The sequence below is a fragment of the Cyanistes caeruleus genome, unplaced genomic scaffold (assembly GCF_971803275.1).
Source record: "Cyanistes caeruleus unplaced genomic scaffold, bCyaCae1.hap1.1 HAP1_SCAFFOLD_225, whole genome shotgun sequence".
Taxonomy (NCBI): Eukaryota; Metazoa; Chordata; class Aves; order Passeriformes; family Paridae; genus Cyanistes; species Cyanistes caeruleus.
The window spans coordinates 1-116,705 of record NW_028256008.1 but is presented as its reverse complement, the minus strand read 5'-3'; the positions used below and the strand labels follow the sequence as shown (position 1 = coordinate 116,705).

The window sequence follows — 116,705 nt, the reverse complement described above, 5'->3', positions numbered from 1 at the left end:
ACACTGGGGAAAAGCGCTATGAGTGTGAGAAATGTGGGAAGAGCTTCACCAACACGTTTTACCTGATTAAACACCAGGTGATTCACACAGGGGAACGGCCCTACACCTGCTTGGAATGTGGGAAGAGCTTTGGGTGGAACTCCTACCTGAGGGCACACCAGCGCATCCACACCAGGGAGAGGCCGTACGAGTGTCCCAAGTGTGGGAAGAGGTTTCAGACCAGCTCCAATGTTCTCAGACACGAGCGGATTCACACAGGGGAGAGGCCCTTCTGCTGCCCCGACTGCGGGAAGGGCTTCCAGCACAACTCCAACCTTCTCAGGCACCAGCTCATCCACACTGGGGAGAGGCGCTACGAGTGTCCCCAGTGTGGGAAGAGCTTCTCACAGAGCACTCACTTGACCCGACACCAACGGAGGCACCAGTAAGGGAAGCCCTGCGAGTGCCCCGAGTGCGGGAAGAGCTTCGTGCGCTGCTCCAGCTCCATCCCCCATGGGAGGATGGGCGTTGGATGATCCCCAGTGACCCCCGTTGGGCAGAGCCCTGGTGATCCGTGGTCCTGGTGATGCGTGTTGGGAAGACACCTGGCTGGGAGGCTCCACATCTTCCTGGCTCCCTGTGGGCACCTGGATGAAAGCAGGGGAATGAAAATCCATCAGGACACAGACCAACAATGGGAATTCCTTCAGGAGAGTGGATTTTTTGACCTTCAATCCTAGAGAAACTTTTGTTGCTGCCTCAGGAGCTCTGTGGGCAGAGAAAAGTGTGTGACACTGGGCTTGGGGGTCCTGAAGGAAGACACATGCTCTAGGAGAGGGGATATCCAAACCTAGGGACCCCGTCTCACATTCTTGCTCAGGTAGAAGCCAAGCCCCAGTGCCAGAAAGACTAAACCCAACATGGAGCCCCCGATCCCCATCAGCATCTTGCTGCAGGTGGCATTTTACGGCGTCACTGGGACATCTGCAGAGGTCAGGACCCCCAAAACCTCTCACAGAACCCCCAAGTACCTCAAAGTTCCCTCCCAGTGTCCCCCAGCCCACCCAGGACCCTCTGAAACCTCCTTCAGAGTCACTAATTTTAAACAATTAGGTATTTTAGAAAAATTGGAGATCTTAGCTAGAGATAGGCCTTGCTGGAACTAGTCAGAGATAATGATTAAGTGAGAAGCAGGATTTGAGATAATGAATTTCAGACTGAGGTAAAAAGTTACTTGTCATTGTATGTTTGGTCAGCTGTGCTTATAATGAGAAAAGAGAAACTGATAAACGGGTTCAGGAAGATCACAGACCTTACATCTGGAAACCCATTTCCAAGTCACAAGGGAGGAAATTGGAGTTGTACCAAATGTCATTTGTAATGTCAACCACTGTAAAGGTAGAAAGGTGAGAGTGAGGAAGAGCGGTTTTCCTTCATCTCCTGATGACCCCTCCTCACCAAAACGACCCCCTCCTCAAATTAGGGAGCCCACCACGCAGGCATAATGACGTTTTAAACTCATTACCATGAATTTTAGTCTGAAGTGGAGCATGGGAGGTGTTAGCATTATGAATATGTATTTATATTTTGGATATTCAAGACTCCTGTGAATAGACACTGGAATCTTTTGTCAACTTGCAGTGCATATTAAGGGGTTGACTCCTGCACTCTCCCAGTGCTGTGATTAAACATCCACTTTGTAACTTTAAACTGTTGGAGAGGTTTTTTGTCCATTAACAGATTGATATTGATACTGGATCAATATTGCTATTTTGGTAAATCACTGCCAGTCTCTTCCCAGCCTCCCCAGGACCCACCAGAGCCCCTCCTGTTCCTCTCAGGATCCCACAGCCCCCTCCCAATTTCCCCCCACTGCCCCAGGACCCCCAAACCCTCTCCCAGTCCCTTCCCAGCCCCACCAGGACTCATCAAGATTCCTCCCAGTCTCTTCCCAGCACAACCAACCTCATCCCAATCCCTGCTTTCCAATCCCCAGTCTCCTTCCAGCTCCTCCAGGCTCACTCAAATCTCTCCCAGAGACACCCAGCACCCCCAAACTCCCTCCCAGGGTCCACCAGGACCCCCAGAACCCCATCCCACCCTCCCCAACATCCTTCAAACCCCTTCCCAGCCATCCTAAGCACCTCAATCCCTTCCCCAGTTTAAACCAGGCCATCTCAAACTCCCTCCCAGTTCCTCCCAGCACACCCCAATCCCCCTCTGGGCCCCCCCAGTGCCTCCCCCGCTGCCCCCGGCGCTGTGGGGGCCGGGCCGTGCCCCAGTGCCGGCTCAGGGGGTGCTCCAGGCTGCCGTGCTCCACCTGGCAGCTGGAGCTGAGCCCGCATTGCCGGGGGCGGTTTCCAGCAGCACCAGGAGCTGCTGGCTCCAGTCCCCGCTGGGGAGCACGGCAGTGGCCAGCACGTGGCCCGAGAGCTGCTGCTGGCCCTGGGAGCAGCTCAGCTGGATGTGGGCAGGGGAGAAATCCATCAGGGAGCAGAGCAGGCGGGCGGGGCCGGGCTGGGAGCTGGAGGGCACCAGCGAGATGGACACGCTGGGATGGGCACTGGGAGAGATGGGAGAGGAGTGGTGTGAGTGAGTGGTGTGTCATTGGGAGGGACTGGGAATGGACTGGGAGGGACTGGGGTGGCACTAAAAGAGATGGGAGCAGATACTGGGACACTGGAAGAGAGCGTGGAGGTCTGGGAGTGAAGTGACAATGAACTCGGAATAGACTGGGAATGGGCTAAAAAGGAGTGGGAGGGACTCTGGGGCCTCTGGGAGGGACTGTGGTGGCACTGGGCGGGACTGTGGTGGCACTGGGCGGGACTGTGGTGGCACTGGGCGGGACTGTGGTGGCACTGGGAGGGGCTGTGGTGGCACTGGGAGGGACTGGGAATGAAGCGCGCGGCACTGGGTGGCCGAGTCCAGCGCGGGGCTCTCGGCTCTGTGGATCTGCCCGGCAACAGATGAGTCATCAGAGAGACGCGCTCTGATTGGCTGAGGGGCGGCAGATCCATGGAGGGGCGAGATGGACAGGCAGGGTCACTGGGAGTGACTGGGATGGACTGGGAGAGGCTGGGATGGACTGGGAGAGGCTGGGATGGACTGGGAGAGCTACGGGAGCCACTGGGAGGGACAAGGGGCCCCGGGGATGGGCACAAGGAAGGCTGAGGGCTCTGGGGTGATTCCCAGGGAGGTTTGCAGGGACACGGCCGGGCCCCTCTCTGTGCCCCGCGAGCAGCGGCCCGGACAGAAAAGTTCAGGAGCGGGAGGAGGCGTTTCTCAAGATTGATTTTAATCCTCATTCTCCTGGTCTGATTTGCTCAGTTTTAAGCTCAGTTCATTTCCCCATGTCTGGGGATCTGTGCCCCTGATGGTGATCCCTGAGTGACCTCTCCCTGCCCTTGTCCCGACCCACGAGGACTTGGATTTGTTTCAGTTCAGTGGAATTCATGGTGATTTGGGGGGAGCTGGAGCAAAGCAGCTGGAAAGCACAGTGGGCATGAGAGGGACTGAACCAGGGCAGGAGTTGGGGCTGCCTTGAGTGAGCTCTCAGTGTGAACCTTCATGGGGTCTTTAAGGAAATTTTGTTGAATTTTTATATTCATTATTAAAAAGCAGGGTCACAAGTGGAGCTCCACTTTCAGCTTGAAATGAGGGGATGGAACGTGGGCACTGGAACTTCTGTAACCTCAAGTTGTTCCTTTTTGCTGGACACTTCAGCTTTGGCAATCTGAAGCCCTTCAGCAGCAATGCCTCTGCCACCCCCTGGTTTCTGGCTCAGACCCAGCTCGCAGCTTGGACAAGGTCTGGGCTTTGTCCTCTTGAGCTTCAGGAGCCTCCCGGGAAGCACCAGCCCTCCCCAGCCCACCCTTGGTAGCACTTTTTCTTTTCTCTCTGCTGACGATTTTATCCCCAAAACTGCTGTGGGAACGTTGTATCCAAGCACATCCTCCAGCGCTGCACTTTCCTCCTGTGAATTCCCTGTGCAGGGAATGTGTCTGTGCTTTTCCCTGCTCTGTTCACTGACAAACAAACCTGAGCCCGTGGGACTGTCAGAGCTCCTTCATGCCATGAAATCAGGTTGTGTTTCTCATGGCATGTTCTGGAGGAGCTTTTCTTGGTGTGTCTTGTGCTGCTGGAAATGACACAAGAGCCAGGAGGGAACAGAAGCTGCTGCTGCCCGTTGGCTCAGGGCCAGGGAACCAAGTTGTGCTCCCGGGCAGTTGGGCCCTGCTGGAAGCAGAGCCGCGTTTCCCTTGAGCAGCTCAAGCTTGTGACAGCTCCAAACAGGAAACCTCAGCAGAAAACTCTTCCTCCAAACTCAGCTGCTTTCCCTCCTGCAGCTGTTTGGGAAAGAGCCTCAAAGCACAGACTCTGCTGGGAGCCATTGGTGCATTTCCTCCCTCCCGGCAGCAGCAGCTCCTGAGCCCTTCACGGGCTCCTGGCCCTTCCCAAACCCTTCAGCTCCCTTGGAACTCTCAGCAGTCACTAACATAGGTATTTCTTTCATATTTAAACTGCATTTAAACTTCTCTTTTTCTCTCCTCTCTATCTTTTTAATCTCCTCTTTATCTCCTTTAATCCCGTCAGCACCAGTAGGATGGGGCTGGAGTCTTGGGGTGGGTGTGGGATGAACTGAGGATCCAGCAGAGAAGGGCAAGGCAGAGGGGAGAGGACTCAGCCAACCCTTCTCCTGCTCTCTCCTCCCCCAGGCTCCAGCTAAAGCAAGTCAGACTGGAAAGGATCCCACAAATGCTGTGTTCTCCTCCCTCTGAGCTTGGCTGGGGATCCTCAGCTTCAGCCTGGTGCAGTGGCTGAGATTCGCTAATTTGAGATTTTTGGCTAATGCACTAAATTGAAGAGGTTTATTATTACTTAATCACCTTTCACCTTTGCCAAGTTCTGCTGCACTGTGCCTGCTTTTCACCCAATACACTGCTAGCTCACCTACACACATGTGCTTCTTAGGATAATATTTAGATTCATAGCTTACTCTATAAAATCACACAATTACAGTTGAAATCTCTCCACCATCTCACTCATTGCAGTTTCTTATTTACTTATGGCATATTCTTACTTGCAGCTATAGGAACATAAGCTTATGAATTCTCTGCTCAGCGTCTGTGAACCTTTAGCATTGCATGAACCCAAGCTCCTTCCAAGGCTGTCAATCAAACCCTTCAGTATCTGTGGAAGTTTCTGTCTTTCCATTTCCCACAGCCCAGCAAAGGATTTGTGACACTTTGTGACAGAGGAGAACCTGCCAGGCAATTTTGTGTTTGCTGTAGGGAAGGTTGGGTTGCTCTGCATCAATTCCCAGAGCAGCGCAGAGCATTGGCTTTGTGATGTCAGGGCATGGATGCCACCTTGTCGTGGTGACATCCCAAGGTTGCCTTGGTGCACGGAAGGCCTCAGGGTCAGAGCAGCTCTTGGGCTTGCTCAGTGCAGGAGCATCCTCCTGCTTGAGGCATTTGTCAGTGGGCAGCTGCACACTGACAGGAGCCGTGATTGTTTTTGTAGTGGAGCAGAGTGTGCAAACTGGCACAGCAGTGCTACAATGATGGAGCAGCTCGCTGTTGCCGTTTGCACCATTTATGGCATCGCCTATGCCGGCTATTACCTCACCAACCTGGCACGTAAGTAGAGGTTTTCCCTGGCTGGAACCTGAGCTGGCTTTTGTAGGTCTCCCTGCTCTTTCTTAGTGACCGGGTTGCTATTGAAACACAAAGACCATGAGGATGCCCCTGGTTTGGTAAAGCTCCTGTCAACACCTTCAGCAAAACACGGGGTGTCTGTAGCCAGGGGGCTGTGGGCAGCATTTGCAGGGCTTCTGTTCCCTCCACGGGAGAGCCTGTGGCAGCAGAGTCTGGCATTTCCTCACTTTGCTGGCTCAATCTCTTGGGGTGACTTTACTTTTAAGATAGCTCTGAGAGCTCGGGAAGCTGAAACTGCTGGAGGCTGATGGGAGTTTTTTCTCCTGACTAATTCCTGGCCATGGGTGAGAATTGGCAGCGGTTTTAACTATTGAGAAGTGAGATCAACCTGTGAACACCACCTGAAGATGTGAGGCCGGGAATTTCTTGCTCTCTTTGGTTTCTGGCTTCTGACGAGGTCACAGGGCTCTGTCTCGGCCTCCTCCCCCCCTCCAGGCCGGACAAGGCTGCAGAGGGCGGGGTGGGGGGAGAAACGGAGCCGGCCAGCCTGACTTGGTTTGCAGTTTCTGCCACTGAACTGAAACCTGACACCATCAACATCTGCAGCTTTAGCAAGATTTTAACTCTTTTACTACCTGCATGAGACTTGCAGATTAATCCTTTTTTTCCAGAGAGAGAGAGAGAGGGAGTGATCAACCATCAACCCATCCAAGAAAGTGAAGAAAAAAATTAACTTTAGAGGGGGAAGAGAAATAAGGAGATGCTTTAATAAGCTGAAATATTTTTCTGTTAAAGCTATGGAGATGGACAGTAGTGTTCTGAAAAAAACTCCTTTAATTCATGACAGAGTATATTGGGAGGAATGGAGTGTTTCCAAGTGTGGATTTTGAGCAAATGATGAAGTAGTTGTGACACTGTGAGATGCTGGAACAGAGGGGGAGAAGTAATAGTTGAAGATTTGTGGCTTTTAAGAAGCAAAAAGAAAACTTCTGTTTCCAGGAGGGCTCACAAAAACAGATAAAGAGAACTTTTGCCTTTGAATAACTCATTCATAAAAATGACATCCCTGGACTCATGACCCATAACACATCTCAGAGTGATGGGAAATAGGAGGAGACAACTGATGGCAGATTTCCGGGCAGCTGGCATCAGAGAAATAGAAAGCTATGAAGAAAAATAGTTTTCTTGTGAAAAACTCCATAGATAGCAGAAGAAGACTTCTGTTTCTCTACAAAGACTGATGAAAAGACTCTAGCAGGAATTGGGGCTGTTTTAAACACCAAAATTCTAAAGTTTTTTGTCCCTATGTTGTCATGTAAACAAGGGAATGATTGGGTAGTGGGGGAGAAAAGGGTTGTTCTGGAATTTTTATTCTGGTTTCTTATTCTTGTACTTTTTGTTAATGAACTTCCTTTATTCCATTTAAGTTTTCAGCCTGTTTTGCTCTTGTTCTAATCCATATCTCACAGCAAGAAATAAGTAAGTTTTCTAGTGATTTTTTAGTTGCTGCTTTAAACCACACCAGTCAAGCAGGACACCTTTGAAAATGCAGACTGGGAGATCTTCTCAGATGCTGTTCTAAACAGGCCATGGTTCTCTCCTCTTTTCTCAAAGAATTTGGTTTATTTTCCTTGCCCACTGCAGGTCATCTGACCCGTGTGTTCAGAGGTGCCGATCCTGAGGTGAGTCAGAAAGGAACATTTGATGCTCCTGGTGTTTCAGAATTGTGCAGGGAACTGTGAGCTTGGCCTGTGGCAGTAGAGTGCAGAGGGCCAGCTGGGTGGGCTGAAAGAAGATCCATTTCCATGTTTACAACAGCAATAGCAAAGGCATTGTTGGCTATTTCCTAATTTTCCATTGCAGAGCTTTAAAAGAACTCAAAGCTCAGATTTGCAGTGAACGTTGCTTGCTGATAGTAGCCAGGGTGAACTCTCTAATTCAGAGCTATTTGCAGTATGGCTGAATTAACCCATTTTAATTTAGTTGGAGAGACTTAGAATCCCATTGCTATCAAAGCTGATGATTTGTGCTTGGTAGAGCTGGTTGTAGAAATCGAGCTGAAGAGAAATAAGGTTCTAAATGATAGGGAGCTGCCTGTCCCTAACTCCACCATCTGTCCACAGAGCCCAGAAGCAAGAGCAGACTCTGCTGTGGCTCCCTCTGCTCCTGGAGAAGAGGCCAAAGAGGAGCAAAATGAGCAAAAGCACCACGAGCCTCCAGCTGTGGTCACAGCCCAGCCTGACCATGCCCAGACAGTAAGTGCCAGTGCTGGGTGCTGCTGTCTTTAGTGCAAGGCAGAGCTGCAAGTTTCTGAGCAGCCAGCACTTGCTGTTGCTGGCTGAGGATGCTGAGTGCTGGAGTCCTGCCAGCACCCAGCCATTCCCCCATCCCGTGGCAGCTGGAAATTGGGCTTTGAGCCGTCGTGCTGAGGCCCCAAAGCGCTGCTGCCTGCGGGTGAGCAGCTGGCTGCTTGGCTCAGGGAAGCTCTGTCTCTTGGCTTCTGCCAAGCCATGGCCAAGGGCTCACACGGCATTTCTGGGGCTCACAGGGCCTGCTTTGTTTGCTGTCCCTTTTTGGAAACCTCTGGATGACCTGGAGAAGTGTTCTGCAGTTTTCTGGAGTAATTCTTCACTTCTGCAGAGTCTTTTAGGCCACCTGTCTTTTGGCTTTTGATAAGCTGCAAGGAGATGATTGTGTTGTCCATGAAGCTGTGGCCGGCCATTCTTGTCCTGTGTGGCCAAAGAAACAAACTGTGTAGTTCTGAACCCTTCTTCTGAGGCAAAATCCACAAGTGGCAAGTTTCTCTTGATACGTTTTGTGGTGAAGTCTGCAGCTTTGGAAACTGCATTGGAGCCTAGTGTGGGGGCAAAGCTGCAAGTCCTTGAGTGCTGTCTTGTGTTGCTAAGAACCCCTTTAGAGATGGTTGTTTTTTCTCCTCAGAGCTGTTTTCCTCCTCCTGCCTCTTCTGTCCTGACACTCCCTGTTTAACCTCTAAATTTCTGCCTGTCTTAGTGAGGTGGGACAATTCCATGGTTTAGGTGGTTTTTGGTGACTTTGGTCATACATGTATTACATGACCCATGGCTTCCTTCATTGGCATCCCTAGGGGTGTGTCAATTAATTTGTTGGTGGGGCCTTTTGAGGATCTCTGTCAGTGCCACTCAGAATTCTCAGCTGACAAAAGAGGGAGGAGAAACACCTTGGTCCTCTTCCATATCCTGAGGTGGCCATAGAGGCTCTCTGACCTGCAGCAGAGGATCCAATTGCACACATCCTTGTCTCCTGAATGAGCAGGATTTCTAACAAGAGTGTAGATGTCAGAAGGGCAGGAGTGGCAGTGCAGGCCTGAAAAGAACATGAACTCCAGCAGTGTCTCTCCCAAGGGCTGAGCTCACCCAGGAAGCCCCTGCAGAGCCAGGATGGAGCTGTGGGACAGGGCTGGCTGTCAGTCACTATGGAGAAACAAGCAGGACACAGCAGAAGGGGAGGGAGGCCCTTGAGAAATGCCCCACATTTCCTGTCAGCTGCCCAAGAGTCTGTTGGAGATTCAGTGCCAGATGGGCCCTGATTGCACTGCCAGGGTCACTTTGGAATCTGTGCTTCCCCACGGGCAGAGAACAAGGCAGGAGAGCAGCAGCACAGAGCTTTGGGAACGTGGGAGCCCATCAGTCTTTGAGTCTTGGCCCACAAATGTTGGATGAGAAGTTGAAGCCCATCTTCTCTTGCTTTCTCTGCAGGTCCATCCAGAGAAAGAGCAGGAGCAGATTGTTTTATCAGGACAGCCGTGCCAGCCTGAGGGAGAGCTGTTCCCAGCCCAAGAGCAGGAAGAGCAGCTGGGGCAGCAGGTGGAAGAGCCACTGGAGAATGGCCAGGTAAGGCTGACTCAGCAGGGGACAGAGTGAAGGGCAGGAAGAGGGGCATAAAACGCAGCTCTTGGGACTGAGCAGGCCACGAGTGCCAGAGGCCCTGAAAGCAAAGAGCCTCTGCAGAGATCAGCAGCGGGACAGGAGGTTACAGTGGAAGCAGAGGTGGGTAGGGAAGCAGAAAGAAGTGACTGAATGAGTGTGATTTTGAGGCTGAAACTGAGGAAGAAGCTGAGCCTGATGGCAGCTCCCAGGCACTTGCTCTCCATTTGTGTGTACAGAACATCGAGGCAGAGCCCCAGGCAGAGCTGCCCGAAGCTCCGAGGGCCATCATGGCAGTGAAGAGGAGGCCTGAGGAAGACAGAAGCATCGCAGAGGAGATGGATCTCCCATGGCAGAGAGAAAATCAAGAAAACCAGGTGAGTGAAAGAGTGGCAGACACTCCACTCACAGAAATTCCTCTCTGTCATTCTTCTCAGGCCTCCGAGGAGGAGCTTCTGGCAGAGCTGCAGGAAACTGAGGCTAGGATCAGGGCAAGGGAGGAGAGGCTGGAGGAAGAAAGGAGAATAATCGAAGAGAAATTCCATTTCCTCGTTCAGCAGCAAGAGGCTCTAGAAAATCGAGTGAGTGAAAGAGCGACAGGCACAGCAGTCACTGCAGTCTGGTGCTTTCTGCCCTTCTTGCCTTTCCTCTGCAGAGCAGCAGGGGGCTGGGCTGATGCCTCTCAGTGCCATCCTGCTGTAGTGTCTATCCCAGCTGCTTGGAAGGACATTTCCTGCTGTGCTCAATCTCAGCTGCTGCCCTGGACAGTGGCACCAGTCATTTGCCCCTTTTGCCAGCACTCATCTCAAGGGATTCCTGCTGGCCTGCTCCTGCTCTCCTTGTTTCTTCAGGGCTTTTTGCAAGTGAACACAGTCCCCCAGACAGATTTGGAATACAAGCTGCAAGCTGTCTGTATCCCTTGGTGAATCTGCTGCTGTCCTTCCCTTTGCTCACAGTCAATGAGCCTTGGCACACAGGGACAAGCTGTGGTCTCTGACTGCTTTGTTCTCTTTGACTTGAGGTGGACGTGTTGATATCTCACCTGGCAGCCTGCGAAGGCTTCCAGCAAATGCCGGCTGATGAAGAGCCCCAAGGTCGGCGGGAGGCACAGGTACTGTCCCAAGCACAAGTGCTGCAGGCTGAGCACCTTCTGAAGATGGTGCAGGAAAAGAGGACTGAGGGGGAGGAGCTCCAGCATTAGAACAAGGAGCTGCAAATGTGTCTGCAGCCCTTGGAGGGGGAAAGGGATCCTTGGGAGGAAGTGGAATGGTCGTTGTTGCAGTCATCCTTCAGAAAATCCAGGAAAATGGAATATAAAACTGGCCATCAACTTGATTAAAACCAACCTTGGGTTTTGACCATTTGGTTCCAGAAGTGGGCATCCAAAAAATCCAGTTGATGAGCTTTGCATGTGGCTAACAGCAACTTCCTAAGGGCTTGCATTTGAAAAGGGAACTCGGGGTAATCTCTGCCAGCCAGCTTTCTGACACAAACTCCTTTCTTCTCGCAGATCTACACAGGCTCTTCCATTCAATCTGCTGCAGCAGCAGCAGCAGCAGCAGCAGCATCTAAAGGAGCCTTTGTTGCCCAAGCTGAGCAGTGGAGCCGGGGCAGTTTGTCCATTTCCAGCAGTGACACATCTGCTGCTCAGCTCCAGGAGAGCCAGGGAGACTTCGTGGAGCAACTGAGTACGTCTGGTGTATTTCTTGTCTGAGGGACAGTGTATTGTGTGCACGTGCCAGCAGAGCTGTAGCAAATGATCCTCCTCACTTTGGTGTCCCAGAGACATTTAGGACTCCCCACAGGAACTGCTGTGCTCTGAGGCAGCGAGAGAGCGCTCTGGCTGTTCCTGCTGCCTCTGAGGGCAGCTTGGACTGGCTCGGCTTTGCCTGGCATTCCCTTGCCACTAAAGGCAGAAGCAGGAATTGTTCTTGGATCAGCAGGAGGCTGTGGCCCAGCAAATGATCTATGCAAGTCCTGTGTGCTAGTGGCCAAACTGAACAGAGTATTTGATTCTGAAATTCTCCTTAGACTCCAGACTTCCCACCAGTCATCAGAACCAAAAGACTTCAGAGATATTGATTGGTTTTGGGGTTTTGTCTTTTTGTTGTGGTTCTGGTTTTAGTTTTCAGATTTTATCCTTTTTTAGTTTCTGATTTGGGGTTTTTTGGAAGAGTTTGTTTTTTCTCCACCCTGAAAGAGCTGTTCTGACCCATGTGTCTTACTGGTGTCATTTTTAGGACTGTTTTTATTGCGTCTACTATATCTACAAGGTTTTTATGAGAATGCTGTATTTTTGTCAGTGAGGACTCCTTTGAAAGTACATCAGGTGACAGCAAAGAGAGCGAGAGATGTTTTCATTGGGCCCACAATGAAGAAACAGATATTTGCTACAAGCTTGACAGGGGCTCAGGCTGGCTGTGTCTTCTTGCCATTGCTTGTCAGTGCTCATGCTTGGCCTTTGCCAGCCTTGTGCTGTGCCCTGCTGTGCTCTCTGCGCTTCATTTCCTTCCAAGGACTGGACAAAATCAGTCTCTCTGCTGCCCATTTGTACTGCACAACTGCCTGTCTTGTTGCTGCTGTGCTTGCTGCCCAGCTGACCACAGAGGGTTCAGAGCCCCAGACAGCGGGGCTGCCTTTGGCATCTCCTGCAAGTTCGGATCTCTGCCTGAAAGTCAGCATCTTGCATTTTGTTTCCCTCAGGGAGAATGGTGAACAAGGAAAATCCCATCACAAAATACATCGAACTGGAAAGTCTTGGCAGCGGGTGAGTCCAACCACAGTCACTTCTACACAGCCACGGGCCAGGTGTTTCCCTGGGGGAATATCCATCAAGTGGGAAGTCAGACAAGTTGTCCACATGTTTAGACAGCGGGCTTAGTCTGCCCCATCTCTCAGTACTGGCCAGAATTTGTCAAGTGTGCTCAGAAGGCATTGTCAAAGACATCTCCATGCTGCCAAGGTCTTGCCTGCAGCAAGGAACAGAACCTGGGAGATCTGCTTGTCTCTCAAGTGTGGGACAGCTCAGGATTCATTTCCTTCGCATTTTTGGATGTCTCCAAATCATCTGGCCACACTAATGAAAGGAGAAGAATCTTGCTTGCCTGAAAGCACAACCTACCCCCAATGAGAGCTGTCAGATAACAGTTCTCAGGAACATTTCTCTCCAAGAGTTTGCTAAAGGAAATACTCCGTGCTCAGGATTAGAATTGCACAGTTTAGAAGCTGATAGCCGAGATGAAGGAATAAGCTGCCTTTTGGAGCTGAGGCAGTAAAGCCCAAGGCTTCAGGAACAGGCCCAGTGCCCAGGCACTTGAGGGGAAAATGCATCATCTGCCTTCTGGCAGACTCCTCCTGCAACCTGCAGCTTTTAGGCATTTACAGCAGAGCTCTCCTGTCTGGACTGGCTTCCACTGCAAGATCTAAATGGCTTCTCCTTTCTTTGCTGCTGTTTTGTTTCTAGGGGTTTTGGAGAGGTTTCCAGAGCACTTGACATTGCAACAGGAGGAGAGGTAAATGTCAACAGCCCCTGCAGCCTCTGCTGCTCTCCAGGCCTTTCCCCACTGCTGACAGCTGTGGCTGGAGCTTTGAGTAGAGCTGTGCTGAAAAGGCACAAGAAGCACAGACTGGAGCCAGCCTGCAAATTGCACTTGGAACAGGCTTTGTGGACAAGGCAAATCGCCAGTGGCCACGTGTCCTGTAACTGACCCCCAAGGGAGCAGAGAAATGGGCTGTTGGAATGTCACTCCCTAATTACTCCAGTGATGAGGTCTAATCACAAGGCACTTGGGCACAGCTTGGCTGTGCCATTCCAAAATCACTTGCTCCATGTGTGTTGTGGTCTCATGCTACCAATTTTCTCAAATTACTCCTTTTCAATGTCATTTGAGGTGGCCATCAAGAAAATAAATGTGCAAGGAGTGAGTAGGAAGATACTAACCATGAATGAAATCAGGATCATGGAGAGCAATAGGAGTCCCAGGATCGTGAATTACTTAGCCAGGTGAGTGGTCACGGTCCTATCTCTTGAATGTTTGTTTACATACTACAAGCATGAGAGCTTAAAAACCCACTTTGGTCACTGGCAGGAAATAGAGTTGTTAATGATTATTTCTCTACTTATCTCCAGTGGATGGGAAGAGACTGCATTTTGTCTGCATGAATCCACCCTGGCAAATGCAGACTGAAAATTGTTCAAAACCCTGCATCAGCCCTATCTTAAGAATTCAATACCTTCTAAGTTCATTGCCTCCACAGTTCTTTGGGCTTGAGTTTTTCAAGTTTCTTAAATGCTGATGAACCATCCAAGAGAGGATTGCCCTTGCATTGTTGCCCCTCTTTTCCATTGCTGTGCATGCCAGGAAGACTAGGTGCTTATTTCCAGAAATGCCATGCGTGACAGGTTTTTTATCTGGGCTCTTCCTAAACTGCCTTTCTCCTTGAGACAGCACAGACTGCAAACACTGCACAGCCTAGAGGCAATGTCTATGCCTTTACTTCTGCCCTTGTCTCTAAGGGACCCAGAAACAAGACTCAAGCAAAAAACCAACCTAGCCGTGCATGTTCACCTGCATGGCCTTGTTTCCTTTTTTCAGCTACCTTGTGCATGAGGAACTCTGGTTGGTGATGGAGTACATGGACGGAGGCACTCTGAGAGATCTCATCGACGAGATTCAAATGTCTGAAGGAGAGATTGCAGCTGTCAGTCGGGAGGTCAGGGATCCCATCTGTGCTTCCAAGGCCTTGAGCTGCATTGTCTGGGAAACAGGGGCTCAGAACAGGAGTGATTTCATGGGCCAGGCTTGGTTTCTGTGTTGCTGCTAGGCTATGGGCAAGCAAGAGCATCTCAAGGGAACTGTCTGCCAGTGCCCCTACACTCACTGGACTCACTTCCTGTCCTCTTAACCCCTGCTCTTGTATTCTAGCTCTGTCTCTTGCATTGGCATTTGCAGTTCTCCACTGAGAAAGGTGCTGCTCTGCTACTGTGGGAGCAGCAGGCTCTTGCTCTCAATGGCGCTGTGTTCTGCCATTCCTCCCCATTCCCCTGCAAAGGGAACCTTCCACAGCTGTTTCCTTGCTTGTGCGATGAACTCACAGCACTACTTTTTGCCCCCCTGGTTCTCTTTTCTCTCTCAGTGCCTGCAAGGACTGGATTTTCTTCACTCCAACCACGTGATCCATCGAGATGTCAAGAGCAACAACATCCTTCTCAGAACCGACGGCTCTGTCAAGCTGGGTCAGTGTATTCTTGCTCAGCTTCAGCCTTCCAGGAATGGGGGGTGTGGGGCTGCTTTCAGTGACTGCCAGCTCCCCAAAAATGCTGCTGCTGGCAGTGCAGGGGTCCCCCCTGCTGTGGGCTGAAGGCACAGTTGCAGGGTGCACACAGCTATGACAAGGAACCACAAGCAGCCAAGAGTGCTATTGCTCTGTGTGGGTCTGTGTGTGTTCCTTCCAGAGGGAGGGAGCTGCAATCTAAACCTTCAGGGGAACAAAAGGCACTGCTGGAGGAAGTGTAAGAAATGGGGGGATGTTTGAAGTAGCCAATTCATATTTCCTTGGCTAAAGCCCTAAGGAAAGAGAGCAGGGAGTGTTGTCCAGGAAATTCAACTGCACATTCTCAAACTTCCACTGGGGAATTCTCTGGCTTGGTTTCCTAATTGAGAGTATTAAAATTAAAAGAGTATTTTGCTTTCTCCTCAGCTGATTTTGGCCTTTCTGCTCAGCTCACCCCTGAGCAAAATCAGCGGTGCTCGGTGACCGGGACTCCTTGGTGGATGGCACCTGAAGTGGTGAAGCGTCAACCATATGGCCCCAAAGTGGACGTGTGGTCTTTTGGAATTGTGGCAATTGAAATGGCCGAACAAAAAACTCCTTATGACAGTTTCACTGCTCAATCGGTAAGGAGCAAATACTCTCTGATCCCGCTGTCTTTCTCACCTGTCCCCTGTTCTCTGCTCACTGCACAAAATCCCATGGCCATCTGCTGGAAGTACTTCCACCAAGGCCCCTTCTACAAATGGCCCTGCAGCACATCAGCATCTGCTGGAGCTTTGGTTGCAGCACTGGGGGAACTCAAGCCTTACCTCGCCCAAACCATCTCCATTCTCAGGCAGCATTTTGCTTTGCCTTACAAGTCGTTCCAGCCCTTTTGGCTGTGTAGATGGCCCCAAGAATAGGAAACAAGCATCTCAGAGCTGCTGTTATCTTTCCAGAAATAAAGCAAAGAAACTCAAAGCAAACCAAGTTTCTATAACAGTGCTTTTGAGAGAAGAAGTGCAGCCCCATTCTTCTCACAGGGAAACTTGCCTGAAACCTGGAGATGAGGCTGTAAAGCCAGAGTCTCTTCTGCTTCTTGTGCAGTGCTGCTGAGACACTCAGTGACCACCTTCTTTCCTAACCCAAGCCACTTTCTCCATATCACCAAGCTGGAGCCTGGTGACGGGGAGAGCCTGCCAAAACCTCCTGTTTGTTTCCTGGCACTTTCTGGGATGGGCACAGCGTTAATGCATTGACTTGAGAATCCAACCAGCACAGGCTTACCACAGGGATGACACTTCTGATTTCACCATGAATATTTTCCTTTTGCCACATAAGGGAACCTGAAATTTTCAGAGTGCTGAGAGACAGAGCTGCAGGTGGCTCCTGTGTGCCCAAACAGGCATTTTCAACCCAATACATTTGTGGAGGCATCTTAATGTGTCTGTGTTGAAAATGAGATTCCAAAGGTTTGTTTCCTTCCCTGAGGAACACCTGCTGCATTTCCTTTCTTTTCTTCCAATTACCATCATTTTCAAGAACAGGACAAAAAGCCTGATGAGTTTTGCTTTATGGCAGCTGTGCTTAAGGGACCAACAAGCACTGCAGAGATTCTTTTCACATAAGAATCCTTGGAAATAGTAGAGTTAGTTAGAATAGCAAAATCCCTCTTCCAATAAGGCTGCCAAGCTGCTGGGAATCCTCCAAGAAGGAAACATGTATTTGCTGATGTAGTTGCCACTAACTAGAGCAGGCAATGAAATCAGCTGCCAAGGCAAGATCTGCTGGATGTTGGCAAAGCTGTGGCTTTGGGGCTTGGGTTTTTTCATGATACAGGAAAGTCGTCATCCAAATGCTACAGGAAAGTCATCTCTGCCTCTCTGCCAGGGCAAAAACTGCCACTGCAGAGTGGAGCTGGAACAATGGGCTCTGGGAGAGCAGTTCCAGATGGGAAAGAAGCAGGTGGAGCCTTGTGTTTCCTTTTTCTCCAGGCTAAATTCCACATAGCCACAGAAGGGACCCCACAGCTGCGGCAGCCCGAGCAATTCTCGCCTTTGCTGCGTGACTTCCTGAGCTGCTGCCTGCAGAAAGGCGAGGCGCAGCGCTGGTCTGCCAAGGAGCTGCTGCAGGTAAAATGCCAAAAGGGCTGCAGGTGAAACAGTGTCCCAGGGATGGGCTCCTCCTCCACTGAAATCCAAGGCATCAGATGAGCCCCCATCCTCCTCCCTTCCAACCTTGGTGCTGTTCAGCTGACAGTGGGGAGCAATCCTAGACTGGGCTGGGCTGGCAGGGAGTGCTGGGTTTTAGCGCTGGCTAAAATCACCAGGGCACTTACTCATTTCTTGCTGGGAGCTATGGATTAGGAGAAGGGCAAAACAGGCTTCAAACTTCAAAGGAATAACAAATTTTATTATCAGGCCCACAAGAATAAGAAAGGTCTCATCTGTGCAGTGAAAGGGTTCAATCTCACCCAGGTCATGGCAGTCACGGTGTTGGATTTCAGGCTGTGCTGGGCCCCTCTCTCTGCCCGGGAGCCGCTGGGAGGGGAGGCTCGGCCTGGAGCTGTCTCTGCACGCCGGGGAGAGGGTGTAGTGTGGGCAAGATGTCAGCAGCCGTGGCCTGGCCCAGCCTGGGGCCGGGGTCCCGCAGCCTCCATCCCCCGCCCGGGAGCCGCTGGGCTCTGGCCCGGCCTCCCCCAGGAGCACAGGCCGTGGGCGAGCAGGGCCGGCCTCACCAGAGCTCCGTTACCTTCGGGCTCCGGAAGCAAAGAGGGCCAGTGCCCGGGCTGGTGGTTTTCAAAATGTGCATCATCACACAGGCACATCTCATTTCTAAATGGTGCAAAATGTTGTCAGTTCTCAGAACTAGCCAGCCATTGGCCTGTCTCAGGCACAGAGGAAGCTCCCAGCAGCTTCTCTCAAAGAAATCACTTCCGTGCGGGGTTTCTTTCCCTAAATGTCAATTCATCTCAAACTAACACACAGGGACATGGAAAGGTCATCTAGTCTGTGTCCTGCAATGAGCAGGGACATCTTTCAAGAGATCAGGATACTCACACCTCAGATATTTCCAGGAGTGGGCCCCCTACCAGCTCTTGGGGCAACCTGTGCCACTCTTGCCCCATGCTCCTGACCTACTCTGACTCAATCCCCATTTCATTTAAAAAGTATTCCCCTGCCTTTGAAGCTCTTAGATTGGAAAATCATGCTTTCTTGTTGTTTTCATTTCCTTTCTGCAGCATCAATTTATAACATCGGCCATGCCTGGGTCCAGCCTGGCACCTCTCATCGTTGCAGTGAAGAAGTGGAAGGAGGAGGCAGGAATGCAACAATTGATTTAGAACTGTCTTCTCCATGACCAATTTAGAGTAGGACTGTAGAGTAGGATTGTAGAGTAGGACTGGAGAGTAGGATTATAGAGTAGGATTGTAGTGCAGGATGGTAGTGTAGGTTTGTAGTGTAGGATTGTAGAGTAGGATTTTAAATAAAATTTCTAAAATCTCAACTCCTTTGGAACATTTCTCTCCTTCTGACCCTGTGAGAAAGCTCAACATTTCCTCCTGAATTGTCAGTTTTTTCTTAGAGGTGGAAAGTGACATTGATGGCTTCTTTGGTACGGTTTCAAAGTGGGGAAGGCTCCTCTTCATTCATCCTCTCCAGACCACACTGCCTTTGGAATATGGCCAACTGGACAAGTTTTGCCCAGCTGTGCCATTTCTATTTGAGGCAGAAACAGCAATGGCATTTGCAGGAAAAACCAAAGGAGGAGCGGTGCAACGCAAACATCCTGTGCAGATGCAGGCTGTGCAGATGTGACTCGAGAGTATTTGGGTTCCTGCCACTTGGATTTGTATCCCTAAGAGAAATCTCTTTGGCTGGAGGAGAGTCTGGCTGAAGAGAGAAAGCAGAAAGAGTAGTGAGGGTGCTGTGCAAGGTCTCCTGTGGTGCAGAGCTGTCAGCGACTGTGAGGTGAGAGCGGGCCCGGCCTTGGCCAGGCTGGAGCCCCAGCAGAGCCCTGGCAGAGCCCGGAGAAGCCTGAGCCTCGGCAGAGGCAGGCTGGAAGGAGGCCCTTGGAGCTGCAAGAGGCAGCAGCCTGGCCCTGGCTGCCTCTTGCTGGCACCAGGCAAATCCTCCGCTCTCAGAGCCAAGCTGGCAGCTGGCTGCTCCTGAGGGGAAGCGGCGCCGTGCTGGGCACAGCACACACTGGTGCCATGGGCTGTCTGGAGTCTGCACAGGACGAGAGAAAGGCAAAGAGCAGCCCAGGGCTGCTGCCCTGCCTGACCATTGCTGCTCTTCTGCCACCTGCCCTGGAACTCCTGGCAATGGTCAGCAGTGTGTGCAGCACTCTGGGCACAGGGGGAGGGAGCCGGGCTGCTCCGCAGGCTCCAGCACAGGGCAGTGTCCTTCAGGCACGGCATTTCTGCCAGGGGAACCGAGGCCAGCGTGAGGCACTGACAGCAAGTCAGGGCACATCTACATGAGCCAGTGCCTCACACAGCTCTGGGACCAAGCGCCTGCAATCCTGGAGCTCTGCACTGAGCCACAGCAAAGGTGTGAAATGCAGAGGGTTTTGCAGAAATATTCAGGGGCACCAGGCCAGCCTGCTTGGTGCTCTCTGGGGCACAGCAAGCACTGTGCAATGCAGCTCGGAGCTGCTGGCAGAGAGGGACTGTGGGCATGTGCCTGAGGCTTGTTCTTGAGTAGTGATTTGGGAGGGAGCAGAAGGGTCTCAGTAGGCAATTGGTGTTTTCTTCATGAATTGCTGAATGAAAGACACAATGTGGCCTCACGCAGCAAGAGCACTTGCAGAACTTACTAAGTTTGTGTTGAATTCCCAGAAAAGGGAAGTGTTGAAGTGTAAGAAAAAGGCCTTTTGAATTCAGTTAGCCCCTGAGCCTTCATCCAAAACAACCACCAGGAGGCTGACAACTACCTCATGCAGAGCCCTGCTGCAAGGGCTTCCATAATCACAGAATTAGAAAATATGAAGCTTAGGAAAGTAGAATGTGCCCATCAAGTTAAAAAAGTTTAAAAACTTGTCCTGTGCAAAGAATGGACAAGTGAGTTTGTGGTGGAGCTTTCCTCCTCACTCCTGGCATTGAATAAAAAAATCCCTGCTCTGTAGGCCCTACACTATGGAGTACTGTTTTCTTGACTACTATTTGTGCATCATAATCACACTATGCTTTTCATTGTCTTCTTCGAACCTTCTAAGTATAAAGTGAGTAAGACAGTGAGTTGTGTATTGATAGGGCCGAAGAAACATTTCCAAATGCCATCCCGGGAAAGGAAAGGACGCGAAACAGCGCTGGGGAAGAGCGTCCCTCGCACAGCCCTCAGAGCTGCCACCATGCACAAGATGGCGGCCGGGGCTGAGGCTGTGCCACCATGCACAAGATGGCGGCCGGGGCTGAGGCTGTGCCACCATGCACAAGATGGCGGCCGGGGCTGAGGCTGTGCCACCGTGCACAAGATGGCGGCCGGGGCTGAGGCTGTGCCACCGTGCACAAGATGCCGGCCGGGGCTGAGGCTGTGCCACCGTGCACAAGATGCCGGCCGGGGCTGAGGCTGTGCCTCTCAGAGCGCTCTGCAGCCTCTGCCAGCCCAGCCCCAGCCCCGGAGCAGCGCAGGGCGGGCAGAGCCCCCTTCCAGCCGTCTGCTTCAATGGACATTGACAGACACCCGGGCCACGCACACAGGCTGACACCTTTGCTCTGTGCACACAAACACGTACCACACACTTGGGAACCTCGGCTGGCAGCATTTTCAGGTGGAAATACAAAGAAACTCCAGGGTTTGAAGGTTTTCAAATAGAATATTTCATTTGCCAATAAAAGGATCAAAAGCAGAAAGGGCCATCCCAGCCTGTTTCTTCCATGCAGGAATAGTGTCACAGTGACTGTGAGCTGATGAAGACGGAGATGGGATTTAATCCAAAGCAGATTGTGCACTGGGTGCTCACCTGTGATATGTATCCCTCACAGTACCTATTTATTTGGAACACTAGGAAGATTATGAGGCTGGGCAAGATATTAACCCTTTCAATACAGACATGAGACCTACAAACCTTGTTCATCTCTCCAGGGACAGAAAAGGACAGAGTAATAACACACAAAAAAAAACCCAAAAAAACATCAAAGTCAGTAAAAAAAAGAAGTCAAACATTAGATAGAAAAGTAATGAAAAAATGGTAATTGAAACAAAAATATTCTTATAGTAAAGCCATAGAAATAAACAATGATATACAAAATAACTCCTTTAATTAATGAAAAAAGTATAAAAATATATTAAAACTGTAAATCTAAACAAAAGCATCCATTAAAGAAACCAAACACATGTTAAAGTAACTGTTATCCCATAAAAGTTTGAACAGAAAACAAATAAAAACAATAAAATGCCCTTTGCACCCAGGGAGAGAAGTAGAAAACTTCCATTTCCAAAGATGATCACAAAAACAAATGAAGAGAACCTTTGCCTTCAAACAACTCATCCTTAAAATAAAACCCCATGAATTCATAATCCATTGACACACCTCTAGGAGGGCTGTAAAAATCAGGAAAATGTCACGACAGAAAAATTTCTTCCCAGGCGGCTGCTATTTGTAAAAATGAAAAGGCACAAAAAAATCCATTCCTTGTAAAAAAGCCTCCATGACATAACAGGAAAAAACTTCTCTCCCTACAAAAACTAATACAAAACTATTGTGTAATTAATACTGTGTTAACATCCCAAGTTCTATCTCTACAGTGTCAGGAAAAAAAAAAAGGAGAGGAAGGGCGTTCTGAAAGTTTTATTAGAGTTTCTCATTCTTGTAGTCCTGTTAATAAAGTTCCTTTATTCCTTCTAAGTTTTAAGCCTATTTTGCCCTTCTCCTAATCCATATCTCACAGTGAGAAATGAGTAAGTGCCCCGGAGATTTCAGCCAGCGCTAAACCCACCACATTATTTAGTGCATTAGCCAAAAAACTCAAATTAGCGAATCTCAGCCACTGCACCAGGCTGAAGCTGAGGATCCCCAGCCAAGCTCAGAGGGAGGAGAACACAGCATTTGTGGGATCCTTTCCAGTCTGACTTGCTTTAGCTGGAGCCTGGGGGAGGAGAGAGCAGGAGAAGGGTTGGCTGAGTCCTCTCCCCTCTGCCTTGCCCTTCTCTGCTGGATCCTCAGTTCATCCCACACCCACCCCAAGACTCCATCCCCATCCTACTGGTGCTGACGGGATTAAAGGAGATAAAGAGGAGATTAAAAAGATAGAGAGGAGAGAAAAAGAGAAGTTTAAATGCAGTTTAAATATGAAAGAAATACACATGTTAGTGACTGCTGAGAGTTCAAAGGGAGCTGAAGGGCTTGCGAAGGGCCAGGAGCCCGTGAAGGGCTCAGGAGCTGCTGCTGCCGGGAGGGAGGAAATGCAGCAATGGCTCCCAGCAGAGTCTGTGCTTTGAGGCTCTTTCCCAAACAGCTGCAGGAGGGAAAGCAGCTGAGTTTGGAGGAAGAGTTTTTTGCTGAGGTTTCCTGTTTGGAGCTGTCACAAGCTTGAGCTGCTCAAGGGAAAGGCGGCTCTGCTTCCAGCAGGGCCCAACTGCCCGGGAGCACAACTTGGTTCCCTGGCCCTGAGCCAACGGGCAGCAGCAGCTTCTGTTCCCTCCTGGCTCTTGTGTCATTTCCAGCAGCACAAGACACACCAAGAAAAGCTCCTCCAGAACATGCCATGAGAAACACAACCTGATTTCATTGCATGAAGGAGCTCTGACAGTCCCACGGGCTCAGGTTTGTTTGTCAGTGAACAGAGCAGGGAAAAGCACAGCCACATTCCCTGCACAGGGAATTCCCAGGAGGAAAGTGCAGCACTGGAGGATGAGCTCGGATACAACGTTCCCACGGCAGTTTTGGGGATAAAATTGTCAGGAGAGAGAATAGAAAAAGTGCTACCAGGGGTGGGCTGGGGAGGGCTGGTGCTTCCCGGGAGGCTCCCGAAGCTCAACAGTGTGAAAGAGTGGCTAGCTAACAAAGGTCGTGTTCCCATGCAGCAATCAGCTGAGAAAGAATTAAACAACAGTAGAGTGTAGTTGGTATGAGATGTTGCAAAGTCAGAAAGACCTTAGTGATAACTGTGAACTGAGAACAGGACACGGTGATCAGAAGAATGTGAATTCAGCACAGATGAACGACCACAAGAAGGTGGAACTAGGTGGAGTTGTCCTTAAACGAAATACCCAATAATGAGCTTGCTTTTGCACTATGTGTGAGCCTAATTATTGATGTTATATAGGGAGTTTGGAGTTACCAATAAAGGAGACTTGCTGATCATTCATATTGAGTGCTGCTTGTCTCCCGCCGAACTCATCAAATGGCGCCCGAACAAATGGGACCCTTGGGACCTTTGGGACCTTTGGGACATTAAAAAGCGAAGGCCACGGGAGTCGGCGACAGGGGACGGGTCCTCCGCAGCAAGGACGGCGAAAAGCAACGGTGCCGCGCCCCAGGCGACCTCAGAGGAGAGTCCTGGCCGTAACGTGCTGCCAAACCTTGTAGGGCTGCAACAGCGCTGACGGTAAGATGGAAAGGCAAGCAGCACATGATTTATTTACCTGCTTTTTAGAAAAGCCACAGCTTAAGGGTTTTGATTTGCGCAAGGAGCTCCCTGGACTTCTTGCTTACGGGTATGCTCACGCCTTTGCCTCCCACTGCTGGGCAAACACTCCTATCTATGCTGCCCATGGAAAGAGGGAGGGAGAGTCAGAGAGAAGGAAATAATGAGAAAGAAATTCCACAGCAACGCTGAAACAACAAACAGAATCTGTTCAGTTACGGCAGGATGTGATATATCCTGAACTATTTGCTTCACTTTTGGAGTCACTCTTAACACTACAATCTTATTTAAGTTCCAACTTTGCTACCCTGGAGGAAAAGAATCCAAATTTAGATTGGTTTCCACCCGAACCAGGGGGACATGGGGGAGCACTGAGGTGTGCGCAGAGAGCAGGGGCACCCCCGGGGCAGAAGCAGTGCAGGAAAAGTTCCAAGGCCACACTGAACAATTACAGAAACAGCTGAGCAGAAACAGGTGGCTCAGACAGCTTCAGAAAGAGACAAAATTGCCAAAAAGTCACAAACTATATGGTACCTAGTTCGAAATTCATCACTGTAATTAGAAGTTGATAAGCTGCAATGGTCACCATTGTTAGCACCTGGCCATGAGAGATTTTCGTGTAACATCGCCTGCTTTTGTAAAAATCGTGCCCCTTTTTTCCTCTATCAGCGAACAAGAGAGATTGAGAGAAACAACTGTATGTGTGAAACTTAACTTTGTGAGGTGTTTTTTTGGTTTTTGTTTTCCTGCGAGAGTATGTGGAGAATGTGAATAAAGATAACAGCAGCAGAGAGCAGCAGCAGGGCGGGCAGTCCACCCCCCCCTCCCTCTCTAAGAAAAAGCACCGGGATAGTACCCAGTTTGTTGAAAAGTCATGATTCATGGGTTTTTTAAAATGTTTTTATTAACCCTTTTAGGGTTAATTTTGTGTTTTAAGTAATAATGAATTTATGCAGTTGCAGTTTTTTAGAGTTTTACTGGAGAAATTACTGTGATTCTTTGAAAGTTTAAAAAGGCCCCTTTTCAAGAAAAAAGGTGTTTAAGCTGAATATTAACGGAAGTTACCTTGCAATAATTAGTTTTAAAACCTAAGGTTAAAATATGGTATGATTTACAGCTTCTAAGAAAACCTTCCAATTAATTAGATCTACAAAAGAGATTTGTGGTTTAAAAAAATTAATTAGTTAAGAGAACTTTACTGTACAAGACAAAGTTAAGTTAAAGTATATATTACCCATTTGCTTGTTTTTTTCACAATTTTAATAAGGTAATTTCAATGTGAGTCCTTTTGTTATATAAAACACGTATAACTGCATATATACCAATTTGGATTTTAGTTTAAGAATTGGTCTTTATGTTTCTGAAAAGTGCTACAAAAGCTAAATGGCAACTTGCCAAATCCGGTGTTGTTGTGGTTTTTCTCTAGAAATACTGCACTTTAAAATCCTAACCAATTTAAGCAAGGCAAATTCCTGTTTTGAATGAGTATTTTTAGTACCATTTGCAGTTATTGTGAGTTATTCTCAAAGCTAGATGACATAGAATTGTGATGGATTTGTTATGTTTTTATAATCTTTATAGTGAATCCATGTTATTGTTATATTGTGTTTAAAAAGTATATATCAAGTTATGGTTTTTTTTAGTATAGATTAAGTGTTAATAGAATTAAGAAAAGTCAGGATTTATTGTATTTAGGCTTGAATGTTTTTAAGTTAAGTTTTATAACTTAGATATTCTTTTAAGGTTAAGTTTTGTTATTTCCTTTTGTCATAAATCATTATTGTTAGGTTTAGATATTGTTTAATTTAAATTGTTTTATGTCTTATTGGAGACACGTGTCTAAACTGCAAAGTATAGTTATTTTCCTAGAGAGATGAAGACAGCCACAACTGAAACAGCTGTGACAGAACGCTGATGAACACCTGCTTGTGGATAGAAGGGAATGCAGTCTGTGACACCCTTGACTTCATCGGGAGTTCTATTGGTTGTTGCAATCTCTGCAGTTTTTGTTTGTTATAGCTTTCTTATTTTTCAGTGTTTCCAGAATTTTAAGAAGATTTACCATTGCTGAGGATCAGCTGCCATGGGGGAGGCTTCAGATTAAACCAGCTGCTGCATGGTTTAATTGGTCTGGTACCTGAGGCTTCTGATCATTTGCTTTGTACAAATGCATTTTAACAGTTTGCTGTGCTGTGAGCATCTCCTAGCTGCTGCTATTGAGAACCTTGTTTTAGAAATGAGTTAAGAGGCATCTTTCCAGTTTAAAGCCAGGCCCTGGCCAAGCCTTAACTTTACCTGGACAGATCTGTTTGCCAATAGATCCAGATGTTTTCTGTCCCAAATCAGTATTTGAGTCACTTTTTGACTCAGCAATTTGACCCTATTAATATGACAGCTGGATCAATTTTGAAGTGAGCTTGGAGAATCATTTCCGGAGGTGGTGATCCAATCCTTCACTGATGATTTTTTGTTTCTGTTTGTTTGCTAACTATGGGATGCTGGTGCAGTGTTTTAGTAATTAATAGTAGTTTTATATTACATATGTTATTAATAATGTTTATGATTTATTGATTTTTAACTGCTATAGGTTCTTACTGATTGTATATGGTTTTGTGTTAATGTTGATGTTTATAACAGAAGTACATCTCCTTTTTATTTTTTTTAAAAAAAAACGGGGGAAATTGATGCCCTAAAAGCATTTGATTAGTGTAATTCATTAACTTCAAGGGGAGAAGTGTCTGTGTTTTGTTGGCAGGTTCAAAAAGGTCACCTGTCCATCTGACCAGACTGTCTGCCTCTGAACACACGAGATCCAGTGAACAGAGATGTCACCACACAGCCTTGGTACTCCAGACATGGATCAGAAGTGGAGCTGTCAGGACACAGTTGTGTCTGAACACTACACAGACAGTTGCCAACAGAAATTTTATGTTGTTATTATGATGTTGTGTCTCTACCAATTTTTCAGTTATCTTTTGTTTTATGATTTAGAAGGACGTGAAGAACAACCTGAACATCAAAGCCCTCAGTCACCGATCAGCTGCCAGCTGACATCACGGGAGCAGTGAACGTTCCAAGACTGAACTGTGTTAAATTATAGTCTGTTTGTGAAGGAAATTCTGTAGAAGATCTAAGAAAAGTGTAGAGACTCCATCTAACTGTATATAAAGCAAATTGTAGTTGTGTGTTTACCCTTTCAGCAAATTGCTTTCACGCTTAGACTACACATATACCAGAGCACGTGTGTTAAAAGTAGTTAGATAGTTTAAGATAAAGAGTTTAGCCTGTATAGCAATTGTTATATTAGTATAAATTAGTATAAAGTATAAGCATTTCCCCCTTCAAGAGGTAGTGTAAGCATCTTTGAAAGTTCATTTAACGTTAAAGTTTAGCTGTGAGTTTGCTGGTATGGTGTCATTTACATGGAAAAAACTGCTTATGGTAATTGTGTTGTGTATAGTCCCGACCAACTGTCTGCTAACTAACATCCAAAAGTGACAGAACATATGGGTCACTCTGGCACACTGAACTGGCCAAAGGTCAATGTGTTTGAGCCTAGCCACACCTGGAGATCCCTTCACACCTGTCTCATAGGAGTCCCTGAATGGGATCCTCCAGCATTTAAAGGTTTAATTAGTAATGAGACTCGACTGAATCAATTTGCAATGTTGCAAGAGTGCAGTTGCACTGTTGGCTTCACATTAAGACAACTTGAAGCCTGCAGGCAAGCAAAAATTATCAAAGTTCTCAATGTTACCATGCAGCCCTCAGAAGAATTAGATTTGTTAGGTTCCACCTAACATACCTCAGGTGGATGGATAATGTTTGAACCCCCGACAAAACGTCATTCTAACAAAGTAATGCAGCACTGGGCTGCAGACAACCCTATAGCTGATCTCGTTACTACCATTGAAAGTAAAGCCTTTATTAGTGGTGCAATCTCACAGGACAATTACCAAAGCGATTACTTAGTTCCATATTCCTAATTTGTGGAGATAGAGCATGGAATTAGATTCCTGCTAATCCACATAGAAAACCCTGTTATCTTGGGAAACTTACTTTGTTTCCATCCAAGCTTACACCAATTGCTGAATGTAATTGATAAAATAAAAAACATCAGTCAAAGTGAAGCCTGAATGAATTAAAGCTTAGCAACTCTAAAAAGGCTCGCTTGTTAGACTAAGAAGGATTGAACTTAACATCCATGATGTTAAGTGAACTTTCAGCTGATGTGAGTAGTGTACGTCATGCAGTATTATAAAATCGAGCTGCAATTGACTCTTTGCTCTTAGCACAAGGACATGGTTGTGGGGAGTTTGAAGGCATGTGCTGCTTGAATCTTACTGATCATTCAGTTTCCATCCATGGGCAACTGCAACAGCTACAGGATGGGTTACATGCCCTGAAAGAAGATAGTGACCCCATTGGAAGTTGGTTCTCCAGCTGGGGCATCACTGGATGGTTGAGGTCTCTTGTGCTAGAAGGGGGACGGATTTTACTTATAATGTTAATCGGGATGAAAGTCTAAGTTTTGTGTTATCTTGTCTTCATAAGAATATAGAATGAGTCACATCCAAAGCCTGTTTTGTGCAAAAAGAGAAAGGGGGAATTGTTGCTATATTTTATATATTAGTAAAGGCCTGTATGCACAAACCAGCCTTTGAAATAAGTCGTGATATTAAAGGCTAAAGTCCTTGAAACCTTTCTGCAGAAGAGTAAAGCAAAACAATATCTTTGTGTGTAGGAGAAAAAATGTAAACCTGTGTGTGTTAGCCAATAGTAACTTGCTCTGCCCACAGGCCCTGTAGAACCCTATAAAAGGTGTGCTGAAGATAGAAATAAACGGCGTTCACGTTTACTTTTGTGAAGAGCGGTGAATCGCTGGCAGTCCTCCAATAAAGTTCTACAAATGAAACATAGCAAATGTCATTGGGGTGCAGAGGCATTGGTGAAATTGATGAAACAAAAATTAATCTCAGTACAGATGCTAACAATGACAAAATCAGTAATGTCAAAATGTGAAATCTGCTTAAAAAACAACTCAGTGACTAGACACAGGCATAGCTAGGGAAGATTAGGATAGGAACAGAATCAGGATGACACTTGTCAAGAAGCCTCTAGTAGAGTGGAATCTGGGTGGGCCCTAGAGTCTTTGCTCGGTCCTATAGCAAACTATCAGAATAAAGAAATGTTGTACAAACTTACAGGTCCGGTAGATAAATTAGCAAGAGTGACCTGAGAAAGATTTAAAGAACTAAACGTACAATTACAATTTACTACTCCTGAAAGAGCATGGAGTGTGTGAGTTTTTTTAAAGGGATGGATTGATCATTGCTGCATCCACACCCCAAATGTGACTGCAGGTGTAGAATATGACATCAATCAATTGCAACAAATAGAGCACGGAGCACAGGAAGAGCAAAAGGATTTGTCTACAAGTTGGTTAGGCAAAATCTTCAAAGGGTTAGGGTGGAATGTGAGTTCATGGATTAAATCTATCATTGAGAGTGCGATCATCTTACTAACTGTATTCTTAGCAATTTGAGGTTAGTTGACAGCATCTTCAAGGGAGAAATACAGAAGAAAATGTCCTGGAACCAGAAAATAATAAAGGCACTGATGTGAGATCCTTACCCACCATCTTCTGGTTCTCCAGTTCGTGACAACATCCAGGACAATGCTTACATCAATCAAGGATTCGAAGAACATCAAGTATAAACTCAGAAACAAAGGACTGTATCAAGTGAAAACATTTGCACTTCTAGTGAAGTAAAAATGCTTTCAAAGGGGGGAATAATAGTAAAAGGTCTTAAAATCTTAGAAAATTCAGGGACTTAGAAAGAAAGTTAGGTTTGGCAAGCCTGGGAAAAGTAGGCTATGGGAAATGTTAGGCCTTGTCCTTGCTAAAGATCAGGTGAAACTGCACCTGTGTTAGCAGTATATAATAAATGATACAATTGTTAGATGTGATTAGATATTATTATTGTTTAAAGAACATGAGAAACAATGTTAGGGGTCTGAGGGGGATCATGAGAAATCTATGCTTGGGTAACATCAATGTATACAATAGAACGCTGTAAGTTTAATAATTAATATATAAGTTTTATAATGATAGAGTAGAAAAACATGTTCAACTCAAAACCAAGTCAGGTCAGATTTGGGTATGTTTACCCCTGACACCCAGATCTCTTAATAAAGCACCTGCATATAATCATTCATGATTGTCTGTGCTCCTGAACGCTAACAATTTCATCAGATTTTACTGGAATTTTGTGAGAAATTTGTGGAATTTTGTGTGATATTTTGTAAAATTTTGTGAGATATTGAGGAGATATAGTGAATTTTGTGGGAAATTTTCTGGAATTTTGAGGATTTTTCTAGAATTTTTTGGGATTCTGAGAAGACTTGAAGAGTTTTTTGGTATTTTTCTGGAATTTTGTGGAACACTGTGGAGATTTTGTGGATGCTTCTGGAATTTGGTGGGATTTTTCTTGAATTTTGTGGGGCTTTTCAAGAATTTTGTGATTTTTTTTTCTGGAATTCTGTGTAAATAGGAGGAGATTCTGTGGGATGTTTCTGGAAATTGGTAGGGTTTTGATAAGATTGAGGGGTTTTTTTAATTTTTCTGCAATTTTATGGGATTTTTCTGGAATTTTGTAAAAATTGTGGAGATATTTTGGGATGTTTCTGGAAATGTGTAGGGTTTTGAGAAGTTTTAGGAAATTTTGTGGGTGTTTTCTGCCATTTTGTGAGATTTTAAGGAGACTTGAAGGATTTTGTGGGAGGTTTATAGAATTATTGGGATTTTTATGGAATGTTGTGGGGTTTTTGTGGAATTTTGTGGGATTTTGAGGAGACTTGAGGAATTTTGAGGGATTTTTCTTAGGCTTTGAGGAAATTGGAGCAGATTTTTTGGGATGTTTCTGGAATTTGGTAGAGTTTTGAGACGTTTCAGGGATTTTTGTGGGATTTTTCTGGAATTTCATGGGATTTTTCAGAGCTTTTGTGGGATTTTGATAAAATTTAAATATTTTTGTGGGATTTTTTTGGAATTTTGTGGGATTTGTTTTGAATGTTGTGAAATTTTGTGGGATTTTGAGGAGACTTGAACAATTTTGTGGGATTTTTCTTAGATTGTGTGGAAATTTGTGGAGATTTTGTGGGATGTTTCAAAAATTTGGTAGGGTTATGAGAAGATTTAAGAATTTTTTGGGATTTTGCTGCAATTTTGTAGGATTTTTCTGGAATTTTGTGGTATATTGAGGAAACTTGATGAATTTTGAGGGATATTTCTAATATTTTCTGGAAATTTGTGCAGATTTTGTGAGATGTTTCTGGAATTTGATGAAGGGAGAAAATTTAGGTAATTTTGTGGTATTTTTTTCAAATGTTGGCAAACTTCTCTTAAATTTTGAGGAATTTTCTCAAATTTTGAGGGATTTTTGTAGAATTTTGTGGAAATTGTGGAGATTTTGTGGGATGTTTCTGGAATTCGGTAAAGTTTTGAGAAGATTTAGTGAATTTTGTGGTATTTTTTTCTTTAATGTTGTGGGATTTTTTTAAAAATTTTGTGGGATTTTGAAGAGATTTTTGTGGAAGTTTCTTGAATTTTGTGAGATTTTCTTTGAATTTTGAAAGATTTCGAAGACTCATGAAAAGTTTTTAAGCATTTTTCTTAGATTGTGTGGAAATTTGTGGAGAATTTTGTGGGATATATCTGGAATTTCATGAGCCTGTGAGAAGATTTAAGGAATTTCGTGATTTTTTTCTAGAATTTTGTGGGATGTTTCTAGAATTTTTAGGAATTTTTTGGAATGTTGTGTGGTTTCTGTGGAATTTTGTGGGATATGGAGGAGCCTTCAAGCATTGTGCGGGATTTTTCTTAGATTGTGTGGAAATTTGTGGGGATTTTGTGGGATGTTTCTGGAATTTGTTGAGCTTATGAGAAGATTTAGGGAATTTTGTGGGATTTCTTTGGAATGTTGTGGTAATTTTCTGGAATTTTCTGGGATTTTGAGGAGACTTGAAGAATTGTGAGGGATTCTTCTTAGATTGTGTGGAAATTTGTGGTGATTTTTTGGGATATTTCTGGAATTTGTTGGGCTTATGAGAAGATTTTTGGAATTTTGAGGGTTTTTTTCAGGAATTTTGTGAGGTGTTCCTGGAATTTGGTGGGATTTTTTTGGAATGTTGTGGAATTGTCAGGAATTTTGTGGGATTTTGAGGAGACTTGAAGGATTTTGTGGGATGTTTCTTATATTGTGTGGAAATTAGTGGAGATTTTGTGGGATATTTCTGGAATTTGGTAGGCTTTTGAGAAGATTTAGGGAACTTTTGTGGCTGTTTTCTGCCATTTTTTGAGATTTTTCTGGAATTTTGAGGGATGTTTCTAGAATTTTTTGATGTTTTTGTGCAATTTGGGTGATTTTGAGGAGACTTGCAGAATTTTGATGGCCTTTTTCTTAGATTTTGTGGAAATTGGTGGAGATTTTGTGGGGTGTTTCTGGAATTTTGTTGGGTTTTCGGAAGTTTCAGGGAATTTTGTGGCATTTATTGGGAATGTTGTGGTAATTTTCTGGAATTGTGTGGGATTTTGAGGAGCCTTGAAGAATTGTGTGGGATTTTTCTTAGATTGTGTGGAAATTAGTGGAGATTTTTTGGGATATTTCTGGAATTTGTTGGGCTTATGAGAAGATTTTGGGAATTTTGTGGATTTTTTTCTTGAATTCTTGAGATGTTTCTGGAATTTGGTGGGATTTCTTTGGAATGTTGTGGAATTGTCTGAAATATTGTGGGATTTTGAGGAGACTTGAAGGATTTTGTGGGATGTTTCTAGAATTTTTAGGATTATTTTGGAATGTTGTGTGGTTTCTGTGGAATTTTGTGGGATATGGAGGAGACTTGAAGAGTTTTGAGGGATTTTTCTTAGGTTTAGTGGAAATTAGTGGAGATTTTGTGGGATATTTCTGGAATTTTGTAGGGTTTTGAGAAGATTTAGGGAATTTTGTGGGGTTTTTTTTGGAAAGTTGTGGTAATTTTCTGGAATTTTTTGGGATTTTGAGAAGACTTGAAGAATTGTGTGGGATTTTTCTTAGATTGTGTGGAAATTAGTGGAGATTTTCTGGAATTTTGTGGGGTTTTCAGAAGATTTAGGGAATTTTGTGGGGTTTTTTCAGGAATTTCGTGAGATGTTTCTGGAATTTGGTGGGATTTTGAGGAGACTTGAAGGATTTTGTGGGATGTTTCTTAGATTGCGTGGAAATTAGTGGAGATTTTGTGGGATAGTTCTGGAATTTGGTAGGGTTTTGAGAAGATTTAGGGAATTTTGTGGGATATTTTTTGGAAAGTTGTGGTAATTTTCTGGAATTTTTTGGGATTTTGAGAAGACTTGGAGAATTGTGTGGGATTTTTCTTAGATTGTGTGGAAATTTGTGGAGATTTTGTGGGATATTTCTGGAATTTGGTAGGCTTATGAGAAGATTTTGGGAATTTTGTGGATTTTTTTCAGGAATTTTGTGAGGTGTTTCTGGAATTTGTTGGGATTTCTTTGGAATGTTGTGGAATTGTCTGGAATTTTGTGGGATTTTGAGGAGACTTGAAGGATTTTGAGGGGTGTTTCTAGAATTTTTAGGATTATTTTGGAATGTTGTGTGGTTTCTGTGGAATTTTGTGAGGTATGGAGGAGACTTGAAGAATTTTGAGTATATTTTCCTTAGATTATGTGGAAATTAGTGGAGATTTTGTGGGATGTTTCTGGAATTTGTTGAGCTTATGAGAAGATTTTGGGAATTTTGTGGGTTTTTTTCAGGAATTTTTGAGATGTTTCTGGAATTTGGTGGGATTTCTTTGGAATGTTGTGGAATTGTCTGAAATTTTGTGGGATTTTGAGGAGACTTGAAGAATTGTGTGGGATTTTTCTTAGATTGTGTGGAAATTAGTGGAGATTTTGTGGGTTGTTTTTGGAAATTGGTGGGCTTATTAGAAGATTTTGGGAATTTTGTGGGGTTTTTTCAGGAATTTTGTGAGATGTTTTTGGAATTTTGTGGGCTTATGAGAAGATTTTGGGAATTTCGTGGATTTTTTTCTGGAATTTTGTGGAATGTTTATGGAATTTGGTGTGATTTTGAGGAGACTTGAAGGATTTTGTGGGATTTTTCTAAGATTGTGTGGAAATTAGTGGAGATATTGTGGGATGTTTCTGGAATTTGGTGGGCTTATGAGAAGATTTGGGGAATTTTATGGATTTTTTTCTGGAATTTTGTTCAATGTTTCTGGAATTTTGTGGGATTTTGAGGAGACTTGATGAATTTTGAGTATATTTTTCTTAGATTATGTGGAAATTAGTGGAGATTTTGTGGGATATTTGTAGAATTTGGTAGGGTTTTGAGAAGATTTTGGGAATTTTGTGGGTTTTTTTCAGGAATTTTGTGAGATGTTTCTGGAATTTTGTGGGCTTATGAGAAGATTTTGGGAATTTCGTGGATTTTTTTCTGGAATTTTGTGGAATGTTTATGGAATTTGGTGGGATTTTGAGGAGACTTGAAGGATTTTGTGGGATTTTTCTTAGGTTTAGTGGAAATTAGTGGAGATATTGTGGGATGTTTCTGGAATTTGTTGAGCTTATGAGAAGATTTTGGGAATTTTGTGGGGTTTTTTCAGGAATTTTTGAGATGTCTCTGGAATTTGGTGTGATTTCTTTGGAATGTTGTGGAATTGTCTGAAATATTGTAGGATTTTGAGGAGACTTGAAGGATTTTGAGGGGTTTTTCTTATATTGTGTGGAAATTAGTGGAGATTTTGTGGGATGTTTCTGGAATTTGTTGAGCTTATGAGAAAATTTTGGGAATTTTGTGGGTTTTTTTCAGGAATTTTTGAGATGTCTCTGGAATTTGGTGGGATTTCTTTGGAATGTTGTGGAATTGTCTGAAATATTGCGGGATTTTGAGGAGACTTGAAGGATTTTGAGGGGTTTTTCTTATATTGTGTGGAAATTAGTGGAGATTTTGTGGGATGTTTCTGGAATTTGTCAAGCTTATGAGAAGATTTTGGGAATTTTGTGGGGTTTTTTATGAAATTTTGTTCAATGTTTCTGGAATTTTGTGGGATTTTGAGGAGCCTTGAAGAATTGTGTGGGATTTTTCTTAGGTTTGGTGGAAATTTTTAAAGACCATGAGGGTTGTTTCTATAATTTGGTTAGGTTTTGAGAAGATTTAGGGAATTTTGTGGGATTTTTTTGTAATTTGGTGGGCTTATGAGAAGATTTTGGGAATTTCGTGGATTTTTTTCTGGAATTTTGTGGAATGTTTATGGAATTTGGTGGGATTTTGGGGAGACTTGAAGGATTTTGTGGGATTTTTCTTAGATTGCGTGGAAATTAGTGGAGATTTTGTGGGAGATTTTCTGGAATTTGGTAGGCTTATGAGAAGATTTTGGGAATTTTGTGGATTTTTGTCTGGAATTTTGTGAGGTGTTTCTGGAATTTGTTGGGATTTCTTTGGAATGTTGTGGAATTGTCTGGAATTTTGTGGGATTTTGAGGAGACTTGATGGATTTTGAGGGGTGTTTCTAGAATTTTTAGGATTATTTTGGAATGTTGTGTGGTTTCTGTGGAATTCTGTGGGATATGGAGGAGACTTAAGAGTTTTGAGGGGTTTTTCTTAGGTTTAGTGGAAATTAGTGGAGATTTTGTGGGATGTTTCTGGAATTTGGTGGGGGTTTGAGAAGATTTTGGGAATTTTATGGATTTTTTTCGGGAATTTTGTGAGGTGTTTCTGGAATTTTGAGGGATTTCTTTGGAATGTTGTGGAATTGTTTGAAATTTTGTGTGATTTTGAGGAGACTTGAAGAATTTTGAGTATATTTTTCTTAGATTGTGTGGAAATTAGTGGAGATTTTTTGGGATATTTCTGGAATTTGTTGGGCTTATGAGAAGATTTTGAGAATTTTGTGGATTTTTGTCTGGAATTTTGTGAGGTGTTTCTGGAATTTTGTGGGATTTTGAGGAGACTTGAAGAATTGTGTGGGATTTTTCTTAGATTGCGTGGAAACTGGTGGAGATTATGTGGGATATTTTTGGAATTTTGTAGGTTTATGAGATGATTTTGGGAATTTTGTGGATTTTTTTCTTGAATTCTTGAGATGTTTCTGGTATTTGGTGGGATTTCTTTGGAATGTTGTGGAATTGTCTGAAATATTGTGAGATTTTGAGGAGACTTGAAGGATTTTGAGGGATGTTTCTAGAATTTTTAGGATTATTTTGGAATGTTGTGTGGTTTCTGTGGAATTTTGTGGGATATGGAGGAGACTTGAAGAGTTTTGAGGGATTTTTCTTAGGTTTAGTGGAAAGTTGTAAAGATTATGTGGGATGTTTCTGGAATTTGGTAGGGTTTTGAGAAGATTTAGAGAATTTTGTGGGATTTTTTTTGTAAAGTTGTAATTTTCTGAAATTTTTTTGGATTTTAAGGAGACTTGGAGAATTGTGTGGGATTTTTCTTAGGTTTAGTGGAAATTAGTGGAGATTTTGTGGGATATTTCTGGGATTTGGTAGGGTTTTGAGAAGATTTTGGGAATTTTGTGGGGTTTTTTCAGGAATTTTGTGAGATGTTTCTGGAATTTTGAGGGATTTCTTTGGAATGTCGTGGAATCGTCTGGAATTTTATGGGATTTTGAGGAGACTTGAAGGATTTAGTGGGAGTTTTGTTAGATTGTGTGCAAACTTGTGGAGATTTTGTGGGATGTTTTTGGAATTTGGTGGGCTTATGAGAAGATTTTGGGAATTTTGTGGATTTTTTTTCTGTAATTTTTGAGGTGTTTCTGGAATTTGATTGGATTTCTTTGGAATGTTGTGGAATTGTCTGGAATTTTGTGGGATTTTGAGGAGACTTGAAGGATTTCGTGGGGTGTTTCTAGAATTTTTATGATTATTTTGGAATGTTGTGTGGTTTCTGTGGAATTCTGTGGGATATGGAGGAGACTTAAGAGTTTTGAGGGGTTTTTCTTAGGTTTAGTGGAAATTAGTGGAGATTTTGTGGGATGTTTCTGGAATTTGGTGGGGGTTTGAGAAGATTTTGGGAATTTTATGGATTTTTTTCGGGAATTTTGTGAGGTGTTTCTGGAATTTTGAGGGATTTCTTTGGAATGTTGTGGAATTGTTTGAAATTTTGTGGGATTTTGAGGAGACTTGAAGAATTTTGAGTATATTTTTCTTAGATTGTGTGGAAATTAGTGGAGATTTTTTGGGATATTTCTGGAATTTGTTGGGCTTATGAGAAGATTTTGGGAATTTTGTGGATTTTTGTCTGGAATTTTTGAGGTGTTTCTGGAATTTGATTGGATTTCTTTGGAATGTTGTGGAATTGTCTGGAATTTTGTGGGATTTTGAGGAGACCTGAAGAATTTTGAGGGGTTTTTCTTAGGTTTAGTGGAAATTAGTGGAGATTTTGTGTGATATTTCTGGAATTTGGTAGGGTTTTGAGAAGATTCGGGAACTTTTGTGGGTGTTTTCTGCCATTTTTTGGGATTTTTCTGGAATTTTGCGGTGTGTTTCTAGAATTTTGTGATGTTTTTGTGTAATTTGGGTGATTTTGAGGAGACTTGAAGAATTTTGATGGCCTTTTTCTTAGATTTTGTGGAAATTAGTGGAGATTTTGTGGGGTGTTTCTGGAATTTGGTTGGGTTTTTAGAAGTTTCAGGGAATTTTGTGGCATTTATTGGGAATGTTGTGGTAATTTTCTGGAATTGTGTGGGATTTTGAGGAGACTTGGAGAATTGTGTGGGATTTTTCTTAGATTGCATGGAAACTTGTGGAGATTTTGTGGGATATTTCTGGAATTTGGTAGGCTTATGAGAAGATTTTGGGAATTTTGTGGATTTTTTTCTTGAATTCTTGAGATGTTTCTGGAATTTGGTGGGATTTCTTTGGAATGTTGTGGAATTGTCTGAAATATTGTGGGATTTTGAGGAGACTTGAAGGATTTTGTGGGATGTTTCTAGAATTTTTAGGATTATTTTGGAATGTTGTGTGGTTTCTGTGGAATTTTGTAGGCTTATGAGGAGATCTGGGGAATATTGTGGGGTTTTTTCAGGAATTTTGTGAGATGTTTCTGGGATTTGTTGGGATTTCTTTGGAATGTTGAGGAATTGTCTGGAATTTTGTGGGATTCTGAGGAGACTTGAAGGATTTTGTGGGATGTTTCTGGAATTTTGTGGGATATTTTTTGAATGTTATGTGGTTTCTGTGGAATATTGTGGGATATGGAGGAGAATTGAAGAACTTTGATGGATTTTTCTTAGGTTTTTTGGAAATTTTTAAAGATTGTGTGGGATGTATCTGGAAGTTGGTGGGCTTATGAGAAGATTTTGGAGACTTTGTGGGGTTTTTTTTTGTCAGTTTGTGAGGCGTTTCTGGAATTTGGTGGGATTGTTTTGGAATGTTGTGGTAATTTTCTGGAATTTTGTGGGATTTTGAGGAGCCTTGAAGAATTGTGTGGGATTTTACTTTGATTGTGCAGAAATTTGTGGAGATTTTTGTGGGATATTTCTGGAATTTGATAAGCTTATGAGAAGATTAAGGGAATTTTGTGGATATTTTACTGGAATTTTGTGAGGTTTTTCTGGAATTTTGTGGGATTTTGAGGAGTCTTGAAGTGTTTTGAGGGGTTTTTCTTAGATTATGCGGAAATTTTTGGAGATAATGTGGGATATTTCTGGAATTTGGTAGGGTTTTGAGAAGATTTAGGAATTTTTGTGGGTGTTTTCTGTCATTTTTTGGGATTTTTCTGGAATTTTGTGATGTGTTTGTGTAATTTGGGTGATTGTCCTGGTTTAGGGTAAATTTGGGAGAAAACCTCCAGTGGGGCTCCCCCCGGGAAGCAAACCCACGTGGCCCCTTTCTCCCACCCCCCATCCAGTTCGGGAAGAGATTTCTCTGAGAGGAGTGGAAAAAACCTGTTTATTTCCCAGGCACAGCACTACCCAGCACAAAAATGAAGGATATCAAATTACAAAACCTCTCGCCCTTCAGCAGAGATGAGGAACTTCAGAGGGTCTCTTTCCTGGGGGTGTTGGCTCTGTTATCAGTCCCTCTGGCGCTGGAAAATGCCGCTGCCCAGGCCGGGCTCCCGGTAGTCCAGGGGTGCTCCCGGTGCTCCCCCGAGTCCCCAGTCCAGAGCAGCTTCGATTCGTTTCAGGAAAAGGGAAAGAAAACAGTCCAGGAAGACCTCTCTGCTCCGGCTAGCTGGAAAGCCAAGGCGATCTGTGTCTTGTTGTCTGTCTGTGCTGTAGTCAAAACTCCCGATGCGGGGGGAGCAAGTGCAGTCTGATAACAGACTTGGTGCTTCTTTTCCACTCACTTTTACTCTCAGATGGAATTTTAAGAATACAGAACCTGTGTCGGGGTTAGGTGGACGAATGGGGATACAATTTAACATCATAATCAACCCAGGACACACGCCCACTGTGCTTTCCAGCTGCTTTGCTCCAGCTCCCCCCAAATCACCACGAATTCCACTGAACTGAACCAAATCCAAATCCTCGTGGGTCGGGACAAGGGCAGGGAGAGGTCACTCAGGGATCACCATCAGGGGCACAACAGCCCGACACGGGGAAATGAACTGAACTTAGGACTGAGCAAATCAGACCAGGAGAATGAGGATTAAAATCAATCTTGAGAAACACCTCCTCCCGCTCCTGAACTTTTCTGTCCGGGCCGCTGCTCGCGGGGCACAGAGAGGGGCCCGGCCGTGTCCCTCCAGACCTCCCTGGGAATCACCCCAGAGCCCTCAGCCCTCCATCTGCCCATCCCCGGGGCCCCTTGTCCCTCCCAATGGCTCCCGTGGCTCTCCCAGTCCATCCCAGCCTCTCCCAGTCCATCCCAGCCTCTCCCAGTCCATCCCAGTCACTCCCAGTGACCCCGCCTGTCCATCTCGCCCCTCCGTGGATCTGCCGCCCCTCAGCCAATCAGAGCGCGCAGCTCTGATGACTCATCAGTTGCCGGGCAGATCCACAGAGCCGAGAGCCCCGCGCTGGACTCGGCCGCCCAGTGCCGCGCACTTCATTCCCAGTCCCTCCCAGTGCCACCACAGTCCCGCCCAGTGCCACCACAGTCCCGCCCAGTGCCACCACAGTCCCTCCCAGTGCCACCACAGTCCCTCCCTGTGCCACCACAGTCCCGCCCAGTGCCACCACAGTCCCTCCCAGTGCCACCACAGTCCCGCCCAGTGCCACCACAGTCCCGCCCACTTTTTTTTAGCCATACCCAGTCTATTCCTAGCTCATTCTCACTTCACTCCCAGACCTCTATGCCCTCATCCAGTGTCCCAGTATCCACTCTCATCTCTTCAGTGCCACCCCAGTCCCTCCCTGTCCATTCCCAGTCCCTCCCAATGCCACACCACTCCTCTCCACTCTCTCCCAGTGCCCATCCCAGCGTGTCCATCTCGCTGGTGCCCTCCAGCTCCCAGCCCGGCCCCGGCCGCCTGCTCTGCTCCCTGATGGATTTCTCCCCTGCCCACATCCAGCTGAGCTGCTCCCAGGGCCAGCAGCAGCTCTCGGGCCACGTGCTGGCCACTGCCGTGCTCCCCAGCGGGGGCTGGAGCCAGCAGCTCCTGGTGCTGCTGGAAACCGCCCCCGGCAATGCGGGCTCAGCTCCAGCTGCCAGGTGGAGCACGGCAGCCTGGAGCACCCCCTGAGCCGGCACTGGGGCACGGCCCGGCCCCACAGCGCCGGGGGCAGCGGGGGAGGCACTGGGGGGGGCCCAGAGGGGGATTGGGGTGTGCTGGGAGGAACTGGGAGGGAGTTTGAGATGGCCTGGTTTAAACTGGGGATGGGATTGAGGTGCTTAGGATGGCTGGGAAGGGGATTAAAGGATGTGGTGGAGGGTGGGATGTGGTTCTAGGGGTTCTGGTGGACCCTGGGAGGGAGTTTGGCGGTGCTGGGTGTCACTGGGAGGGATTTGAGTGAGCCTGGAGGAGCTGGAAGGAGATTGGGCATTGGAAAGCAGGGATTGGGATGAGGTTGGTTGTGCTGGAAGAGACTGGGAGGAGTCTTGATGAGTCCTGGTGGGGCTGGGAAGGGACTGGGAGAGGGTTTGGGGGTCCTGGGGAAATGGGGAGAAATTGGGAGGGGGCTGTGGGATCCTGAGAGGAACAGGAGGGGCTCTGCTGGGTCCGGGGGAGGCTGGGAAGAGACTGGCAGTGATTTACCAAAATAGCAATATTGATCCAGTATCAATATCAATCTGTTAATGGACAAAAAACCTCTCCAACAGTTTAAAGTTACAAAGTGGATGTTTAATCACAGCACTGGGCGAGTGCGGGAGTCACCCCTTAATACGCACTGCAAGCTGACAAAAGATTCCAGTGTCTACTTATTTACAAAAATCTTAAATATCCTAAATATGAATACATATTCATAATGCTAACACCCCGCATTCCCCACTTTGGATTAAAATTCACAGTAATGAGTTTAAAAAGTCATTACACCTAAGTGGTTGGCTCCCTGATTTGAAGAACAGGTCGTTTTGGTGAGGAGGGGTCATCAAGAGATGAAGGAAAACGGCTCTTCCCCACTCTCAACTTTCTACCTTTACAGTGGTTGACATTACAAATGACATTTGGTACAACTCCAGTTTCCTCCCTTGTGACTTGGAAATGGGTTTCCAGATGTAAGGTCTGTGATCTTCCTGAACCCGTTTATCAGTTTCTCTTTTCTCATTATAAGCACATCTAAACATACAATGACAAGTAATTTTTTACCTGAGATTCATTATCTCAAATCCTGCTTCTCACTTCATCATTAACTCTAACTAGTTCCATCAAGGCCTATCTCTAGCTAAGATCTCCACTTTTTCTAAAATACCTAATTTTTTAAAATTAGTGACTCTGAAGGAGGTTTCAGAGGGTCCTGGGTGGGCTGGGAGGGACTGGGAGGGTGCTTGGAGGGGATTGAAGTGTCTGTGAGAAGTTTTGGGGGTCCTGACCTCTGCAGACCTCCCAGGGATGCCGATAAACGCTGCCCAGAGCAAGATGCTGATGGGGATTGGAGTTTCTGTGTTGGGCTTCGTCTTCCTGGCACTGGGGCTCAGCTTCTGCCTGCGCAGGAAGGTGAAAGGGGGTCCTAGGGGTGGTGTCCTCCCCCCCGCAGGAGCGTGTGTGCTCTCCTCGGGCCCCCCAAGCCCAGTGTCACCCCCTTTTCTCTGCCCACACAGCTCCTGAGGCAAAAGCTTCTCGAGGATTGAAAGTCAACAATTCCCATTGTCATTCTGTATCCCCTTGGATTTTAATTCCCTTGCTTTTATCCAGGTGCCCACAGGGAGCCAGGAAGATGTGCAGCCTCCCAGCCACGTGTCTTCCCAACACGCATCACCAGGACCACGGATCACCAGGGCTCTGCCCAACAGGGGTCACTGGGGATCATCCAACGCCCATCCTCCCATGGGGGATGGAGCTGGAGCAGCGCACGAAGCTCTTCCCGCACTCGGGGCACTCGCAGGGCTTCCCTTAGTGGTGCCTACGTTGGTGTTGGGTCAAGGCTGAGCTCTGTGAGAAGCTCTTCCCACACTGGGGACACTCGTAGGGCCTCTCCCCAGTGTGGATGCGCCGGTGGATGGCGAGGTTGGAGTTGTGCTTGAAGCCCTTCCCGCAGTCGGGGCAGCGGAAGGGCCTCTCGTCTGTGTGAATCCGCTCATGTACGAGGACATCAGAGCTGGTCTGAAACCTCTTCCCACACTGGGGACACTCATAGGGCCTCTCCCCAGTGTGGATGAGCTGGTGTGCCCTCAGGTTGGAGCTCCACCCAAAGCTCTTCCCACATTCCAAGCAGGTGTAGGGCCGTTCCCCTGTGTGGACCACCTGGTGTGTCATCAGGCCAAAGATATTTCTGAAGCTCTTCCCACATTTCCCACACTCATAGGGCCGTTCCCCAGTGTGGATCACCTGGTGATTCCTCAGGCTGGAGCTCTGGCTGAAGCTCTTCCCACATTTCCCACACCCATAGGGCTTTTCACCAGTGTGGATCCTCTGGTGCTCGATCAGGTGGGAGCTGTACCTGAAGCCCTTCCCACATTCCAAGCACTTGTGGGGCTTCTCCCCCAGCTCTGAGCTCCGGCTGGATCTCTGGCCATGTTCCTGGCACTGGGGGGATCTTTTCTCCTCACAGCTCCCTGGACTGGGTTTCCAGCCCCTCCTCATGCAGGATCTCTGGGGCTTTTTCTCCTCCTCTGCCATCTGGACACAGTTTGGGAATAAAAATTCCTGGTTAGGAGAAAAAAAGAGAGGAGAGCGCCTTGGGGTGGGGGTTCCTCCATGCCCAAGTTCATCTCAGAAAGACATTGGGCATCTTGTGTCTGTAACAAAGCAAAGCACCAAGATTCAGCCCAAACATCAAAACAATGATGAAAAACTACCCAAACACCAAATTCAGGCAAAACCCCCTCCAGAATACAAAGATTCAGCCTCTGCAAAAAAAAAAAAAAAGCACCAATATTTAGCCCAAAAAAGTTCAGAAACACCGAGATTCAGCCCCATCAAAATCGTGGATCCCTTCCCCAGTCACCTCCAGGGCAACACTCCTGGGACTGCACATACAGGGAGGGTGGAACGTTGTCCTGCTTTCTCTTCCTTCTCCTCCACCTCCTCCTGTGGCCCTACTCTTCCTCACACTCCTCTTCCTCCTACTATTTCTCCCTCCTCCTGCACCTGCTCCTCCTACGTGAATCCTTCGACCGTTTTGTTCTTCAACCCTGCTTCTCCTTCCCTTCTCCTCCTGCCCCCAGGCCCAGCACCCACTGCCGCCTCCCTCTTCCCCCCCAGTCCCACAGCATCCCACCGCAGGGGCACGGATGCAGCTGGGCCAGCTCGGCCTGGGGCAGCGCTGGGCTCTCGGCCGCTTCCGCCCGCACTCGCTCCCCACTGCAGCCGCTCCCGCCACCACAGCGCGGGGGGGCCCGGCCTTGGCGCTCCCCCCTCCCACCTCCCCAAATTCCCCTCCAGGGGGGCGCCAAGGCCCAGGGAGGGCATAGGTGGGATCCATGTAGAACCATTGAGGGGAGAAAAGGGAATGCTAGAAGGGCATCCTGGACAAAGGGATGATGACCCCAAAATATCTCTCAAGGGTCCCTTGGGAGCATGTGGAGGTCGTTTGCACATTCTCCCAGAGGGAATTAAGGACATGGACACCCCGGGGGGGCAAGAAGGGAAGTCCAGAAGGGATTTAGACAACAGGGGATGATGGTGTTGGTGTGCTGGGAAGGGATTGGCTGAAGGGGAGTGTGCAGGAATGTGCTTAAGGCAAGAAGCAGCAGGAGGAATCCATGGGGTAAGAAAAAGGATGATGGAAAAGAGGAGGAAGAAAAAAACACCGAGGATTTAGATGTGTTTCAGAAGGCTCTTATCCTCAGAATTTGCCAGCTTACTAAGATCCTTTGTATCCCAGTTTTCAGGACAGGAAAACAAGGAGATGAGGATTTCAGGGGGTTTCTCTGAGCTGGGAGCGGCAGGAGCGGGCGCAGAGCTGCGGCACCGGGAGCACGGGCTGGGGGCCTGTGGGGAGCTGTGGGGCCGGGCCGGGGCTGTGGGGCAGCCGGGGCTCAGCGCCGGGCGCCGCCTGAGCCCAGCACCCCCCGGGCAGGGCCGGCAGTGGCCCCCGGCCCCCAGGAGGCTGCGGGACGCCCCGGCCGCTGCCAGGCCCCGTGGAGCTGCCGGCCCTGCCCGCCGGGGGGGCCGCCTTTGGACACTGCGGCAGGACAGGGACCGGCTCTGGGATACGGGCTGGGGAGGGGAGCCTCAGCACAGCCAGCACGAGGAAGGAACAGCTCACAAATGGCGATTAGACCTGCAAGGATCCACATGATCTTTTAAGCATTTCCTGCTGGGTCCCTGGAGAAAGGAAGGATTTTGCAGAAAGCTCAGCAGCTGCCACACGATGAGCACCCACAGGCACTGAGGGGGGCTGCAGCAGCGACAGAAGAAGCCCCTGCAGCACTTGCTCACAAAGGCTCAGCAGCTGAATGCAGCAAGGGATGAGCAAAAGGCCAAGCTGAAGGCAAAGGCCATGGCACACTTCCTACAGCCCCTGAGGGATCAAGCCCAGGGCCCAAGGGGGCCCCAGCACCCAGGGGACACCCTCGGCCACAAGCACCTGGCACAGGCATTGCCCTCCTGGCCAGGGCACAGCCCACCCAAACAGCCCCTGGCAAGGAATCAGCCTTCCAGCTGCAGGGCACAAGGACACTGCAAGCACAGACAGCAGCACCCTCAGCACCAGCAAGTCCAGCCCTTGATGGACACGCATTCTTAGCGGTGGCACAGCTCCCATTCCACCAGGGACCCACCACACTGCAGCCCTTGGGAACATCCAGGGTGGCTCTGGATCCAGAGGAGACCTTTCCTGATGGACACAGGGGCCTCTCCATCCACTCGGAATCTTACACCTAAAGGTGCTAGGGAATATTTAAATTATTAAAGCACTAAGTGGGAAAGATGAGTGGGTGTGTTTCACTCAAACACTATTAGCTGATGTGGGGGATGGGTTTGAAATGCCGGAGCTTTTATTTGCTCACAATTGTGATTCTAATTTACTAGAAACGGATTTGATGGCTAAATTGGGAATGCAAATTAATGTTGCAAAAGGTGATACAGAGGCTGGTTCTGCTGTACCTCTGTGTCAAATGTCTGGCAGAGCCACGGCTGAAGTGAACCCACAAGTGTGGGCAGCCCCAGGGAAATTGGCAAAATTAGATATGGAGCCTCTCCAAATTTCCCTGAAGCAACCAGGACAAGAGGTGTGGAAAAGCAATCCCCTGTTCCAAGGGAGGGAAGGAAGGGATCACAGCCTGTCTGGGAGTCCTGCTCAAGGCACGGCTTGGGGAGCCAGGGATGGCTCCCTAGAATGCTCCTATCCTGCCAAACAAGAAATCCAAAGGAATCCACAGAATGCTGCAGGACCCAAGAAGAAGAAATGAGATGATGAAACTGAGGCACCCCACACTCTCAGATCCTTACACCAGCCTCAACCAGGTGCCCTCCTCACACTGCTGCCATTCACAACTTGATGCAAAAGATGCTTTCTGGGGATCTGCCCACTTCCAGAGGATGCAAACACAATCCTGCCTTGGGCTGGCAACAAGAGCTAGAAGGGAAAATGCTCAAGACATGGACGGTCCTTCTGCAGGGATGCACGGAAGCACCGGCCTGATTGGGGCAAGCCTTGCAGGAAATATCAAAGGAATTGACCTCACCCCCAGGGACTGGCTCAATGCAGGATGTGGATGACTTGATCCAGTCAGAAAAACAAGGAGAAGAGGTAGAGGAAGCCTCTGTGAAATGGCTTCATTTTCAGGCTAAAAAGCAGCTTTGAGTATCTGGAAAAAGAGAAAGAGCAAATGGTAGAGAAAATGTTTAAATATTTGAGACCTATTTTGACCGAAGCTTTGTCATGTATTGACCCTGAGAGGGTCCAGGGAATCTCAGAAATAATGTTTCCCCGGACTAAAAAGGAGCTGAAGCAATTCTTAGGATTAACAGAGAATTGCAGGAGCTGGATTGAGGATTCTCTTTCGCAGCCAACACATTGTGTGACTTCTTTAGCCCCAGATAGTCTAAATGCTATGGAGTGGACATAAGAAAGAGAACAAAACTTAACAAAATGAAAAAAATAAAATGATTGATGCCCCAGCCATGGCTCTTCCACACTCAGAAATCTGAATTGCAAGGGAATATTAAACAGGCCACTCCTGAGCCTGCACTGAAGGCAACGCAGCAGCAGCCAGGGCTCCCCAGCGGGGGAAGCCCCTGCGCCTGCCCACAGATCCTCTGCTCAAATCCTCGGCCTGGCCACCCTCCTTTGCCATCTCCAGCCACTGCGGGACAATCCTTGCTCTCACTCTTGCAGCTTCAGGCCTTTCTGTGCCTGCCCTCGCCACAGCTGCTGGGGAAGGCACCGGGACAATTCCACTCTGCCTCTCAATGACACTCACACTCTGCCCTGCCTGGGATTAGCTGCTGGCAAAATAGACCAACTTGAAAATGGCTTCAAATCTAATTTCTCTAAAGGGACTTGGTTTGCCTTTGCCTTGGGGAAAGGAATTTTAATGTTTCTTTTCCACCACTCAGCACAGATGAAATTAACATCTCAACAGATTGGGAATAGCCCAAAAGATTCCCCCCAAGACAACGACCATCAACAAAACATCAACAGCCAGCAGCAAACATCAACCAACATCTGACCCAGACACTGCCCCAGGCACAGCTGGAGACACCTGGTCTGGAAAAGGCTGAGCGGGAAATCCAGGAGTGCCCACCTAATTCACATCACAGGCACAGAAATCCGGCTGCAACAGGAAACCAAATCCTAACAACTCCACACCTTCAAACCAATGAACATTAAACCAACGGATTTCTATGGGGTCAGACTGTATATAGCTTAGGAAACATCTATTAAATTTACATGTCTTGGAATGACTTTCTCTGCACACCCAGCCAAAGTGAGGAATTAATGATTTCTGTTGCACATTCTGGCCAGACTCAAGTCATGCCTTGATTTTATATTGTTGGAGAGTTTTTATTCATCCCACAGTTTTGGTGACAAGACTACACCATTATTATGCTTTTCCTTAATAATCCTACTTCTATTTTGTTAGTTAGACTGGTAGTGCTGGGCCAGGCTTGCGAGAATCAGTTTTTAGACTTAGGGCAAGAAGTAGAAAAAAACTTTATTGCTTTGGATTCTTTTGGGAATGTGTGTGCGTGGCTGTTATGATGGCAAAAGTTTGGTGTGCGTTTTTGAATGTTCACCCTTATGCCTCCGTTTTAAAAACTAAGAGGTTTAAAGGTGACCCCCATAAGTTGTAAAGAGATAGTATAGTATTTTTTTCTTCAAAAATGTCACTTTTGGAGTGGCCATATGTGAGTCATCCCATGGCCACCTGGGAAGAGAAGTTTCATTCCAGGCAGCCAGGAGAGGAGCTTTAGAAATGCAAATTAACACTGATGACCCAAAGCCTGCACAATGGCCCAGGGGCTTCCTGCCTGCAGGAGGAATTGGACTGATTCCCTTTGCCCCTCAGCCCAAGCTCTGCCTGCTTGCACAGATGGAATTTGCACAGCTAAAGGCAGAGCCCATTGTGAGGATATCTGACTCTGCAGCAGAAATTGGTTCAGCTGCAAAGGAAAACAGAAAATGGAGAATGTTGTGAAAACTTCACTAAAACAAGTGGGGGGGAATCATCCCTGTCCCCACTCCAACATGTGCTGTCTCTGTCTATGTTATATAGGGTGTATCAGACCACTGGGGTTTATTTGCTACCAAAAGTTCAGGGAAATCAGTTGGGAATCCAAGTATGTGATGATTTAATGAGAGAAAAGCTGACAATTGATGCAGCCCTGGCTAAAGGGGGCGCCCAGAAATGGGGAAAAGATGAACGGCCGCCAGAAGAAATCCTGCAACACCACGGAGCAGACCCTGGGACCCCTGATGAATTCATAGCAGGTACCAGAGAAACCATTTGTCATTTCAATGGGATAATTAGATTACAGGATGTCATTAAAATAATACCCAACCAGACAGCTCCAGCTCCTGACCTTCCCCCAAACCAATCCACTCATATGAGGAACACAACATTTCACCATGGGATGGATCAGATTATCTTTTAGCAGAAAATCGAGGCAGAGTTTGTGGAAAAGTTAAGTAACTCAAACTACTCTTGGCAAATAGATAGCACTGGAAAAATAGTAAAACACATAACAAAGGAAATAGCAAAGCAGCTCATGTACTTGTTCAAACGTGGAAAGGATGGGAATGGGACAGAGTTTTGTGCTTCCCTCACAGACCACGGGTTAAACAAATGCTGTTTCTCCTCTCATGCGCTACAGCAACTCTCATCTTTTTACCATGCACCACACCTTGCTGAGTGCAGCTCATTCAGCAGCTGAGCAAGGGGATGCAGGTGGCAGCCAGGCCTCCTGAGCCACAAACGGCTACAAAAGGACAGAGAATGAGGGCACTGAGAGCAACCCCAAAAACAAAGAACACCCAGGAAGAAAAAACAGAGACAGTGAGTGAATCTGCTTGGAGATGGGGCCAGGGACTTGTACATAAGGAAGCAATGGGAGAAATCACCAGTTTCAGAAAATGTTACTAATTGACAAGGACTGCTGCTCAGACCAAGTCCCACTACATTCCTGAACTTCCAGAAGAACAAACACTTCACAGAGCCATGAATTCTCCGGAAGCCCATCCAGCTGCGACCATCTGCGCCGCTCACAACGTCCCTCTGAGAGAGGTGAGGTGCTTTTCGGTCTGCTCTGGTGCCTGCCGATAAGACGCAGCTAAAGCTTCGCACGGTTGGGCTGGAGGAATTCCTGGTATTGCCCAGGCGCCGTCTGTCAGACAAGTGCGAAAGCGCTGCAGGTTGGGCAGCAGTGGTGTGTGGTGTATTGTAACTGTAACATGGAGAAGCTTAAAGGGATTTGAGGTGGCAATGCCCCTGTACCACCTACTTCTCCTTTGGGGTGCTTATTAGCACGTTGCAAACAGGGAAACTTTGGGCAAGATTTACGTAAAGTTGATTGATTATTGTAATACATGGTGGCCAGGATATGACCTGGACAGTGGGGAAATGTGGCTGAGAAATGGATCTTTGCAGTAGAACACCATTTTACAGTTGATGTTGTTCTGTAAGCCAGAGGCAAGGTGGGATGAAGTTCCGTACGTTGATTTGTTTTTCTATTTGTGAGACAAGCCAGAATGGCAGGCTGAGTGTGCATTGATGGCAGTTAAGGCACGAGTGAGTGATAAATGTGAGCTTTGTGTAAAAGGAAAAAGTTGTTTAGAGCACCTGGCATTAAAAGAAAGTTTGTGTCGGGGGAAAGAGATGGATGTTGATTTACAAGTGGTTTCAGCAGAACCAGAAGAACACAATTTTGTTTTGTCTGCCCCCACTTCACCCAATCCTATTTCACCTAACCCTATCTCGCCTAATCCCACTTCACCTTTCCCTCTTTATCCTCCTCTACTGCCTTCACCTGATCCTGCTTCTCCAGGAGATGATCCAAATCTAACCGTGATACAAGGAAATGTGAAAAATGCTGGGGAGGAAGATAGCGGTAGCGGGGGTGATGATAATAAATCAGCGACACCGGTATCCCATCAGACTCGGTCACAGCTTGCTCCGGTTCTGGGTAGAACGGGAAAAGATTTGGGCAGACAAAGGTGGACTGTGATTGCCCCCTTGAGACAAGGAGTACGAGTAGAAGGGCCGGTGTTTGTAGAAGTTCCTTTTTCACCCACAGACCTGATAATCTGGAAACAATCAGTTGGAACTTAGAGAGAAAATCCTGATAAAGTAGCAGGAGTGGTAAAAATGATTATGAAAACTCAGAATCCAGATTGGGATGATATACAAGTAATAGTGGAGAATTTAATGGACTCTACTGAGAAAGAGATGGTGCTTAGAGCAGCCAAGGAGAAGGTGAGAGAAGAACTCAGAACTGGGGTGGTGACGGCGACTTTAGATGAGAACTTTCCAACCGAGGATCCAGGGTGGGATCCCAATGCCTCTGGGGACATGCGGAGCCTGAAGAGATATCAAGAGTGGCTCCAGACAGGGGTTGGGAATGCTGTAACTACGGCTATGAATTGGTCTAAATTGTATGAGATAAGACAGGAAAAGAAAGAATCCCCTGCTGCATTTTTGGAAAGGCTTAAGGAGGCAGCAAGAAAGTATACAGATCTTCAACTAGAAACAGAACAAGTGAATGTTCAGCTGGCATTCATTTTTCTTGGGCAGTCGCAGGATGATATTAGGAGAAAATTGCAGAAGTTAGAAGGAGAAGATTCAAGGAATTTGAATCAATTACTTGAAATGGCTTGGAAAATATACAATAACAGGGAAAAGGAAGCTAGTAAAAAGCAGCAGCAAAATCTTTTGGCAGTGATCCAAGGAAGAGAGAATCCAGGTTTCAGAGGACGCGGCAGAGGTGGTCGTGGACTGGGGAGGGGCGGACTTGGCAGAGGACGAGGGGGATGGGTTTTGCCAAGATTGGGGTTAAATCAATGTGCTTCTTGTAGACAAGAGGGCACTGGAAAAATGAATGTCCAAATCGGTTTAACCAGGGCAAGCAGTTCAATCAGAATCAAGATGCTTCCAAATTAATGGTGCTGGGCGAGTACAGCAGCTGACTAGAATCGGAACAAAAACCAACACAAGAACCTTTAGTAACTATACAATTGGGAGATAAAGAAGTAAAATTTCTGGTGGATACAGGGGCTACATAGTCTGTGCTAAATGATCTAAAAGGGCAAACTGGAGACAAAACAGCAACAATAGTTGGAGCCACAGGGAAGGAGGAGAATCGACCATTCCTGCAACCCCTGGATTTGTGTTTTGGAAACAAAGTGTTAACACATGAATTTTTATTTATGCCTGAGTGTCCAATTCCACTTTGAGGATGAGATTTATTAGCAAAACTTGATGCAGTGATAACTTTTGAAAACAGGGAGCTTTTAATGAAAATACCTGAATCAAAGACAGGACAGATCTTAATGATAAAAGAAAAACTAGTCCCTACTATCCCTCAGGAAGTAGAGGATGCAGTAATTCCCTCTCTATGGGAAACAGACATACCAGGAAAATCTAAGTTGGCACAACCAGGACATGTAGAATGAAAAGAAGGAGCAAAAGCTGTCCAGGTTAAACAGTATCCCATAAAGCCAGAAGCACGGCAAGGAATAGTAAAGATTACTGGAAAATTTTTGAAGTACCAAATTTTAGAAGAATGTGAATCAGAATTGAATACACCAATACTTCCAGTGAAGAAACCAAATGGTGAGTACAGACTAGTAAGGGATTTAAGAGCAATAAATGGAATAACTAAAGATATTTACCCAGTGGTAGCTAATCCCTACACATTGTTGACATCTGTGAAAGAGAAATAGAAATGGTTTACTGTAATTGATTTAAAAGATGCCTTTTTCTGCATACCCCTTGACAAAGAAAGTAGGAAACTGTTTACCTTTGAATGGGAAAATCCAGACAATGGAAGGAAAACCCAGCTCACCTGGACATGACTCCCACAAGGATACAAGAACAGTCCAACCCTATTTGGAAGCCAGCTGGTGAAGGAGCTGGAGATTTGGACATGTTCTGAGGAAGAACATGGAGAATGGCATGTTCTGAGGGAGCAATACCTGCTGTTATAGTATGTCGATGATACACTGATAGCTACAGAAAACAACCTGCATAAAGGTAACAATTGAGATTTTAAATCAACTAGGAATGGGAGGATATAAAGTGTCTTAAGAAAAGGCACAAATTGCCCAACAGACTGTGATTTACCTGGGATGTGAAATCTCACAAGGGCAATGTAAGCTGGGTACTAACCTTATTCAAGCTATTTGTACTATTCCAGAACCCCAGAACCTACATGAGCTACGAGTTTTCCTCAGGATGACTGTGTTGCCTGTGGATCATGGACTATGGACTAATTGCAAAACCCCTGTATGAAGCCCAGAAGACACAACCACTTACCTGGGGCAAACCACAGAAGGAGGCCTTCCTCAAACTGAAGGAGGCATTGACAACGGCTCCGGCGTTAGGATTGCCTGATCTATCCAAAGATTTTCAGCTGTTTGTGCATGAAAGATCACACCCAGCACTGGCAGTGCTGACCCAATGTTTGGGAAGCTGGAAAAGGCCGGTAGGCTGCTTTTCCAAACAACTTGACAACGTGAGTGCCGGATGGCCTTCATGCCTGCGGGCAGCTGCAGTCACTGTGATGCTGATCCAAGAAGCCAGGAAACTCACGATGGGCAGACACATAGATGTCTATGTGCCACACACGGTGACCACTGTTTTAGAACAAAAGGGGGGCCAATGGCTATCTCCAAGCAGGATGATGAAATTCCAGGCAATCCTAACCGAGCACGATGGTGTCACATTAAAGACAGCTAAACCTTCTGAATCCAGCTTTGCTCCTTACCAGCAAACACATCTGCCCAACGAACAGAACTGGTTGCTTTAACCAGGGCATTAGAGATGAGTGAAGGGAGCAAAGTAAATATCTGGAATGATTCAAAACATGCTTTTGGAGTGGTGCATGTACACGGGGCACTGGGGAAAGAAAGAGAACCATTGTCTTCTCAAGGCACACACATTAAACATCAAGATGCAGTCCTGCAATTAACAAAAGCATTACAAAAGCCTGACCAAGTAGCAATCATGCACTGCAAAGCTCACCAATCAGGAAGCTCCAAAATTCATGAGGGAAATCGGAAATCAGACTGGACAGCCTGACAAGCTGATCGAGAAGTGCAAACTGCAATGGCATTTATACCTTTAAAAACTAATGTATCTCAATTCAATTTACCCCCAGAACCAAGATATTCAATAGAGGATGAGAAATTGGGACGCTCACTGAATGCACAGAAGAATTCAGAAGGGTGGTATGTGACTACACAGGGACAAGTAGTGGTACCCCCCTTGATAATGAGAGAACTTCTACAAATTAAACATAACAAATGCCATTGGAGTGCAGAGGCAGTGGTGAAATTGTTAAAACAAAATTTAATTTCAGGATGGATGTTAACAACGGCAAAATCAGTAATGTCAAAATGTGAAATTTGCTTAAAGAACAATCCAGTGGCTAGATGACAGGCACAATTAGGGAAAATTTGGGTAGGAGCAGAACCAGGAGATTATTGGCAAGTAGATTTTGTAGAATTACCAAGAACTCGAGGATACAAATATCTATTGGTAGGGCTTGACACATTTTCAGGATGGCCAGAAGCTCTTCCCTGTCACACAAATCAAGCAAAGGAGACAGTCAAGTGGTTCCTGCAAGAAATCATTCCAAGATTTGGGGTGCCTCTAGGAATATCATCAGATAGGGGCCCACATTTCACAGCCACAGTAGTGAGGGAGGTGAGTAGGTTACTGGGAATAGCTTGGCATCTCCATACACCATGGAGACCCCAATCCAGTGGACAGGTAGAGAGGATGAATCAGACATTGAAGAGGCAAATCAGCAAAAGATGCCAAGAGGCTAAATTGCAGCAGCCACAAGCTTTACCAATAGCACTGCTGAGGATTTGGATAAAGCCTAGAAGCGGGATGTCAGTCAGTCCTTATGAGATATTGGATGGGAAACCATATGAATGCCCTGAACCTAATCCAAATGTACATGTTACAGGGAAGCAAGAGGTGTAGAATTATGTTCTGTCTCTTGGGAAAGCTCGAGCTCGGCTTCGGAGCACCCTTGTGTGGAACAGGCCGCTGACTCTTGAGAATCCAGTTCATGACATCCCCCCGGGAGATGAAGTGTACGGTAAAAGCTGGAACGAAGAACCATTAAAAGAAAGGTGGAATGGACCCTATCAGGTACTGTTAACTACCTTGACAGCAGTCAAAGGAGCTGGACTGGATCCCTGCATACATTACACCAGGGTGAAGAAGGTTTCCCCTGCACTGTGGACTGCACAAACTGTAGGGCCAACAAAGCTGCAGATAAAGCGGGTTTGATTGTTTCAAATGTCTAGGTTGCTAGTGACTGTAATGGTGATTATTTCATGGCCTTTAGGGCCATCAGCAGGAATCAATGTTACCTTGGGATGTGAAATGCAAAAGGATCAGCTGACAACCCTTCATTTTAGAATGAAGAGGGATGTGGGGGTGCAGCCAGAACCACAAGTGATAAAAGTCTCTAATACTATTCAGGCAGAAAATGGGATGATTGGATTAATTAAAGATTTGGCCAACATGCAAAACATCAGCAAAATAACTGCCTGTCTGCCAATACCAAAGGCAGCAGGAGACCAAATAAATTGGAGAATTATAACATCAAAATTACCTGAAATACAAAAGAATAAAAATGAAAATGTGAGCTGTGTACTGCAAATAGATTACGAGTACCCAAATAAGACAGTGTTTGAAAATGCTGTGAAGCCAAAGTATTCATCTATATGGGATTTCCATGAAAATGGAGGAAAGTATGAACCAAAACTAGGCTGGTATGGGGGATTAGGGAATTATGGATGGTGTTATGAAAAGACAGCAAAGGTCATTAAAGAAAAGATTCCATTATCAAAGTGGAAGTGTGAAGGACAGGAAGGAAAAGATTGGGCTGAAGCTTGGGACAGTGCATGGTCAATGAGTGGGCTTCAGAAATTCCAATCTATGGCAGATAGCTCTTGGTGCATTAAGTGGGAAGGCTCTGAAAATGAAACAGATCCAGGGGTATGGAACACTGCAACCAGTAGTAGAATGGAGGCAGACAAAGTGAATTGGTGGGTATGGAACAAAACTTAGGACTGTACTTCTGATGATGAAGAAATAAAACAAATGCCACTACTAGTGGTAGCCCTGCAAATTGGATGTGCCTGCAGAGGAATCAAACATAAACAAGGTGAAATAAATGACAAGATAGGACAAGTGATCCAAAAGGTAATATGTAGCACAAGTACAGTTCAGAGTCCAGGCCAATTTGGATGGGCAGCAAGCGATGGCACCTGGACAACACATTTGCCTGTAGGTGAAAAAGTAAAAGAGATTACTTTAGGCCTCCCCACCTTATGCCAAATTTGGAAAAGGTCCCCATTCAAGGGAGAACATGAACTTCTGCAAATAAGGACTAGACAAGAAGTTCAGGAAAACAAATCTGAAGATGAAGAAAGATGGCAGGAACCCCAGGCAGTAGTATAAAATTTGAGTGGGTTCTGGAATCCTTGATTGGTCCAATAGCAAATTATAACAAATAGAAAGATGTTGTACAAACTTACAGGCCAGGTAGAAAGATTGGCAAGAGTTACCAAAGAGGGATTTAGAGAGCTAAATGTACAATTACAAGCAACAACTAAAATGACCCTGCAAAACAGATTGCCTTTAGATCTGTTATTGTTGAAAGAACACGGAATGTGCGGGTACCTAAAAGGACAAATTGATCACTGCTGCATCCACAGCCCAAATGGAACTGCAGATGTAGAACACAACATTAATCCACTAAAACAAATAGAACAGGAAGCACAGAAAGAGAGGGAAGATCTGACCACAAGTTGGGTAGATAAAATTTTTGAAGGGTTAGGTTGGAATGTGAGCTCATGGATCAAACCTATTCTTGAGAGTCTGATAATACTACTGATTGTGTTCTTTGTAATCTAGTTAATCTGTGCAGTTCTGAAAGGAGAGATAAAGAAAAGAGTATCCTGGAACCAGAAGATAATAAAGGCGCTGACATGGGACAGAGATCCACATCCACATTTGTCATCTCCAAGTCCTCCAGAGTGTAACAACGCTTACGACAACTGTGGATTCAAAGATGAACATCAAGTATAAACACAGAAAAAGGACTGTATAGAGTGAAAGCATTACACTTATTACAGTAAAGTAAAATATTTTTAAAGGGGGGAAATGTGTTACTATGGGGTTAAATGTTTCTGAAGATGTTTCTTAAAATCATTTAGAGGTAGGCCATAACAATGCTCGGTATTAGGAATGGTCTAGCAAGCTGAAATGTTTATGGTAACGGGAACTGGTACTTGGGGTCTCCAAGATACCCACCCAGAGATAAGATTCCGACATGTTCATGCAAGGATGAGCTAACTCTCATGACGCAATATAGATAAAGTTAATGAAGCAATATTAATGAAGCAATATTGATAAGGTTGTTATAGTGATTACTGCTACAGCTGAAATTGTAGAAACATCTGCACTTTGGACAAAGACGATGGAGGTAGATTTGGGTTGCTGATACCCCCAGTTCCTGCACGCTACAATAAAGCACCTGCATACAATCAATCTACAATTATGTATGTTCCTGAATGCTAACAAAGACAGATCAAAAACTTCCAAAACACCAAAAATCTGATATCCCCCCAAAATACAAAGATTCTGCCCCCACAAAAAAAAAAAAACCACCAACATTCAGCCCAATAAAGCTCAGAAACACCGAGATTCAGCCCCGTGAAAATCGTGCATCTCCCTGCCCGGGCACTCGCTGCATGGGGGGTGAGGGGGGCAGTGAGGCCGGGCCGGAGCAGGGGGTGCCCGAGAGAGGCCCCGAGCCCGGCAGAAGCCCCTGCACAGCCATGCAAGTGGCTCCTGGCCGGACTCGGGGATCCCCCTGGCCATCCCCGCTGGAGCAGCCTGGTCCTGAGGGACTCTGGCCCCTGCGAGGGACCCCAGGCTGCAGCAGGACAAGGATTCCTGGCCCTCAGGGGGAGGCAGTGACATGACCTGACTGTGACCCCCATCCCTGTGCCTCTGGGCGGGGAGGGGGACGGAGGGGGGCACAAAGTCAAGCCCGGGAAGGAGGGACAGCTGGGGGGAAGATGGATTTCCGTAGGAATTACTTTACTTCTCGTTTTCTTGTTCTGACACGTTTGAGAATAAACTCAATTAATTTTCCCAAGTCAGGTGTGCTGTGCCCGTGACCAAGGATTGAACTGTCCCCAACCTCATCCCGACCCCCGAGCCTTTCCTTGAGTGTTCTGCTCCCCGCCCGGGACAGGAAGGAGAGTCACAGAGTTTTGGCCTCGCTCCGGTATGCCCTGCTCCATCCCGGACTCACCCCCAGCTCCCAGCGCCCTCAGCTCGCAGCGCCCTCAGCTCCCGGGCACCCCGAGCTCCCGGCGCTTCAGCGCAGCGGCGCTTCCTTGGCCTCCTGCCCGGGCCGGGCCCAGCGCCGGGGCCGCTCCTCAGCCCAGGGGGCCGAGAAATGGCGGAGCGCAGCCTAAGGCACGCGAGGCCGTGCCGTGTGCAGAGCCCGCCGCTGGCTGCGATTGGCTGCTTCTGCCGTCACTCGTGGCTCTGGCGAGCGCTGATTGGGCAGAGCGGGGACAAGCCCGGCCCCGCTGGCGCCCTCAGGGCGGCCGTGGGGCAGGAGCGCCGCCATTGACCGGAGCGTCTGTGCGGGCCCGGCAGCGGCGGCAGCAGCGGCCGGAGCCCGGTGAGGCGGCGGCGGAGCTCGGAGGCGGCCCCGGCCATCGCAGGTGGGAGCCGCGCTCGGTTCTGCGGGGGCTCGGGGCTCGCTGCGGGCCCGGGAGGGGGCGGCAGGGGGCTGTGGCGGGTGGCTTGTGCCGTGGCCGGCCCGTGTTGGCCCTGGGCTGAGGGCGCTGCGGGAGCGGCTGCCCGCGGTCTCCTTGCCGCTGGGGCCTCGGCAGGAGGCGGTGGCGGAGCAGCGCTGGCTCGTCCCGCTTCGTGTCGGGAGGCCGGAGGTGGCTGCGCTGGGCCCGGGGCCGGGCGGGAAAATTCCCGGCGCCAGAGGTTTGTGTGGCCCAAGGAGCCAGAGGAGTGGTGTGCAAGTGACTTTATTGCTGCCCAAAGGGAGAGGCCATGGGGCATTTGCCGTGCGCTCTCTCCAGTTGTTGGAGGACGCGGCCTCGTTTTTGTCCTGATTTTCCCGGCCGCATGTCCATGTCCCTTTGCCCAACACTGGCCGAGGTGCTTGGAAGGTTCAGCCTTCCCGATCCGCCTGCTGCATGTCCTTTTTGGATAACATCCTGTGAAAAACAAAGTTCACATAATTTTTATAAAATTAAAAGTTTAATAAAAAAACAATTAGGAGAAAAAAATAATGTGTACAGATCCGGCCGGGTGTCTCTGCATTCAGGCAAGAGAGCAGACCTTACTAACAAAGGATTGTCTCTTAAAAACAGAATCCTACTACATGTCCTTACATTCTTATACATATTCATACATTCTTCTTAGGATCTTTGGTGTTCTTCTGTTTAGTTTTCTCTTGCCCCCTTCTCAATGGATCAATCCTCTTGGCGCCATCGAGATTTACATTCCCTGATACCAGAAATGCAATAAATTCCTCTCCCCCACCCCGAGTTCTGGTCACTGCTGTCTTCATCTGGATAAGATAGTTTATAAAAGAAAAGAAGATCTCCAGCTATCTTTTTCAGTCTTTGGGTTACACAAACAAAAGTAGTTTTTGTTTTAATGCTATGTCCTAGCTTAACATACATGTATTATACCACTATTTCTAAGTTTCATTAATAACAGAAATAAAGAAGACTATATTATTACAGCTAAATTTTCTAATCTTATACATATAATATTCATTATAGTACTTGCGAAAAGCCAATAATATGATATGCGTTTATAACAACCCGATATTCCTGGCTCTGTGAAGTGTTTGTTCTTCTGGAAGTTCAGGAATGTATTGGGACTTGGTCTGAGCAGCAGTCCTTGTCAATTAGTAACATTTTCTGAAACTGGTGATTTCTCCCATTCCTTCCTTATGTGCAAGTCCCTGGCCCTATCTCCAAGCAGATTCACTCATTGCCTCTGTTTTTCCTTCCTGGTTCTTCTTTGTTTTTGGGATTGCTCTCAGTGCCCTCATTCTCTGTCCTTTTGTAGCCGTTTGTGGCTCAGGAGGCCTGGCTGCCACCTGCATCCCCTTGCTCAGCTGCTGAATGAGCTGCACTCAGCAAGGTGTGGTGCATGGTAAAAAGATGAGAGTTGCTGTAGCACATGAGAGGAGAAACAGCATTTGTTTAACCCGTGGTCTGTGAGGGAAGCACAAAACTCTGTCCCATTCCTATCCTTTCCACATTTGAACAAGTACATGAGCTGCTTTGCTATTTCCTTTGTTATCTGTTTCTGCACCTTTTCCTTGCTGATCTGTTTGCCATCAGCAGTTTGAATCATTTAACTTTTCCCAAACCTCTCCTTTTTCTGCTAAAAGGTAATCTGATCCCATCCCATGGTGAAATGTTGTGTTCCTCATCTGAGTGGATTGGTTGGGGGGAAGGTCAGGAGCTGGAGCTGTCTGGTTGGTTATTATTTCAATGACATCCTGTAATCTAATTATGCCATTGAAATGAGAAATGGTTTCTCTGGTACCTGCTATGAATTCATCAGGGTTCCCAGGGTCTGGTCCATGGTGTTGCAGGATTTGTTCTGGTGGTCGTTCGTCTTTTCCCCATTTCTGGGTGCTCCCTCCAGCCAGGGCAGCATCAATTGTCAGCTTTTCTCTCATTAAATCATCACGTACTTGGATTCCAAACTGATTTCCCTGAACTTTTGGTAGCAAATAAACCCGAGTGGTCTGATACACCCTATATAACATAGACAGAGACAGCACATGTTGGAGTGGGGACAGGGATGATTCTCCCCCACTTGTTTTAGTGAAGTTTTCACAACATTCTCCATTTTCCTTTGCAGCTGAACCAATTTCTGCTGCAGAGTCAGATATCCTCACAATGGGCTGTGCCTTTATCTGTGCAAATTCCATCTGTGCAAGCAGGCAGAGCTTGGGCTGAGGGGCAAAGGGAATCAGCCCAATTCCTCCTGCAGGCAGGAAAGCCCTGGGCCATTGTGCAGGCTTTGGGCCATCAGTGTTAATTTGCATTTCTAAAGCTCCTCTCCTGGCTGCCTGGAACAAAGCTCTTCCAGGGCAGACATCCCCTGACTCACATGTGGCCCCACACAGAATCTGCTATTTATTTTTTTAAACAATATTTTATTAACTCTTTATCTGTTAAAGCGCCAACTTTAAAGCTCTTCTAGTTTTCAAAGTGCAGCTTAAGGGTGAACATCGAAAAACTCATACCATCATTTTGTTATCACTAAGAGTCAAGTACAAATATAAAACAAAAATGAGAAAGCAATCAAGTGTTTTCTTTTTATTCTCCTAGGACTAAAAACTGATTCTCACAACATTGTCCCAAACAGAACCAACAATATAGAAGTAAAATAATTACAAAAAATTATTCTAACGGTGTAATCTTTTTTCTGAAACTGTAAAAGCAAAAACTCTTCAACAGTGTCTTTAGAGAAATAAGGTGTTACTTGATTCTGGCCAGAATGTGCAACAGGAATAATTTCATGCACACTTAGGCTGGGTGTGCAGAGAAAATCTTTCCATGACACATGAGTTTGACTAGATTTTCCTAAATTTATACATTCTGACCCCATAGAAATCCATTGGTTTAATGTTCATTGCTTTGAAGGTGTGGAGTTGTTAGGATTTGGTTTCCTGTTGCACCTGGATTTCTGTGCCTGTGATGTGAATTAGGTGGGCACTCCTGGATTTCCTGCTCAGCCTTTTCCAGACCAGGTGTCTCCAGCTGTGCCTTGGGCAGTGTCTGGGGTAGGTGTTGGTTGATGTTAGCTGATGGAATCTTTTGGGCTATTCCCAGTCTGTTGAGATGTAAATTTCATCTCTGCTGAGTGGTGGAAAAGAAATATTAAAATTCCTTTAAAAGAAAGATTAAAATTCCTTTCCCCAAGGCAAAGGCAAACCAAGTCCCTTTAGAGAAATAAGATTTGAAGCCATTTTCAAGTTGGTCTATTTTCCCATATTCTAATCCCAGGCAGGGCAGAGTGTGAGTGGAATTGAGAGGCAGAGTGGAATTGTCCCGGTGCCTTCCCCAGCAGCTGTGGCGAGGGCAGGCACAGAAAGGCCTGAAGCTGCAAGAGTGAGAGCAAGGATTGTCCCGCAGTGGCTGGAGATGGCAAAGGAGGGTGGCCAGGCCGAGGATTTGAGCAGAGGATCTGTGGGCAGGCGCAGGGGCTTCCCCCGCTGGGGAGCCCTGGCTACTGCTGCGTTGCCTTCAGTGCAGGCTCAGGGGTGGCCTGTTTAATATTCCCTTGCAATTCAGATTTCTGAGTCTGGAAGAGCCATGGCTGGGGCATCAATCATTTTATTTTTTTCATTTTGTTAAATTTTGTTCTCTTTCTTATGTCTATAAAATTGAGACTATCTGGGGCTAAAGAAGTAATAGAATGCTCAGGCCAGAATAAAGAATCCTCAGTCCAGTTCCTGCAGTTCCCTAATTATCCTAAGAATTGTTCCAGCTCCATTTTTGTCCTGGGAAACATTATTTCTGAGATTCCCTGAACTCTCTCTGAATCAATACACCACAAACCCTGAGTCAAAAATTGTTTTAAATATTTAACCATTTTCTCTACCATTTGCCCTTTCTTTTTTTTCAGATACTCAAAGCTGCTTTTAGCCTGAAAATGAAGCCATTTCACAGAGGCTTCCTCTACCTCTTCTCCTTGTTTTTCTGACTGGATCAAGTCATCCACATCCTGCATTAAGCCAGTCCCTGGGGGTGAGGTCAATTCCTTTGATATTTCCTGCAAGGCTTGCCCCAATCAGGCCGGTGCTTCCGTGCATCCCTGCAGAAGGACCGTCCATGTCTTGAGCATTTTCCCTTCTAGCTCTTGTTGCCAGCCCAAGGCAGAATTGTGTTTGCATCCTCTGGAAGTGGGCAGATCCCCAGAAAGCATCTTTTGCATCAAGTTGTGAATGGCAGCAGTGTGAGGAGGGCACCTGGTTGAGGCTGGTGTAAGGATCTGAGAGTATGGGGTGCCTCGGTTTCATCATCTCATTTCTTGGGTCCTGCAGCATTCTGTGGATTCCATTGGATTTCTTGTTTGGCAGGATAGGAGCATTCTAGGGAGCCATCCCTGGCTCCCCAAGCCGTGCCTTGAGCAGGACTCGCAGACAGGCTGTGAGCCCTTCCTTCCCTCCCTTGGAACAGGGGATTGCTTTTGGACACCTCTTGTCCTGGTTGCTTCAGGGAAATTTGGAGAGGCTCCATATCTAATTTTGCCAATTTCCCTGGGGCTGCCCACACTTGTGGGTTCACTTCAGTCGTGGCTCTGCCAGACATTTGACACAGGTACAACAGAACCAGCCTCTGTATCACCTTTTGCAACATTAATTTGCATTCCCAATTTAGCCATCAAGTCCCTTCCCAGTAAATTACAATCACAATTGTGAGCAAATAAAAATCCCTGCATTTTAAACCCATCCTCCACATTTGCTAATAGTGTCTCAATAAAACACACCCACTTATCTTTCCCACTTAGTGTCTTAATAATTTATATATTCCTTAGCACCTTTAGGTGTAAGATTCCAAGTGGATGGAGAGGCCCCTGTGTCCATCAGGAAAGGTCTCCTCTGGATCCAGCCCCACCCTGGATGTTCCCAAGGTCTGCAGTGTGGTGGGTCCCTGGTGGAATGGGAGCTGTGCCACCGCTAAGAATGCGTGTCCATCAAGGGCTGGACTTGCTGGTGCTGAGGGTGCTGCTGTCTGTGCTTGCAGTGTCCTTGTGCCCTGCAGCTGGAAGGCTGATTCCTTGCCAGGGGCTGTTTGGGTGGGCTGTGCCCTGGCCAGGAGGGCAATGCCTGTGCCAGGTGCTTGTGGCCGAGGGTGTCCCCTGGGTGCTGGGGCCCCCTTGGGCTCTGGGCTTGATCTCTCAGGGGCTGTAGGAACTGCGCCATGGCCTTTGCCTTCAGCTTGGCCTTTTGCTCATCCCTTGCTGCATTCAGCTGCTGAGCCTTTGTGAGCAAGTGCTGCAGGGGCTTCTTCTGTCGCTGCTGCAGCCCCCCCTCAGTGCCTGTGGGTGCTCATCGTGTGGCAGCTGCTGAGCTTTCTGCAAAATCCTTCCTTTCTCCAGGGACCCAGCAGGAAATGCTTAAAAGATCATGTGGATCCTTGCAGGTCTAATCGCCATTTGTGAGCTGTTCCTTCCTCGTGCTGGCTGTGCTGAGGCTCCCCTCCCCAGCCCGTATCCCAGAGCCGGTCCCTGTCCTGCCGCAGTGTCCAAAGGCGGCCCCCCCGGCGGGCAGGGCCGGCAGCTCCACGGGGCCGGGCAGCGGCCGGGGCGTCCCGCAGCCTCCTGGGGGCCGGGGGCCACTGCCGGCCCTGCCCGGGGGGTGCTGGGCTCAGGCAGCGCCCGGCGCTGAGCCCCGGCTGCCCCACAGCCCCGGCCCGGCCCCACAGCTCCCCACAGGCCCCCAGCCCGTGCTCCCGGTGCCGCAGCTCTGCGCCCGCTCCTGCCGCTCCCAGCTCAGAGAAACCCCCTGAAATCCTCACCTCCTTGTTTTCCTGTCCTCCAAAACTGGGATACAAAGGATCTGAGTCAGCTGGCAATTTCTGCGGATAAGACCCTTCTGGAACACATCCCAGTCCTCAGTATTTTTCTCTTCCTCTTCTTTTCCATCATCATTTTTCTTACCCCATGGATTCCTCCTGCTGCTTTTTGTCTAAAAAAAAAAGTCCCTGTTGTCTAAATGCCTTCTGGACTTCCCTTCTTGCCCCCCTGGGTGTCCATGTCCTTAATTCCCTCTGGGAGAATGTGCAAACGACCTCCACGTGCTCCCAAGGGACCCTTGAGAGATATTTTGGGATCCTCATCCCTTTTGCTGGGACCCCATTGTGGCTTTCCCTTTTGTCCCCTCCCTGGGTGCCCTGGCATGTTCACTCCCCGAAGATGCCACTGTAGTCACTGCTGAGATTTTCAGTGCTCTCTCCCTGCCGACTCTTGAGAGCCGCCCTGATCCGTCCCTCGTCTGTCTCCTGCTCACTCTCGGGTACCCAATCAATGCCCGGTGCCGCCGCCAGCCGAGGGAGCCGATCCCCCAAACTGGGTGAGGCCCCTTCAGCTGCACTCACTGCCCGCCGGCCCGGACGGTGGAAGGAATTGCGGAGGAGCCCCAGGGTGTGTGGAAAAATTGACATCCCCACAGGTTTCTGTCCACAAGGAAGACAGAGGAGTCCTGTAAAAGTAATTTCATTCATAGAAATAGGGAGAGGCCATGGGACATTTCCCGTGGGGTCTCTCCAGTTGTTGGCAGACACAGCCTCCTTTTCATCCTAATTTTCTTGCCACATCTCCCTCTCCCTTTCCCCACTGGCTGAAGTCCTGGAGAGGTACAGACTTCCCAATGCACCCCACTTTTGTATAGCTAACGATATTGATGGCTGTGTTAAGTCTTTGTTGTTCTTCTGGAAGTTGATGAATTTAGCAGGACCTTGGCTGAGCAGCAGTCTGTGTCATCAATTAATAACATTTTGTGCAGCTGCTGGCTCCTCGTGTCACTTCCTTATGTCCACGTCCCTGGCCCTATGTACAATGAGGTTGAGAGGATCAGTTTGTAAAGAGGCTTTGTTGTTGTTCCTTTGCTGGGGTTCCCCCGTTTTGGGGCCATCCCCCCTGGAGCAGGGTGTCCCCACTTGGTGCAGGCGCAGGGCTCAGGCAGGGCTGAGCCAATCAGAGCGCGCGGCGCTGATGACTCATCAGTGTCCAGGCAGAGCCGCAGCTGCCAGCGTTCCCCAGCTGGAGCCCAGCTGCGCCCCTCCCCCCCGGGCCTTGGCGCCCCCCTGGAGGGGAATTTGGGGAGGTGGGAGGGGGGAGCGCCAAGGCCGGGCCCCCCCGCGCTGTGGTGGCGGGAGCGGCTGCAGTGGGGAGCGAGTGCGGGCGGAAGCGGCCGAGAGCCCAGCGCTGCCCCAGGCCGAGCTGGCCCAGCTGCATCCGTGCCCCTGCGGTGGGATGCTGTGGGACTGGGGGGGAAGAGGGAGGCGGCAGTGGGTGCTGGGCCTGGGGGCAGGAGGAGAAGGGAAGGAGAAGCAGGGTTGAGGAAAAAAACGGTCAAAATATATGTACCTGGGGTTGTGCAGAACGAGGAGGAGGAGTGTGAGGTCGAGTAGGGCCACAGGAGGAGGAGGAGGAGCAGGGAGAGGAAGCAGCACGAAGTTCATCCCTGTATCTGGAGCTCCCCCAGCCTCAGGTGCAGTGCCTCCCCACATGCAGCGGGTGACCACAGTGGGCAATCCACGATTTTTATGGGGCTGAATCTTGGTGTTTCTGAGCCTTACTGTGGTAAACGTTGGTGCTTTAGTTTCTTGCAGGGGCTGAACCTTTCTATTGTGCAGGGGGTTTTGGCTGAATCTTGTTGTTTGGTTTGTTTGTGATCTGTGTTTTGTTGTTTGGGCTGAATCTTGTTGTTTTTGAGGTTCTTACAGACGCAAGATGCCCAATGTCTTTCTGAGACGAACCTGGGCAAGGAGGCATGCAGGAGACACATCGGGGGTGGACGGTCTGAGACTCGGCAGAGACCTCTATAGTCGAGTTAGATGTTAGTTGTTTATTTCAGGGCGTGGGAGAGAGAGAGAGGGAGAGCCTGCCATGAGCCGACAGATAGAGCGCAAAGCAGGCTCAGAGAGAACAATACAAAAGGGGGTAAAATATGAATACATGAGTTCAAGATTTTAAGATTGCTAAGAAAGAGAATTACAGAACAGAAGTGAGAGAGCCAGGAAAAAGAGGATAAAGAAGAGCAGGAAAGAGCAGGAAAAAGAGAGCAGCAAGAGTGTAGAAAGTATGAGGCAAGAAGGCTAAGAGAAACAAGAGAGCTAAGAGAGAGCCAAGAGAGAGTAGCAAGAGAGCCAAGAGTTAAGAGAGACTAAGAGAACCAAGAGAACTCTCTTTTACAATTACATATTTACATTACAATTACATATATACATATATAACCTATACATTGAATATTCTATTCCTTTACTAACCAATCTTTCTAAGTATCCTAATACAGTAACATTTGTGTTCGACCTATAGAAATCGCTGGTTTTGCATATTTTTAGTTATCTCGGGGTTCTTCAGACCTTTCCTTATAAGGCTGGGAAGAGGGGTCTCAGCTTAGTTTTCCTGGGGGAAAGAACGTGCTCTGGCATGTCAGCTTGGTTTCATTGAATTATTCAAACTGTGCTTTCATTTGTATTTCTTCCTTAGCCTTTCTGGCTAAAGAGACATATTTATAATTTCTTTCTAATTCTGCCTTCCCAACAGAGGCACCCCCAGCCCAAGGCACTCTCCTCTCTTTTTTTCCTCCTAACCAGGAATTTTCATTCCCAAATTTTTTCCAGATGGAAGAGGAGGAGGAAAAGCCCTGGAGATGCCGCACAAGGAGGGGCTGCAAACGCAGTCCAGGGAGCTGCGAGGAGGAAAGATCCCCCCAGTGCCAGGAACACGGCCAGAGATCCAGCCGGAGCTCAGAGCTGGGGGAGAAGCCCCACAAGTGCTTGGAATGTGGGAAGGGCTTCAGGTACAGCTCCCACCTCATCCAGCACCAGGTGATCCACACTGGGGAAAAGCCCTATGGGTGTGGGGAATGTGGGAAGAGCTTCAACCACGGCTCCAACCTGAGGAAACACCAGAGGATCCACTCTGGGGAAAAGCCCTACGAGTGTGGGAAATGTGGGAAGAGCTTCAGAGATATCTCTAATTTGATGACACACCAGGTGATCCACACGGGGGAACGGCCCTACACCTGCTTGGAATGTGGGAAGAGCTTTGGGTGGAGCTCCACTCTGAGGGAACACCAGCTCATCCACACTGGGGAGAGGCCCTACGAGTGTCTCCAGTGTGGGAAGAGGTTTCAGACCAGGTCCAGTGTCCTCCTACATGAGCGGATTCACACAGACGAGAGGCCCTTCCGCTGCCCCGACTGCGGGAAGGGCTTCAACCGCAACTCCAACCTCACCGTCCACCGGCGCATCCACAGTGGGGAGAGGCCCTACGAGTGTCCCCAGTGTGGGAAGAGCTTCTCCAGGGGCTATCACTTGACCCAACACCAACGGAGGCACCAGTAAGGGAAGCCCTGCGAGTGCCCCGAGTGCGGGAAGAGCTTCGTGCGCTGCTCCAGCTCCATCCCCCATGGGAGGATGGGCGTTGGATGATCCCCAGTGACCCCCGTTGGGCAGAGCCCTGGTGATCCGTGGTCTGGTGATCCATGTTGGGAAGACACCTGGCTGGGAGGCTTCACATCTTCCTGGCTCCCTGTGGGCACCTGGATGAAAGCAGGGGAATGAAAATTCAACAGGACACAGAATGACAGTGGGAATTGTTGACTTTTAATCCTCGAGAACCTTTTGCCTCAGGAGCTGTGTGGGCAGAGAAAAGGGGGTGACACCGGGCTTGGGGGCCCAGAGGGGAGCACAAATGCTCTGGGTGAGGGAGACACGACCCCCAGAACCCTCCCTCACCTTCCTGCGCAGGCAGAAGCCGAGCCCCAGTGCCAGGAAGACGAAGCCCAACACTGAGACTCCAATCCCCATCAGCATCTTGCGTTGGGCAGCGTTTGATGGCATCCCTGGGGCATCTGCAGAGGTCAGGACCCCCAAAACCTCTCACAGACACCCCAAGCCCCTCCAAGGACCCTCCCAGTCTCTCCCAGCCCCCCCAAGACCCTCTGAAACCTCCTTTGGAGTCACTAATTTTAAACAATTAAGAATTTTAGAAAAATTAGGGGTCTTGGCTAGAGATAGGCCTTGCTGGAACTAGTTAGAGTTAATGATGAAGGGAAAAGCAGGATTTGAGATAATGAATCTCGGACTTAGGTAAAAAAATTACTTGTCATTGTATGTTTGTTTAGATGTGCTTATAATGAGAAAAGAGAAACTGATAAACGGGTTCAGGAAGATCAGAGACCTTACATCTGGAAACCCATTTCCAAGTCACAAGGGAGGAAACTGGAGTTGTACCAAATGTCATTTGTAATGTTAACCATTGTAAAGGCAGAAAGGTCAGAGTGAGGAAAAGCGGTTTTCCTTCATCTCCTGATGACCCCTCCTCACCAAAATGACCCCCTCCTCAAATTGGGGAGCCAACCATGCAGGTGTAATGACATTAAAATCATTACCATGAATTCTAATCCGAAGTGGCACATGGGACGTGATAGCATTATGCATATGCATTAGTATATGCATATATACATATATACATTCATATGTATTAGTATTTTGGATATTTAAGACTTTTGTAAATAAATAGACACTGGAATCTTTTGTCAACTTGCAGTGCATATTAAGGGGTGACTCCTGCACTCAGCCAGTGCTGTGATTAAACATCCACTTTGTAACTTTAAACTGTTGGAGAGGTTTTTTTGTCCATTAACAGATTGATGTTGATACTGGATCAATATTGCTATTTTGGTAAATCACTGCCAGTCTCTTCCCAGCCTCCCCAGGACCCAGCAGAGCCCCTCCTGTTCCTCTCAGGATCCCACAGCCCCCTCCCAATTTCTCCCCACTGCCCCTGGACCCCCAAACCCTCTCCCAGTCCCTTCCTAGCACAACCAGGACTCATCAAGACTCCTCCCAGTCTCTTCCCAGCACAACCAACCTCATCCCAATCCCTGCTTTCCAATCCCCAATCTCCTTCCAGCTCCTCCAGGCTCACTCAAATCCCTCCCAGTGACACCCAGCACCCCCAAACTCCCTCCCAGGGTCCAGCAGGACCCCCAGAACCCCATCCCACCCTCCCCAACATTCTTCAAACCCCTTCCCAGGCATCCTCAGCACCTCAATCCCTTCCCCAGTTTAAACCAGTCTATCTCAAACTCCCTCCCAGTTCCTCCCAGCACGCCCCAATCCCCCTCTGGGCCCCCCCAGTGCCTCCCCCGCTGCCCCCGGCGCTGTGGGGGCCGGGCCGTGCCCCAGTGCCGGCTCAGGGGGTGCTCCAGGCTGCCGTGCTCCACCTGGCAGCTGGAGCTGAGCCCGCATTGCCGGGGGCGGTTTCCAGCAGCACCAGGAGCTGCTGGCTCCAGTCCCCGCTGGGGAGCACGGCAGTGGCCAGCACGTGGCCCGAGAGCTGCTGCTGGCCCTGGGAGCAGCTCAGCTGGATGTGGGCAGGGGAGAAATCCATCAGGGAGCAGAGCAGGCGGCCGGGCTGGGAGCTGGAGGGCACCAGCGAGATGGACACGCTGGGGACACTGGGAGAGAGTGGAGAGGAGTGGTGTGGCATTGGGAGGGACTGGGAATGGACTGGGAAGGACTGGGGTGGCACTGGAAGAGATGGGAGCAGGTACTGGAACACTGGAAGAGAGCGTGGAGGTCCTGGCGTGAAGTGAGAATGAACTCGGAAGAGACTGGGAATGGCTAAAAAGAAGTGGGAGGGAGTCTCGGGCCTCAGGGCGGGACTGGTGGCAATGGGCGGGACTGTGGTGGCACTGGGCGAGACTGTGGGGCCTCTGGGCGGGACTGTGGTGGCACTGGGCGGGACTGTGGTGGCACTGGGCGGGACTGTGGTGGCACTGGGAGGGACTGTGGTGGCACTGGGCGGGACTGTGGTGGCACTGGGAGGGACTGTGGTGGCACTGGGCGGGACTGTGGTGGCACTGGGCGGGACTGTGGTGGCACTGGGAGGGACTGTGGTGGCACTGGGCGGGACTGGGAATGAAGCGCGCGGCACGGAGCGGCCGAGTCCAGCGCGGGGCTCTCGGCTCTGTGGATCTGCCCGGCAACTGATGAGTCACCAGAGAGACGCGCTCTGATTGGCTGAGGGGAGGTAGAACCACGGAGGAGTGAGAGGGACCGGGAGGGCATTTGGGGTGATTCCAATGGACTGGGAGAGGCTGGGATGAACAGGGAAAGCCACAGGGGCCACTGGGAGGCCCCGGGGATGGGCACACAGAAGGCTGAGGGCTCTGGGGTGATTCCCAGGGAGGTTTGGAGGAACACGGCCGGGCCCCTCTCTGTGCCCCGCGAGCAGCGGCCCGGACAGAAAAGTTCAGGAGCGGGAGGAGGTGTTTCTCAAGATTGATTTTAATCCTCATTCTCCTGGTCTGATTTGCTCAATCCTAAGTTCAGTTCATTTCCCCGTGTCGGGCTGTTGTGCCCCTGATGGTGATCCCTGAGTGACCTCTCCCTGCCCTTGTCCCGACCCACGAGGATTTGGATTTGTTTCAGTTCAGTGGAATTCATGGTGATTTGGGGGGAGCTGGAGCAAAGCAGCTGGAAAGCGCAGTGGGCATGAGAGGGACTGAACCAGGGCAGGAGTTGGGGCTGCCTCGAGTGAGCTCTCACATTGTGAACCTTCATGGGGTCTTTCTAAGGGAATTTTGTTGAAGTTTGACGTTCTTTATTAAAAAGCAGAGTCACAAGTGGAGCTCTGCTTTCAGCTTGAAATAAGGGGATGGAACGTGGGCACTGGGACTTCCATAACCTCAAGTTGTTCCTTGATCCTGGACACTTTAGCTTTGGCAATCTGAAGCCCTTCAGCAGCAATGTCGCTGCCACCCCCTGGTTTCTGGCTCAGACCCAGCTCGCAGCTTGGACAAGGTCTGGGCTTTGTCCTCTTGAGCTTCGGGAGCCTCCCGGGAAGCACCAGCCCTCCCCAGCCCACCCTTGGTAGCACTTTTTATTTTCTCTCTCCTGACAATTTTATCCCCAAAACTGCCGTGGGAACGTTGTATCCAAGCACATCCTCCAGCGCTGCACTTTCCTCCTGTGAATTCCCTGTGCAGGGAATGTGGCTGTGCTTTTCCCTGCTCTGTTCACTGACAAACAAACCTGAGCCCGTGGGACTGTCAGAGCTCCTCCATGCAATGAAATCAGGTTGTGTTTCTCATGGCATGTTCTGGAGGAGCTTTTCTTGGTGTGCCTTGTGCTGCTGGAAATGACACAAGAGCCAGGAGGGAACAGAAGCTGCTGCTGCCCGTTGGCTCAGGGCCAGGGAACCAAGTTGTGCTCCCGGGCAGTTGGGCCCTGCTGGAAGCAGAGCCGCGTTTCCCTTGAGCAGCTCAAGCTTGTGACAGCTCCAAACAGGAAACCTCAGCAGAAAACTCTTCCTCCAAACTCAGCTGCTTTCCCTCCTGCAGCTGTTTGGGAAAGAGCCTCAAAGCACAGACTCTGCTGGGAGCCATTGGTGCATTTCCTCCCTCCCGGCAGCAGCAGCTCCTGAGCCCTTCACGGGCTCCTGGCCCTTCCCAAACCCTTCAGCTCCCTTGGAACTCTCAGCAGTCACTAACATATGCATTTCTTTCATATTTAAACTGCATTTAAACTTCTCCTTTTCTCTCCTCTCTATCTTTTTAATCTCCTCTTTATCTCCTTTAATCCCATCAGCACCAGCAGGATGGGGATGGAGTCTTGGGGTGGGTGTGGGATGAACTGAGGATCCAGCAGAGAAGGGCAAGGCAGAGGGGAGAGGACTCAGCCAAGCCTTCTCCTGCTCTCTCCTCCCCCAGGCTCCAGCTAAAGCAAGTCAGACTGGAAAGGATCCCACAAATGCTGTGTTCTCCTCCCTCTGAGCTTGGCTGGGGATCCTCAGCTTCAGCCTGGTGCAGTGATGGCTTAGATTCGCTAATTTGAGATTTTTGGCTAATGCACTAAATTGAAGAGGTTTATTATTACTTAATCACCTTTGCCAAGTTCTGCTGCACTGTGTCTGCTTTTCACCCAATACACTGCTAGCTCACCTACACACATGTACTTCTTAGGATAATATTTAGATTCATAGCTTGCTCTATAAAATCACACAATTACAGATGAAAACTCTCCACCATCTCACTCAATGCAGTTTTTTATTTACTTATGGCATATTCTTACTTGCAGCTATAGGAACATAAGCTTATGAATTCTCGACTCAGCGTCTGTGAACCTTTAGCATTGCATGAACCCAAGCTCCTTCCACGGCTGTAAATCAAACCCTTCAGTATCTGTGGAAGTTTCTGTCTTTCCATTTCCCACAGCCCACCAAAGGATTTGTGACACTTTGTGACAGAGGAGAACCTGCCAGGCAATTTTGTGTTTGCTGTAGGGAAGGTTGGGTTGCTCTGCATCAATTCCCAGAGCACCGTGGAGCATTGGCTTTGTGATGTCAGGGCATGGATGCCACCTTGTCGTGGTGACATCCCAAGGTTGCCTTGGTGCACGGAAGGCCTCAGGGTCAGAGCAGCTCTTGGGCTTGCTCAGTGCAGGAGCATCCTCCTGCTTGAGGCGTTTGTCAGTGGGCAGCTGCACACTGACAGGAGCCGTGATTGTTTTTGTGGTGGAGCAGAGTGTGCAAACTGGCAAAAATGATTGAGCAGGTCGCTGCTGCCATTTGCACCATCTATGTCATTGGCTACTCTGGCTATTTCCTGACCAACCTGGCACGTAAGTAGAGGTTTTCCCTGTCTGGAACCTGAGCTGGCTTTTGTAGGTCTCCCTGCTCTTCCTTAGTGACCGGGTTGCTATTGAAACACAAAGACCATGAGGATGCCCCTGGTTTGGTAAAGCTCCTGTCAACACCTTCAGCAAAACACGGGGTGTCTGTAGCCAGGGGGCTGCGGGCAGCATTTGCAGGGCTTCTGTTCCCTCCACGGGAGAGCCTGTGGCAGCAGAGTCTGTCATTTCCTCACTTTGCTGGCTCAATCTCTTGGGGTGACTTTACTTTTAAGATAGCTCTGAGAGCTCGGGAAGTTGAAACTGCTGGAGGCTGATGGGAGTTTTTTCTCCTGACTAATTCCTGGCCATGGGTGAGAATTGGCAGCGGTTTTAACTATTGAGAAGTGAGATCAACCTTTGAACAGCACCTGAAGATGTGAGGCCGGGAATTTCTTGCTCTCTTTGGTTTCTGGCTTCTGACGAGGTCACAGGGCTCTGTCTCGGCCTCCTCCCCCCCTCCAGGCCGAACAAGGCTGCAGAGGGCGGGGTGGGGGGAGAAGCGGAGCCGGCCAGCCTGACTTGGTTTGCAGTTTCTGCCACTGAACTGAAACCTGACACCATCAACATCTGCAGCTTTAGCAAGATTTTAACTCTTTTACTACCTGCATGAGACTTGCAGATTAATCCTTTTTTTCCAGAGAGAGAGAGAGAGGGAGTGATCAACCATCAGCCCATCAAAGACAGTGATGAAAAAAAATAAATTTAGAGGGGGAAGAGAAAGAAGGAGATGCTTTTAATAAGCTGAAATATTTTTCTGTTAAAGCTATGGAGATGGACAGTAGTTTTCTGAATAAAAACTCCTTTAATTCATGACAGAGTATATTGGGAGGAATGGAGTGTTTCCAAGTGTGGATTTTGAGCAAATGATGAAGTAGTTGTGACACTGTGAGATGCTGGAACAGAGGGGGAGAAGTAAGAGTTGAAGATTTGTGGCTTTTAAGAAGCAAAAAGAGAAAACTTCTGTTTCCAGGGGGGCTCACAAAAACAGATAAAGAGAACTTTTGTCTTTGAATAAGTCATTCTTAAAAATGACATCCCTAGACTCATGACCCATAACACACCTCAGAGTGATGGCAAATGGGAGGAGATAACTGATGGCAGATTTCCCCGCAGCTGGCATCAGAGAAATAGAAAGCTATGAAGAAAAATCATTTTCTTGTGAAAAACTCCATAGATAGCAGAAGAAGACTTCTGTTTCTCTACAAAGACTGATGAAAAGACTCTAGCAGGAATTGGGACTGTTGTAAACACCAAAGTTCCAAAGTTTTTTGTCTCTATATTGTCATGTAAACAAGAGAATGGTTGGGTAGTGGGGGAGAAAAGGGTTGTTCTGGAAGTTTTATTCTGGTTTCTTATTCTTGTAGTTTTTGTAAATAAACTTTCTTTATTCCATTTAAGTTTTAAGCCTGTTTTGCTCTTGTTCTAATCCATATCTCACTGCAAGAAATAAATAAGTTTTCTAGTGATTTTTTAGTTGCTGCTTTAAACCACACCAGTCAAGCAGGACACCTTTGAAAATGCAGACTGGGAGATCTTCTCAGATGCTGTTCTAAATAGGCCACGGTTCTCTCCAGTTTTCTCAAAGAATTTGGTTCATTTTCCTTGCCCACTGCAGGTCATGTGAGCCGTGTGTTCAGAGGTGCCGATCCTGAGGTGAGTCAGAAAGGAACATTTGATGTTCCTGGTGTTTCAGAATTGTGCAGGGAACTGTGAGCTTGGCCTGTGGCAGTAGAGTGCAGAGGGCCAGCTGGGTGGGCTGAAAGAAGATCCATTTCCATGTTTACAACAGCAATAGCAAAGGCATTGTTGGCTATTTCCTAATTTTCCATTGAAGAGCTTTAAAAGAACTCAAAGCTCAGCTTTGTAGAGAGAACGTTGCTTGCTGATAGTAGCCAGGGTGAACTCTCTAATTCAGAGATATTTGCAGCCTGGCTGAATTAACCCATTTTAATTTAGTTGGAGAGACTTAGAATCCCATTGCTATCAAAGCTGATGATTTGTGCTTGGTAGAGCTGAAGAGAAATAAGGTTCTAAATGATAGGGAGCTGCCTGTCCCTAACTCCACCATCTGTCCACAGAGCCCAGAAGCAAGAGCAGACTCTGCTGTGGCTCCCTCTGCTCCTGGAGAAGAGGCCAAAGAGGAGCAAAATGAGCAAAAGGAGCACGAGCCTCCAGCTGTGGTCACAGCCCAGCCTGACCATGCCCAGACAGTAAGTGCCAGTGCTGGGTGCTGCTGTCTTTAGTGCAAGGCAGAGCTGCAAGTTTCTGAGCAGCCAGCACTTGCTGTTGCTGGCTGAGGGTGCTGAGTGCTGGAGTCCTGCCAGCACCCAGCCATTCCCCCATCCCGTGGCAGCTGGAAATTGGGCTTTGAGCCGTCGTGCTGAGGCCCCAAAGCGCTGCTGCCTGCGGGTGAGCAGCTGGCTGCTTGGCTCAGGGAAGCTCTGTCTCTTGGCTTCTGCCAAGCCATGGCCAAGGCCTCACACGGCATTTCTGGGGCTCACAGGGCTTGCTTTGTTTGCTTTCCCTTTTTGGAAACCTCTGCATGACCTGGAGAAGTGTTCTGTAGTTTCCTTGAGTAATTCTTCACTTCTGCAGAGTCTTTTAGGCCACCTGTCTTTCGGCTTTTGATAAGCTGCAAGGAGATGATTGTGTTGTCCATGAAGCTGTGGCCGGCCATTCTTGTCCTGTGTGGCCAAAGAAACAAACTGTGTAGTTCTGAACCCTTCTTCTGAGGCAAAATCCACAAGTGGCAAGTTTCTCTTGATACGTTTTGTGGTGAAGTCTGCAGCTTTGGAAACTGCATTGGAGCCTAGTGTGGGGGCAAAGCTGCAAGTCCTTGAGTGCTGTCTTGTGTTGCTAAGAACCCCTTTAGAGATGGTTGTTTTTTCTCCTCAGAGCTGTTTTCCTCCTCCTGCCTCTTCTATCCTGACACTCCCTGTTTAACCTTTAAATTTCTGCCTGTCCTAGTGAGGTGGGACAATTCCATGTTTTAGGTGGTTTTTGCTGACTTTGGTCATACATGCATTACATGACACATGGCTTCCTTCATTGGCATCCCTAGGGGTGTGTCAATTAATTTGTTGTTGGGGCCTTTTGAGGATCTCTGTCAGTGCCACTCAGAATTCTCAGCTGACAAAAGAGGGAGGAGAAACACCTTGGTCCTCTTCCATATCCTGAGGTGGCCATAGAGGCTCTCTGACCTGCAGCAGAGGATCAAATTGCACACATCCTTGTCTCCTGACTGAGCAGGATTTCTAACAAGAGTGTGGATGTCAGAGGGGCAGGAGTGGCAGTGCAGGCCTGAAAAGAACATGAACTCCAGCAGTGTCTATCCCAAGGGCTGAGCTCACCCAGGAAGCCCCTGCAGAGCCAGGATGGAGCTGTGGGACAGGGCTGGCTGTCGGTCACTAGGGAGAGACAAGCAGGACACAGCAGAAGGGGAAGGAGGCCCTTGAGAAATGCCCCACATTTCCTGTCAGCTGCCCAAGAGTCTGTTGGAGATTCAGTGCCAGATGGGCCCTGATTGCACTGCCAGGGTCACTTTGGACTCTGTGCTTCCCCACGGGCAGAGAACAAGGCAGGAGAGCAGCAGCACAGAGCTTTGGGAACGTGGGAGCCCATCAGTCTTTGAGTCTTGGCCCACAAATGTTGGATGAGAAGTTGAAGCCCATCTTCTCTTGCTTTCTCTGCAGGTCCATCCAGAGAAAGAGCAGGAGCAGATTGTTTTATCAGGACAGCCGTGCCAGCCTGAGGGAGAGCTGTTCCCAGCCCAAGAGCAGGAAGAGCAGCTGGGGCAGCAGGTGGAAGAGCCACTGGAGAATGGCCAGGTAAGCCTGACTCAGCAGGGGACAGAGTGAAGGGCAGGAAGAGGGGCATAAAACGCAGCTCTTGGGACTGAGCAGGCCACGAGTGCCAGAGGCCCTGAAAGCAAAGAGCCTCTGCAGAGATCAGCAGCGGGACAGGAGGTTACAGTGGAAGCAGAGGTGGGTAGGGAAGCAGAAAGAAGTGACTGAATGAGTGTGATTTTGAGGCTGAAACTGAGGAAGAAGCTGAGCCTGATGGCAGCTCCCAGGCACTTGCTCTCCATTTGTGTGTACAGAACATCGAGGCAGAGCCCCAAGCAGAGCTGCCCGAAGCTCCGAGGGCCATCATGGCAGTGAAGAGGAGGCCTGAGGAGGACAGGAGAAACATCCAGGAGGAGATGAATCTCCATGGGCAGAGAGGAAATCAAGGAAATCAGGTGAGTGACAGAGTGGCAGACACTCCACTCATGGACATTCCTCTCTGTCATTCTTCACAGGCCTCTGATGAGGAGCTTCTGGCAGAGCTGCAGGAAGCTGAGGCTAGGATCAGGGCAAGGGAGAACAGGCTGGAGGAAGAAAGGAGAATCATCGAAGAGAAATTCCATCTCCTCGCCCAGCAGCAAGAGGCTCTAGAAAATCGAGTGAGTGAAAGAGCGATAGGCACAGCAGTCACTGCAGTCTGGTGCTTTCTGCCCTTCTTGCCTTTCCTCTGCAGAGCAGCAGGGGGCTGGGCTGATGCCTCTCAGTGCCATCCTGCTGTAGTGTCTATCCCAGCTGCTTGGAAGGACATTTCCTGCTGTGCTCAATCTCAGCTGCTGCCCTGGACAGTGGCACCAGTCATTTGCCCCTTTTGCCAGCACTCATCTCAAGGGATTCCTGCTGGCCTGCTCCTGCTCTCCTTGTTTCTTCAGGGCTTTTTGCAAGTGAACACAGTCCCCCAGACAGATTTGGAATACAAGCTGCAAGCTGTCTGTATGCCTTGGTGAATCTGCTGCTGTCCTGCTCTTTCCCTTTGCTCACAGTCAATGAGCCTTGGCACACAGGGACAAGCTGTGGTCTCTGACTGCTTTGTTCTCTTTGACTTGAGGTGGACGTGTTGATATCTCACCTGGCAGCCTGCGAAGGCTTCCAGCAAATGCCGGCTGATGAAGAGCCCCAAGGTCGGCGGGAGGCACAGGTACTGTCCCAAGCACAAGTGCTGCAGGCTGAGCACCTTCTGAAGATGGTGCAGGAAAAGAGGACTGAGGGGGAGGAGCTCCAACATTAGAACAAGGAGCTGCAAATGTGTCTGCAGCCCTTGGAGGGGGAAAGGGATCCTTGGGAGGAAGTGCAATGGTCGTTGTTGCAGTCATCCTTCAGAAAATCCAGGAAAATGGAATATGAAACTGGCCATCAACTTGATTAAAACCAACCTTGGGTTTTGACCATTTGGTTCCAGAAGTGGGCATCCAAAAAATCCAGTTGATGAGCTTTGCATGTGGCTAACAGCAACTTCCTAAGGGCTTGCATTTGAAAAGGGAACTCGGGGTAATCTCTGCCAGCCAGCTTCCTGACACAAACTCCTTTCTTCTCGCAGATCTACACAGGCTCTTCCATTCAATCTGCTGCAGCAGCAGCAGCAGCAGCATCTAAAGGAGCCTTTGTTGCCCAAGCTGAGCAGTGGAGCCGGGGCAGTTTGTCCATTTCCAGCAGTGACACATCTGCTGCTCAGCTCCAGGAGAGCCAGGGAGACTTCGTGGAGCAACTGAGTACGTCTGGTGTATTTCTTGTCTGAGGGACAGTGTATTGTGTGCACGTGCCAGCAGAGCTGTAGCAAATGATCCTCCTCACTTTGGTGTCCCAGAGACATTTAGGACTCCCCACAGGAACTGCTGTGCTCTGAGGCAGCGAGAGAGCGCTCTGGCTGTTCCTGCTGCCTCTGAGGGCAGCTTGGACTGGCTCGGCTTTGCCTGGCATTCCCTTGCCACTAAAGGCAGAAGCAGGAATTGTTCTTGGATCAGCAGAAGGCTGTGGCCTAGCAAATTATCATTGCAAGTCCTGTGTGCTAGTGGCCAAACTGAACAGAATATTTGATTCCTAGATTCTCCTTAGACTCCAGACTTCCCACCGCTTGTCAGAACCAAAAGACTTCAGAGATATTGATTGGATTTGGGGTTTTGTCTTTTTGTTGTGGTTCCGTTTTTAGTTTTCAGTTTTTATCCTTGTTTGGTTTTGCATTTAGGGGTTTTTGCTTTTTCTCCATCCTGAAAGAGCTGTTCTGCCCCAGGTGTCTTACTGGTGTCATTTTTAGGACTGTTCTTATTGCCTCTACTACATCTACAAGGTTTTTGTGAGAATGCTGTATTTTTGTCAGTGAGGACTCCTTTGCAAGAACATCAGGTGACAGCAGAAACAGAGAGCAAGAGATGTTTTCATTGGGCCCACACTGAAGAAACAGATATTTGTATAACAATCTGTAATTAATATCCCAGTTTTATTTTTATAAAGATGTGTCCAAGAGACACATCCACGTGGTGTGATCAGATAAAACAGCACTGCAGGCATTTCTCAGGAGCGAGCCTGCAGCCCCTGTGCTGTGTATTCCTCAGATCCATGGCACTTTTTCATCCGATTCCCAGCCATTCCCATGACTCTTAGAATCCTACCTATTGGCCCAAGCCCTGCTCAGATCAGTCTCTGGGAAAACACATCAAGCCCTTTGTGATTCTGCAGCACAACCCATTTAATCTGCTTCTTGCCCATAACAGCTGCCAGTGCTGTGCTCTCAGAAAAGACCTGGTGGGGCTGAGGAAAGATCCCAGCTGATTTGGTGTCTACCTTCACCTGCTGGGACACAAAAGGGCCTTGATCTGCACCTGGCTGTGTCTGATCTCCAAGGCAATGCTGTTGTGTCCTGAACGGGGGCCACAGCTTGTCAGGGGCTCAGGCTGGCTGTGTCTTCTTGCCATTGCTTGTCAGTGCTCATGCTTGGCCTTTGCCAGCCTTGTGCTGTGCCCTGCTGTGCTCTCTGCGCTTCATTTCCTTCCAAGGACTGGACAAAATCAGTCTCTCTGCTGCCCATTTGTACTGCACAACTGCCTGTCTTGTTGCTGCTGTGCTTGCTGCCCAGCTGACCACAGAGGGTTCAGAGCCCCAGACAGCGGGGCTGCCTTTGGCATCTCCTGCAAGTTCGGATCTCTGCCTGAAAGTCAGCATCTTGCATTTTGTTTCCCTCAGGGAGAATGGTGAACAAGGAAAATCCCGTCACAAAATACATCGAACTGGAAAGTCTTGGCAGCGGGTGAGTCCAACCACAGTCACTTCTACACAGCCACGGGCCAGGTGTTTCCCTGGGGGAATATCCATCAAGTGAGAAGTCAGACAAGTTGTCCACATGTTTAGACAGCGGACTTAGTCTGCCCCATCTCTCAGTACTGGCCAGAATTTGTCAAGTGTGCTCAGAAGGCATTGTCAAAGACATCTCCATGCTGCCAAGGTCTTGCCTGCAGCAAGGAACAGAACCTGGGAAATCTGCTTGTCTCTCAAGTGTGGGACAGCTCAGGATTCATTTCCTTCGCATTTTTGGATGTCTCCAAATCATCTGGCCACACTAATGAAAGGAGAAGAATCTTGCTTGCCTGAAAGCACAACCTACCCCCAATGAGAGCTGTCAGATAACAGTTCTCAGGAACATTTCTCTCCAAGAGTTTGCTAAAGGAAATACTCCGTGCTCAGGATTAGAATTGCACAGTTTAGAAGCTGATAGCCGAGATGAAGGAATAAGCTGCCTTTTGGAGCTGAGGCAGTAAAGCCCAAGGCTTCAGGAACAGGCCCAGTGCCCAGGCACTTGAGGGGAAAATGCATCATCTGCCTTCTGGCAGACCCCTCCTGCAACCTGCAGCTTTTAGGCATTTACAGCAGAGCTCTCCTGTCTGGACTGGCTTTCAGTGCAAGATCTAAATGGCTTCTCCTTTCTTTGCTGCTGTTTTGTTTCTAGGGGTTTTGGAGAGGTTTCCAGAGCACTTGACATTGCAACAGGAGGAGAGGTAAATGGCAACAGCCCCTGCAGCCTCTGCTGCTCTCCAGGCCTTTCCCCACTGCTGACAGCTGTGGCTGGAGCTTTGAGCAGAGCTGTGCTGAAAAGGCACAAGAAGCACAGACTGGAGCCAGCCTGCAAATTGCACTTGGAACAGGCTTTGTGGACAAGGCAAATCGCCAGTGGCCACATGTCCTGTAACTGACCCCCAAGGGAGCAGAGAAATGGGCTGTTGGAATGTCACTCCCTAATTACTCCAGTGATGAGGTCTAATCACAAGGCACTTGGGCACAGCTTGGCTGTGCCATTCCAAAATCACTTGCTCCATGTGTGTTGTGGTCTCATGCTACCAATTTTCTCAAATTACTCCTTTTCAATGTCATTTGAGGTGGCCATCAAGAAAATAAATGTGCAAGGAGTGAGTAGGAAGATACTAACCATGAATGAAATCAGGATCATGGAGAGTAATAGGAGTCCCAGGATCGTGAATTACTTAGCCAGGTGAGTGGTCACAGTCCTATCCCTTGAATGTTTGTTTACATACTACAAGCATGAGAGCTTAAAACCCCACTTTGGTCACTGGCAGGAAATAGAGTTGTTAATGATTATTTCTCTACTTATCTCCAATGGATGGGAAGAGACTGCATTTTGTCTGCATGAATCCACCCTGGCAAATGCAGACTGAAAATTGTTCAAAAACCTGCATCAGCCCTATCTTAAGAATTCAATACCTTCTAAGTTCATTGCCTCCACAGTTCTTTGGGCTTGAGTTTTTCAAGTTTCTTAAATGCTGATGAACCATCCAAGAGAGGATTGCCCTTGCATTGTTGCCCCTCTTTTCTATTGCTGTGCATGCCAGGAAGACTAGGTGCTTATTTCCAGAAATGCCATGCGTGACAGGTTTTTTATCTGGGCTCTTCCTAAACTGCCTTTCTCCTTGAGACAGCACAGACTGCAAACACTGCACAGCCTAGAGGCAATGTCTATGCCTTTACTTCTGCCCTTGTCTCACAGGGACCCAGAAACAAGACTCAAGCAAAAAACCAACCTAGGCGTGCATGTTCACCTGCATGGCCTTGTTTCCTTTTTTCAGCTACCTTGTGCATGAGGAACTCTGGCTGGTGATGGAGTACATGGATGGAGGCACTCTGAGAGATCTCATCGACGAGATTCAAATGTCTGAAGGAGAGATTGCAGCTGTCAGTCGGGAGGTCAGGGATCCCATCTGTGCTTCCAAGGCCTTGAGCTGCATTGTCTGGGAAACAGGGGCTCAGAACGGGAGGGATTTCATGGGCCAGGCTTGGTTTCTGTGCTGCTGCTCGGCTATGGGCAAGCAAGAGCATCTCAAGGGAACTGTCTGCCAGTGCCCCTACACTCACTGGACTCACTTCCTGTACTCTTATCCCCTGCTCTTGTATTCTATCTCTGTCTCTTGCATTGGCATTTGCAGTTCTCCACTGAGAAAGGTGCTGCTCTGCTACTGTGGGAGCAGCAGGCTCTTGCTCTCAATGGCGCTGTGTTCTGCCATTCCTCCCCATTCCCCTGCAAAGGGAACCTTCCACAGCTGTTTCCTTGCTTGTGCGATGAACTCACAGCACTACTTTTTGCCCCCCTGGTTCTCTTTTCTCTCTCAGTGCCTGCAAGGACTGGATTTTCTTCACTCCAACCACGTGATCCATCGAGATGTCAAGAGCAACAACATCCTTCTCAGAACCGACGGCTCTGTCAAGCTGGGTCAGTGTATTCTTGCTCAGCTTCAGCTTTCCAGGAATGGGGGGTGTGGGGCTGCTTTCAGTGACTGCCAGCTCCCCAAAAATGCTGCTGCTGGCAGTGCAGGGGTCCCCCCTGCTGTGGGCTGAAGGCACAGTTGCAGGGTGCACACAGCTATGACAAGGAACCACAAGCAGCCAAGAGTGCTATTGCTCTGTGTGTGTCTGTGTGTGTTCCTTCCAGAGGGAGGGAGCTGCAATCTAAACCTTCAGGAAAACAAAAGGCACTGCTGGAGGAAGTGTAAGAAATGGGGGGATGTTTGAAGTAGCCAATTCATATTGCCTTGGGTAAAGCCCTAAGGAAAGAGAGCAGGGACTGTTGTCCAGGAAATTCAAGTGCACATTCTCAACCTTCCACTGGGGAATTCTCTGGCTTGGTTTCCTAATTGAGAGTATTAAAAGAGTATTTTGCTTTCTCCTCAGCTGATTTTGGCCTTTCTGCTCAGCTCACCCCTGAGCAAAATCAACGGTGCTCGGTGACCGGGACTCCTTGGTGGATGGCACCTGAAGTGGTGAAGCGTCAACCATATGACCCCAAAGTGGACGTGTGGTCTTTTGGAATTGTGGCAATTGAAATGGCCGAACAAAAAACTCCTTATGACAGTTTCACTGCTCGATCGGTAAGGAGCAAATACTCTCTGATCCCGCTGTCTTTCTCACCTGTCCCGTGTTCTCTGCTCACTGCACAAAATCCCATGGCCATCTGCTGGAAGTACTTCCACCAAGGCCCCTTCTACAAATGGCCCTGCAGCACATCAGCATCTGCTGGAGCTTTGGTTGCAGCACTGGGGGAACTCAAGCCTTACCTCGCCCAAACCATCTCCATTCTCAGGCAGCATTTTGCTTTGCCTTACAAGTCGTTCCAGCTCTTTTGGCTGTGTAGATGGCCCCAAGAATAGGAAACAAGCATCTCAGAGCTGCTGTTATCTTTCCAGAAATGAAGCAAAGAAACTCAAAGCAAACCAAGTTTCTAAAACAGTGCTTTTGAGAGAAGAGGTGCAGCCCCATTCTTCTCACAGGGAAACTTGCCTGAAACCTGGAGATGAGGCTGTAAAGCCAGAGTCTCTTCTGCTTCTTGTGCAGTGCTGCTGAGACACTCAGTGACCACCTTCTTTCCTAACCCAAGCCACTTTCTCCATATCACCAAGCTGGAGCCTGGTGACGGGGAGAGCCTGCCAAAACCTCCTGTTTGTTTCCTGGCACTTTCTGGGATGGGCACAGCGTAAATGCATTGACTTGAGAATCCAACCAGCACAGGCTTACCACAGGGATGACACTTCTGATTTCATCATGAATATTTTCCTTTTGCTACCTAAGGGAACCTGAAATTTTCAGAGTGCTGAGAGACAGAGCTGCAGGTGGCTCCTGTGTGCCCAAACAGGCATTTTCAACCCAATACATTTGTGGAGGCATCTTAATGTGTCTGTGTTGAAAATGAGATTCCAAAGGTTTGTTTCCTTCCCTGAGGAACACCTGCTGCATTTCCTTTCTTTTCTTCCAATTACCATCATTTTCAAGAACAGGAAAAAAAGCCTGATGAGTTTTGTTTCATGGCAGCTGTGCTTAAGGGACCAACAAGCACTGCAGAGATTCTTTTCACATAAGAATCCTTGGAATAGTACTGTTAGTTAGAATAGCATAATCCCTCTTCCAAAAAGGCTGCCAAGCTGCTGGGAATCCTTTGAGAAGGAAACATGTATTTGCTGATGTAGTTGCCACTAACTAGATCAGGCAATGAAATCAGCTGCCAAGGCAAGATCTGCTGGATGTTGGCAAAGCTGCGGCTTTGGGGCTTGGGTTTTTTCATGATACAGGAAAGTCGTCATCCAAATGCTACAGGAAAGTCATCTCTGCCTCTCTGCCAGGGCAAAAACTGCCACTGCAGAGTGGAGCTGAAACAATGGGCTCTGGGAGAGCAGTTCCAGATGGGAAAGAAGCAGGTGGAGCCTTGTGTTTCCTTTTTCTCCAGGCTAAATTCCACATAGCCACAGAAGGGAGCCCACAGCTGCGGCAGCCCGAGCAATTCTCGCCTTTGCTGCGAGACTTCCTGAGCTGCTGCCTGCAGAAAGGCGAGGCGCAGCGCTGGTCTGCCAAGGAGCTGCTGCAGGTAAAATGCCAAAAGGGCTGCAGGTGAAACAGTGTCCCAGGGATGGGCTCCTCCTCCACTGAAATCCAAGGCATCAGATGAGCCCCCATCCTCCTCACTTCCAACCTTGGTGCTGTTCAGCTGACAGTGGGGAGCAATCCTAGACTGGGCTGGGCTGACAGGGAGTGCTGGGTTTTAGCGCTGGCTAAAATCACCAGGGCACTTACTCATTTCTTGCTGGGAGCTATGGATTAGGAGAAGGGCAAAACAGGCTTCAAACTTCAAAGGAATAACAAATTTTATTATCAGGCCCACAAGAATAAGAAAGGTCTCATCTGTGCAGTGAAAGGGTTCAATCTCACCCAGGTCATGGCAGTCACGGTGTTGGATTTCAGGCTGTGCTGGGCCCCTCTCTCTGCCCGGGAGCCGCTGGGAGGGGAGGCTCGGCCTGGAGCCGTCGCTGCACGCCGGGGAGAGGGTTTAGTGTGGGCAAGATGTCAGCAGCCGTGGCCTGGCCCAGCCTGGGGCCGGGGTCCCGCAGCCTCCATCCCCCGCCCGGGAGCCGCTGGGCTCTGGCCCGGCCTCCCCCAGGAGCACAGGCCGTGGGCGAGCAGGGCCGGCCTCAGCAGAGCTCCGTTACCTTCGGGCTCCGGAAGCAAAGAGGGCCAGTGCCCGGGCTGGTGGTTTTCAAAATGTGCATCATCACAGAGGCACATCTCATTTCTAAATGGTGCAAAATGTTGTCAGTTCTCAGAACTAGCCAGCCATTGGCCTGTCTCAGGCACAGAGGAAGCTCCCAGCAGCTTCTCTCAAAGAAATCACTTCCGTGCGGGGTTTCTTACTTCTTTCCCTAAATGTCAATTCATCTCAAACTAACACACAGGGACATGGAAAGGTCATTTAGACTGTGTCCTGCAATGAGCAGGGACATCTTTCAAGAGATCAGGATACTCACACCTCAGATATTTCCAGGGATGGGCCTCCTACCAGCTCTTGGGGCAACCTGTGCCACTCTTGCCCCATGCTCCTGACCTACTCTGACTCAATCCCCATTTCATTTAAAAAGTATTCCCCTGCCTTTAAAGCTCTTAGATTGGAAAATCATGCTTTCTTGTTGTTTTCTTTTCCTTTCTGCAGCATCAATTTATAACATCGGCCATGCCTGGGTCCAGCCTGGCACCTCTTATCCTTGCAGTAAAGAAGTGGAAGGAGGAGGCAGGAATGCAACAATCAATTTATAAACTGTCTTCTCCATGAAAAACTTAGAGTAGGATTATAGAGTAGGATTGCAGAGTAGGATTGTAGAGTAGGATTATAGAGTAGGATTGTAGTGCAGGATGGTAGTGTAGGTTTGTAGTGTAGGATTGTAGAGTAGGATTTTAAATAAAATTTCTCAAATCTCAACTCCTTTGGAACATTTCTCTCCTTCTGACCCTGTGAGAAAGCTCAACATTTCCTCCTGAATTGTCAGTTTTTTCTTAGAGGTGGAAAGTGACATTGATGGCTTCTTTGGTACAGTTTGTAAGGGGGGAAGGCTCCTCTTCATTCATCCTCTCCAGACCACACTGCCTTTGGAATATGGCCAACTGGACAAGTTTTGCCCAGCTCTGGCATTTCTATTTGAGGCAGAAACAGCAATGGCATTTGCAGGAAAAACCAAAGGAGGAGCGGTGCAACGCAAACATCCTGTGCAGATGCAGGTTGTGCAGATGTGACTCGAGAGTATTTGGGTTCCTGCCACTTGGATTTGTACCCCTAAGAGAAATCTCTTTGGCTGGAGGAGAGTCTGGCTGAAGAGAGAAAGCAGAAAGAGCAGTGAGGATGCTGTGCAAGGTCTCCTGTGGTGCAGAGCTGTCAGCGCCTGTGAGGTGAGAGCGGGCCCGGCCTCGGCCAGGCTGGAGCCCCAGCAGAGCCCTGACAGAGCCCAGAGAAGCCTGAGCCTCGGCAGAGGCAGGCTGGAAGGAGGCCCTTGGAGCTGCAAGAGGCAGCAGCCTGGCCCTGGCTGCCTCTTGCTGGCACCAGGCAAATCCTCCGCTCTCAGAGCCAAGCTGGCAGCTGGCTGCTCCTGAGGGGAAGCGGCGCCGTGCTGGGCACAGCACACACTGGTGCCATGGGCTGTCTGGAGTCTGCACAGGACGAGAGAAAGGCAAAGAGCAGCCCAGGGCTGCTGCCCTGCCTGACCATTGCTGCTCTTCTGCCGCCTGCCCTGGAACTCCTGGCAATGGTCAGCAGTGTGTGCAGCACTCTGGGCACAGGGGGAGGGAGCCGGGCTGCTCCGCAGGCTCCAGCACAGGGCAGTGTCCTTCAGGCACGGCATCTCTGCCAGGGGAACCGAGGCCAGCGTGAGGCACTGACAGCAAGTCAGGGCACATCTGCACAAGCCAGTGCCTCACACAGCTCTGGGACCAAGCGCCTGCAATCCTGGAGCTCTGCACTGAGCCACAGCAAACGTGTGAAATGCAGAGGGCTTTGCAGAAATATTCAGGGGCACCAGGCCAGCCTGCTTGGTGCTCTCTGGGGCACAGCAAGCACTGTGCAATGCAGCTCGGAGCTGCTGGCAGAGAGGGACTATGGGCATGTGCCTGAGGCTTGTTCTTGAGTAGTGATTTGGGAGGGAGCAGAAGTGTCTCAGTAGGCAATTGGTGTTTTCTTCATGAATTGCTGAATGAAAGACACAATGTGGCTTTATGCAGCAAGAGCACTTGCAGAACTTACTAAGTTTGTGTTGAATTCCCAGAAAAGGAAGGAGAGGTGTTGAACTGTAACAAATAGGGCTCGTGAATTCCATTAGCTTTAACAAACAGTGCTGAACCCTGTATTCCCCCACTGCAGTGATTCATGTCTGCAAGTGGCTATCTTAGCCTTGAGAATAAAGAGAGTGGTCCTGGTAAGAAGGTAGCTGGAATGCACTCACAGGAAGAAAGTGGTTTTAGGAATCTCTTGACATCCAGAGGAGAAGAGGAGGAACGGGTGTTTCCAAAAGATTGTGTCAGGGACTGCAGTCGTGTTTGAGGCCCTGCCACATTTGATCCATGTTTGAGCAGGTTGACAAGACAATGAAGAAAACTGTATCGTTTAAGGGGTGGGAACTTGACCCTTGCAAGAGAAGCAATGTATTGGTCAGTCAGTGGGCAGTTAACTTTTGAAAGAGGAACAATGCATAATGGAGGCCTTGTTGGCTTGGAGTCGCTATTCTGAGCCATTGTGGCCTCATCTCATGCTGGCCCTGTGGGAGCTGATGCTGGAACTGGGAAAATGCCACTCCTGAGCAGGAGATATAAGGCCTGCGTCTGGGGTGGAGAGGTGAGAAGGACGAGGTGCACACTGTTTTGATGCAGGGGATGTCCTGAAAGGGCACTGCCTACCTGCCCTCCTGCTGAGGATGATGCTCCAGCTCCTTCTCCCGCTCAGCGGGTTTTTGGGAATGCTGGGGTTGGTATGCAGTATTTGCTACTGCAACTAATAGAATAAATTTGCTTTGCAACCCCATCTGAGTCTTGGGTTCTTTTGTGCATGGGTCTCCTCCTGAACCTATGACAATGAGACCAGAGACCCTCAGGACAGCCCTACTCTCATGTTGATAAATTCTGAGATGAGATTTAAATATGTCAAATAATTTAGGGGAATGTTTAGCCTGTGAGCTTCAGCAAAGTATTGAGTATGTCTTAGTTCCATGGATACAAACGAGTAGGTGACATTGCTGGGTGTGCACAAGCTAGGGAAGGGATTTCCCACACAACCAGTGCAGAAATACAGTATTGCCTTCTTTCTAACTGTTTCTAAGCTGGATGTGGGGATCACACCCTGCTTGGTAACTTTCATTTTGGCCATTTCTGTTGAGCAGGTAAGAAAGGTTGAAATGAAACCTTTTCCAGCTGTTTCCCTCTGGTTTACCTTTTTGGGGGCCAAAGCTCTGTGCCGTAGGTGGCCTGAGTGTGTGAGGAGCAGTGCAGCCCCCACAAAGCTCTTGTTTTTCCCACAAGTCATCATGACTTGTTCCCAGGTGTGCCCAGCAGGAGGAAGAGCCCGCAGTGTGTGGGCACCGTGCCCTGCCCAGCCGGGGCTCTCTGGCACAGAGCAGCACCAGCACCAGCACCAGCAGCAGCACCAGCACCAGCACCAGCAGCAGCACCAGCACCAGCAGCAGCACCAGCACCAGCACCAGCAGCGCTTTTCAACCCTGCCCTGCCTTGGCTTCACCTGGGGGACAGAAGCCTCTGGAAATCAGCACCGCCAGTCACGTTCCCAGCTTGGAGCAGCTGCTGCTGGTGGGCAGATCTGTGGACATGATTTTCTGAACCTGAGACAGTTTCAAGCTCTCAGGGGCTGATCTGTTCCCAAGGGAAAGTCTTTTGAGAACTTTCTTCTCTCTCAAGGACTGTAGTGAAAACAAGGTTTTAGTTTCTCAAAATAATCATACAGATGTTCTGAGAGTGTTTCTCTCTTGTCCCACCAATGGGATGAGGGAGCTGTTGTTTCTTCTACCAATCAGGCTAACCTGTATTGGAACACCTTATAAAAAGGGTTGAAAAACCCCAAAATAAGGGCTTTAAGGGCTTTTGCCTCATGAAATAAACCTCTGGCTGTTTTGTGATTCAAACCCTCGTGCTCCACTTTGTGTCCTCTAGCGACACAGATCCGGCCAGTTCCACCGCTTCCAAAGGGGAATTAAGGCAGAGGTAGAGACGGACACACAGAGCAGCCCTGGGCTTGTCCAATAAATGGACAAATGTATGGGGGAATGGGTTTGGAATTATTACAGCTCTTTTGTCAATGGTGCCTTTTCTCCTGCCCTTTTCTCCGTTCACATTTCCTGTCCTTTCTCCCTCACATTTCCACCCCTTCCCAACCAAGACCGTCACACTTCTGATCATTTTTACTCATGATTCCCAGCCTTTTCACCTCATGTTCCTCACACTTTTCCTCTCACATTTCCCACCTTTTTCTCCCCTCTTGGTTCTCTCCTTATCCCAGTTTTCCTTCTCAAAATTTCTCCTTATGTTTCTCACTTTTCTCCTCAGCGTTCTCACTTCTTTCTTCTCATGTTTCTCACACCTTTTTCTTCACATTTATCATTCTTTTCTCTTCATGTTCCTTACACTTTTCCTCTCATATTTTGTGCCCTTTTTTCACTCATATCTTCTGCCTTTTTCCACCCTCAGTTTTCTCTTTTTTTTTTTTCCCCCTCAGGTTTCCACAATGTTTCCCTCACATTTCCTGACTGTTTTACTGTTTTTAATAGTTAAGTTTCTCATGCTCTTCCCCTCACATTCTCTCCCTTCTCTCCCCTCATGTTTCTCACCCTTTTGCACTCATGTTTCTTAGAATTTTCCCATCATCTTTCCTGCCCTTTTCTCCTGTCACCTTCTTCTCTTATTTTCACTCACATTTCTCACTGCAACACCATGGACCAGCCCCTGGGAACCCCAAGGAATTCGTATCAGGAGCCAGAGAACCCATTCATCATTTCAATGCCATAATTAGATTACAAACTGTCAGTGAAATACCTGAGAGGAATGACAGATTTGTCTTTATAAACAAGCTGTGGGTCTGCTGATACATGAAACCAGCACTGAGAGATAGAAGAAACAATGAGAAAGTTTCCACTGATGGATGAATGGAAAATACATATTTGTCTTTACAGACTGTAGGATTGCTGATAAATGAGATTAAATATTGAAAGATGAAAGAAATAATGCAAGAAAACCATAAATTCCATAAGAGTTAAAAATTAAGAGGGAGGGTTACACATTAGAGGGGAATCTTAGGTATCAGGCATTCCGGGAAGTCTGTACCTCTCCAATACCTCAGGCAGTCGGGAAAGAGAGGGACACGGAGCCGGGAAATTGGGATGAAAACAAGGTTGTGTCTTCCAAAAATTTGAGAGACCCCAGGAAAATGCCCCATGGCCTCTCCCTTTATTCAAATAAAGTCAAAGGACTCCCCTGTATCCTTTTTGGACATAAACCTCTGGGGTTTGTGGATTAATTTTCCTGACATACTCAATCAGACAGCTCCCAACCTTCTTCCCGACCAATCCACTCAGATGAGGAACACAACATTTCACCATGGGATGGAACAGATTACCTTTTAGTAGAAAATCGAGGCAGAGTTTGTGGAAAGGTAAATGACTCAAACTGCTCTTGGCAAATAGATCACAAAGGAAAAGTGGAGGAACAGATAAAAAAGGAAATAAAAAAACAGCTCTTGTACTGGTCCAAACGTGGAAAGGATGGGAATGGGACACAGTTTGTGGTTCTCTCACAGACCACGGGTTAAACAAATGCTGTTTCTCCTCTCATGTGCTACAGCAACTCTCATCTTTTTACCATGCACCACACCTTGCTGAGTGCAGCTCATTCAGCAGCTGAGCAAGGGGATGCAGGTGGCAGCCAGGCCTCCTGAGCCACAAACGGCTACAAAAGGACAGAGAATGAGGGCACTGAGAGCAATCCCAAAAACAAAGAACACCCAGGGAGAAAAAACAGAGGCAATGAGTGAATCTGCTTGGAGATGGGGCCAGGGACTTACACATAAGGAAGCAATGGGAGAAATCACCAGTTTCAGAAAATGTTACTAATTGACAAGGACTGCTGCTCAGACCAAGTCCCAATACATTCCTGAACTTCCAGAAGAACAAACACTTCACAGAGCCAGGAATATCGGGTGTTATACAAAAAGGATATGCAGCAGGCGGATCGGGAAGGCTGAACCTTCCAAGCACCTCGGCCAGTGCTGGGCAAAGGGACAGGGACATGCGGCCGGGAAAATCAGGACAAAAACGAGGCCGCGTCCTCCAACAACTGGAGAGAGCGCACGGCAAATGCCCCATGGCCTCTCCCTTTGGGCAGCAATAAAGTCACTTGCACACCGCTCCTCTGGCTCCTTGGGCCACACAAACCTCTGGCGCCGGGAATTTTCCCGCCCAGGCCCGGGCCCAGCGCAGCCACCTCCGGCCTCCCGACACGAAGCGGGACGAGCCAGCGCTGCTCCGCCACCGCCTCCTGCCGAGGCCCCAGCGGCAAGGAGACCGCGGGCAGCCGCTCCCGCAGCGCCCTCAGCCCAGGGCCAACACGGGCCGGCCACGGCACAAGCCACCCGCCACAGCCCCCTGCCGCCCCCTCCCGGGCCCGCAGCGAGCCCCGAGCCCCCGCAGAAACGAGCGCGGCTCCCACCTGCGATGGCCGGGGCCGCCTCCGAGCTCCGCCGCCGCCTCACCGGGCTCCGGCCGCTGCTGCCGCCGCTGCCGGGCCCGCACAGACGCTCCGGCAATGGCGGCTCTCCTGCCCCACGGCCGCGCTGGGGGCGCCAGCGGGGCCGGGCTTGTCCCCTCTCTGCCCAATCAGCGCGCGCCAGAGCCACGAGTGACGGCAGAAGCAGCCAATGGCAGCCAGCGGCGGGCTCTGCACACGGCACGGCCTCGCCTGCCTTGGGCTGAGCTCCGCCATTTCTCGGAAGCCTCGGCTGAGGAGCGGCCCCGGCGCTGGGCCCGGCCCGGGCAGGAGGCCAAGGAAGCACCGCTGCGCTGAAGCGCCGGGAGCTCGGGGTGCCCGGGAGCTGAGGGCGCTGCGAGCTGGGGGTGAGTCCGGGATGGAGCAGGGGATGCCAGAAAGAGGCCAAAACTCCGTGACTTTCATTCCTGGCCCGGGCGGGAGCCGAACACTCAAGGAAAGGCTCGGGGGTCGGGATGGGGGTAGGGACAGTTCAATCCTTCGTCACGGGCACAGCACACCTGACTTGGGGAAATTAATTGAATTTATTATCCAACATGTCAGAACAAGAAAACGAGAAGCAAAGTAATTCTTACGGAAATCCATCTTCCCCCCAGCTCTCCCTCCTTCCCGGGCTTAACTTTGTGCCCCTCTCCGTCCCCCTCCCCGCCCAGAGGCACAGGGATGGGGGTCACAGTCAGGTCATGTCACTGCCTCCCCCTGAGGGCCAGGAATCCTTGTCCTGCTGCAGCCTGGGGTCCCTCGCAGGGGCCAGAGTCCCTCAGGACCAGGCTGCTCCAGCGGGGATGGCCAGGGGGATCCCCGAGTGCGGCCAGGAGCCACTTGCATGGCTGTGCAGGGGCTTCTGCCGGGCTCGGGGCCTTTCTCAGGCACCCCCTGCTCCGGCCCGGCCTCATTGCCGCCCTCACCCCCCATGCAGCGAGTGCCCGGGCAGGGAGATGCACGATTTTCACGGGGCTGAATCTCGGTGTATCTGAGCTTTATTGGGCTGAATGTTGGTGCTTTGTTTTTTTGTGGGGGCTGAATCTTTCTATTTTGGGAGGATATCATCTTTTTGGTGTTTTGGAAGTTTTTGATCTCTTTTGATGTTTGGAGCATGTTGGTGCTGAATCTTGGTGTCCTGGAGGTTCTTTCAGACACAAGATGCCCAGTGACTTCCTGAGAGCACCTTGGGCAAGGAGGTACCCCCAGCCCAAAGTGCTCTCCTCTTGTTTTTTCCCCCAAACCAGGATTTTTCATTCCTAAGCCGTGGCTGGATGGAGGAGGTGGAAAAGCCCTGGAGAAGCCGCATGAGAAGGGTCTGCAAACCCAGCCCAGGGAGCTGCGAGGAGGAAAGATCCCGCCTATGCCAGGAACATGGCCAGAGATCCAGCCGGAGCTCAGAGCTGGGGGAGAAGCCTCATGGTGGGGAGAAGCCCTGCAACTGCTTGGAATGTGGGAAGGGTTTCAGGTACAGGTGCGAGCTGATCCAGGACCAGGTGATTCACACTGGAGAAAAGCCCTACAAGTGTGGGGAATGTGGGATGAGCTTCAGCTACATCTCCTACCTGAGGGAACACCAGAGGATCCACACTGGGGAAAAGCCCTACGAGTGTGGAAAATGTGGGAAGTGCTTCAGCAAGAGGTCCAACCTGAGGGCACACCAGGTGATCCACACTGGGGAACGGCCCTACACCTGCTTGGAATGTGGGAAAAGCTTTGGGTGGAGCTCTGACCTGAGAAAACACCAGCTCATCCACACTGGGGAGAGGCCCTATGAGTGTCCCGAGTGTGGGAAGAGGTTTCAGTGCAGCTCCACTGTCATCAGACATGAGCGGATTCACACAGACGAGAGGCCCTTCCGCTGCCCCGACTGCGGGAAGGGCTTCAAACGCAACTCCACCCTCACTCTCCACCGGCGCATCCACACTGGGGAGAGGCCCTACGAGTGTCCCCAGTGTGGGAAGAGCTTCTCACAGAGCTCTCACTTGACCCAACACCAACGGAGGCACCAGTAAGGGAAGCCCTGCGAGTGCCCCGAGTGCGGGAAGAGCTTCGTGCGCTGCTCCAGCTCCATCCCCCATGGGAGGATGGGCGTTGGATGATCCCCAGTGACCCCCGTTGGGCAGAGCCCTGGTGATCCGTGGTCCTGGTGATCTGTGTTGGGAAGACACCTGGCTGGGAGGCTCCACATCTTCCTGGCTCCCTGTGGGCACCTGGATGAAAGCAGGGGAATGAAAATCCATCAGGACACAGACCAACAATGGGAATTCCTTGAGGAGACTGGATTTGTTGACTTTCAATCCTAGAGAACCTTTTGTCGCTGCCTCAGGAGCTCTGTTGGCAGAGAAAAGGGGGTGACACCGGGCATGGGGGCCCTGAGGGAACACACATGCTTTGGGGGAGGGACCCCGTCTCACATTCTTGCTCAGGTAGATGCTGAGCCCCAGAACCAGGAAGACGAAACCCAACATGGAGACTCCAATCTCCGTCAGCATCTTACTGCAGGTGGCATTTCATGGCGTCCCTGGGGCAACTGCAGAGGGCAGGACCCCCAAAACCTCTCACAGACCCCACAGGTACCTCAAAGGACCCTCTCAGTCTCCCCCAGCCTGCCCAGGACCCTCTGGAACCTCCTTTGGACTAACTAATTTTAAAAAATTAGGTATTTTAGAAAATTTGGAGATCTCAGCTAGAGACAGGCCTTGCTGGAGCTAGTTAGAGTTAATGATGAAGTGAGAAGCAGGATTTGAGATAATGAATCTCGGACTTAGGTAAAAAATTACTTGTCATTGTATGTTTGTTCAGCTGTGCTTATAATGAGAAAAGAGAAACTGATAAACGGGTTCAGGAAGATCACAGACCTTACATCTGGAAACCCATTTCCAAGTCACAAGGGAGGAAACTGGAGTTGTACCAAATGTCATTTGTAATGTCAACCATTGTAAAGGTAGAAAGGTGAGAGTGAGGAAGAGCCGTTTTCCTTCATCTCCTGATGACCCCTCCTCACCGAAACGACCCCCTCCTCAAATTGGGGAGCCAACCACGCAGTTGTAATGACATTTTAAACTGATTACAGTGCATTTTAATCCAAAGTGGGGAATGGGAAGTGTTAGCATTATGCATATGTAATAGTATTAATATGTATTAGTATTTTGGATATTTAAGACTTTTGTAAATAAATAGACACTGGAATCTTTTGTCAGCTTGCAGTGCGTATTAAGGGGTGACTCCCGCACTCGCCCAGTGCTGTGATTAAACATCCACTTTGTAACTTTAAACTGTTGGAGAGGTTTTTTGTCCATTAACAGATTGATGTTGATACTGGATCAATATTGCTATTTTGGTAAATCACTGCCAGTCTCTTCCCAGCCTCCCCAGGACCCACCAGAGCCCCTCCTGTTCCTCTCAGGATCCCACAGCCCCCTCCCAATTTCCCCCCACTTCCCCTGGACCCCCAAACCCTCTCCCAGTCCCTTCCCAGCCCCACCAGGACTCATCAAGACTCCTCCCAGTCTCTTCCCAGCACAACCAACCTCATCCCAATCCCTGCTTTCCAATCCCCAATCTCCTTCCAGCTCCTCCAGGCTCACTCAAATCCCTCCCAGTGACACCCAGCACCCCCAAACTCCCTCCCAGTGTCCACCAGGACCCCCAGAACCCCATCCCACCCTCCCCAACATCCTTCAAACCCCTTCCCAGCCATCCTAAGCACCTCAATCCCTTCCCCAGTTTAAACCAGACTATCTCAAACTCCCTCCCAGTTCCTCCCAGCACACCCCAATCCCCCTCTGGGCCCCCCCAGTGCCTCCCCCGCTGCCCCCGGCGCTGTGGGGGCCGGGCCGTGCCCCAGTGCCGGCTCAGGGGGTGCTCCAGGCTGCCGTGCTCCACCTGGCAGCTGGAGCTGAGCCCGCATTGCCGGGGGCGGTTTCCAGCAGCACCAGGAGCTGCTGGCTCCAGTCCCCGCTGGGGAGCACGGCAGTGGCCAGCACGTGGCCCGAGAGCTGCTGCTGGCCCTGGGAGCAGCTCAGCTGGATGTGGGCAGGGGAGAAATCCATCAGGGAGCAGAGCAGGCGGCCGGGGCCGGGCTGGGAGCTGGAGGGCACCAGCGAGATGGACACGCTGGGATGGGCACTGGGAGAGAGTGGAGAGGAGTGGTGTGGCATTGGGAGGGACTGGGAATGGACAGGGAGGGACTGGGGTGGCACTGAAAGAGATGAGAGTGGATACTGGGACACTGGATGAGGGCGTGGAGGTCTGGGAGTGAAGTCAGAATGAATTAGGAATAGACTGGGAATGGCTAAAAAGGAGTGGGCGGGACTGTGGTGGCACTGGGCGGGACTGTGGTGGCACTGGGAGGGACTGTGGTGGCACTGGGCGGGACTGTGGTGGCACTGGGAGGGACTGTGGTGGCGCTGGGAGGGACTGGGAATGAAGTGCGCGGCACTGGGCGGCCGAGTCCAGCGCGGGGCTCTCGGCTCTGTGGATCTGCCCGGCAACTGATGAGTCATCAGAGAGACGCGCTCTGATTGGGTGAGGGGCGAGAGATGCACAGGGGGGGCGAGATGGACAGGCGGGGTCACTGGGAGTGACTGGGATGGACTGGGAGAGGCTGGGATGGACTGGGAGAGCCACGGGAGCCATTGGGAGGGACAAGGGGCCCCGGGGATGGGCACACGGAAGGCTGAGGGCTCTGGGGTGATTCCCAGGGAGGTCTGGAGGGACACGGCCGGGCCCCTCTCTGTGCCCCGCGAGCAGCGGCCCGGACAGAAAAGTTCAGGAGCGGGAGGAGGTGTTTCTCAAGATTGATTTTAATCCTCACTCTCCTGGTCTGATTTGTTCAGTCCTAAATTCAGTGCATTTCCCCGTGTCGGGCTGTTGTGGCCCTGATGGTGATCCCTGAGTGACCTCTCCCTGCCCTTGTCCCGACCCACGAGGATTTGGATTTGTTTCAGTTCAGTGGAATTCGTGGTGATTTGGGGGGAGCTGGAGCAAAGCAGCTGGAAAGCACAGTGGGCGTGTGTCCTGGGTTGATTATGATGTTAAATTGTATCCCCATTCGTCCACCTAACCCCGACACAGGTTCTGTATTCTTAAAATTCCATCTGAGAGTAAAAGTGAGTGGAAAAGAAGCACCAAGTCTGTTATCAGACTGCACTTGCTCCCCCCGCATCGGGAGTTTTGACTACAGCACAGACAGACAACAAGACACAGATCGCCTTGGCTTTCCAGCTAGCCGGAGCAGAGAGGTCTTCCTGGACTGTTTTCTTTCCCTTTTTCTGAAACGAATCGAAGCTGCTCTGGACTGGGGACTCGGGGGAGCACCGGGAGCACCCCTGGACTACCGGGAGCCCGGCCTGGGCAGCGGCATTTTCCAGCGCCAGAGGGACTGATAACAGAGCCAACACCCCCAGGAAAGAGACCCTCTGAAGTTCCTCATCTCTGCTGAAGGGCGAGAGGTTTTGTAATTTGATATCGTTCATTTTTGTGCTGGGTAGTGCTGTGCCTGGGAAATAAACAGGTTTTTTCCACTCCTCTCAGGGAAATCTCTTCCCGAACTGGATGGGGGGTGGGAGAAAGGGGCCACGTGGGTTTGCTTCCCGGGGGGAGCCCACTGGAGGTTTTCTCCCAAATTTAACCTAAACCAGGACAATCACCCAAATTACACAAACACATCACAAAATTCCAGAAACATCCCTCAAAATTCCAGAAAAATCCCAATAAATGGCAGAAAACACCCACAAAATTTCCTAAATATTCTCAAAACTCTACCAAATTCCAGAAGCATCCCACATAATCTCCAAAAATTTCCGCACAATCAAAGAAAAACCCCTCAAAACTCTTCAAGACTCCTCAAAATCCCACAAAATTCCAGAAAAACCTCACAAAATTCCAGAAAAAAATCCACAAAATTCCCTAAATCTTCTCATAAGCCCAACAAATTCAAGAAATATCCCACAAAAAGCTCCACAAATTTCCACACAATCTAAGAAAAATCCCACACAATTCTTCAAGGCTCCTCAAAATCCCACAAAATTCAAGAAAATTACCACAACTTTACAAGAAAATTCCAGAAAATTCCCTTAAACTTCTGAAAACCCCACCAAATTCCAGAAACACCCTACAAAATCTCCACTAATTTCCACGCAATCTAAGAAAAAAACCCTCAAAATTCTTCAAGTCTCCTCAGAATCCAACAAAATTCCAGACAATTCCAAAACATTCCAAAGAAATCCCACCAAATTCCAGAAATAAATCCACAAAACTACCAATATCTTATCATAAGCCCACAAAATTCCAGAAATATCCCACAAAATCTCCACAAATTTCCAAACAATCTAAGAAAAATGTACTCAAAATTCTTCAAGTCTCTTCAAAATCCCAGAAAATTCCAGACAATTCCACAACATTCCAAAGAAATACCACCAAATTCCAGAAACATCCCACAAAATCTCCACAAATTTCCGCACAATCTAAGAAAAATCCCACACAATTCTTCAAGGCTCCTCAAAATCCCACAAAATTCAAGAAAATTACCACAACTTTCGAATAAAAAATCCAGAAAATTCCCTAAAACTTCTAAAAACCCAACCAAATTCCAGAAACACCCTACAAAATCTCCACTAATTTCCACGCAATCTAAGAAAAAGGCCCTCAAAATTCTTCAAGTCTCTTCAGAATCCCACAAAATTCCAGACAATTCCACGACATTCCAAAGAAATCCCACCAAATTCCAGAAACATCCCACAAAATTCCAGAAATAAATCCACAAAACCCCCAATATCTTCTCATAAGCCCACCAAATTCCAGAAATATCCACAAAATCTCCACAAATTTCCACACAATCTAAGAAAAAAGCCCACAAAATTCTTCAGGTCTCCTCAAAATCCCACAAAATCCCACAAAATCCCACAAAATTACCACAACATTTCAAAAAAAATCCACAAAATTCCCTAAATCTTCTCAATACCCTTCCAAATTATAGAAACATCCCTCATAATCTTTACAAATTTCCACAAAACCTAAGAAAAATCCCTCAAAATTCTTCAAGTCTCCTCAATATCCCACAAAATTCCACAGAAACGCCACAACATTCAAAAAAAATCCCTCAAAATTCTAGAAACACCCCACAAAATCCTTCAAGTCTCCTCAAAATCCCACAAAATTCCAGATAAACCCCACAAACTTGCAAAAAAACCCCCACAAAATTCCCATAATCTTCTCATAAGCCCACCAAATTCCAGAAATATCCCACAAAATCTCCACTAATTTCCACACTAAACCTAAGAAAAATCCCTCAAAGTTCTTCAAGTCTCCTCAATATCCCACAAAATTCCACAGAAACTCCACAACATTCCAAAAAAATCCTAACAATTCTAGAAACCTCCCACAAAATCCTTCAAGTTTCCTCAAAATCCCACAAAATTCCAGAAAATTCCACGACATTCCAAAGAAATCCCACCAAATTCCAGAAACATTCCACAAAATTCCTGAAAAAAACACACAAAATTCCCCAGATCTTCTCATAAGCCTACCAAATTCCAGATATATTCGAAAAAATATCCACAAATTTCCACATAATCTAAGAAAAATCCCCCACAATTCTTTAAGTCTCCTCAAAATCCCACAAAATTCCACCAAATTACTACAGCATTCCAAAAAAATCCCACAAAATTCCCCAAATCTTCTCAAAACCCTACCAAATTATAGAAATATCCCTCATAATCCTTAGAAATTTCCACTAAACCTGAGAAAAATCCCTCAAAATTCTTCAAGGCTCCTCAATATCCCACAAAATTCCAGAAAATTACCACAACTTTCCAAAATAATTCCAGAAAATTTTCTAAAACTTCTGAAAAAACAACCAAATTCCAGAAACATCCCTCATAATCTCCACAAATTTCCGCAAAACCTAAGAAAAATCCCACAAAATTCTTCAAGTCTCCTCAATCTCCCACAAAATTCCACAGAAACCCCACAACATTCAAAAAAAAATCCTAACAATTCTAGAAACACCCCACAAAATTCTTCAAGTCTCCTCAAAATGCCAGAAAATACCACCACATTCCAAAAAAATCCCACAAAATTCCAGAAACATCCAACAAAATTCCAGAAAAAAATCCACAAAATTCCCCAAAACTTCTCATAAACCTTCCAAATTCCAGAAATATCCCACAAAAATCTCCACAAATTTCCACGCAATCTAAGAAAAATCCCACACAATTCTTCAAGGCTCCTCAAAATCCTACAAAATTCCAGAAAATTACCACAACATTCCCAATAAATGCCACAAAATTCCCTGAAACTTCCGAAAACCCAACCAAATTCCAGAAACACCCCACAAAATCTCCAATAATTTCCACAATATCTAAGAAAAAGGCCATCAAAATTCTCCAAGTCTCCTCAAAATCACCTAAATTACACAAAAACATCACAAAATTCTAGAAATATCCCTCAAAAATCCAGAAAAATAAAAAAAAATGGCAGAAAACAACCACAAAAGTTCCCAAATCCTCTCAAAACCCTACAAAATTCCAGAAATATCCCACAAAATCTCCACTAATTTCCATGCAATATAAGAAAAACCCCTCAAAATTCTTCAAGGCTCCTCAAAATCCCACAAAATTCCAGAGAATTCCACAACATTCCAAAGAAATCCCACCAAATTCCAGAAACAACTCAAAAATTCCAGAAAAAAATCCACAAAATTCCCAAAATCTTCTCATAAGCCTACCGAATTCCAGAAATATCCCACAAAATCTCCACAAATTTCAACAAAAATCTAAGAAAAATGTACTCAAAATCCTTTAAGTCTTCTCAAAATCCCACAAATTACACAAAAACATCACAAAACTCCAGAAACATCCCTCAAAATTCCAGAAAAATCCCAAAAAATGGCCAAAAACACCCACAAAATTCCCTAAATCTTCTCTAAACCTTACAAAATTCCAGAATCATCCCACAAAATCTCCACAATTTCCACAAAATTCTACAAAAATCCCTCAAAATTTGAGAAAATTCCACAAAATTTAAGAGAAGTTACACAACATTTGAAAAAAATACCACAAATTTACGTAAATTGTCTCCCTTCACCAAATTCCAGAAACATCTCACAAAATCTCCATATATTTCCAGAAAATATTAGAAATATCCCTCAAAATTCATCAAGTTTCCTCAATATACCACAAAATTCCAGAAAAATCCTACAAAATTGCAGCAAAATCCCCAATAAATTCTTAAATCTTCTCATAACCCTACCAAATTTTTGAAACATCTCACAAAATTTCCACACATTTCCACAAAATCTAAGAAAAATCCCGCAAAATTGCTCAAGTCTTCTCAAAATCCCACAAAATTCTACAAAAATTCCACAAAAGTGCCACAAAATTCTTCAAAATGTCACCAAATTCCAGAAACATAAAAAAAACCTCTTCCAATTTTCACAACATTCCAAAATATTACCTCAAAATTCCAGAAACATCCACACAGATCTCCTCCACTTTCCACAAAATTCCAGAAATATCCCTCAAAATTCTTCAAGTCTCCTCATTATCCCACAACATTCCAGAAAAATCCCACAAAATAAAAGAACATCCCCAAAAATTGCATATAAATCCCACAGAATTTCAGGAAAAAAAAATAAGTCCTTAAGTCTTCTCAAACTGAATCAAATTTTTGAAACATCCCACAAAATCTACACAAATTTCCACAAAATCTAAGAAAAAGCCCACAAAATTCTTGAAGTCTTCCCAAAATCCTTCGAAATTTCACAAAAACCTCAATAATTCCAGAATCATCCCAAAAAATCTCCGCATAATTACAGAATAACTCCAAAAAATCCCACAAAATTAAAAAAAAAAATCTTACAGAATTCCATCAATCTTCTCAAAACCCCACCGAATTCCAGAAACATCCCACAAAATCTCCACAAATTCCCACAAAATCTAAGAAAGATGCCTGAAAATTCTTCATGTCTCCTCAATATCCCTCAAAATTCCATAAAACCCCCACGAAATTCCAGAAGCATCACACAAAATTTAAGGAACAATCCCACAAGATTCCAGAAAAATCCCCCAAAAATTCTTCACGTCTCCTCAAAATCCCACAAAATTTCACAACATTCAAAAAAAATCCCACAAAATTCAAAAAAAATCCCACAAAAGTATTTAAATTTTATCAAAATCCCACAAAAGGTCAGAAAAATCCCATGAAATTCCAGAAAAATCCCACAAAAATCCCTGAAACGTCTCAAAACCCTACCAAATTCCAGAAACATCCCAAAAAATCTGCTCCAATTTCCACAAAGCCTAAGAAAAATCCCTCAAAATTCCTCAAGTCTCCTCAAAATCCCACAAAATTCCACAAAAACCCCACAACATTCCATAAAAATCCCAATAATTCTATAAACCTCCCACAAAATCCTTCAAGTCTCCTTAAAATCCCACAAAATGGCAGAAAACAGCCACAAAATTTCCTAAAACTTCTCAAAACCCTACACATTTCCAGAAACATCCCAAAATATCTCCAGAAATTTCTACAAAATTCCAGAAAAATCCCACAAAATTACAGAAAAATAAAAAACCCCTCAATCTTATCAAAACCCTACGATTTTCCAGAAACAACCGAAAATGTCTCCATAAATTTCTACAAAATTCCAGAAAAATCCCATAAAATTGCAGAAAAACAAAAACCCCCTCAATCTTATCAAAACCCTACCAATTTCCAGAAACATCCCACAGAATCTCCTCCTATTTACAGAGAATTCCAGAAAAAAAATCACAAAATTCTTGAAAAGCCCCACAAAATTCAAGAAAAATCCCACCAAATTCCAGAAAAATCCCACAAAATACTCTAAATCTTCACAAAACCCTACCAAATTTCAGAAACATCCATAAAATCTCCACAGTGTTCCACAAAATTCCAGAAAAATACCAAAAAACTCTTCAAGTCTTCTCAGAATCCCACAACATTCTAGAAAAATCCTCAAAATTCCAGAAAATTTCCCACAAAATTCCCTAAATCTCCTCAATATCCCACAAAATTTTACAAAATATCCCACAAAATTCCACAAATTTCTCACAAAATTCCAGTACAATCTGATGAAATTGTTAGCGTTCAGGAACACACATAATCATGAATGATTATATGCAGGTGCTTTATTAAGAGATCTGGGTGTCAGGGGTACACATACCGAAATCTGACCCGACTTGGTTTTGAGTTGAACATGTTTTTCTACTCTATCGTTATAAAACTTACATATTAATTATTAAACTAACATCGTTCTATTGTATACATTGATGTTACCCAAGCATGGATTTCTCATGATCCCCCTCAGACCCCTAACATTGTTCCTCATCTTCTTTAAACAATAATAATATCTAATCATATCTAACAATTGTATCATTTATTATATACTGCTAACACAGGTGCAGTTTCACCTGATCTTTAGCAAGCACAAGGCCTAACATTTCCCAGAGCCTACTTTTCCCAGGCTTGCCAAACCTAACTTTATTTCTAAGTCCCTAATTTTCTAAGATTTTAAGACCTTTTACTATTATTCCCCCTTTGAAAGCATTTTTACTTCACTAGAAGTGCAAATGTTTTCACTTGATACAGTCCTTTGTTTCTGAGTTTATACTTGATGTTCTTCGAATCCTTGAGTGATGTAAGTGTTGTCCTGGATGTTGTCACGAACTGGAGAACCAGAAGATGGTGGGTGTGGATCTCACATCAGTGCCTTTATTATTTTCTGGTTCCAGGACGTTTTCTTCTGTATTTCTCCCTTGAAGATGCTGTCAACTAACCTCAAATTGCTAAGAATACAGTTAGTAAGATGATCACACTCTCAATGATAGATTTAATCCATGAACTCACATTCCACCCTAACCCGTTGAAGATTTTGCCTAACCAACTTGGAGACAAATCCTTTTGCTCTTCCTATGCTCCGTGCTCTATTTGTTGCAATTGATTGATGTCATATTCTACATGTGCAGTTACATTTGGGGTGTGGACACAGCAATGATCAATCCATCCCTTTAAAAAACTCACACACTCCATGCTCTTTCAGGAGTAGTAAATTGTAATTGTACATTTAGTTCTTTAAATCTTTCTCAGGTCACTCTTGCTAATTTATCTACCGGACCTGTAAGTTTGTACAACATTTCTTTATTCTGATAGTTTGCTATAGGACCGAGCAAAGACTCTAGGGCCTACCCAAATTTCACTCTACTAGAGGGTTTTGCCAAGTGTCATCCTGATTCTGTTCCTTTCCTAATCTTCCCTAGCTATGCCTGTGTCTAGCCACTGAGTTGTTTTTTAAGCAGATTTCACATTTTGACATTACTGATTTTGCCATTGTTAGCATCCGTACCGAGATTAATTTTTGTTTCATAAATTTCACCAATGCCTCTGCACCCCAATGACATTTGTTATGTTTCATTTGTAGAACTTTATTGGAGGACCGCCAGCAACTCACCACTCTTCACAGAAGTAAATGTGAACCCCGTTTATTTCTATCTTTAGCACACCTTTTATAGGGTTCTACAGGGCCTGTGGGCAGAGCAAGTTACTATTGGCTAACACACACAGGTTTACATTTTTTCTCCTGTACACAAGGATGTTGTTTTGCTTTACTCTCTCCTCTGCAGGAGGGTTTCAAGGACTTTAGCCTTTAATATCAAGTTATTTCAAAGACTGGTTTGTGCAGACAGGCCTTTATTAATATATAAAATATAGCAACAATTCCCCCTTTTTCTTTTTGCACAAACCAGGCTTTGGATAAGATAACATACAACTTAGACTTTCATTCCCATTAACATTATAAATAAAGTCTGTCCCCCTTCTAGCACAAGAGACCTCAAGCATCCAGTGATGCCCCAGCTGGAGAACCAACTTCCAATGGGGTCACTATCTTCTTTCAGGGCATGTAACCCATCCTGTAGCTGTTGCAGTTGCCCATGGATGGAAATTGAATGATCAGTAAGATTCAGACAGCACATGCCTTCAAACTCCCCACAACCATGTCCTTGTGCTAAGAGCAAAAAGTCAATTGTGGCTTGATTTTGTAATACTGCAAGACATACACTACTCACACCGGCTGAAAGCTCACTTAACATTGTGGATGTTAAATTCAATTTTTTCTTAGTCTAACAAGCGAGCCTTTTTAGAGTTGTTGAGCTTTAATTCATTCAGGCTTCACTTTGACTGTTTGACTGATGTTTTTTTTTTATCAACTACATTCAGCAATTGGTGTAAGCGTGGATGGAAACAAAGTAAGTTTCCCAAAATAACAGGGTTTTCTATGTGGATTTGCAGGACTCTCATTCCATGCTCTATCTCCACAGATTAGGAATATGGAACTAGGTAATCACTTTGGTAATTGTCCTGTGAGATTGCACCACTAATAAAGGCTTTACTCTGTGTAGTAACAAGATCAGCTACAGGGTTGACAGCAGCCCAGTGCTGCATTACTTTGTTAGAATGGCTTCTGTTGGGGGTTCAAACATTATCCATCCACCTGAGGTATGGGTGGAACCTAACAAATCTAATTCTTCTGAGGGATGCATGGTAACATTGAGAACTTCGGTAATTTTTGCTTGCCTGCAGGCTTCAAGTTGTCTTAATGTGAAGCCAACAGTGCAATTGCACTCTTGCAACATTGCCAATTGATTCAGTCAAGTCTCATTACTTATTAAACCTTTAAATGCTGCTTGAGGATCCCATTCAGGGACTCCTATGAGACAGGTGTGAAAAGGATCTCCAGGTGTGGCTAGGCTCAAACACATTGACCTTTGGCCAGTTCAGTGTGCCAGAGTGACCCATATGTTCTGTCACTTTTGGATGTTAGTTAGCAGACAGTTGGTCAGGACTATACACAACACAATTACCATAAGCAGTTTGTTCCATGTAAATGACACCATACTTGCAAACTCACAGCTAAACTTTAATGTTAAATGGACTTTCAAAGATGCTTACACTACCTCTTGAAGGGGGAAATGCTTATACTTTATACTAACATAACAATTACTACACAGGCTAAACTCTTAAACTATTATCTAACTACTTTTAACACACGTGCTCTGGTATATATGTAGTGTAAGTGTGGAAGCAATTTGCTGAAAGGGTAAACACACAACTACAATTTGCTTTATATACAGTTAGATGGAGTCTCTACACTTTTCTTAGATCTTCTACAGAATTTCCTTCACAAACAGACTATGATTTAACACGATTCAGTCTTGGAACGTTCACTGCTCCCATGATGTCAGCTGGCAGCTGATCGGTGACTGAGAGCTTTGATGTTCAGGTTGTTCTTCACATCCTTCTAAATCTTAAAACAAAGGATAACTGAAAAATTGGTAGAGACACAACATCATAATAACAACATAAAATTTCTGTTGGCAACTGTCTGTGTAGTGTTTAGACACAACTGTGTCCTGACAGCTCCACTTCTGATCCATGTCTGGAGTACCAAGGCTGTGTGGTGACTTCTCTGTTCACTGGATCTCGTGTGTTCAGAGGCAGACAGTCTGGTCAGATGGACAAGTGACCTTCTTGAACCTGTCAACAAAACACAGACACTTCTCCCCTTGAAGTTAATGAATTACACTAATCAAATGCTTTTAGGGCATCAATTTCCCCCATTTTTTTTTTAAAAAATAAAAACGAGATGTACTTCTGTTATACACATCAACATTAACACAAAACCATATACAATTAGTAAGAACCTATAGCAGTTAAAAAATGAATTAAATCATAAACATTATTAATAATATATGTAATATAAAACTAATATTAATTACTAAAACACTGCACCAGCATCCCATAGTTAGCAAACAAACAGAAACAAAAAATCATCAGTGAAGGATTGGATCACCACCTCCAGAAATGATTCTCCAAGCCCACTTCAAAATTGATCCAGCTGCCATATTAATAGGGTCAAATTGCTGAGTCAAAAAGTGACTCAAATACTGATTTGGTACAGAAAACATCTGGATCTGCTGGCAAACATTCTGTCCAGGTAAAGTTAAGGCTTGGCCAGGGCCTGGCTTTAAACTGGAAAGATGCCTCTTAACTCATTTCTAAAACAAGGTTCTCAATAGCAGCAGCTAGGAGATGCTCACAGCACAGCAAACTGTTAAAATGCATTTGTACAAAGCAAATGATCAGAAGCCTCAGGTACCAGACCAATTAAACCATGCAGCAGTTGGTTTAATCTGAAGCCTCCCCCATGGCAGCTGATCCTCAGCAATGGTACATCTTCTTAAAATTCTGGAAACACTGAAAAATAAGAAAACTATGGCAAACAAAAACTGCAGAGATTGCAACAACCAATAGAACCCCTGATGAAGTCAAGGGTGTCACAGACTGCATTCCCTTCTATCCACAAGCAGGTGTTCATCAGCGTTCTGTCACAGCTGTTTCAGTTGTGGCTATCTTCATCTCTCTAGGAAAATAACTATACTTTGCAGTTTAGACAAGTGTCTCCAATAAAACATAAAACAATTTAAATTAAACAATATCTAAACATAACAATAATTATTTATGACAAAAGGAAATAACAAAACTTAACCTTAAAAATATCTAAGTTATAAAACTTAACTTAAAAACATTCAAGCCCAAACATTATAAATCCTGACTTTTCTTAATTCTATTAACATTTAATCTATACTAAATAAAAACATAACTTGATATATACCTTTTAAACACAATATAACAATAACATGGATTCACTATAAAGATTATAAAAATGTAACAAATACATCACAATTCTATGTCATCTAGCTTTGAGAATAACTTACAATAACTGCAAATGGTACTAAAAATACTCATTCATAATAGGAATTTGCCTTGCTTAAATTGGTTAGGATTTTAAAGTGCAGTATTTCTAGAGAAAAACCACAACAACACAGGATTTGGCAAATTGCCATTCAGCTTTTGTAGCACTTTTCAGAAACATTAAGTCTAATTCTTAAACTAAAATCTAAAATCCAAATTGGTATATATGCAGTTATATGTGTTTTATATAACAAAAGGACTCACATTGAAATTACCTTATTAAAATTGTGGAAAAAACAAGCAAATGGGTAATATATACTTAACTAATTAATTTTTTTAAATCATAAATATCTTTTGTAGATAACATCAATTGGAAGGTTTTCTTAGTAGCTGTAAATTATACCATATTTTAACCTTAGGTTTTAAGGCTAATTATTGCAAGGTAACTTCTGTTAATATTCACCTTAAACACCTTTTTTCTTGAAAATGGGCCTTTTTAAACTTTCAAAGAAACACAATAATTTCTCCAGGAAAACTCTAAAAAACTGCAACTGCATAAATTCATTATTACTTAAAACACAAAATTAACTCTAAAAGGGTTAATAAAAATATTTTAAAAACCCATGAATCATGACTTTTTAACAAACTGGGTACTATCCCAGTGCTTTTTCTTAGAGAGGGAGCCGGGGGGGGTGGACTGCCCGCCCTGCTGCTGCTCTCTGCTGCTGTTATCTTTATTCACATTCTCCACATGCTCTTGCAGAACAAAAACCCAAAAAACCTCACAAAGTTAACATTAACACATACAGTTACTTCTCTCAATCTCTCTTGTTCACTGATAGAGGAAAAAAGGGGCACAATTTTTACAAAAGCAAGCGATGTTACACGAAAATCTCTCAAGGCCAGGTGCTAACAATGGTGACCATTGCAGCTTATCAGCTTCTAATTACAGTGATGAATTTCGAACTAGGTACCATATAGTTTGTGACTTTTTGGCTATTTTGTCTCTTTTTGAAGCTGTCTGAGCCACCTGTTTCTGCTCAGTTGTTTCTGTAATTGTTCAGCGTGGCCTTGGAACTTTTTCTGCACTGCTTCTGCCCCGGGGGTGCCCCCGCTCTCTGCGCACACCTCAGTGCTCCCCCATGTCCCCCTGGTTCGGGTGGAAACCAATCTAAATTTGGATTCTTTTCCTCCAGGGTAGCAAAGTTGGAACTTAAATAAGATTGTAGTGTTAAGAGTGACTCCAAAAGTGAAGCAAATAGTTCAGGATATATCACATCCTGCCGTAACTGAACAGATTCTGTTCGTTGTTTCAGCGTTGCTGTGGAATTTCTTTCTCATTATTTCCTTCTCTCTGACTCTCCCTCCCTCTTTCCATGGGCAGCATAGATAGGAGTGTTTGCCCAGCAGTGGGAGGCAAAGGCGTGAGCATACCCATAAGCAAGAAGTCCAGGAAGCTCCTTGCGCAAATCAAAACCCTTAAGCTGTGGCTTTTCTAAAAAGCAGGTAAATAAATCATGTGCTGCTTGCCTTTCCATCTTACCGTCAGCGCTGTTGCAGCCCTACAAGGTTCGGCAGCACGTTCCGGCCAGGACTCTCCTCTGAGGTCGCCTGGGGCGCGGCACCGTTGCTTTTCGCCGTCCTTGCTGCGGAGGACCCGTCCCCTGTCGCCGACTCCCGTGGCCTTTGCTTTTTAATGTCCCAAAGGTCCCAAAGGTCCCAAGGGTCTCATTTGTTCGGGCGCCATTTGATGAGTTCGGCGGGAGACAAGCAGCACTCAATATGAATGATCAGCAAGTCTCCTTTATTGGCAACTCCAAACTCCCTATATAACATCAATAATTAGGCTCACACATAGTGCAAAAGCAAGCTCATTATTGGATATTTTGTTTAAGGACAACTCCACCTAGTTCCACCTTCTTGTGGTCATTCATCTGTGCTGAATCCACATTCTTCTGATCACAGTGTCCTGTTCTCAGTTCACAGTTATCACTAAGGTCTTTCTGACATTGCAACATCTCATACCAACTACACTCCACTGTTGTTTAATTCTTTCTCAGCTAATTGCTGCATGGGAACACGACCTTTGTTAGCTAGCCACCCTTCCACACTTTTGAGCTTCGGGAGCCTCCCGGGAAGCACCAGCCATGAAGATTCCAGTGGGCTTAGCTGCTACCTGCAGGGGTACTGGGTGTGGCCCGTTGTGACTCAGCGGTGCTAAGAGACCCCTGTGACATCAGAGAGCCCCACCACGACTCAGGGTGTGTAAGCGGCGCAGAACCCTGAGGTGCCCAGTCCCGTGAGAGCCACTCTTGCAGAAGGAAGCAGCTCCCGAGATCCATTCGCGCTTCAGGATCTCAGAGATGGAGGAGAACAAGGCAAAACCCAAATGCTCCCAGCCACCCAGCCCCCTGCCCAGCTGGGGGCAAGACCAGGCCCTCAGCGGGCACTTGGTGGGGGCAGTGGGTGGCTCAGCCTGGCCACAGTCAGGCACTGAGGAGAAGGAGGGGCCCTTGGTCATCACGGAAGAGAAGAACCCTGACGTGGATGACGAGCCTTCCCAGTGGGGAGACCTTCGGGCCCAAGAGCCTCGCCTCTACGGAGCAGGGAGTCACCAAGAGTTGCACCAGGGGAAGGTGGCTGTGAGAGTGCCCTGGGGAGATGTGGCACAGCAACACCTCTACCAGTGGCAACAAAGGGTGACAGTCAAGGAGCTGCCCCAAGGGGAGAAGGAGGTGAGTGACCTAAAGCTGTCCCAGCAAGGGGAAGGAAGTGCGAACAGCCAGGAGAACCAGACACATTCTCCTGCCCCCAGTGAGGAGATGCCATCAGCAGGGGTACAGAGCTCAGGCCCTGCCCCTCACAGCACCTGCTGCTCCCCCAGCCTGCCGGGAGCCCAGAGCCCCAGTGAGCAGCAGGCTGTCGCTGAGGGGAGGTCACTCCTAGCAGAGGAAGGGAGTGAGGAGGGGACCCCAGCTGAGTATGATGAAGACTGGGAACAATACACCCAGAGTGAGTCCTCCCAGGAGTGCCAAGCAGAGCCAGAGCTGTCCCAGGAAGAGGTCAGCAGCTGCCAGGACTGGTACGACTCGGAAGAGTGCAGCGAACTGGGCCATGGAGACTTCCTGGACGGGGACTCCAGCAGCCTAGACGATTCCACCGAGGAAGACAACAGCAGCACACAGGACAGCTATGAATATGTGAGCATCCTCAGCTTTGGGATCACCCCCCTGCCACAGGAGGAGGACAGCTTGGACAAAGTCAGCGTCCTCGAGCTGTGTGAAGCAGAAAGCAGGGCCCAAAGCCTGGCAGCTCTTGCGGCAGACGGGCTGCCAGTGTCTGTCCCTCGGGAGGCCTGGCTTGAGGTCCAGGCACCGGAGTCACTCCGTGCCTCACTTTCCTCCCTGCACGGCCAAGCCTCCATGGCCCAGCAGGGGCCTGAGGCAGGGCCTCAGAGCCTGGGGCCTGCCCTGCACAGCCTCGAGGTCCCCGAGGCCCTCAGGCAGCAGCCGTCTCCCTCCAGCAAACGGCCCGGCTTCCTCAGGCGGGCACGGCGGGCGCTGCGGGCGCTGTTCCGCTGGCCCTGCTGGGCACCACAGCCACAGGAGTAGCGCCGCTGCCAGGCTTACAGATGGCAGCTGGCCCAGGGCCCCAGGAAGCCACACCTTGCCCTGGACATGGCCCTGCAGCCTCAGCTGCCATGGCTACTGTGGACTGTGCCAGGGGCATCTCCCCAACACCCAGAGTCACCGCTGTGGCCAACCCCAAACAGCAGCCATGGGGCACATTGGTGCCAGGGCGCTCAGCAGTGAATCCCAGAGTCATCAAGGTGGGAAGAGACCCCGACAGTCACCCAGCGCCACTGGCCTCCTGGCAGCACCGCCATCACCGCAAAACCACATCCCCAAGGGCCACAACTCTTCGACACTCCAGAGACAGCCACTCCACCACCTCCCCGGGCAACTTCTTCTAATGCCTCACGCCTCTGTCAGAGAAAAACTGCTTCTGATATTGAGTCTGAACTTCCCCTGGTGGCATCACGGGACATTTCCTCTCATGAAAGGATCCCACGCCAGTCCTTTGGGATTATATCCATGAAGAATGGGCACAGACCAGAGGTGCTGCTCCACTGACGTGACTGCAGAACTTTGGCTCGTACCATTCTTCCAAAAAAATCAACGTTGAGTTTAGGAAATAGTAGTAGTTAGGAATAAGAATAGGAATAGGAATAAGAAGATGAATAGGAATAAGAAGATGAAGATAGTCATTAATATAAGAAGAATAGGAATTACAGGAAGCATAACAAGTGAATAAGATTAATTAGAATAAGAAGAATAGGATGAAGAAGAAATAGTAGTAGTAAATAGGAATAAAAATTAGGAATAAGAAGAATAAGAGTAAGACGAAGAAGAAAAAATAGTAGTAGCAATTAAGAAGGGAAAGAAGAAGAAGAAGAAGAAGGGAAAGAAGAAGACGATTTAGATGAAGAAATAGTAAATAGGAAGAAGAAGAAGAAGATCATCAAATTAAAATACACATCTGGGATCCCAGAATGCAGGGAAGGACTTTAAAAAGCACCTACTTCCACCTGATCGTCTTCTGAGCACTCTCTGCCTCTGAGACCTCCTCCCTATTTCTATGTCCCTGGCACCCATTTCTTTCTCAATAAAACCCACGTTCAATAAAATCTGCTTGTTGTCCTCCTATGGTCTCATTTGCACCTTCACTGGGGCAGAAGCACCTCTCCTGCATGGCATCCTAACCCTGGGTGGAACCATGGGCAGGGTCCCTTCCAGTCATGAACACTCCAGGATTCTGTCAGGACTCCCTTCCCTTCTTCCCTCCGCTGCCAGCTGGAGAATGTGCAGCAAAGCAACCTTTGCTGTCTGCTCTGGGAGCCCACCCAGCTGCTGGACCCTGCCCAGCTCCCTTGGGAGGCACAGCAGGAGCAGCACCCTGGCAGCCTCGGGAATTGCCCTCTGGGGTCCATGGCACACACTGCAATGGGCTGGCATTCCAGCTTCCAGCAAGGAAAAGATGTTCCTGCCCTTCAAGGCAAAGTTCTCAAAGGGCAGAGACCCAAGTGGAGCAAGATCTTACAATGACATTCCACTACCAGCCTCCATAACTTCATCCAGGGCTGCTTTACCTCCTGGATTGGGGAAAAACAAAAATCAGGAGAGGGTCTTTGGCTGGGAACTGCCACAGGAAAAGAGGGACACTGGGAGGGAAAAAGAGCAGACAAAGGAAGGCAGGAGAGAAAGGAGGACACAAATGGCAACCAGCTGAGAAGGTGGCACTCTGAAAACCAAACCGGAACTTACGGAAAAAGAATGGGACAGAAATGAAGAATTCTGAAGCTTTATTTACTATGCTTCTCTGGGCAACCTGTGCCAGGACCTCACCACCCTCACAGGGAAGATTTTCTACATTAAACATGAATTTCCTCTCTTTCACTCTGAGCCACACAAACTCGTTTGTGGTAATTCTCATAAACTGCTCAGCTCTTTGTTCCAGTGCACCCAGCAAGCAACAGGCAGGACAGTTCCACCAGCATGGAAACCCAACTCACAGCTGAGGGACTCAGAAAATCTAAACACCAGCAGAACACCAAAAGGGCACATTTATCATTTTTGCTACAATACACAGCACTGAAAGTGATAGCTAATGACAGCCTCCTAGTCACCCCAATCCTTTCTCCATTTTAAACTTTCTCTGAAATAACCAAAATAACTCTTCAAATTCCTTCATCTTTATCAATCACAGAGCTTTTCAGAGCAGACTCAGGAAGAGAGCACATTAGCATGTTGTTATTCAGACATGGCTTGTTGTCCGTCTTCCCCTGCTAAATGACAGCAGTAGATACTGGGAATAAGCAGGTATCCTGAGGAATTTTTCCTGCAGCAAGTTATTTTCCTATCATGGTCCATCTGTAATTTTATGACTTATTAAAAGACCAATATAAATACAGTACAGTGCCTTGCAATTACTCCCCCATATATTTATAAACCTCAAAGTCTTCCAGGTCCTAAAAACAGGAAAAACCCTGTGTCACTCTTTCAGGAGATTAACGTAGTTAGGGACTGGACACATCCTCTGTAGGACTAACTAGAGAAACAGCTGAAGCTCCAGCAGATCCTTAATAAACTTTTCAGGAATAAAATTGTGTTATTTCAGTGTGCTGATTTTTTATTAATCTAGTTATTATCTTTTTATTTCTTTTCTCTTTCTGACTTTTCAAAAGCTGATGTTGCACAAAAAAGTGAGCTGTGGAAACCTGAAGCAAGCTGGGCAATTAGGGCTGAACTGCTCCATCTGCTTCACAGAGAATTTTTATTTGACCCCAGGAATGCTGGTTACTCAAGCAGACTAAACAATTTTGATTCATTTCAGCATGTGAGGACTGGGGTGTGCAGCTTCAGGCCAGGCTGGCAGGGTTGAACAGGAATTCCCAAACAGCACTGGAGTCATGGTCCCCTCAGCATACCCTGCTCCACCCAGCCCCAGCCTGCTGGGAATCAGGCTCAGACGTAAAAGCATGAATTCTGAATATCTCAGGATTGCTGTGTCGCTGCCCGCTCGGCCCTTCAGGCCCCGGCTAGCTCGTGCCAAGCGTCAGCGGCAGGAGTGGGGAACCAGGTGAGCACTGTGTGGCTCGACCTGGAACTTCTAGAGCTCCTTTGGGCTCGGGCTCTATAGTATGCAGGGCGACACGAGGTGCAGTAAAGGGAGAGAGAGTGCTCGGAGTCCTCCAATTTCCCAGGAACAAGTTTATTCCAGCAGGCGCAGGGAGAAGGCGATGAGGGACAGGGCTGGGATCTCAAGGAGAAATTCCGAGCCGAGACCCTGGGCACCTCTGTGTGCCAGGTTTTAAAGCCCGTGGGCAGCTCATACAACAACCAATAATATTGCAGCAGGGGAGGTGTTGTGGGAAGGGGTTACAATACTCAAATCCAATGGTAGGGACTTGGGGGAGGGAGGATAGCTATACAACCAATAGGGCATCGAGTAAGGGGTGATGAGCAGGGAAGGAACCAGAACAAAAGGTATGGTGTACATAGACTGATAGGGCTTGGGGGTAGGACCAAAGTGATGGATGGGGAACAATCTGGAAAGAGGGGAGAAGTTTACAATGACAGGCAACTGGGAACAACTATATCGGGATAGTGGGGAATAACTGGGGCAAAACAACTCTAAACTCAATGAAGGTGAACAAACATACTTAATGAAAGTAAACTAACAGGCGGCAACAAGTCTCCTCCAATATCCACACAATTTCAGAAATATCCTTCCAAATTCTTCATGTCTCATCAATATCTCACAACATTCCGAAAAAATCCCACAAAATTGCAGAAAAATGCCACAAAATGGCAGAAAACTCCCACAAAATTCCCTAAAACTTGTCAAAACTCTACCAAATTCCAGAAACATCCCACAAAAATCTCCTCAATATCCCACAAAATTAAAAGAAAACCCCATAAAATGGCAGAAAACTCCCACCAAATTCCCTACATCTTCTCAAAACCCTACCAGATTCCAGAAACATCCCACAAAATCTCCACAAATTTCCACACAATCTAAAAAAATTCCCCAAAATTCTTCGTCTCCTCAGAATCCCACAAAATTCCAAAAAAATTCCAAAAAATTCTTTAAAATGTCACCAAATTCCAGAAACATCCAAAAAAATCACCTCCAATTCCCACAAAATTCCACAAATATCCTTCAAAATTCTTCAAGTCTCATCAATATCCCTCAAAATTCCACAAAACCCCCATGTAATTCCAGAAATATCCCACAAAATTTAAGGAACAATCCAACAAAATGGCAATAAACTTCCACAAAATTCCCTAAATCGCCGCTATACACGAACAAATTCAAGAAACATCCCACAAAATCTCCACAAATTTCCACACAATCTAAGAAAATTCCACAAAATTCTTCGTCTCCTCAGAATCCCACAAAATTCCACAAAAATTCGACAAAATTCTTTAAAATGTCACCAAATTCCAGAAACATCCCACAAAATCTCCTCAATATCCCACAACATTAAAAGAAAACCCCATAAAATGGCAGAAAACTCCCACCAAATTCCCTACACCTTCTCAAAACCCTACCAGATTCCAGAAACATCCCACAAAATCTCCACAAATTTCCACACAATCTAAGAAAATTCCACAAAATTCTTCAAGTCTCCTCAGAATCCCAAAAAATTCCACAAAAATTCCACAAAATTCTTAAAAATGTCACCAAATTCCAGAAACATCCCACAAAATCACCTCCAGTTCCCACAAAATTCCACAAATATCCTTCAAAATTCTTCAAGTCTCATCAATATCCCTCAAAATTCCACAAAACCCCCACGTAATTCCAGAAATATCCCACAAAATTTAAGGAAAAATCCCACAAAATGGCAGAAAACTCCCACCAAATTCCCTAAAACTTCTCAAAACTCTACCAAATTCCTGAAACATCCCACAAAATCTCCACAAATTTCCACACTATCTGAGAAGATCCCACAAAATTCTTCAAGTCTCCTCAGAATCTTACAAAATTCCACAAAAATTCCACTAAATTCTTATAAAATGTCAACAAATTCCTGAAACATCCCACAAAATCTCCTCAATATCCCACAAAATTAAAGGAAAACCCCATAAAATGGCAGAAAACTCCCACCAAATTCCCTACACCTTCTCAAAACCCTACCAAATTCCTGAAACATCCCACAAAATCTCCACAAATTTCCACACAATCTGAGAAGATCCCACAAAATTCTTCAAGTCTCCTCAGCATCTTACAAAATTCCACAAAAATTCCACAAAATTCTTAAATATGTCACCAAATTCCAGAAACACCCCACAAAATCACCTCCAATTCCCACAAAATTCCACAAATATCCTTCAAAATTCCTCAAGTCTCATCAATATCCCTCAAAATTCCACAAAACCCCCATGTAATTCTAGAAATATCCCACAAAATTTAAGGAACAATCCAACAAAATGGCAATAAACTTCCACAAAATTCCCTAAATCGTCCCTATACACGAACAAATTCAAGAAACATCCCACAAAATCTCCACAAATTTCCACACAATCTAAGAAAATTCCACAAAATTCTTCATGTCTCCTCAGAATCCCAAAAAATTCTACAAAAATTCCACAAAATTCTTAAACTTGTCACCAAATTCCAGAAACATCCCACAAAACCCCCTCCAATTTCCACACAATTCCAGAAATATCCTTCAAAATTCTTCAAGTCTCATCAATATCCCACAACATTCCAGAAAAATCCCACAACATTCAGAAAAAATCCCACAAAATTGCAGCCAAATCCCACAAAATTGCAGAAAAGTCACAAAAAAATCCTTCAATCTTCTCAAAACCATATCAAATATTTGAAATATCCCACAAAATCTTTACCAAGTTCCACAGAATCTAAGATAATTGACTCAAAATTCTTCTTGTCTCCTCAATATCCCTATAAATTCCACAAAACCCCCACGTAATTCCAGAAACAGCCCACAAAATTTAAGGAACAATCCCACAAAATGGCAGAAAACTCCCACCAAATTCCCTACACCTTCTCAAAACCCTACCAGATTCCAGAAACATCCCACAAAATCTCCACAAATTTCCACACAATCTAAGAAAAATCCCACAAAATTCTTCAACTCTCCTCAATAACCCACAAAATTCCACAAAAATTCCACAAAATTCTTAAACTTGTCACCAAATTCCAGAAACATCCCACAAAATCTCCTGCAATTTCCACACAATTCCAGAAATATCCTTCAACATTTTTCAATTCTTATCAATGTCCCACAACATTCCAGAAAAATCCCATAAAATGACAGAAAACTCCCACAAAATTCCATACACCTTCTCAAAACCCTACCAGATTCCAGAAACATCCCACAAAATCTCCACAAATTTCCACACAATCTAAG

The 116,705-nt window shown here is 47.1% G+C and overlaps 4 protein-coding genes across 5 annotated transcripts; all 4 read left to right on the top strand.

Annotated features, from left to right (window-relative positions):
• The first annotated feature begins 5,384 nt into the window (after window positions 1–5,384).
• LOC147645585 (serine/threonine-protein kinase PAK 3-like) lies at window positions 5,385–85,178 on the top strand. Its single transcript, XM_086874452.1, has 16 exons — window positions 5,385–5,618; window positions 7,281–7,318; window positions 7,760–7,891; window positions 9,374–9,508; window positions 9,781–10,122; window positions 10,563–10,652; window positions 11,052–11,229; window positions 12,245–12,308; window positions 13,005–13,053; window positions 13,432–13,544; window positions 14,137–14,254; window positions 14,678–14,777; window positions 15,242–15,438; window positions 16,789–16,926; window positions 18,036–18,177; window positions 85,041–85,178. The coding sequence occupies exons 1-15, from the start codon at window positions 5,540–5,542 to the stop codon at window positions 18,135–18,137; spliced, it is 1,875 nt and encodes a 624-aa protein (XP_086730578.1). The 5' UTR covers window positions 5,385–5,539; the 3' UTR covers window positions 18,138–18,177; window positions 85,041–85,178.
• LOC147645586 (uncharacterized) lies at window positions 57,234–68,039 on the top strand. Of its 2 annotated transcripts, XM_086874454.1 has the most exons (4): window positions 57,258–57,359; window positions 61,315–61,436; window positions 66,039–66,245; window positions 66,330–68,039. In XM_086874454.1, the coding sequence occupies exons 3-4, from the start codon at window positions 66,039–66,041 to the stop codon at window positions 66,762–66,764; spliced, it is 642 nt and encodes a 213-aa protein (XP_086730580.1). In that variant the 5' UTR covers window positions 57,258–57,359; window positions 61,315–61,436; the 3' UTR covers window positions 66,765–68,039. The 2 variants fall into 2 exon arrangements, with proteins under 2 accessions (XP_086730579.1, XP_086730580.1); XM_086874453.1 differs by lacking the exon at window positions 61,315–61,436 and having other exon boundaries at window positions 57,234–57,359; window positions 66,039–68,039.
• On the top strand, window positions 71,798–85,178 carry LOC147645584 (uncharacterized). Its single transcript, XM_086874451.1, has 15 exons — window positions 71,798–72,050; window positions 73,717–73,754; window positions 74,180–74,311; window positions 75,794–75,928; window positions 76,201–76,545; window positions 76,992–77,081; window positions 77,481–77,652; window positions 79,121–79,184; window positions 79,881–79,929; window positions 80,308–80,420; window positions 81,013–81,130; window positions 81,554–81,653; window positions 82,112–82,308; window positions 83,658–83,795; window positions 84,912–85,178. Exons 1-15 carry the CDS (start codon window positions 71,972–71,974, stop codon window positions 85,029–85,031), a joined length of 1,890 nt encoding a protein of 629 aa, XP_086730577.1. The 5' UTR covers window positions 71,798–71,971; the 3' UTR covers window positions 85,032–85,178.
• Window positions 85,179–91,181: 6,003 nt separating this feature from the next.
• On the top strand, window positions 91,182–94,266 carry LOC147645583 (uncharacterized). The gene is made up of 2 exons (XM_086874450.1): window positions 91,182–91,353; window positions 92,236–94,266. Exon 2 carries the CDS (start codon window positions 92,263–92,265, stop codon window positions 93,001–93,003), a length of 741 nt encoding a protein of 246 aa, XP_086730576.1. The 5' UTR covers window positions 91,182–91,353; window positions 92,236–92,262; the 3' UTR covers window positions 93,004–94,266.
• The last annotated feature ends 22,439 nt before the right edge of the window (window positions 94,267–116,705 follow it).

Excerpts from the sequence above, each read along its gene's own strand:
- LOC147645585 (XM_086874452.1), top strand. The coding sequence starts at position 5,540 with ATGATGGAGCAGCTCGCTGTTGCCGTTTGCACCATTTATGGCATCGCC. Across the intron at positions 9,509-9,780 it reads AGCCACTGGAGAATGGCCAG|AACATCGAGGCAGAGCCCCA; the intron begins GTAAGGCTGACT and ends TTGTGTGTACAG. Across the intron at positions 10,653-11,051 it reads AAGGTCGGCGGGAGGCACAG|ATCTACACAGGCTCTTCCAT; the intron begins GTACTGTCCCAA and ends TTCTTCTCGCAG.
- LOC147645586 (XM_086874453.1), top strand. The coding sequence starts at position 66,039 with ATGGAAGAGGAGGAGGAAAAGCCCTGGAGATGCCGCACAAGGAGGGGC.
- LOC147645584 (XM_086874451.1), top strand. The coding sequence starts at position 71,972 with ATGATTGAGCAGGTCGCTGCTGCCATTTGCACCATCTATGTCATTGGC. Across the intron at positions 77,082-77,480 it reads AAGGTCGGCGGGAGGCACAG|ATCTACACAGGCTCTTCCAT; the intron begins GTACTGTCCCAA and ends TTCTTCTCGCAG. Across the intron at positions 77,653-79,120 it reads AGACTTCGTGGAGCAACTGA|GGAGAATGGTGAACAAGGAA; the intron begins GTACGTCTGGTG and ends TGTTTCCCTCAG.
- LOC147645583 (XM_086874450.1), top strand. The coding sequence starts at position 92,263 with ATGGAGGAGGTGGAAAAGCCCTGGAGAAGCCGCATGAGAAGGGTCTGC.